A 136,577-nucleotide genomic window follows, 5' to 3' on the forward strand; every position below is an offset into this window, starting at 1 on the left:
TTCAGTAGTAGCTTTAGTTGGGATGGTTAAGTCGGTTAATGACCAGCTGCGAGAACTGTTATGGTTTGTTAGAAACAGTGGTAGGACCCACATTTGACAATAACAGATTTTGTTCATTAGATTCTCTCTCTATATTTCCTCACTCTAATCTCTCTCCTTCCCTTTCTTCTCTCTTTCTCTCTTTTCATCTGGAAGTGGAAAGGCCATCTGCACGGCCTGATTGAGGAATTCCGCTTGACTTCCTCACATCTTGATAGTTATCATTAGTATTAATTATGTCAATAAGATCATCATTGTGTCTAGAAAACATGGTTGCTTCTAGTGTGCAAGGTGCGAATTTCTTCCTACCATGGGCAGAACCACTACAATCACAACAACTCAGCCTGGGACCATTGTGAAAAGCTTACGAGTCCACATAGGCTTTGGCAACCGGTAGGCAATCATAGGACTATTAATCCCAGGACTATTAATCATATTCAGCTTCGTTTTTCATAATGTGCGTGCAATCAAAAAATAGATAATATATTTTAAATAAAACTTTTATTATTGAAACAAACTTTAATGTTTTAAATAAGTTTCATAAAATAATTTATATTAGTAGTTATAATATTTAGGGGTAGTTATGTTAAAAACATATACTTAAATAGTTAGAAGTAAAAGTAGCGATGAGTAGTTATAGATAGTTAAAGTAAAATTAGTTTTTATAAGGATAAAAAAAGTTCATAAAATGTTAACTCCAAATTCCTTCCTCAAATTTTATATATAGTATAGATAACAATGCACCTACATTCACTAAGTATTCTATTATACTAAAATGTATCTATATTTACACAATCTTCATATTTGTTGTCCCTTCTTCTTTTTTTTCCCATTTTTTTAAAGCAATTTATCCAAATTTTGCCATTCAATTTTTTTAATTCTGTTCATTAGTTCAAAAGCGATTTTTCTTTATTGCATTTACCCTTGGTAAGTTAAAAGCCCATAAATGTATTTATGTGTACTCCAATCTTAAGGATTAAATTTAATTGTTAGTTCACGTAGATGAATAATTATATACATAAATAAATAAAAGGAATTAATTTGTATAAAAGGAATTAATTTGTGCCAATAATAATCAAAAAATAAGAGTGCATTTTCTCGAAAGACAAATTGCAAAATCCACCTGTTGCCTAGCTGATCCCAGTTGTTGTCCGAGTTCAAATGCATGTTCATCTCCACTCCTCACCCGAGCTGTGCTTACCTATTAAATTTTATTAATATTGAAAAATATATATAAAGATTAAAAGGGGGGAGAGGGCAGGGACGGAGCCAGAAATTTATTTTTGGGGGGGCTGAAGTGTATTAAAATTTTTTTTTTTGTGACGAAATAAATATATTTAGTAAGTAAAATTTAGATTCAATAATTATAAAAATAATAAAAACATATAATTATACATACCCAAAAATTTGTTATTGATTAACACTTGAAGTATTGGTAGTTGTTGCACTCGAATAACGAAGAGGAGGCAATTGCATTCTGCGAGTCTTCATCCGTTAAAAACGCTGCAATATTTGCTCATTTTCAATTGTTGCAAAAATATCCTTCTCGATGTATACAACCAGACAGTCATTCATCCACTCGTCTCCCATTTTGTTGCGCAAATCAGTCTTGACAATATTCATTGCAGAAAATACTCTTTCAACAGAAGCAGTCGCAATTGGTAGAACTAATGCCAACTGGATCAGACGATAAACCAATGGAAGTTTGTAAAAGACCATCATGTATTTCCAATCATTTCAAGCTTCCAAAAGCTTGCATCAAAAAAGGGCAAGCGAATTACGCTTACACCACTGCTTATTCAAGAAGAGAACTATCAGTAAAAGCATGCAGTCCTAGTAGCAGTGGCGGAGAGAAAAAGACTGCAAGGCGTAGCTTCTTGTCTCTAGAAGAAGCGGGTTTAGTGGAAGTATCCGGCCTCAGCCCTCATGAGCGTTTTCTATGTCGGTTAACGGTATGCTTCTTCTCTTGGTACAATTACGCAAAAGTTAAAAAGCAAAAAAAAAAAAAAAAAAGGGGTGTCCATGCGATTCATTTAATCTGAGCTCTGAGTGTTTTAAGTTTTAGCAGTAATTTATTTAGTTTACAAATGAAATGGTGCAGGTATCGTCACTGAATCTGCTAAAAGTGATAGCAGAGCAGGAAGGGTGTGCGATTGAGGAGCTGAATGCGGGGAGAGTTTGTGATTGGTTTTTAAAAGACAAGCTGAAGAGGGAGCAGAATTTGGAGTCTGCGGTCCTGCAATGGGCTGGCCGCCGGAATCCCCTATATATAGGGGGTTTTCCGGCTGCTTGGGGGGGCTTAAGCCCCCACCAGCCCCCCCTTAAATCCGTGGCTGGGAGAGGGAGTGAGAGAGAGAGAGAGAGGTCATTTTTTTTTCAAAAAATAGAAATAAGAAAGAATTAAATATTTTTATTATTTTAAAATCATTTTACTTTTTTGTTTATCACTCAATTCCAATCCTAATACCGACAACTTTAAAGTAATACGATAATGTTAGAATCTTCTTTATTTTCTTTCTTTGCAAAATCTAATTTTCTGTTTTCTTCTTTCCTATCTCTTTTTCTTTTCGTAGTATTAATAAGTGTGAAAAATAAATTTGAAAAAATTTAGTTTTATGTTTTGGGATCTTTTAAAGTGAAAAAAAATGATGACTAACCATTCCAACTTTTTTATTTTTAATTATATATAAAAAAGGTAAATGCATTTAAAATTTTTTTTACTATACTAGTTAGATTAACAACGAGGTAAAATGCCTAGAAAATAATGTTAGGGATTAAAGCGACTGTATCACTATAATTTAAAGAAATAAAATAACAATAATAATTAATAATGCTATAGAATAAAAGGGTATTTTTGTTCAAGATTTATTGACATGTTGAGTTAAATTATTTATAGGGTTAAATGACCAAAAGATCATGTTAAGGGGTAAACTGATAATAGTGATATAGTTTAAGGGAGGTAAAGTGATAATAACCCTTTTAATTACTTGCATACGCTTATAAATGTCATGTACACCAGTATAATATTAAATTAAAAAAAATACTAGAACAAATTGAAAGAGTGAAGAAAATTTTGAAGAAAAAGAAGTAGGAAAAAGGGAAAAAATGTAAAAGGTATACGTGTATTTTTTTAGTTACTACCAAACATTTCATGGGTTCAACAAAAACCCATTATCATTAACTAATAATAGTGAGAGTGAATAATAAACTTTCAGTAAATAATTAGTTTTAGATTAGTTTTAGTTACTTGGTTCAGCAATAAAGTTGGCCATCATAAGAGAAATTGAAGGAATTTTTCACAACCATATGCACAGAAATTAAATATTATTAAAATTAGAAAATGATGGCATCGGATTCATGTTTTGAGAAAAGAAATTTGGCATTTAATGTCTTATTGTCTCTTGATTCTTTATGTTCCCCTAATTGAGCATTTACCTAGATGATGATTAATTTATCAACCCAATCTAATGCATAGACATATATGCAATTTAGTCCTTTAGAAAGTCCTTCAAAAAAAAAAGCCCTTTAGAAAGTCCCACGTTCCTCTGCTACGTAATTCACCTATGATTACCTACCGGTTGCCAAAGCCTATGTGGACTCGTAAGCTTTTCACAATGGTCCCAGGCTGAGTTGTTGTGATTGTAGTGGTTCTGCCCACCGTGCATAGGCAGGTCAGCTTTCCACCATAGATGGAACCTAGAAAACATATAGTTTAAACATTGTTTAGAAGTTTGCAATAATGTTATTTATTTCCATTTTTAGTTTAAACATTTGTGGTGTATAAATATGCATAGCATTAGGGCTATTGTAATCAAAAACTGTTTTATAAAGTAAATTCTCTTCTATATTTTATAAAATAAACTCTCTTCTATCTTGGGAAGTGTTCGGAGCCCAAATTTCCATTATTGCTGAAGCTTCTTCTACTTCTGGCTGGGATGTTCCCAAAACTGCCAATGGGTAAAGTCACTAGCTTTCTTCTTTAAAAATTTGAACTAGCATCCCTTCTTTTTGGGCCAATAGCTGGCTATTTGGTTATGATTTTTTAATTGCAATAAGGCGTTAGATTTTTTTTTTGTTTGGTATTTTTTTCCTCAAGGTCATCGATCCTTTTGTTGGTGAACTTTTTCCTGGTTCACTCCTCTCTCAATTTGGTGGTTTTAGGTGAAGTGTTAATGATCTTGGTTAAAAGAAATTAGATCTGAGTTTGACTTGACCAATCCCATGATTGCGAAACTGCTACTGATCCATAAATCAAGCACCGCAGAGGATATATATATATATATATATATATATATGTATATAGACACACATACACATATTTTTCCTCCAAGTATTCAATTTTCTCAGTGTGGTTGGGAAAGCAGAAAAAAATAAAAGTTCTGTACCATTAACTGATAAATAACTGGCTGGATGGTGTTGGTTTGTGGGTCTCCCTTAGATTAGTCTCTGACTCAATTTGACGATGACTCTCTGAGCGTTTCTAATCTAATTGTGTGTGTGTTTCTTCTGTCTATGAAAAAAAAAATTAACTGATAAATAATTACATCGATTTTTGTATGAAACCAATAATGTGTGTCTCAGAAAAAGACAAAATTGTACACAGGGTTCAGCAATAAAGAATAGTGACAACCACAAAAATGTTTGGTATCTTGTCTTTTCGATTGGTGCTAGTTCCAACTTGAAATTGATCACCTGTTTTCATGCAAACTACCGGTAATGGAGCCCAGAGGCGTGGATGATTGTGCTAGTTTTTGTCAAAAGTATAATCTATTAACATGAAGTGTCTAACGCCTGAAATTTTCCCAAAGCAGCTGTAAGTGTTTGGACATGAGTTTATTTGTATGATTTATTTGAAATAATTACTATAACACTTTTTATGATATGATGTATATGAGATAAAAAGGTGATTGGAAAGATAAAAAGGTAATTGAAATTTGTGAAGTAAATTATTTTATTTCAAATCTTCTCAATCCAAACACTTTTTTTTTCTTTTTGGTTGAATTTTTGTTACATGCATTAGCACGTTTTCATAGAACGTACTCTATACTTGCTTGTCACACCTGAATTTCTGTAGCACGTCATTTTGTGTGAAAGAGGGGCAGGAAAGGTTCCTGGCAATTCACGGCCAAGATTTGGCCAAAAAAAAATTGTACGGTCTAGATTTCATCTAGTATCTCTATTTTAATAACATGTGTGGAATCCACAAAATTTTATTCTAAAGTTAGAGGTTGTTGAAAGTAAGTCACACCATATGCAAACAAAGTTACGTCGTTTGCAAAATGTACATAATTGCTAGGAACGGTTGCAACACCTACAACCGTTCCTATCCCTGTTCCATTGCAACCGTTCCTGCCCCTGGTCTATTTTGTGTTTTGTCGGATGTATGTCAATAAAATTGCCATCAGTTTTAACATTCTCAATGAACCGAGCAAAATTATTGTTTTATCATCATTTTTTTAAAAAAAATTAAATGTATCTCTTTTTTAGCTTGCATTTTAAGCTGACATGTTGTTCCAAGCTTTAGCTCTGCATATAATCAAAATTAGTATCATGTGAATATATTCATGCTTTCACTCTGGCAGAATTTGTCTTTTCAACATTTCATTTTAGTTTTAGAAGGATCCTTGCCTTCATTCTTGAGTTTATTGACTCATGTCATTTCTTTCTAACTAGATAGGTATAAGGTTATGAAACAGAAATGAAGAAATAACTAATTCTGACCTAAACATTTTCTGTACTTTTATTGATGTCTGCATTCCTATTAGGAGTTAATTAATTGTACACAAAAGAAGATAAGTAGCAACCAGGCGACTCAAGTCCGATTGTCATATCATGTCAAACTTAGGATGCCAAAAAATTGAATCCTTCTCATTTTACCACATGAAATTGTTTTAAGAACTTAGTAAGTTCAGAGGCGTAATGAGCAATAAGACCATATTTGACCCCTAAACCAGTGCATAATGAGTAAGTCAAAAACTATTCTTCTGTATTCTTCAACAGGTCAAACACTATCATCTGTCATCCTTGGTCTTTATCAGTATACAATTTGTGATTCCGAGGCCACCATAAGTATTGTATCAAAAATAAATATTGATAACGTATAAATGATGACAAACAATGATGTTGCTTAGTACTCCAGCATCCATTACATTGAAGTATCTATCTATCATATTGGGGTATCTGCTCATTTATTAGTGTTTCTTCCAAATGAGCATTTGTTAGATGTATCTATTTTGAGAATATGGTTGATAAATGCATCTCCTCTTGCATGATTTTTTATCACCTTTTATTTTCCCTTTTCATGCATAGGCATGAGTCTAAATGCATCCAAGAAATTCTCGAAGATGTGATGGCTAAATTGGGAAGAATCGTAGCAATTGAAGAAAAAAACCAAGTCGGCATTGATTCTCAAGTTCAGAAAGTAAATGCATTGCTGAATTTGATGGGGTACACTTTCTGGGGATTTGGGGAATGAGTGGAGTAGGTAAAACAACCATAGCAAGGGCTGTTTTTCACCGAATATCCACTCATTTTGAAGGTGCCATCTGTCTCCATGAAGTTAGAGAACAATCAAAAAGTCTGGAAAATTTGCAAGAGAAGATTCTTTCAAAAATTCTTTGCTTAAAAGATTTGAGAATCAGCAGTGTTTCTGAAGGTTCAAATATGATTCAGAGATGACTGTGCTGTAAAAAAGCCCTTATTGTTCTTGATGATGTTGACCACCTAGACCAATTAGATGCCTTAGTTGGAAAGCATCAGTGGTTCGGTGATGGTAGTAGAATCATCATAACCACAAAAAATAAGCATTTGCTTGTCACACGTGAAGCAGATAGAATTTACAAGGTGGACGTGTTGAATGAATACGAAGCCATTCAGCCGTTTAGTTGGCACGCTTTTAAGGAGGACTATCCTGCAAAAGATTATGAGGAGCTTTCGATTGAAATAGTGCATTATGCAGGTTGCCTTCCCTTAGCCAATGTTTTAAAAATTGGACCGTTAATTGAACCGATGAAATAAAAGGGTCGAGGTTCAACCGGTCGAACCGGTTTAACTTTGGTTCAATGAATTTTTTAAAAAATAATTTATATAAATATATATATGCATAAAATAAGACATGTAATGGACTAATTTAATACTTTACATGATGAAAAGTTTACTATTTTTGAATAACTTGGATTTTTAAAAAAAAATTATTTATTTTTGAATTATAAGTTAAAACAAATAAATTTCATCTCAATTTCAATTATATCTACCAAAAAATCTTAAATCCAACCCAAAAATATCACAATATTTTGAAATTATACAAAATTCACGTCTATCAGAATTTAGACATTGTGAACTTAAATTTTAATTTATGTTTTGAGATTTAGATATTGTAATTTAAAAAAGAAAGTTTGGAGTTCGAAAGAAATCAAGAGAATCGAAAATAGAAATGCAAACTTGATAAGAAACAAAAAATGAGATAAAATTAAGTGGTTGTGGCATTAAATAATTTGGGTTAAAAAAATAATTCTTTTTAACTTTTTTAATTTAATGGACAAAAGTAAAATTAAAAGATGTAAGAAAACATCAATAAATTAAAAATAAAGATGTTTGATTAAAAAGGGAGTGACAAAAGAAAAGAGGCGAGAGAGAGAGAGTGTGTGTGTGTGTGAGTTGAAGATTAAAAAGAAAGAGCCATGAAAGGATGAGATTTTATAAAAAAAATGGAAAAAAGAAATATGAGTGTTTGTTTTACATAAATAAGTTATAAAAAAAATTAATAAGATGTGATAGTGCAACGGCCACTATATTGGTCTTCTATTACAAAGGTCATGAGTTCGAATCTTGAAAGCTACATTTTGCAAAACGTAAAAAAAAAAAAAAAAAAAAAGAAAAGAGGAAAACTCGAAAATAAAAAAAAATCGGTTCAATCCGGTTTTGACGGTTTCACGGTTGGACCGGTTTTTGATCGGTTTTCTAGCATGGTCAACCCTAACATAGAACCGAACCGGTGCCATGGCCGGTTTGCGGTTCAATCGGTCGAACCGGCCGGTCCGGTTCGGTTTTCAAAACATTGCCCTTAGCTCTAAAAGTTTTAGGTAGCTTTCTGTATGGCAGAGACATGGCTGAATGGAGAAGTGAAATTATGGAAAAGCTCAAAGTAAGTTTTAATGGACTCAAAAAAGTTAAAAAAGAAATTTTCTTGGATATTGCATGTTTCTTTAAAGGGAAGAAGAAAGACCACATCAGAAGAGTACTTAATAGTTTCAATTTCTATCCTGATATAGGCATAAAGGCTCTCATCGACAAATCTCTGGTAACTGTTTCTGGAGGAAGGATTCTGATGCATTGTCTAATACAAGATATGGGTTGGCATATTGTTCACCAAAAGGCTCCAGAAGGGCCAGGAAAACATAGCAGGCTATGGGCAGCAGAGGAAATTTGTGACGCTTTGGCTAGAAACAAGGTAAGTGATCTCATTCCACCTAGAAAAATATTTCAATTATATTTCTCGAATATGTTGTTTATGCAATCTCTCCTTTTCTTCTCCTGCTAACGTGTTTCCTGGCCGGCGGCAGAAAATGTTGGACTTGTCTACCCCAAAAGACGTTGTAATTAAGAATGAAGCCTTTGAAAAGACGAAGAAACTAAGGCTAATCAAAATCAATAATGCTTCTGTTTCTCACTGCCCAAATTGCATACCGAATGAGATACAGTGGCTTAACTGGCATGGATACCCTTCCAGAGAGTTTCCAACCTGAAAAACTTGTAGGACTCAAGCTACAGTATAGCCACGTCATACAATTACGGAAGGGGATAAAGGTATCATCTTAAACTTGGATTTATTGTTGTTTCCTAATGAATCTTGCTTGAACCCATATGATGTCTTTTCTTTTTCCCTTTTTTCCTGTCATTTCTTCATTTTGCCAAAAACCTTTTGACAGTTGCCAATAAAAGAACTACCACTATCAATTGAGCACCTTAGAAGCCTTGTTTTGTTGAATCTAAGCTACTGTAAAAGTCTCACAAGTTTGCCAAGTAGCCTTTGCAGATTGAAATGTCTTAAAGCTCTTATTCTTTCTGGCTGCTCAAAACTTGACAAGTTACCAGAAGAGCTAGGACATGTACTAAGCTTAGAAGAGCTTTATGTTGATGAAACTGCCATCTCCAAGCCACCATCCTCTGTTGTACTTTTGAAAAACCTAAAAACTTTATCTTTCAGAGGATGTAGAGCAATGGCATCTCATACATGGAGAGCATTCTCATCTTCTTGGTTGCTAGGTCAAAAAATTCAAGATTCAATGGGCTTGGTTCTTCCATCTGTTTCAGGATTAAATTGCCTAGCAAAACTAGATCTTAGTGATTGCAATCTGTTAGATGGAGGATTCCCTTGCAATTTGGGGAGCTTATGCTCCCTGATAGAATTAAATCTTGGCAAAAACAACTTTATCAGTATCTCTGCCGCAAGTATCAAGTGCCTCAATCGCCTTGAAATCCTTGAATTAGTTGGATGCAAGAGACTTGAGATACTTCCAGAGCTTCCACCGAGTATAGAAGAAGTGTATGCAGATAATTGCACATCATTGCAGAGTACAACTGATTTATTGACAAAGTATGGGAAGTTACACAGGGCTTCATTTAGTAATTGTTTCCGGATGCTTCAGGACAAACAAACTTCTAGCATGATATGTGCAACTTGGAATCATCTACTAAAGGTTATTGAATTGTTAAGTACTAAATCTGATATATTTAAATGTATATCACATTCAATGATAAATAAATAGGTTATCACTTATTTTTAAGAACAAGTTTTGTCGCGAAAATTTAGTACCACTTAATTAATTCAAATGTTCAATTTTTTGTTATCAAACGCATCTGAACATGTTAAGATTTGAATCCATTAACTTTAAGTGCTAAATTGAGTTATCAAACAAGACCTATGTGCATATTGTGATGGGCAAAAATAAATGCACTAAAGTAGCATTCATGAGAAAAGTCTTAAATAATATTAGCTGTTTTAAATAGAGATGTCAAATGGGTGACTTGAAGGGGTTTGAACGGATTATAATTGGATATCAATCCATTTATATCCATTACGTCTTTTCCAGTTTTGTGCTATAAGTGAGAGTGCTAAGCATATAGATCATGAACGGAGGTCTTACTGCGGGTAGCAATTATACAGAGGTAATATAGTAGATGCAAGTACACCAACAGTTTGCATAAGAGAGCAAAAATTTTTTGTCTAAACAGCAACAAAGTAGTTGCCCCCAATTTGATATCTTAAATCAAACTTCTCTGCGGAATTGCTCATTAGTAGAGGAACCATTATATTGGACACTAATTCTTCGATGCACTACATATAAGAATAAACTTTCCTTCTTTCCCGATTTTCAACATATTCGGACGGCACACAAGAAAGAAATTGCAACAACACTATTTTTGTGAGAGACAAAAGAATAAGCTATTAGTTAACCACCACCATAACCTCATGAAATAATTGATCATAGCTATTAGTTTTAGCATTATACTCCATTTTTTCTTTTTATCTTCGCCCAAATGCTGTCTAATACTAACCCATACTCAAAACACTTGGTTGGCAGAAAACAAAATAATAACTAAAAAAAATGGCCATATTGACATCTGGATGCCTTGGAACACTGGAGACCACCACTGAAAGTTGCACTTAATACTAAGAAACATCACCAATAGTTTATCATAAAAGGTAGAGAAAATTATAGACACATGAGGCTAAGAAACGGAAATTTTGAATCTCGTCTAATACATAATACCAAAGATCTAGCACATTAATGATCCAGAGCAAGAAAAACTAATCTCCAGGCAAAATCCTTTCTTAAACCTTTTCTCCTTCGGTAAGAAGCTCTGTATCTATGTTTCTCCTCTTTTGTTTGGTCATTGTGAACCTCTATTTTTACAGATATACTGGACAAAATGAAAAAAAGAAAAGATGGTGAGAATTTCTCAACAAACAGGAGGAAAGGAAGAGTGAAAGAACTGCTCATCAAATCAAATACTGCAAGCCAAAATTTTCAATGATGGGTTTTCTGCAAAAATCTGATGGTTACAACTCCAATAAGTCAAACGGCCAAACATTTTTTTGGGTAAAAAAATCCCTGAGTTTGGGGTAATACCTAATCTCTGTACAATAATGTGGGTTTCATCCCGGCAAGTACAATCACTAAGGCCCTATTTGGCTCTAGGAAACCAGTGAGGAAAGTAAAGTGAGCAAATGGAAGGTAAATTCCTTGTGAAAACCTAATCCTTTCTCTTGTTTGGGAAACAAAATAAAGTAGTAGGGAAATGGAAAAAAATTCCACAGAAATTCTTTTCTTTGAATCATGGATTTTGTGAAAGAAATGGGATTGGAAAACATGAAAAGAAAAGAAAATTCATCTTAAATCAATCATAATCAATTTTGTTGAACCTGCACTTGGATGAACGATGATTCTCACTCTTAAACTTGCCTAACAATTGTATCGTACTTTAATTTACTTTAATTAAAGTGGACAACCATGGTTAAGTTCTAAATGGTGGACAACATTGAGAATTCATTTGATTCTATAAACAATTCTATTGTGACTAAGATAGTAAGAGAATTGTATTGTTACAAAACTAAGTTCAAAAGCAAGCTTGAATCCCCAAAACTCCATAAAATTGAAACGAGTAATGTATTCATAAAACTGAAAAACAACCAATATTTTAATCCAAAGAATTCAAAAGAAATAAAAAAATTGTAAAATTTACCTAAAAAAATCGCTCTCTTTATTCCCAAAAAAAGGCCTAATAATCTAAAATTACATCAAAATCCACTACCTCATATATTTATGGTAAAATATCAACCGAATAATGGTCTATTTGCTTTTTGGAGAAACAAAAGAATGAAAAGTAAACTTTGTAGTTGCAATTACTGCATATAAAGCAGTTTATATGAACTATTTCAAAGTTAAAAGGTTGAAAAAAGATAAAGGGTACAACCCTTCTATGCATAATAGTAATGCTTTTTATTACTGAATTATTTGCTATTGCAGATCTATAACCATATCTTAGTCTAAAGCAGCAAGGCCACAAAAGAAATTTTTTTAATACATCGGCTGCTCAATTATGCCTCCAATATTTAAACAGGTACATTTTGTCATTATGGCATGGGAGTACACTTCAGAGCCTCTATCTGCGATTAGTACATCTTCTTAGCACATTCGATTATCTTAGGATAGAAGATTCTACTAAGGAAAGAGAACCATGTCTTCCATTATGATTCTGTCACGTACCTATCTTCTTGGAACATTGCATTCACTTTCAATTTTTTGCACATGCTCTACAAACTCATCATTGGCATCTGATCAACAATAGCATGTACAACCACATTTTAAGAAAGAAATCTCATTTTGCAGTAACATTGCTGAATTTTTGTCTAAACCCAAATATCTTACACTTGCCATGGTCGAAATTACATAAAATTAGATTGAGGCAAGGCAAATTCAGGAGTCCACTGGACAGAATTCGACCATGAATAACTTATAAAAATCCAACCTGCAATACCCTTATAAACGGTAAATAATTGTCAGTTTGGTTATTTAACATCACAAATATCTTAACTTTATAGATGTCATGAGTTAGTTAGAGGTTTCAAGAATTTCACATATCATTCCTTGTAGATTACACAATATGATGACATGTCACATATGGTTGGTTCCTATTTCTGGGCTAAACTGATGAAGTTCAATTCTTTTCTGTATCTTAGTGATAATGACAAATATTTTCCTAAGGTTAAACTGCTAATTTAATAATATTCTAAAAGGATTCTGATCATCCCCGTTTTACTCCTGATGGCCATGTATTATTAAGAATCTCTAACTTGCCTGCAAGGTTGTAATTCAGAAAATTCAAAGAATATATCAATTAAATGTTGGTAAGATCAAGATTAGCTGTGACTTTAGTGCTTATTTGTAGGTAACTTAAGTTAGTTTGAACAGATACAAAACCAGTTAAAGTTCATCTCTTGATCCAACCAATGCATGTATCATACATAAAAATTTATGCAGACCCATATACAAAGTCCTAATGCCATGAATCAGGAATACTATACATACCAACCTACATTACGGGTATTGCCACGAAAATCATCATTGTCAAACGGTTTGAGGGATTGAATAGTTTGGAATGGTACCAACATAGTCTACTCGCAACACCAATGCGAAAAAATAAAAATCAGTTAACCTTAATACAAACATATAATAGGTATAAAATCTCCAGAATGAACAGAAAAACCAGTTTCTATGCGAATCGAAACAGAACAAAAGCAACAGAATTAAAAGAAAAAAGGGCTGAAATTCTCCAAGTGAGCAAACCTATGCAAAATAGAGATATTCGTGTTAATTTTGCACTTCCTCAGAGCCTTTCATCACCCTTGCTCTAAAATTGGCAACGATGATTGTCGGAAACCATGTTGGAGGAGATTTAATTTGACCCGATCTCTCTCATAACCCAGCTAGGATCCACAATTGGTCCAGCCCTTTGATATTTTTACCTGTGTTGACCCTGTTTTCAGTGATTTCTTCCATTTCCTCGTATTTTCGCAAGGAAATGTGTTGTAATTGAGCCAAGATGAACCGCAATTTCCTCGCTATTTTCCCGGAATTGTTTTCCTTTGTAGTTCCTTTTATATAACCAAACAGGGCCTAAGTAAAGCAAGAATTCTGAAGTAGAAATGAGAAGCAAATTTCTCGGATTGTCAGCCAAAAATAGGAAAGACTTCTCTGCCTCTTTTCATTTCTTTTGTTTTCTTCGTATGGGAGAGGGAAGAGAAAAGCTAACCAGGTGCACAAAAATGTCTCTTTTTTTTGGATCGAAACGATAGCTTCATTTATATAGCTGTAAACTATACAGTATTTAAACAAAGGTTCAATCAAAAAGGACAACTGTCCTACAAGTTATTTTGGTGCACTAGCACCAAAGATTGGGATTCATCCATTCCTCGTCCAACCAAAGATCTAGCTCAATGTAGTAATACTATTAGTCTTCCTTATGTCAGCAAAAGAGAAAGAGCACCTAGAAAACAACCAAGGGACTGTATATTACCTATTAGAGTCAAAACTTGACTACTCCCGTGGCTTGATTTCTGGAAGTAGTCAAACAGTTTTTTGTTGTCCACACCAATCTGGACGTGTCTCCATCCTTGGTTAACTGCCTTTATCATGGCCAACTTCACTGCTTCGGCCTGATCTTGACGTGAATCTCCTGATATCCTTTCCCTGCACATCCAAGCTACTTGAAGATGTCCTGACTCCTGAGCTGTCAGTTGCCGTGATTTCTATCCCAGCACTTAGTTGATTTTTGTTTTGCTAGGTGTGGATTTTGAGCTGCATTATCCTTTGTGCTTCATGATGACTTTGATTAGTCCTGTGCTGATGTTTCCTGAGTGTTCTTCCTTATTCTTGTCTTCATGTTAGCTTCATTATATTCCACCCATTCTCGTTGTGCTTTCTCAAAAGTTCTGTGAGGTTCTTTTTCCTTTTTATTGAATTCCCTGTCATTCTGGCCTTCAAAAATTGCCAGAGAATGTTGATGGTCAGGGAGACATGATCCTCAGTTGCTCTGATTTCTTGAGATTCAATAACTGTTGTCCACCATTTTACAAAACAATCTGTTAATTGCTCGATTCCATCCTAGTGAATTGGTGCCATCTTCCAAATGTCCTTAGCGTTTTTACACTGGAGAAGCACATGTTCAATTGTTTCTTTAGTCTCTCCACATCCTAAGCAAATAGGATTCCCTTCTTTAGTTCTCCTGTAGATGAGTTCCCTTGCTGGTAAAACATTGTGCAGGCATTTCCAAATGAATGTCTCTCCACAAAAAGTCTATTTAGAGTTTTGTGCAATTTAGAAACACATATAGTTATAATATAAAGAGATCCTTCTGTCTTGAGTAATTGGTCCTAAATTAACCAAAGATCCAAGCATTTAGTTACAGTTATAATCTAAAAAGATCCATCTGTCTAGAGTAATTGGTCCTAAGTTAACCGAAGATCCAAGGACGAAAAATGTGACACACAAACTCCATCCACACTAAAACAATTTAACAGTCAAAACAAAATATCCCTCATGAGTAAGTAACTATTTAACCACTAAGTTTTAGTTGTAGATCGTAGGTTCAAACCATGGTTGCAGTGAATAAAATTCAAATGAGGTGTCAGAACACCTTTTTAGTTTACTTGTTAGTTCCTTATACTGTATATTTAGACTCCCTTCCTTGTAATAAGATAAATTAGGTTACATGAATGTTATTGTTGTGACAAAAAAAAAGCAAGGAACTATTTGGACCTTTTGTTAACGCTCAAGGGCTGACTATGAGCTTAGCAGTTCTAAAGACAAAAATACCCCTCAACAACTACTTATTTGGAGCAAGAGTGCAAACCTAAAGGACCTAATTGGCAATCAATACATTTTTAGCACAGCTTCTCCCTTTTCCTTTTGAAATAGGGATAATTGCAGAAACCTCCCCTGAGGTTTTTGACATTTGCACTGACCTCCCTTGTGGTTTGAAAAATTACACTGACCTCGCCTGAGGTTACTAATCCTTTACAAATTCAGTCCAAACTATTAAAATATTGTTTTAGGGAGTGAAATTAGAATTTTTTACCAAATTTGTCCTTTGTACTACATGTTCAATGAATGACAAAGCACTACAAATCAATTAACAATTAATAAATTTTAAGGAGTATAGTTTATAGGCAAATACACATTACCTATTTAAAGTACCGGCTCTTTATGGGTATTTTACTTTCAAACATTTAATTTAATACAAATATTTACGCTCAAATACAGATTTGTATTTACTTTCAAATATTTAATTTTTTTTTAAATACAAAAACTACCAATCTCTCTTCCGTAAAAATATTAATATAACACTTTTTAAATTTTAGTTACAAACATTTATGTATTTAACATATATTAAATGATTCAAAATAAAATATCCATAAAGAGCCAATATTTTACTCATGTAATAGATGAAAGTCATAAAGAATTAATACTTTATGGGCCATTTCTTTTTTTTAAATATTTAATTTATATTAAATAACTAACCGACCGATTTCCTTTTTGCAAGAATATTACTGTAACACTTTTTAAATATTACTTACAAACATTGATATATTTATCATAAATTAAATGTTTGAAAGTAAAATATCTGTAAAAAGCCGGTACTTTAAATGAATAATGCGTGTTTGCCCATAAAGAGCCGGTAACTATTTAAAGTACCGGTTCTTTACGGGTATTTCACTTTCAAATATTTAATTTAATACAAATATTTACGCTCAAATACAGATTTGTATTTACTTTCAAATATTTAATTTTTGTTAAATACAAAACCTACCAATCTCTCTTCCGTAAAAATATTAATATAATATTTTTTCAATTTTAGTTACAAACATTTATATATTTAACATAAATTAAATGAATAAAATGCACATAAATAACGAATACTTTACTCATATAATGGATGAAAGTGATAAAAAATTAATACTTTATGGGTCATTTTTTTGTTTAAAAAATATTTAATTTATATTAAATAAATAACCTACCAATTTCCTTTTTGCAAGAATATTACGGTAACACTTTTTTAATTTTACTTACAAATATTGATATATTTATCACAAATTAAATGTTTGAAAGTAAAATACCCGTAAAGAGCCAGTATTTTAAATGAGTAATGCATGTTTGCCCATAAATTATACTCCTTAAAGTTTATTAATTCTTAATTGATTTATAGTACTTTATCATTCATTGGACATGTAGCACAAAGGACAAATCTAGTATAAAATTCTAATTTCACTCCCTAAAATAATATTTTAATCGTTTGGACTAAATTTGTAAAGGATTAGTAACCTCAGGGGATGTCAGTGTAATTTTTCAAACCACAGGGGAAGTCAGTGCAAATGTTAACAACCTCAGGGGAGGTTTCTGCAATTATCCCTTTGAAATATGGCGCGATGTTAGTTAAGAGGGTTGTATTTTTATCTATTTGATAGATTTTGGGACACACTTCTAAGAAAAGTTTCTAATTGTCTCATGGAAAAATTGGTTATAAATTACAAACATTCAAGGAAAAAAAAGGGCAAGTAATATTAAATTTTGAATCAAGAACAGAGTTTGATGGTGGAATCAAGAACCATCATGAATAAGCAAGCAATATAAGATTTATTGCAAATTTCAAATTTCTCCAATAAAAAAAAGGAAAGTAAACAAAAAAGATTGGAAGGAATTAAAATTTAGGATGATTTATACTTTTTTTTATATAATGATAATATTATTATAACTTATTTTATCCTTTTACATTGTATACTCTATAAGTGGAGGTATCGGTGTTGGCAAAAGTTGACGAGGCACTTTAGACTCTGTTTGGATTAGTTGTTTTTGGAGGTGTTTTTTAAAAAATTTATTGTAACTGTGTATATGAAAAACTTTTACTGTAGATGTTTTTTGGATTGTTTTTAGAGGTATTTTAAAAATATATTTATCAGTATTTTTATAATTTACAATTTTTTTGGGATTTTTTTAAATATATACTGGCTCTGTTTCTATATATTTATATTTATTTATTTATATATATAATATTTTTATTTCAATTTTGTTTTATAATATGTAAATTAATATATATTAATAAACATATTATAAAACAAAATTGAAATATATATATTTATATAAATATATGTAAATACACATAATATATAATATACATATATTTCAATTCATATAATATATATAATATACATATTAATATACATATTAATATAATACACATAATTGAAATATACATATTAATATATATTAATATACATATTATAAAAAAATTGAAATAAATATATTTATAAATTTATATAAATATATATAAATAAATATATTTATAAATATATAAAAATATATTTTAAACAAAATATTTATATTTATGTATAAATATATAATATTTATTTCAATTGATATAATATATATAATATACATATTAATATACATAATTGAAATATACATATTAATATTAATATAATTTATATATATAATATAATATACATAATTGAAATATACAAATTGAAATATGTACATTAATATATATATTAATATACATATTATAAAACAAAATTGAAATATGTTATTCTTGGTTTTGATGATCACAAAGTACTTTGAAATGTTTATCTAACTCTCTTTAAATATAAGTGTTTTTTGCCTATCAAAGAATCAGGTACGAATATGTCAAGAAATGAAAATCAACCAAAAGAAGAATAAAAAACAGGACACTCATGTCGGACGTCCGAAAGGAATCTGTCGGACGTCCGAAAGGATAAAGAACATCAAGAAGGAAGCACTGTCGGATGTTCATAAGGAAGTGTTGGACGTCCGAAAGGATCGGACACACGCCTCGGACGTACATCAACCACGTCGGACGTCCGAAAAATTTCAAGATGACTTGCCAACTCTCTGACGACGATCGGACGCATTGCTGTCGGACGATGATACACCATTGGACGTCCGAACAATAACTAGGCTGATTTTCGGACGATGGGATCGGACGATGACTAATCCGTCGGACGTCCGACAGCCCCAACGGCTACTTGACTCTTCATCTACCTTCTATCCGTTGGAAGTATTAATGAAGCTCATTTTTGGTTCCTTTTAAATACAATAGATCCTAAACCTGCAGAAGACTTTTGCACACTTTGTTTACAAGATCTCAAGAGATATTTTAGCTAGAAAATAGTCTCCAAAGCTAGATTTGTTCTCCAAATGGTGTGAATTTCTTGTGAGCATTTCTTTTGTGGTTGAAAGTTTCATTAGTGTAGCTTTGTTGAGGGTTATTTGAGTGATTGTAAAACTTCTTAACTTGACTAAGTGAGGCTTAGGGCAAGGAGGAAGTGCTCCCTCCATTGTATATCTAGTTGATCATCTTTCATCAAAGAGAAGTTGCTCAACCTAGTGATTGGTCTTCAAGTTTGAGAAAAGCTTGGTAGACAATCGGTTTGATATTCTATCTTATTCTTTTTGTTTAATAAAATTTTCATTGCTTATCTATACTTGTTTTTCTAATCAACATTGCTCTCTTCTTCTAATCTATTTGGTTGATCATTACTAGAAAAGAAGGTAAATTTTTATTAAAGAAAAAGTGCATAAATTTGATTAAGATTTTAATCAACCTAATTCACCCCCTCTCTTAGGTTGTCTTTGGACCTTACAATTGGTATCAGAGTTTGGTCTCCTAGAGATTAAGTTCAAGCGGCTTGGAGTAAAGATGACAACCAGTCATGCTATGTTTGTTGAGGGGCAATCTGTTACTAGGCCTCCCATGTTTAGTGGCTCTAATTATGTTAGTTGGAAAGAAAGGATGATTATCTTTTTGCAATCTATTGATATTGAATTATGGTTTATTGTGAGTGAAGGACCGCATGAAGCTAACTTTCTTGATGCAGATACAGGTTTGCTTCGGCAAAAAACGAGAGCTGAAATGAATGCTCAAGATAGAACTAACCTCACATTGAATGCCAAGGCCATGAATGTTCTTTATAGTGCCTTAGATTCAAATGAATCAATTAGAGTAAAAGGCTGTAAATCGGCCAAAGAAATGTGGGATAAGCTAAGAGAAATCCATGAGGGTGGTGACAACGTGAGAGAACAGAAAAAGGCTATTTTGGTCACAAAGTATGAATCATTTAAAATTGAACCTCTTGAGGATATTGACAAAATGTATTGCAGGTTCAACGACTTGATCAAAGATCTCGAGGTGTTGGGCAAAGAGTACACCTTGGGAGAGAAGAACAGGAAAATTCTCAATGCATTGGGCAAAGAATGGGAAAATAAAGTGACTGCAATAGAGGAGGCGAAGGATTTAAATTCTGTGCCTATTGAATCTCTCATTAACTCACTAACCTCTTATGAGTTGAAATTGAAATCTAAAGTGCAGGAGGAAGAGGATGCTAGAGCAAAGAGAAATATTGCTCTAAAGACTACTCAAGGTGAAGATGATCCAGCTCACTTGGATGATGAAGACTCGGATGGTGATGATAATGATCTTGCTCTCATCATAAGAGGTTTCAAGAGAATCTTGAATAAAAAGAAGTTTAGAAAGGGAGGACCTAGCAATCAATTTCAAAATTATTCATCAAATGCAAGGAACAAAGGAAAATAATAATTCAACAAGAAGCAAGTGGACAAATGCTATGAATGTGGACAGCCTGGACACTATGCAAACGAATGCCCCATGAAGAAGATGAAAGATGGGAAAGCTGATCGAAAGCCGAGATTCAACAACTTCCAGATTACTTGGAATGAATGCAACTCCGAAGGAGAAGTTGAAGAAGAGGAAGAATCAGCTCAAATGGCCTTCATGGCTATTGGAAATAATGAGGTAACTTCCACACATTCTCAATCTGAAAGTGATGATGATGAAGATGATGATCTTGAATCCTTTGTTGAAAAACTGCATAATGCCTTGAAGGAATCCTATGATAAAAACAAGCAGCTAAAACAGAAAATTGCTTTTCTCATTCAAGAAAATACAAGTCTTTTTCAACAAAATAAAGAACTAAAGACAGACAATGAATGTCTTGTAAGAGCCGGATGTGATGTTCAATGACAGGTGCCGAACCTGTGCAATAATAATTACTAAAAAGTCCTAATTACCACCTCAATTAAATAATTATAAAACAAATCCAAGTACTGGAGCAGGGACCCTAGGTGTGCAATGGGTTACTTGATTCATCCTGTTCCCGAAGAGTTTGCTTGATCCGATATACCGGATTTGTCTACAAAAATACTAACTTTGCGTACAATGGCAAGTAGGGTCGATTCCACAGGGAGTAGGTAGGAAATTATTTCTTCCCAAATTAGTAGAACGAAATTGGGGGATTTTCAATGGGAGGCAAATAAAAGTAAAATAAAATAAAACAAACAAAATTTAAAACTAACTCACAAAGCACAATTCACTAAAAATAGCAATTGATAAAAGTTCTACCCAAGGGATCAACTGCTCAGGCACGGTCCAATTAAATGATCATCGATGCAAAGATATTTCATCCATTCATCACTAGGTTGGTTATAGTTATCAATAAACTCTGACAACCAGTTCTTCCTTATCTTTTTGGCAGTCAAGGTACGACCATTGACTGCTTCCCTAACCAGATAACAACCCTAGGTACGACCGTAGGAATTTAATTACCCAATTGTATTAAAATTAGAAGAACCCAACCCTAACCAATAAACACGCTAAGAGGGTTTATTTAAGTTAGATCTTGCATTTCCCCATCATAAAATCAATTATGGTGGTTGCCACGAGGTGTTAACTAAATGAACAATTACGGATTCTATTTAATTAACGTGGCAGTAGGCTATTAAATTAAATCAAATACCCGGCCGTTGATATTCAATTAATAAAATACCCATGAACAATTAATTCAGAAAACGCACGAATAGTAACGCATTGGAAGAAATAATGAAAGCTTGATTAGATCTCACAGATGTGATGGACCGCGCCCTCGCCTCAACCTTTGGGTAGAGGGGGAAATTAGCCGCTCCTCATCGTATCAACCTTGCGCGAATTAATTAATTTCATCCACGCAGACATCAAAGAATCTGGAACAGTGAAGTACGAAGAAAGAAAAAAGAAGGCGTCTTCCTTATCTCTGCGTTGGCAATCGTACTGAATCCCCAAATTCAATGCCAAGGCCCCCACGAATTATACAGATCCGAAGACTAAAGTGAAAGAGTCAAATGTAAAGGACAAAAGCAAGGGGAAGAAAAGTCTTTTTCGTCTGACCCATTCGGCCCAAAATAAGAAAAGTTAAAGCTATCTAATCTCCTATGCAATTGCTGCCGGAGAAGAGAACAAAAACCAAGAGAAAGGGCGTCTGACAAAAAGTAGAAAAAGAAAATTAAAGCTAAGGTCTTCCTCCTCTGTGAATCCTGCTTCCTCCCTTCTTTATAGCCGCCGCACAAGAGAAAATCAAGGCCAGAGACGTCTGGAGCAATTCAAAAAGCTATCCCCTTTGGAGTTTTGATCCCACGCTTCAGGTTCACGTGGACCACGGTCCGTCTTTCGGTTTCGTCCACCTTCCAAGGCGTGGCCACGCCCTGGAACGACAAGTCTTCTGGAATTTTACCCCGCAAGATCATTTTAATGCCAATCACCTATAATTCATACAAATGTGAGATATGAGTTAAACCTCAGTACTTAGCACAGTAAATAGCCAGAATTAGGCCAAAATAACACTGCAAAATATGCCAAATAACTGTTCTATCAAATCCCCCCACACCTAGACAATGCTTGCCCTCAAGCATTTCAAAGCTCAGAAGTACAACCAAGCGAGCAGAGGTCATGCAGTAGTCTATACTAACACAAGCATCTAGGGTCCCTGACAATATCACCAAAGGTAGAACACATCGGACATGTTGTAATTCAAAGAATATATATGAATACTAGGAACGCTCAAATCAACATCACGGAATGCCATTACCATAGGCTTGCACATTTATCACATCTCCACCACTTAAAAGTGAACTAAACACATAAATCAAAGGGACTTTAATAGGGTTATAATGGGGCTCAGGTGAAAAGCGGGTTAAGAAGGTATAGATAGGGGGTAAAGTGTCAAGAGAATGTTCGAAACCCACCAATAACCACAGTGCTTTACGGGAGGAGTTTCACTAGCAAGGCAGTTTCCATTTGCTGTACACACTGTACAAGTGCCCCAAAAATTTTTTTTTTTTTTCTGAACTGCTCGCAAGGCGTGGGCACGCCTTGTAGCCCTTAGTCCTCTGGTCACGAGGGCTTCTTCAGGATTTTTTTTTTTTTTTTTGGGAAAGTTTCGCAAGGCGTGGGCACGCCCTGTAAGCCAAACTCCTCTGTTCAGTGGCCTTTTTCCAATTTCTCTCCCTTTATATAAGGATAACATCATATTGCACCTAATCTAAAACCACTTGCAACCCCAAATTTGTTTGCTTTGCACAAATGATGGATCTCAGACATCCCTTGACAGCACAGGGGTAAACAAGAGAGTTTAAAGAGGTCTTGGGTTAACAAACACGGATAACAACCAGAAACGAATGGCAAAAGCTCAAATTAGCTCACTATTGGGAGATAAGATGAGGGCTTGATTTTTTAGATAGTTAAGGAGGGTTAAATCCTAAATGCCCTTATCATTTCAAATGCATCCAATTCAACAAAAATGTGGCCTCGACATGTATAAACTAGCAAGTTCTAGAATGCCAATACCATGTGTGATACCCACTCAATCAAACAAAATAGAGCAAACAAGAATAACATGCTCAAGTAAAGTTCAAAAGCTCCCCAAAAGTTACAAGAATGGGTCAATTCCTGCGTATTCACATTCAATGACCTTGCCAAGGGAAACAAAATGCATAGCTAGCATACTTGACCACATAACCACTCACTCTGATTATGTCATTCATCACAACAACATGCCCCAACCCTTAACAAGCATAGAAATAACCCAAAGAGCCGACTAACTACCATTTTTTCCATCATTTTGTTTTTGTTTTTTTTTTTTTTAGAAGCAAAACAAAAAGAACTAATGAAAAGGAACTGAAAAAGAACTAATGGAAGCCACTCCCCCCACACCTATGACATACATTGCCCTCAATGTAGAAGAGACAAATAAAGTACTAGGAGGAAAGAGGAGAAACTTCCCTGACTACCGGGAAGTGAAACGAGATACTAAGGCGGAGGGGGGTGCGGCGGGGTGAATCCAATGTGAGTGTAGAAGGCCGCCTGATTCTCTGCCTGAATGCGGGCGAAGACCTGGAGCGCCATAAGACGGCCATCTATTCTCGACAGCTGGGTGTTGAGCTCATTAACACCCTCTTGGAGGTCCGGGTAGCGGGGGTCCCTAGCAGGAGGAGGATGCGAGGAGGACGGACCCGCCTGGTCCGGATGGGGCTGAGAGTCAGTGGAGGGTGCAGTGGGAGGCTCCCGAGGCTGCGGCCCGTCATCACCAGGGGCCGTAAACTGATAGACATCGCCCACTTTGCAAATAACCCCCATTCGCTCCAAACTGCGCAAATCCAGTGGCTCAATCTCGCGAGCTAGGGCGAAGTTGTGCTCCTTGTCGAGGTCTAGCACTCCCAATCGGATGGCCAAGTGGGTAATGAGCGAGCCTAGGATAATCGGTTTATTGCGCTTGTGAATGACTGACTCCATTTGAGTGGCTATCCAACACCCAAAATTGTTAGAATTAGAAGTGATAATGGAACGGAATTCAAGTATTGTGATTTTCCAGAATTTTGTGGCATAACACATGAGTTTTCTATTGCAAGAACTCCACAACAAAATGGTGTTGTAGAAAGGAAAAATAGGACTCTACAAGAGGCTGCTAGAACCATGTTAAGTGAATGTAGTTTGCCAAAATACCTTTGGGCTGAAGCGGTAAATACTGCATGTTATGTGATGAATCGAATCCTTTTGAGACCCATTTTGAATAAAACATCTTATGAACTGATTTTTGATAAGAAACCTACGGTTGGATATTTCAAGGTCTTTGGTTGTAAATATTTTATTTTAAATCTAAAGGAACATCTTGGTAAGTTTGAGAAAAAATCTGATGAAGGAATATTTTTGGGATATTATGAGAACAAAAGAGGATATAGAGTCTTTAATAAAAGAACTCTTGTGATAGAAGAAGCCATTCACATAATAGTTGATGAAACTAATGATAATAATTTCAAAAGTTCGTGTGAGGATGATGATGTAGGTGTTCGTGAAGGAATGGAAAAGCTGAAAATTGATGATGAAGGAATTTCTAAACCAGCAGCAATGGAAATGATGGATGAAGCTCATAATGATCAAGAAAAGGATGATGAAGACAAGAATGATGATTCAGTCAAAGACCTTCCCAATGCTTGGAAATTTAGCCAAAATCATCCAAGAGATCTTATAATTGGTGATCCATCCGAAAAGGTAAAGACTCGTTCCTCATCTAGAAAATTGATAGACAATTTTGCTTTAGTTTCTCTTTTTGAACCCAAAAATATCAATGATGCTTTAAAGGATGAAAACTGGATTTTGGCTATGCAAGAGGAACTTAATCAATTTGAGAGAAATAAGGTTTGGACACTTGTTGATAGACCTCAAAATCAACCTATCATTGGCACAAAGTGGATATTTAGAAATTAATTGGATGATAAAGGTGTTGTTGTAAAAAATAAATCCAGATTAGTTGCTAAAGGATATGCACAAGAAGAAGGAATTGATTTTGATGAAACATTTGCTCCCGTAGCTAGATTAGAATCTATTAGAATGTTTCTTGCCTTTGCTTGCTTCAAAGGTTTCAAATTGTTTCAAATGGATGTCAAAAGTGCCTTTTTAAATGGTTTTATTGATCAAGAAGTATATGTGGATCAACCCCCCGATTTTGAAAATACAAAATTTCCAAGTCATGTGTTTAAACTATCTAAAGCATTATATGGTTTAAAACAGGCTCCAAGAGGTTGGTATGAAAGATTAAGTGGTTTCTTGATTGAAAATGGTTTCAAAAGAGATATTGTGGATACCACACTTTTTACTAAGCAAGTGTTAAATGATTTTCTTATTGTGCAAATATATGTAGATGATATTATTTTTGGTGCTATTAATGAGTATCTATGCAAGGATTTTTCCACCACTATGCAAAGTGAATTTGAAATGAGTATGATGGGAGAATTAAATTTCTTCCTTGGACTTCAAATACATCAAACCCTTGAGGGAATTTTTATAAATCAAGCAAAATATACCAAGAAATTGCAGAAAAGGTTTGGCATGGAGGACTCAAAGCAAGTTGGAACTCCAATGTGCACTTCTACAAAACTTGACAAAGATGAAGAAGGTAATCATGTGGATGAAAAGCACTATAGAGGTATGATCGGAAGCCTACTCTATTTAACCGCAAGTAGACCTGATATTATGTTTGCTGTTTGCTTGTGTGCTAGATTTCAACCTTGTCCAAAAGAATCACATTTAAATGCTGTTAAAAGAATTTTTAGGTATTTGAAAGGTACATTAGACTATGGTCTTTGGTATGCTAGATCTTGTGAATTTGCTCTATATGGCTATTCGGATGCGGATTTTGGTGGTTGTCGTGTGGACAGAAAAAGTACTAGTGGAACTTGTCACTTTCTTGGTAATTGCTTAGTTTCATGGTTTAGCAAAAAGCAAACTGCAATCTCTTCGTCTACAACCAAAGCGGAATATATTGCCGCTAGTGCATGTTGTGCTCAACTTTTATGGATGAAGCATACCTTGAATGATTTTGGATTGTTATATGACTGCATGCCTATATTCTGTGATAACACTAGTGCTATAAATCTGACCAAAAATTCTATTCAGCATTCTAGGACAAAACATATAGATATAAAACACCACTTTATTCATGATCTTGTTCAAAAAGGTGAAATTTGTGTAAATTATGTTTGTTCTAAAAATCAATTTGCTGATATTTTTACAAAAGCTTTGCCATTAGATCAGTTCATTCATCTAAGATCAAAATTAGGGATAATCGAAAAATCATCTTAAAATTTTTCATAGCCTTCGGACGTCCGAAAGAGGATGAACGGACGTCCGATGATGTTCTTCAGCTATTGTCCAGAATGAACCTATTCGGACGAAACTGTCGGACGCACGATTTCGTTCGGCCGTCCGACAGTGCAACGGTAAACTTTTAAAGCAACTTTCTTCCTCATTTGCTTCAAACTCTTCTTCTTTTATTTCCTCTCGGACGAAAACTCTCTCATCTCTCACTCTCAAATTCATACCACTCTGAAGTTCTCATTCCCAAATTGACTCAAACAAAACTTTTCTTGATCGATTGCGATTCATTTCTCCTGATCATTTCACCGAATCGCATAACATTTCGCAAATTCCCAAATTTCCCTCAAAACCCTACTTTCTCATGACCGCTCTGTCAAATCTTGTTCAAGGCCTTTTTGTTCCAAAATTTCTGTGTAATTCACTTCCATACTACTGTGTGCATCATTTGCATCCTTCATTCCACACATTTTGCACAATGGTGAATCTAAGAGGAGGGAAGGTTATTGTCGGACGCAAGCATCCACCCAGGGATGAGGATGATGATCTTCCTACGGTCAAACGTTCATCCAAACGCTTCAAGAGAGGAGCTGTAAAGGGTCAAATGTCACGGCCTACACCACAACTCACCCCTCTGCCTGAATCTGGACAGGGAACCTCATCTCAACCACCTCCAAAATCAACCACACTCCCTACATTCTTTGATGATGCTACAAAAGACAAACACTCCTGGATATCCCAGAAAGGTGTCATCCCTCAACGCACTGTAAACTCTTCTGAATTTCGCCACATAGGTTTAGAATCCATTCTGAGTCTGTTTGCTTTCCAGAAATGGTCACATCTCATTTCTATGCCCAATGTTTATTACCCTGAAATGCTGTATCAATTCTTTGCCAATCTTAGGAAAGACACTGACCAAACTGAGATCATGTCTAGGGTTAATGGGGTAGACTTAGTGTTTGATTCTGAAACAGTGAATGCCATTTTAAATACTACTATTGAACGTGGATGCAAGGATAAAATTGCAATTTTTTTTTCCTATGAAGAGCACCCTACTGCTGATAATCATTTTGATGGGGCTAAAATGTTGACTTATTTTAAAAGAAGTTTTTCCTCCCCTGCTGATGCTAAACTGAATGATCTTGCCCCTGTGAATCTAATTGCCTTTTCAATCATTTCAAACCTGCTTGTGCCTACTGATGGTCATAGAACTGATGCAAACAAAATAGAGTTGTATCTCTTTTACTGTTTTCGAGAAAAAATTCGTATTGATTTTGGTTTTGTCATGTGCAAGTTCTTATTTCGCTATGCCACTGATTCTCGCAGAAAATTATCTTATGGAAAGTTTCTTCAAAAGATTTTTGAGTTTTACAAAGTTCCAATTCTAGGTGTTTGTCCCAAAGAAACATCTTCTTATGCCTTTACCAAAGGATATTTTGAAAGAAAAAATCTTGTCTTTAAGGATAATCTATGGGCTTATAAGGGGGCATCATCTAGTGAACCTAGGTCTAAGGCTGCACATGATCCACTACACAATCCTTCATCTGTTGCACTCACTCCCATTCATCCCAGGAAGTCTGCCACTAAGGCATCTTTCTCCTCCAATGATGAAGTGATTGAGCTCCTTCGTGAACTCAAACAGCATGTTTTTCTTCTGGAACATGGTCTAATGTTCACCATGTCCTCTGAGCAACAAACAGCCTTCCTAGACAAAAAGAATATTCTTTTTCCCCCACCTGTGGTTGAGGAAGTTTCACATGGCAAAGAGCCACGCCCCACTGATCCAAATTCATCAATTCCAGACCCGAACTCATCAATTCCTGTGACTCCTCATGACCCCTCCACATCAGATAAAGGCAAGGCACCAATTGAAGAAGCTGCTGAAGATGATGAAGAAACTGAAGAGGAGGACCTCTCCCAATATCAGCTCTCTCGAAGAACACCTGGATCCACATAGTTCACCATTTAGGACATTTGCATTTTGTTTGTCTATTTCATGTGTTTCTAGTGTTTGTGGTGTTCATCAATGGATATGTAGTTGGTGTTCAACATTTTGTTATGCTTTTGTTTATGTTGTGTTCTTTTAGTACTTTTTGATGGATGTTTAAGTATTTTAAATGATGAATGTGTAGATGTGATGAATGTTTTTGTTACTGGTTCTCCGTGATATGATTGATGAATGTTTTTGTGGATGAGATGGACTGGATTGATTGCCCTTTTGTGATGACAAAAAGGGGGAGAGGACTGGATTGGATTGATTGATGATTTAATTGAAATTGGATTGGCTGATGGATTGAATTGGTAAAATGTTGGATGTTGGCTGCTTAATTGTCATGTTTTTGGATAATTAATTAATTCGGTTGGGCAGCCAAGTGAGGGGGAGTTTTTCAAAATTTTTGCTCTATGATCCACAAAGTAAGGGGGAGTTCTTGTCAATTGAGAAAGGGGGAGCTTATGTTGCAATCATCAAATCTCATTTCAAACCTTTGTTTTGTCATCATCAAAAAGGGGGAGAATGTTATTCTTGGTTTTGATGATCACAAAGTACTTTGAAATGTTTATCTAACTCTCTTTAAATATAAGTGTTTTTTGCCTATCAAAGAATCAGGTACGAATATGTCAAGAAATGAAAATCAACCAAAAGAAGAATAAAAAACAGGACACTCATGTCGGACGTCCGAAAGGATAAAGAACATCAAGAAGGAAGCACTGTCGGACATTCATAAGGAAGTGTTGGACGTCCGAAAGGATCGGACGCACGCCTCGGACGCACATCGACCACGTCGGACGTCCGAAAAATTCCAAGATGACTTGCCAACTCTCTGACGACGATCGGACGCATTGCTGTCGGACGATGATACACCATCGGACGTCTGAACAATAACTAGGCTGATTTTCGGACGATGGGATCGGACGATGACTAATCCGTCGGACGTCCGACAGCCCCAACGGCTACTTGACTCTTCATCTGCCTTCTATCCGTTGGAAGCATTAATGAAGCTCATTTTTTGTTCCTTTTAAATACAATAGATCCTAAACCTGCAGAAGACTTTTGCACACTTTGTTTACAAGATCTCAAGAGATATTTTAGTTAGAAAATAGTCTCCAAAGCTAGATTTGTTCTCCAAGTGGTGTGAATTTCTTGTGAGCATTTCTTTTGTGGTTGAAAGTTTCATTAGTGTAGCTTTGTTGAGGGTTATCTGAGTGATTGTAAAACTTCTTAACTTGACTAAGTGAGGCTTAGGGCAAGGAGGAAGTGCTCCCTCCATTGTACATCTAGTTGATCATCTTTCATCAAAGAGAAGTTGCTCAACCTAGTGATTGGTCTTCAAGTTTGAGGAAATCTTAGTAGACAATCGGTTTGATATTCTATCTTATTCTTTTTGTTTAATAAAATTTTCATTGCTTATCTATACTTGTTTTTCTAATCAACATTGATCTCTTCTTCTAATCTACTTGGTTGATCATTACTAGAAAAGAAGGTAAATTTTTATTAAAGAAAAAGTGCATAAATTTGATTAAGATTTTAATCAACTTAATTCACCCCCCTCTTAGGTTGTCTTTGGACCTTACAAAATAAAAAATATTATATATAAATAAATAAATATTAATATATATATAATAAAACGAAATTGAAATCGAAAAATCTGATTTCTATTTCCGATTTCAAAAAATCTATTACTGAATTCGAACCAAATTCTCATAATTCGAAATCAAAAATTCCGAATAAATATGTATATTTAGAGTTATTTTTGATATATTATTTGGATATAGTCACTCCCCTTACATCAAGAATGACTCTAGAAAATGCAGCAAAAACAAGAAAAGGTTAGGAGCAATTGCTTTTAGGTTTCTCATAACCAGGAAAAGCAAAATTGAAAACGGAAGCAGATTTATTGACTTTCTGGTTTTTTTTTCCAGAAGTAGAAATAAACACGCACACATACAAATTAGATTAACAGGCAGGAGTTACCGGTTAAATCGGCTCGAAAGCAATTTAAAGAGACTCATAAAGAATCAACGTTCAATCAATGGGTTACAGAACGAAGCCGCGTGAACCTTAAACTCATAGTGAAAATCCCACAATCTTCCGACGTGGGTATTGACTTTCTGGCTCATTTCATTGAACTTTCTACTCTACCCCACATCCACAGTCCATTGCTGTACTGCATACCGCGTAAAAAGAAGTGGTAAACATTGGCCTTTTTTTCTTCTTCTTCTTCCACTCTTAAATGGACTTGCGAAGTTTTGTTGAGCACGAAATGAGAAACATTGCCTCTTCTTCTTCTTCTTCTGCTTCCACTCCTAAATGGACTTATGATGTTTTCTTGAGCTTTAGGGGTGAAGATGTCCGAAAGAGCTTTGTCGACTTCCTTTACAGTGCTCTGCAACAAAAGGGAATTTACACCTTCAAAGACGATGAAAAGCTTGAAAGAGGAAGATCCATTTCACCTGCACTACTCCAAGCTATTAAAGAGTCAAGAATTGCAGTTATAATATTCTCAGAAAACTATGCCACTTCTTCATGGTGTTTAGATGAGCTCGCAGAGATCATTGACTGCAAGCATGTGTTGGGACAAACTGTTCTGCCGGTTTTTTATTACGTGGATCCATCTGTGGTACGGAGACAGAAAGGCAGCTTTGATCGACCTTTTGTCAAACATGAAGACGAAATAGAGGACAAGGAAATGATTCAAAAGTGGAGAGCAGCTCTTACTGAAGCTGCTTCTATCTCTGGCTGGGATGTTCGCAACACTGCTGATGGGTAAATTACTGACTCTGATCTTTAATTGGCAGGCGACAGAAAATATTGTGGGCATGTGGCTGGACTTGTCTACCCCAAAAGATGTTGTAATTAAGAATGAAGCCTTTGAAAAGATGAAGAAACTAAGGCTACTCAAAATCAATAATGCTTGTGTTTCTCTCTGCCCGAATTGCATACCGAATGAGATACGCTGGCTTGACTGGCATGGATACCCTTCAAAATTCCTTCCAGAGAGTTTCCAAGCTGAAAAACTCGTAGGACTCAAGCTACAATATAGCCGCATCATACAACTGTGGAAAGGGATAAAGGTACCATCTTGAACTCCGATTTATTGTTGTTTCCTAATGAATCTTGCTTGAACCTATATGATGTCTTTTTCTTCCCCTTTCTTTCTGTCATTTTGCCAAAAAAACTTTTGACAGTCGCTGGACAAATTGAAATACATCGACCTGAGCTATTCCCAGAAATTAATAAGGATGCCAGACTTCACGGGACACCAAATCTTGAGAGATTGATCCTTGAAGGCTGTTCAAGTCTTGCTGAGATACACCCTTCAATTGAGCACCTTACAAGCCTTGTTTTGTTGAATCTAAGGGGCTGTGAAAGTCTCGCAAGTCTGCCAAGTGGCCTCTGCAGATTGAAATGTCTTGAAACTCTTATTCTTTCTGGCTGCAGATTGTGGGCATGTACTGAGCTTAGAAGAGCTTTATGTTGATGGAACTGCCATCTCCAAGCCACCATCCTCAATCGTACTTTTGAAAAACCTAAAAACATTGTCTTTCAAAGGACGTAAAGCAATGGCATCTCGTAAATGTAGAGCATTCTCGCCCTCTTGGTTGCTGGGTCGAAAAAGTCAAGATTCAACTGGCTTGGTTTTTCCATCTGTTGCAGGATTAAATTCCCTAGCAAGACTAGATCTTAGTGATTGCAATCTGTCAGACGAAGGATTACCTAGCGATTTAAGGAGCTTATCCTCCCTAGTAGAATTAAATCTTGGCAAGAACAACTTTACTAGTATCTCTGCTGCAGGTATCAAGAACCTCAGTCACCTTCGAATCCTTGAATTAGTTGGCCGCAAGAGACTTGAGAAACTTCCAGAGCTTCCACTTTGTATAGAACAAGTGTATGCAGATGATTGTACATCATTGCAGAGTGCAACTGATCTGACAAACCATGGGAAGTTACGCTGGGTTTCATTCTATAATTGTTTCAAGCTGCTTCAGGATGAACAAACTTCCAGCATGGTATATGCAACCTGGAATCACATGCTGAAGGTATTTTCTTTTTTGCAATATACATACCAACTCTCGGCGTCCACAAAAAACTTTTTGAGACAGAGGGACTACTAGTTTAGATGTGCTTCACAAACTAAAACTTTTTGTTATGTTACTGAGAAAGAGGCCTAATTTCTTGCTGTGTAGGAATTTTCACCTGTAGATGATAGCCTGATAGGTGGTAGCTTTAGCATCTGTCTTCCTGGAGGGAGCATTCCATCCTGGTTCACCTACCAGAATTCAGGGCCTTCAATAACAGTTAAACTTCCTCCAAATTGGTACAACGATGAGTTCATGGGATTCGCAGTTTGTGTTGTTTCTGATTTGATAATGACCCCAGTTCCGAGAAACATAGGGTGTGATCTTCTACAGAAAGGTATAGGTTTTGGTCTCTGGTTTACTCCCGTAGATCAGGAGATGAAGCGCTATCCCAACATAGTCATACTAGGTTATTTGGAAACTGAAAACATGGATTCAGAACATACTTGGCTAGGATATATTCCACTTGATATTAATATTTGGTCTTCGAATGGAGATTGGGTACGCAGTTGGACTTCCATTGAAGTGTGTGGTTTTATTAGTATTTTCAAAGCATGGGGAATCAGTCTTGTATACGAGAACGATGTTAGGTAGAATTCCGAACTTTTGATGATCCCCCAAAGCTCTGAGTTGTGATTGTCAGGGGATTGAAATCCAGCAGAAGGAGAAGACGAGATCTTGAAGATTTTCCATCAAAATTTTTATGGATCGAGAAACCCGCAGTTCGGACACACGTCTTCGCTCTCCGTGTATATCCCACAGAAGTGTGTATTCTTGACAGAATACACGTCGTCGATGCTGATCTTTCTGTCGTCGCAGGTTCTTGGTCGGTCCCCTTTAAATTGCTTTACAGCCAATCTTAAATTAGGTGGGTGTGTGTGGGTCATTTATCGATTTCGATAAAAAAGAATTAGGAGCTAAACTAATCGAAATGTAATTGGAGCCAAAACGATGTAGTTTTAGTAGTAGCTTTAGTTGGGATGGTTAAGTCGGTTAATGACCAGCTACGAGAACTGTTATGGTTTGTTAGAAACAGTGGTAGGACCCACATTTGACAATAACAGATTTTCTTCATTACACTCTCTCTCTATATTTCCTCACTCTAATCTCTCTCCTTCCCTTCCTTCTCTCTTTCTCTCTAAATTCTCTTCTATATTTTATAAAATAAACTCTCTTCTATCTTGGGAAGTGTTCGGAGCCCAAACAGCGTAAGCAGCACAAATTTCCATTATTGCTGCACTCTTCAGCCTGCAGGCCCTGCACTTTACTTTACTACAGTTACTATTACAGCTACTACCATTCGGGTGCCCACTATGAATCCCCCTCTTAAACGACACCGCACTGCTACTATTCTCCACGTGAGTAGCCGACGACATCTCCATTTGACAAATCCTCACCGCCCTGAACAGCTTCTCCGGCAGCTCATCTTCCGACTGTGCCTCCACCAAAAACCCCATGTCAATCGTGACCACCGTGACGTACCCCAATGCCAAGTGCAAAATCGCGCTTGCGATCGCCGAGCTTCCGGTATCCACGTCGATTTGGAGGTAATTATCGCCCACAAAATAATTGCACTTGAGCGCTTTTCCCAGTAAACAGGCGGCATAATTCCCGACGGCGGCTTTCACAATCCATGGGCCCTTGACTATCCGATTCACGATCTTGAACCGGCTGTTCCGGAAATAATCGTCACCGTGGACGAACCCGTAGAGGAGAGAGCCCGGTTGGAGGCCTTCGTCTTCCTTAGTGGCGAAGTAGAATATTGCGCTGTGGTGGTCCCGGCCGGGGACTTGGAGATTGACAGCTACAAGGAAAGTTTTCAGACTCTTTCCTTGAAGATTGGGGGATTTGAGTAAGTTCATGATTGGGTTATCCTGTCGGGCGAGGACATGGTCCAGCTTGGCGTTGGATCGGAGCCAATCGACGCTGGCAGGTTGGAGAAGCCACGGTCCGGAGGGAAATTTTGTCCTTTTAGTCACGTAGTTGGGTCCACGGAGAGAGAATAAATCACCTGGAGGTGAAGCCCAGCCGTTGGATCCAGTGTGGAGATCTACGTGGTTTAAGGATCCGCGGTTGATGGATTCTTGTGCGGCGGCAACGGTGGTGGAGCTTCGGTGGCTATGGTGGTGATGGGTGGTGTTTTTGCTTCTGTTGGATAGGAGATTATTTAAAATAAGGGATAATTGCAGAAACCTCCTCAAGGAAGTTTCTAACATTTGCACTGACCTCCCCTGTGATTTGAAAAATTACACTGACCTCCCATGAGGTTACTAATCCTTTGCAAATTTAATCCAAGTGATTAAAATATTATTTTAAGGAGTGAAATTAGAATTTTGTATCAGATTTGTCCTTTGTACTATATATCCAATGAATGACAAAGTATTATAAATTAATTAATAATTAATAAATTTTAATGAGTATAATTTATGGACAAACACGTATTACTCATTTAAAATATCTGTGATTTGAAAAATTACACTGACCTCCCATGAGGTTACTAATCCTTTGCAAATTTAATCCAAGTGATTAAAATATTATTTTAAGGAGTGAAATTAGAATTTTGTATCAGATTTGTCCTTTGTGCTATATATCCAATGAATGACAAAGTATTATAAATTAATTAATAATTAATAAATTTTAATGAGTATAATTTATGGACAAACACGTATTACTCATTTAAAATATCTGTGATTTGAAAAATTACACTGACCTCCCATGAGGTTACTAATCCTTTGCAAATTTAATCCAAGTGATTAAAATATTATTTTAAGGAGTGAAATTAGAATTTTGTATCAGATTTGTCCTTTGTGCTATATATCCAATGAATGACAAAGTATTATAAATTAATTAATAATTAATAAATTTTAATGAGTATAATTTATGGACAAACACGTATTACTCATTTAAAATATCAACTTTTTACGAGCATTTTATTTTTAAATATTTAATTTATGATAAATATATCAATATTTGTGAGTAAAATTCAAAAATTGTTATAGTAATATTCTCGTAAAAAGGAAATCGATAGGTTATTTATTTAATATAAATTAAAATTTTTTTAAAAAAATAAATGGCCCATAAAGTATTAATTTTTTATGGCTTTCATCCATTACACGAGTAAAGTATTCGCTCTTTATGTGCATTTTATTCTGAATAATTTAATTTATGTTAAATACATAAATGTTTGTAACTAAAATTGAAAAAGTGTTATATTAATATTTTTACGGAAGAAAGATTGGTAGTTTTGTATTTAACAAAAATTAAATATTTGAAAATAAATACGAATCTATATTTGAGCGTAAATATTTGTATTAAATTAAATGTTTGAAAGCAAAATACCCTTAAAGAACCGGTACTTTAAATAGTTACCGGTTCTTTATAGGCAAACACGCATTACTCATTTAAAATAACTGCTTTTTACGGATATTTTACTTTCAAACATTTAATTTATGATAAATATATCAATGTTTGTTAGTAAAATTCAAAAAGTGTTACAGTAATATTCTTGCAAAAAGGAAATTGGTAGGTTATTTATTTAATATAAATCAAATATATTTTTTTTAAAAAATGACCCATAAAGTATTAATTCTTTATGGTTTTCATCCATTACATGAGTAAAGTATTAGTTTTTTATGGGTATTTTATTATGAATCATTTAATTTATATTAAATACATAAATGTTTGTAACTAAAATTGAAAAATTATTATATTAATATTTTTACGGAAGAGAGATTGGTAGTTTTTATATTTAATAAAAATTAAATATTTGAAAGTAAATACAAATATGTATTTGAGCGTAAATATTTGTATTAAATTAAATGTTTGAAAGTAAAATACCCATAAAGAGCCGGTACTTTAAATAGGTAATGCATATTTGCCTATAAACTATACTCCTTAAAGTTTATTAATTGTTAATTGATTTGTAGTATTTTGTTATGCATTGGACATGTAGTACAAAGGACAAATTTGATAAAAAATTCTAATTTCACTCCCTAAAACAATATTTTAGTCATTTGGACTAAATTTGTAAAGGATTAGTAACTCAGGAAAGGTCAGTGTAATTTTTCAAATCACAGGGAAAGTCAGTGCAAATGTCAGAAACCTCAGGGAGGTTTCTCCAATTATCCCTTAAAATAATTATGATAGTATTTTTTGTAATACAACGTATATAAGATAAAAAATAATAAAAAAATTAAAAAAATACGTTAGAATTTGTGTTTATAATGTATTTGTGTGTATAATGTAAGTAAATTATTTTTTTTTCAAATCATTCCTATCCAAACAACTTCGAACACTCCTAAATGGACTTTCCTAGATGGACTTGGGAAGTTTTCTTGAGCAAGAAATGAGAAACATTAATTGCCTCCTCTTCTTCTTCTTCTCCTTCCGCTCCTAAATGGACTTATCATGCTTTCTTGTGCTTTAGGGGTGAAGATGTCCGAAAGAGCTTTGTCTACTTCCTCTACAGTGCTCTGCAACAAAAGGGAATTATTACACCTTCAAAGACGATGAAAAGCTTGAAAGAGGAAGACCCATTTCACCTGCATTAGGCCAACCTATTAAAGAGTCAAGAATTGCAGTTGTCATTTACGCCAACCTACTTCTTCATGGTGTCTGGATGAGCTTGCAGAGATCATTGACTGCAACCACAAGTTAGGACAAATTATTCCGCCGGTATTTTACTATGTGGATCCATTTGTAGCGAGAAAACAGAAAGGCAGTTTTGGTAAAGGTTTTGTCAAACATGAAGATGAAGCAGAGGACAAGGAAAGGGTTCAAAAGTGGAGGGCAGCTCTTGCTGAAGCTTCTTCTACTTCTGGCTGGGATGTTCCCAAAACTGCCAATGGGTAAAGTCACTAGCTTTGTTCTTTAAAAATTTGAACTAGCATCCCTTCTTTTTGGGCCAATAGTTGGCTATTTGGTTATGATTTTTTAATTGCAATAAGGCGTTAGATTTTTTTTTTGTTTGGTATTTTTTTCCTCTAGGTCATCAATCCTTTTGTTGGTGAACTTTTCCTGGTTCACTCCTCTCTCAATTTGGTGGTTTTAGGTGAAGTGTTAATGGTCTTGGTTAAAAGAAATTAGATCTGAGTTTGACTTGACCAATCCCATGATTCCGATACTGCTACTGATCCATAAATCATGCACCGCAGAGGATACATATATATATATATATATATATATATATATATATATAGACTCGCACATACACACATTTTTCCTCCAAGTATTCAATTTTCTCAGTGTGGTTGGGAAAGCAGAGAAAAAAAAACGTTCTGTACCATTAACTGATAAATAATTACATCGATTTTTCTATGAAACCAATAATGTGTGTCTCAGAAAAAAGACAAAATTGTACACAGGGTTCAGCAATAAAGAATAGTGACAACCACAAAAATGTTAACCAGTGGGCCAATGGCTCAGTGGCCACCAGGGAGGGACTTAAGTCTCTCCTTGGGCTGTTGGCGAGGGTTCAAACCTTACCAGCAGCGAAAAAAATCTAAGGGTTGTGAGCTCAGAGGCGTGGATAATTGTGCTAGTTTTTGTCAAAAGTATAATCTATTAACATGAAGTGTCTAACGCCTGAAATTTTCCCAAAGCAGCTGAAAGTGTTTGGACAGGAGTTTATTTGGATGATTTATTTGAAATAATTACTATAACTTATGATGTGATGTATATGAGATAAAAAGATAATTGAAATTTGTGAAGTAAATTATTTTATTTCAAATCTTCTCAATCCAAACACTTTTTTTTTTGTTTTTGGTTGAATTTTTGTTACATGCATTAGCACGTTTTCATAGAACATACTCTATACTTGCTTGTCACACCTGAATTTCTGTAGCACATCATTTTGTGTGAAAGAGGGGCAGGAACGGTTCCTGGCAATTCACGGCCAAGATTTGGCCAAAAAAATTGTACGGTCTAGATTTCATCTAATATATCGATTCTAATAACATGTGTGGAACCCGCAAAATTTTGTTCTAAAGTTAGACGTTATTGAAAGTAAGTCACACCATATGCAAACAAAGTTACGCCGTGTGCAAAATATACATAACTACTAGGAATGGTTGCAACACCTACAATCGTTCCTATCCCTGTTCCATTGCAACCGTTCCTGCCCCTGGTCCATTTTGTGTTTTGTGGGATGTATGTCAATAAAATTGCCATCAGTTTTAACATTCTCAATGAACCGAGCAAAATTATTGTTTTATCATCATTTTTTAAAAAAAATTAAATGTATCTCTGTTTTAGCTTGTATCTCTGTTTTAGCTTGCATTTTAAGCTGACATGTTGTTCCAAGCTTTAGCTCTGCATATAATCAAAATTAGTATCATGTGAATATATTCATGCTTTCACTCTGGCAGAATTTGGCTAGTGTTCTTTTCAACATTTCATTTTAGTTTTAGAAGGATCCTTGCCTTCATTCTCGAGTTTATTCTAAGAAGAATCCTTCATTTCATGCTTTAAATCGAATTATTGACTCATGTCATTTCTATCTAATTAGATGCGTATAAGGTTATGAAACAGAAATGAAGAAATAACTTATTCCAACCTAAACATTTTCTGTACTTTCATTGATGCCTGCATTCCTATTAGGAGTTAATTAATTGTACACAAAAGAAGATAAGTAGCAACCAGGTGACTCAAGTCCGATTGTCATATCATGTCAAACTTAGGATGCCAAAAAATCGAATCCTTCTCATTTTACTACGTGAAATTGTTTTAAGAACTTAGTAAGTCACGCGTAATGAGCAATAAAACCATATTTGACCCCTAAACCAGTCCATAATGAGTAAGTCAAAAACTATTCTTCTGTATTCTTCAACAGGTCAAACACGATCATCTTCTGTATTCTTCTCATTTTACCTATTTATAACCCATTTATTTTAACTTTTTGTAAACTCATTTAAATTCACTTTTGCAAACTAAGTTATCAATTTGTACCGCTCTTTGTACCCATCATTAGCTTTAAATATTTACTTATAATGTTCAATAAGCCTAATTATCAATTTTTTTCCATTTATACTCTATGTCACAAAATTACCTATTATTTAATAATTGAATAATAAAAATATAAAAATTTGAACTAAGTACTATAAAAATTAATATAAAAACTTAATCCAAAAATTTTGAACCCCTAACATTTTTTTATATATAAATTTAAAATTTCATTTTAGAAAGATAAGAAAATAGGCTAAAATTTATTATAAATTGGTAATGCTGAAATATGAGCAAGTTAACAAACTAAGAGAAAATAAAATAATAAGATAAAATCAACAAATAATAATAATAATAATAAAACAAAAGTAGTTAACACCATGACAAAATGAAAATTTTGAAAAAAAAATTGGTAGGGGAAAAGAAGAGACTTGGGGGGAAGAGAATTCTAAATGGGTTAATTGGGTTTTATGGGTTACCCAATAATACCCATTTATTAAATGGGTATTATTGGTAACCCATTTATACCCATATATAAAAATTTAAGATACTCATACTCATCTATTTATGGACGGGTATGGATAAATTTAATTAAGTGGGTATTATTGGTAACCCATTTATACCCATAAATAAAAATTTAAGATACTCATACCCATCTATTCATGGACGGATAATTTAATTAAGTGGGTTGATTTGCCAGCTCTAATGATGACAAACAATGATGTTGCTTGGTACTCCATAATACATTACATTGAAGTATCTATCTATCATATTGGGGCATCTGCTCTGTAGGAGCATTTATTAGTGTTTCTTCCAAATTAGCATTTGTTAGATCTATCTATTTTGAGAATATGGTTAATAAATGCAACTCCTCTTGCATGATTTTTAATCACCTTTTATTTTCCTTTTTCATGCATAAGCATGAGTCTAAATGCACCCAAGAAATTCTCGAAGATGTGATGGCTAAATTGGGAAGAATCGTAGCAATTGAAGAAAAAAACCAAGTCGGTATTGATTCTCGAGTTCAGAAAGTAATGCATTGCTGAATTTGATGGGGTACACTTTCTGGGGATTTGGGGAATGAGTGGAGTAGGTAAAACAACCATAGCAAGGGCTGTTTTTGACCGAATATCCATACATTTTGAAGGTGCCATCTTTCTCCATGAAGTTAGAGAACAATCAAAAAGTCTGGAAAATTTGCAAGAGAAGATTCTTTCAAAAATTCTTTGCTTAAAAGATTTGAGAACCAGCAGTGTTTCTGAAGGTTCAAATATGATTCAGAGATGACTGTGCTGTAGAAAAGTCCTTATTGTTCTTGATGACGTTGACCACCTAGACCAATTAGATGCTTTAGTTGGAAAGCATCAGTGGTTCGGTGATGGTAGTAGAATCATCATAACCACAAAAAATAAGCATTTGCTTGTCACACGTGAAGTAGATAGAATTTACAAGGTGGACGTGTTGAATGAATACGAAGCCATTCAGCTGTTTAGTTGGCACCCTTTTAAGGAGGACTATCCTGCAAAAGATTATGAGGAGCTTTCGATTGGATAATGCGATATCCACCACTAACTCCGTCACTGCCGTCAATCCGGCTCCACTCCCCTCATTCCAATAAGACAGCGTGGGAGGTAGAAGCAGCAAGAAAAGCCCGCCTTAGGCGCAGAGGCTTTTCTGCTTTTGTTGTATCATGTATGGGTTATTAATTAGGACTCTATTTCCAACTTAGTTAACTAACAGTTCGGTTAAGCTAGAGTTGAAGGGTGCATGAAAATTTTAATTTCTGTCCTTCTAACAGCCCTAATGATATCTACGGATCCAGCAAACTAGCACTACTTGATTAATATTCTTGTATCCCATTTTACTAGTACTACTTATTATGGTCAAATTTGTACCTGGTTTACCGCATTTGATCTTTGATCACCCAACAAATAACTCTTTTTGTCCCTTAATTCCGTCCAAGATGTAAATCTCAAAACCCGGACAAATGTTCACCAAACGTTCTTTGGGCGGCGGACCAAATTTCGCAAACAAATGTGCAAGTTAGCATTGTTTGGAAAGTCATTTTTTATTCAAAATTTTTTTATATTTTTTGCGAACACAGTTTTTAATCACTGTTTCGTCTCAGATACTATATCATATTGCTATAATATATTTTTTTACAAAAATTTCAGAAAATTACAATTCAAAGAGGACCTTAATTCGGGAAAATTCCAACCGAAAACTACCAGATTAGCTACACTTATTTAAGAGCTGGTTGATGGTGCTGGAGAATTCGTGCTGATGACTGATGACTGAAACACGTAAGTCACTCGCGCAAGGGAGGGGGCATTTGTTGAAAGAGAAGCAAAAGCAAATCAAATGTGTGCGATCGCCGATGTGTTAGAGAGAGAGAGAGAGAGAGAGAGAGAGAGTTGAACATTAAAAAGAAAGAGCCATGAGAAAATGAGATTTTGTAAGAAAAATGGAAAAAAGAAATATGAGTGTTTGTTTTATATAAATAAGTTATAAAAAAAATTAATAAGATGTGATAGTGCAACGATTATTATATTGGTCTTCTATTACAAAGGTCATGAGTTCGAATCTTGAAAGCTATATTTTGCAAAACGTAAATAAAAAAAAAAAAGAAGAGGAAACTCGAAAACCGGAAAAAACCTGTTCAATTCGGTTTCGACGGTTTCACGATTGGACCGGTTTTTGACCGATTTTCTAGCATGATCAACCCTAACATAGAACTGGACCGATGCCATGGCCGGTTTGTGGTTCAATCGGTCGAACCGGCCGGTCCGGTCCGGTTTTCAAAACATTGCCCTTAGCTCTAAAAGTTTTAGGTAGCTTTCTGTGTGGCAGAGGCTAAATGGAGAAGTGAAATTATGGAAAAGCTCAAAGTAAGTTTTAATGGACTCAAAGAAGTTGAAAAAGAAATTTTCTTGGATATTGCATGTTTCTTTAAAGGGAAGAAGAAAGACCACATCAGAAGAGTACTTAATAGTTTCAATTTCTATCCTGATATAGGCATAAAGGCTCTCATCGACAAATCTCTGGTAACTGTTTCTGGAGGAAGGATTCTGATGCATTGTCTAATACAAGATATGGGTTGGCATATTGTTCACTAAAAGGCTCCAGAAGAGCCAGGAAAACACAGCAGGCTATGGGCAGCATAGGAAATTTGTGACGCTTTGGCTAGAAACAAGGTAAGTGATCTCATTCCACCTAGAAAAATATTTCAATTATATTTCTCGAATATGTTGTTTATGCAATCTCTCCTTTTCTTCTCCTGCTAACCTGTTTCCTGGCCGGCGGCAGAAAATGTTGGACTTGTCTACCCCAAAAGACGTTGTAATTAAGAATGAAGCCTTTGAAAAGACGAAGAAACTAAGGCTAATCAAAATCAATAATGCTTCTATTTCTCACTGCCCAAATTGCATACCGAATGAGATACAGTGGCTTAACTGGCATGGATACCCTTCAAAATCCCTTCCAGAGAGTTTCCAACCTGAAAAACTTGTAGGACTCAAGCTACAATATAGCCACGTCATACAATTACGGAAGGGGATAAAGGTACCATCTTAAACTTGTATTTATTGTTGTTTCCTAATGAATCTTGCTTGAACCCATATGATGTCTTTTCTTTTTCCCTTTTTCCTGTCATTTCTTCATTTTGCCAAAAACCTTTTGACAGTTGCTGGACAAATTAAAATACATCAACCTTAGCCATTCCCAAGAGTTAATAAGGACCCCAGATTTCATAGGGATACCTAATCTTGAGAGATTGATCCTCGAAGATTGTTGAAGTCTTACTGAGATACATCCTGCTCTTGGGTATCTAAAAAGGCTCCAACTATTCAATCCGAGGAACTGCACAAATCTTGGGAGCCTTCCAAAACAAATTATCTTAGAAAGTCTCGAAGTGATGATTCTCTCAGGATGTTCAAAAGTTGGGAAATTTTCAGAAATCTTGCGTACTATGGATCACTTAAAAGCGGTGTATTTGGAAGCTACTGCAATAAAAGAACTACCACCATCAATTGAGCACCTTACAAGCCTTGTTTTGTTGAATCTAAGCTATTGTAAAAGTCTCACAAGTCTGCCAAGTAGCCTTTGCAGATTGAAATGTCTTAAAGCTCTTATTCTTTCTGGCTCCTCAAAACTTGACAAGTTACCAGAAGAGCTAGGACATGTACTAAGCTTAGAAGAGCTTTATGTTGATGAAACTGCCATCTCCAAGCCACCATCCTCTGTCGCACTTATGAAAAACCTAAAAACTTTATCTTTCAGAGGATGTAAAGCAATGGCATCTCGTACATGGAGAGCATTCTCATCTTCTTGGTTGCTAGGTCAAAAAATTCAAGATTCAATGGTCTTGGTTCTTCCATCTGTTTCAGGATTAAATTGCCTGGCAAAACTAGGTCTTAGTGATTGCAATCTGTTAGATGGAGGATTCCCTTGCAATTTGGGGAGCTTATGCTCCCTGATAGAATTAAATCTTGGCTAAAACAACTTTATCAGTATCTGTGCCGCAAGTATCAAGAGCCTCAGCCTCAGTCGCCTTCAAATCCTTGAATTAGTTGGATGCAAGAGACTTGAGATACTTCCACAGCTTCCACCGAGTATAGGAGAGTGTATGCAGATAATTGTACATCATTGCAGAGTACAACTGATTTATTGACAAAGTATGGGAAGTTACACAGGGCTTCATTTAGTAGTTGTTTCCGGATTCTTCAGGACAAACAAACTTCTAGCATGATATGTGCAACTTGGCATCATCTACTAAAGGTTATTGAATTGTTAAGTACTAAATCTGACACATTTAAATGTATAGGTTATTGAATTGTTAAGTACTAAATCTAACACATTTAAATGTACATGACACTTAATGATAAATGAATAGGTCACTTATTTTTAAGAACAAGTTTTGTCTCGAAAATTTAGTACCACTTAATTAATTCAAATGTTCAATTTTTAGTTATCAAATACGTCTGAACATGTTAAGATTTGAGCCCATTAACTTTAAGTGCTAAATTGAGTTATCAAACAAGACCTTTGTGCATATTGTGATGGGCAAAAATAAATGCACTAAAGTAGCATTCATGAGAAAAGTCTTAAATAATATTAGCTGTTTTAAATAGAGCTTTCAAAATGGATGACTTGGAGGGGTTTGAACGGGTTATAATTGGATAATGAATATAATTAAGTCAATCCATTTATACCCATTACGTCTTTTTTCAGTTTTGTACGGTAAGCGAGAGTGCTAAGCATATAGATCATGAATGGGAGGTCTTACTGCAGGTAGCAATTATGCAGAGGCAATATAGTAGATGCAAGTACTCCAACAGTTTGCATAAGAGAGCAAAAATTTTTGTCTTCCCTCTAAATAGCAACAAAGTAGTTGCCCCCAATTTGATATCTTAAATCAAAATTCTCTGCGGAATTGCTCATTAGTAGAGGAACCATTATATTGGACACTAATTCTTCGATGCACTACATATAAGAATAAACTTTCCTTCTTTCCCGATTTTCAACATATTCAGACGGCACACAAGAAAGAAATTGCAACAACACTATTTTTGTGAGAGACAAAAGAATAAGCTATTAGTTAACCACCACCATAACCTCATGAAATAATGGATCATAGCTATTAGTCTTAGCATTAGACTCCATTTTTTCTTTTTATCTTCACCCAAATTCTGTCTAATACTAACCCATACTCAAAACACCAGAGCAAGTGAAAGAGAAGTCATGGAAATATAAAGTCACAGCAGTAATATGCAACAACTACTGAGCAGAGAAGAGAAAGACAAAACCCAAAGTTCTTTTTCCTATTGTTTATGCTAAAAGGCAAGCCAAGCAATATTCCTAACGAGATCTACATTATATCATGTGGATAAACTTTTTCAGTCTACATTACTTCAAATGGTCCATGAATAAAGATATAGATGAGAAAACTAAGATAATGCTAAAGATATTTTTACAAGCAATCCATTCAATACAAAGCAAAATTCACTGGAAAAAGATGATCACACACCTGAAACAAGAGATGCTTACTTTGCTTTTTGCTGACATTTCCAACATTTGAGCATCAAAACCCACAAAAAAAAAAAACAAATATTGTTAAAAGATGATTCTGAAAAAGAATGGCAAACTGAGAGGAAAAAAGCAAATACTTACCAAAAAGACTTATCATAGAGATAAGCCTTCCTTTTCCTTTTTGCAGGGAAGCTAGGAAGCCATAGAAAGAGGTAGGATAGGGGAAGGAGGAGACAACTACTTTCTCATTCTTATTTAAAACAAAAAAAAAAAGAAAGAAAATAAACATACAAAAGCTGCCATCAAGTCCCATCATTTTTCTCTAGTCTAATAAAATCATTCTTTTGTAAATGAATCAAGTGGTAGAGAAATTTGCAAGTATAATTGTCCGCTTGGCACTGACACACAACTATAATCTAATTTGAAGGTTAAGATGTATTCACAGGCAAATGATCAAGCAGAAAGCAAGCAACTTTTGCAAAAATTAATGGGTGACCTTAAAACAGAGATACTTGAACTACGTTTCCTTTTCAGTTGATTCTCCAACCCTATAAAGCCATGTAGACAAACAAGAAATAGCTATCTTTGTTAGAGAATGGTTCTGCATAAGGAAAAGGAATAGAAAAAGTAAAAAATTTGAAAACTAAATTCTTAACAAAGTAGCTGAAAATAGAGAGAAAGCCTCTACTTGTGTTTTGTTTTTCTAGAGAAACCAGACAACAGGGTGGGAGGAATCTATATGTTTCCTCCCTGGATCTCTTATCCTTAAAATTATTCATTAAGGGGAAAAATTCATTAAGAAATGATGATCAACTCCAATCTTCATCCCCAAATCACATTCGCAATAATTAATAAATAAAATAGCAAGCAAGAATTTCACATACGTTCCAAGTTTAAACCCAACCCAAAATCACTTAGTTGGCAGAAAACAAAATAATAACTAGAAAAAATGGCCTTATTGACATCTGGATGCCTTAGAACACTGGAGACCACCACTGAAAGTTGCAGTTAATACTAAGAAACATCACCAATAGTTTATCATAAAAAGTAGAGAAAACTATAGACACCTGAGGCTAAGAAATTAAAATTTTGAATCTCCTCTAATACATAATACCAAAGTTCTAGCACATTAATGATCCAGAGCAAGAAAAACTAACCTCCAGGGAAATTCCTTTCTTAAAGCTTTTCTCCTTCGGTAAGAAGCTCTGTATCTATGTTTCTCCTCTTTTGTTTGGTCATATGTGAACCTCTATTTTACAGATATACTGGACAAAATGAAAAAAAGAAAAGATGGTAAGAATTTCTCAACAAACAGGAGGAAAGGAAGAGTGAAAGAACTGCTCATCAAATCAAATCCTGCAAACCAAAATTTTCAATGATGGGTTTTCTGCAAAAATCTGATGGTTACAACTCCAATAAGTCAAACGGCCAAACATTTTTTTGGGTAAAAAAATCCCTGAGTTTTGGGTAATACCTAATCTCTGTACAATTATGTGGGTTTCATCCCCGCAAGTACAATCACTAAGGCCCTATTTGGTTCTAGGAAACCAGTGAGGAAAGTAAAGTGAGCAAATGGAAGGTAAATTCCTTGTGAAAACCTAATCCTTTCTCTTGTTTGGGAAACAAAATAAAGTAGTAGGGAAATGGCAAAAAATTGCACAGAAATTCTTTTCTTTGAATCATGGATTTTGTGAAAGAAATGGGATTGGAAAACATGAAAAGAAAAGAAAATTCATCTTAAATCAATCATAATCAATTTTGTTGAACCTGCACTTGGATGAACGATGATTCTCACTCTTAAACTTGCCTAACAATTGTATCGTACTTTAATTTACTTTAAGTAAAGTGGACAACCATGGTTAAGTTCTAAATGGTGGACAACATTGAGAATTCATTTGATTCTATAAACAATTCTATTGTGACTAAGCTAGTAAGAGAATTGTATTGTTACAAAACTAAGTTCAAAAGCAAGCTTGAATCCCCAAAACTCCATAAAATTGAAACGAGTAATGTATTCATAAAACTGAAAAACAACCAATATTTTAATCCAAAGAATTCAAAAGAAATAAAAAAAATTGTAAAATTCACCTAAAAAAATCGCTCTCTTTATTCCCAAAAAAAGGCCTAATAATCTAAAATTACATCAAAATCCACTACCTCATATATTTATGGTAAAATATCAACCGAATAATGGTCTATTTGCTTTTTGGAGAAACAAAAGAATGAAAAGTAAACTTTGTAGTTGCAACTACTGCATATAAGGCAGTTTATATGAAGTATTTCAAAGTTAAAAGGTTGAAAAAAGATAAAGGGTACAACTTTTCTATGCATAATAGTAATGCTTTTCATTACTGAGTCATTTGCTATTGCAGATCTATAACCATATCCTAGTCTGAAGCAGCAACGCCACAAAAGACATTTTATTAATACATTGGCTGCTCAATTATGCCTCTAACATTTAAACAGATACATTTTGTCATTATGGCATAGGAGTACACTTCAGAGCCTCTATCTGCGACTAGTATATCTTCTTAGCACATTCGATTATCTTAGGACAGAAGATTCTACTAAGGGAAAAGAACCATGTCTTCCATTATGATTCTGTCACATACCTATCTTCTTGGAACATTGCTTCACTTTCAATTTTTTGCACATGCTCTAGAAACTCATCATTGGCATTTGATCAACAATAGCATGTACAACCACATTTTAACAAAGAAATCTCATTTTGCAGTAACATTGCTGAATTTTTGTTGAAACTCAAATACCTTACACTAGCCATGTCGAAATTACATAAAATGAGATTGAGTCAAGGCAAATTCAGGAGTCCACTGGACAGAATTCAACCATGAATATCTTATAGAAATCCAACCTGCAATACCCTTATAAACAATAAATAATTGTCAGTTTGGTTATTTAACATCACAAATATCTTAACTTTATTGATGTCATGAGTTAGTTAGAGGTTTCACGAATTTCACATACCATTCCTTGTAGATTACACAATATGATGACATGTCACATATGGTTGGTTCCTATTTCTGGGCTAAACTGATGAAGTTCAGTTCTTTTCTGTATCTTAGTGATAATGACAAATATTTTCCTAAGGTCAAACTGCTAATTTAATAATATTCTAAAAGGATTCTGATCATCCTGGTTTTACTTCTGATGGCCATGTATTATTAAGAATCTCTAACTTGCCTGCAAGGTTGTGATTCAGAAAATTCAAAGAATATATCAATTAAATGTTGGTAAGATCAAGATTAGCTGTGACTTTAGTGCTTATTTGTAGGTAACTTAAGTTAGTTTGAACAGATACAGAACAAGTTAAAATTCATCTCTTGATACAACCAATGCATGTATCATTTAATAGACATAAAAATTTATGCAGACTCATAGACAAATTCCTAATGCCATGAATCAGGAATACTATACATGCCAACCTACATTACGGGTATTGCCACGGAAATCATCATCGTCGAACGGTTTGAGGGATTGAATAGTTTGGAATGGTACTAACATAGTCTACTCACAACACCAATGCGAAAAAATAAAAATCAGTTAACCTTAATACAAATATATAATAGGTACAAAATCTCCTGAATGAACAGAAAAACCAGTTTCTATGTGAATCAAAACAGAAGAAAAGCAACAGAATTAAAAGAAAAAAGGGCTCAAAGTCTCCAAGGGGCAAACCTATGGCAAAATAGAGAAATTCGAGGTGATTTTGCACTTTCCCAGAGCCTTTCATCACCCTTGCTCTAAAATTGGCAACGACGACTGCCGGAAGCCATGTCGGAGAAGATTTAATTTGACCCGATTTCTCTTATAGCCCAGTTTGGATCTACATTTTGTCCGGTCCTTTGATATTTTTACCCAAATAAAGTCTGTTACGTTGATCCGGTTTTCAGTGATTTCTTCCATTTCCTCATATTTTAGTAAGGAAATGTGTTGTAATTGAGTGAAGATGAACAACAATTTCCCCGCTACTTTCCCGAAATTGCTTTCCTTTGTGGTTCCTTTTGAAGAACCAAACAGGGCCTAAGTAAAGCAAGAATTCTATAGTCGAAATGGGAAGCAAATTTCTCGGATTGTCAGCCAAAAATGAGGAAGACCTCTCTGTCTCTTTTGATTTCTTTTGTTTTCTTTTGATAATAAAATAGAATAATTTTATTAACCATGAGATCAAATTATTCGCACCAAGTGCAGAACTAATAAAAAGATTGAGAAAAGTTTTTCCTTCTACAAGAATCTAAAAAATTAATAGCATACTAAACAAGGTTATGAGCAGAAACATTAAACAATTTAAGAATTCATGAAACTTTCCAACACATGAAATCTTGACATAAGATAATGGCATTTTCAATCAACAAACCACGTGATGAATCATCAGATGAATTTTGTGCAATTTAGAAACACATTTAGTTATAGTTATAATCCAAAAAGATCCTTCGGTCCTAAATTAACCAAAGATCCAAGCATTTAGTTATAGTTATAATTTAAAAAGATCCTTCGGTCCGAAATTAACCAAAGATCCAAGCATTTAGTTATAGTTATAATTTAAAAAGATCCTTCGGTCTCGAATAATTGATCCTAAGTTCACCGAAATCCAAGAACAAAAAATGTGACACACAAACTCCATCCGCACTAAAACAATTCAGCCATCAAAACAAAATTTCTCTCATGAGCAGGAACTATTTAATCACTTTGATTGTAAATTGGAGGTTCGAACCATATCTGTAATGAAAAAAATTTGAAAGAGATATCAGAATACCTTTTTAGTTTAGTCGAATCTGTATAGCTGTTAATTTTTTATACATGCTCTTTAGACTTCCCTCCTAGTAATAAGATAGATTATGTCACGGTAACGTTATCGTTGCGACAGGAAAAAAAAAGAGAGTAAGGAATTGTTTGGACCTTTTTTTAACGCTTAGGGGCTAAATACAAACCTAGCAGTGCTAAAGACAAAAATACCTCTCAACAATTACTTACTATTTGGAACAAGAGTGCAAACCTGAAGGACTTAATTGACAATATGTACATTTTTAGCATAGCTCCTCCCTTCTCCTTTTGACGTGGCGCAATGTGAGTTAAGAGGGTTGTATTTTTATCTATTTGGTAGTTATTGGGACACACTTCTAAGAAAAGTTTCTCATGAGTTTGTTTGGATTGAGCATTATTTACCCAATTTTATTTGTTTACATCATTATTACAATTTCCAATACACCTTTTTATCTTTCCAATTACCTTTTTATCTCACATACATCACATCACAAAAAGTGCTACAGTAAAAATATCCCAAATAATCTCAAATAACTTACATTATCTCATGAAAAAATTGGTTATAAATTACAAACATTCAAGGAAAAACTAGGGCAAGTGACATAAAATTTTGAATCAAAAGCAGAGTTTGACGGTTGAATCAATAATCTCACCATTATGAATAGGCAAGTAATATAAGATTTACTGCAAGTTCCAAATTTCTCCAATAAAAAAAAAAGGAAAATAAACTTGAAGATATTGAAAGGAATTAGAGAAAAATGCAGTTTTGGTACCTAAACTATGACGCATGAGTGGTTTTAGTCCCCAAATTTTAAACGAAAACAAATGTGGTACCCGATCTTTCAAATTTTGAGCACATTAAGTACCCTTGACGATTTTTTCTCAAATTGCTACCGGAAAAAATCATGTGACAGTCACATGTCCGGCCACAATTGTATAAAAAAACGGCCAAAAAAATGTCAAATGTCACCATTCTAATACTAAATATTAAATTTAAGGACTAATAGCGTAATAAACAAAAAATCCAAGGACCCAAGGACTAAATAACATCATGAGTCAATTAAAAAATAAAAGAAGAAAACAACATCACATAGTATCTATTTCGTTCCTCTTGCTTCGCTTTCAAATAAAAAACCCAAGAACCGAACTTCAACAAAAATTCAAGTTGGCTCCAAAAATTCGAAAAAACTTGGCAAATTTTGGGGAGCATCAAACAATTGTGAACCGATGTGTCAATCAGAAGCGAAGAATTGAATAATGAGCCACCCCCAAATGATGGTAAGTAAATACAGCTGTCCTCGTGTAATTTTTACAGCAATATTGAGTTTAGGGTGAAATTAGAAGTAACAAAATATCATTTATCATCTGAAAAAACTAATCTTTGGGAGTGTTAAAGCAAATGGACAATGGATTCTCCTAGAAATTACAAAAATAGTTTTAATCCAGAGTATAATCTACTGTATATCCCATTTTTATGTTTCAATATTTGTTAGTTGTAGCTAAAATATCAAATTTTTTTTGCATTGCAATCGGCATTTTATAAGTGGTTTTGTTGGAGTATTAAACCCTTAGTATTAATTTGAATGTTGATCAATATGTCTTAAATTTCTTACATACATAATAGTGATATGTGCTCTCGTTTAACTGTTTGAACTATTCTTCTTAAAATATAGGAAATGGTAGCACTAAAATCACCATGAGATGCTATATTTGGGGAAAATGTATAAATGGGCCTGATACACATTATGAAGGAGGGCAAATATGTGTGTTTGATTATGTAGAAGTGACTGGGATTAGTTTGTTTGAGATGGATAGAATGCTTGAAAATGAAGCAAGGGTCTACGGCGATAAAAGGTACCATATTCTTGTAGAAGAGTATGGATTTCGCAGGCTTTGGCATGATAAGGAATTATATGCTTATTGTGCAGATTATCTAGATTATGGTAGGCGTGTTGACTTGTACATTGAGGTTTCTTTTGCTGAAATTTTGAGGTTACAAATGGGGTATGATTATGAGGAGGATGATCATGATGATGATTATGTTTTAGAGGGAGGTATAAATGGTGAATCTGAAGAACACAATGGTTGCAATTCAGATGCTAGCTCAGGGGTATTTTCTGGTAAGGACTCGGACTATGAGATGGAGGAAGAGGATGATGATGATTATGAAGATAATGTAGATCAGAATGTAGAATGGTTGGGGATTGAGAATCAAGTAGAAGAGGAAAGAAAAATGATTGCTAAAGGCAAAATGATTGCTGCAGCTCAGAGGGATATAGGAAGTGATTCTGAGAGTGATGTTGATAATTCTGATGTAGATGCTGCGCCAGATTCTGAATCTGATTTTGAAAGTCTACATGGAAGTGGTGATGAACAATGTAGGAAACAACCAATGTTTAATCCCAAGGACATGCATAATCCTAAAATTAAGCTTAAACAATATTTTAGCAACTTCAAGGAGTTTAAGGAAGCGGTCAGAACCTGGAATATAAAGAGAGGAAGGCCATTTAAGTTTGTTAAACATGACAAAGTTAAAGTGACGGCCAAGTGTCCTAGAGAAGGTTGTGATTGGTACATCTATGCTAGAAAGTTGAGTGGGAAGGCAGTGTGCAAGTTAGAACCTTTCAAAAGAAACACAAGTGTGGGTTCTCTTACCATAATGAAAGTGTAAGATCAAGTTGGATGGCAAAAAATTACTGTGAGACAGTTAGAGAAAATCCGAGGCTAGATCTTAAGAGCTTTACAAATAAGGTAATGAAGGAAAATAAATGTTTTTTAAGTAAGTATCAAGGCTATAGAGCAAAAAGAGCTGCCACAAAAATTGTGCAAGGGGATGAGACTGATCACTATAAGAAACTGCCTGATTATATCAATGAAATAAAGAGGAGTAACCTTGGAACTACTGTGATTATGAAAGTAGTAGATGGGTATTGTGATGCTGTCACAAGACAACAAAGTTTCAAAGATTGTACATGTGTTTTGTTGGGGTTAAATAAGGATTCTTAGCTGCTTGTAGACATATTTTTGGCTTGGATGGGACCTTCTTAAAGGGTCCAGCAGGAGGGTATTGCTAACTGCTGTGGGAGTTGATCCTAACAATGGATTTTATCCCATTGTTTATGCTGCAACTGAGGGGGAAACCAAAGATTCGTGGATGTGGTTTCTAACATTGTTGAGAGAGGATCTTCAAATGGAGAGAGACTATGAATGGACTATAATGAGTAACAAACAAAAAGGCATCATACAAGCATGTGAGGCAGTGTTTCCAAATTGTGACCATAGATTTTGTGTTAAACATCTACACAGTAATTTTTCAGTTGCTGGATTTAAAGGAACAACTTTGAGACGTGCACTATGGAAAACTGCTAAGGCAACCACACTTGCAAAATTCAGTACAAAAACGAGGGAACTAGCAGAAATTGACATTGAGGCTGCGAAATGGTTGGGTACAAAGCAGCCTATTGAGTGGACTAGATCACACTTTAGAACCTTTTCCAAGTGTGACATGTTGCTAAACAACATATGTGAGTCATTTAACAGCAAGATTCTACATGCTAGAGAGGAGCATATTGTGGGGCTGATGGAATCTTTGAGGCACTACGTAATGACCAGATTGCAACAAAACAGAGATATGGCTAAGAGCAAGTAGAAGAAATTGAAATTCTGCCCAAGAATCATGAAAAGAGTGAAGAAAAACATGGATATGGCTACTCAATGTTTTCCTATTAAATCAAATGATGATGATTATGAGGTTGGCTGCCCTTATGTAGAAACATATTGTGTTAATATTAAAGAGGGAATGTGCACTGCATCATATTTGGTACCTTATGTAGCATCACCGTGTTACTGGAAAGTCATCTTTTGTTGGATTAACCAGTTGGATTGGACATATATTTTGTAGTGGTTTTGACTCTGTGCAATTGTTTGTAAGATTTTAGTTCACTGGAACTTGATGAGTTTACTTATTGTGGTAACTTTGTGAGTCCTACTGGAGTTGAACTTGCTGCAGAAATTGCTGTTGATTTTCCAGAAAAAAAGGTTGTTTTGGTGCATGATGGACCTAGGTTGCTAGAGTTTATTGGACCCAAAGCTTCCAACAAGACTTTAGGCTGGTTGAAAAACAAAAATGTAGAAGTGAAATTGCAGCAATCTGTTCAGTTGGTTAGAAGTTCAGATGGAAGCAACGCTTACATCTCTTCATCTCGCGAAACAATTAAAGCAGGCTGCCATTTTCTGTGCACTGGAAAACCAGTGGGTTGCGTTTTCTCTTAGTATAAAACCATGTTAAAACAGGGCATGGTCTTTTGTTTAGCATAATCACATAATATCCATGCATGAACAAGGCATGTACTGGACTAATTCCAGTACATAATCAAGTCACAAATGAGCTCCAATTCCAGTACATTAATCCCAAAGAATTCTTTTTTTTTCCCATCCATAATGCAGAAATTAATCTGCTGAATAACATTAAAAACATCCATAAAAAGGGTCCAATAACATTCATTTCATAACAACAAAATTAAAGGGGTAAATCCAAAAAAGTGCCAAATTATAATACTACTAATAGAACCTCAGACTTAGTAAATCCAAGAAACAAAACAACCTAAGCAGTGAGAACAACAGCCCCACCAGCTTCCTTAATCTTCTTATCACCAGTCTTGGAAACCAGCTTAACCTTAATAACAACAGGTTGATTTTCAGGCAAAACTCCCTTACCCATAACCTTAAAATATCCGAACTGGGTGACATCAATCAAAGGGATGTTGTCCTTGGTAGCTTTGTCCTTAGCTTCTTGAGGAACCAAAGACCAGAGCTTATCGATGTTGACAATGAGGCAATGGAATTTGTTACGGAGCTTGTGGAAGTACCTCATACCAACTTTCCCAAAGTAACCCGAATGGTACTTGTCAAAGAGGTTCTTGGGTTTTCTATTGGAGAGCGAAGCAAGAGGAACGGAACAGATACTATGTGATGTTGTCTTCTTCTTTTATTTTTTAATTGACTCATGATGTTATTTAGTCCTTGGGTCCTTGGATTTTTTATTTATTATGCTATTAGTCCTTAAATTTAATATTTAGTATTAGAATGGCATTTGACATTTTTTTGGCCGTTTTTTATACAATTGTGGCCGGACATGTGACTGTCACATGACTTTTTCCGGTAGCAATTTGAGAAAAAATCGTCAAAGGTACTTAATGTGCTCAAAATTTAAAAGATCGGGTACCACATTTGTTTTCGTCCAAAATTTGGGGACTAAAACTGCTCCTGCGTCATAGTTTAGGCACTAAAACTGCATTTTTCTCAAGGAATTAAAATTTAGGGCGATCTACACTTGATAAGTAGAGGTATCCGTGTTGGCAAAAGTTGACATTGACAGGTTACTTTAGTCACTCCCCTTACATTAAGAAAGACTCCAAAAAATGCAACAAAGACAAGAAAAGGTTACGAGCAACTGATTTTAGGATACAGCAAAATTGCAAACGGAAGAAGATTTATTGACTTTCTGGTTCATTTCATTGAACTATCTAGTTTCTACCCCACATCTACAGTCCATTGTTGTACCGCATAGTGCATACTGCGTAAAAAGAAGGGAAAATCGCCAATTTAGTCCCTAAATTTTTTTTTCTGTCGATTTAGTCCCTATACATTATTTATAGCCAATTTAATCCTTAAACTTATATTTCGATTCCAATCAAGGAGTTTAGCGGCGGCGCCACCGCATAATTTCCATCGGCTTCCCAATCGAGCAACCCATAAGGGGTATTTTAGGGACTTCCATTGTGGAGCCTTAACCAAAATTAAAAAAAAGGTGCAATCTTGCCGTTTCAGTGGGTAATGGTGGTTACTCCACCAATCTCCCACCGGACGGGTGACACAACATCCTTTTGCCTCTCATTTTCCTTTTTTGGCAGCTATGGTTTTAACACAGGCTATGAAGAATTTTCCGACTTATATTCCTCATCTGGAAGCACCCACCTTGAGAACCCACTCCATTTCTTTATTCGCTTCATCTCCTAATGCAGCAGTTTCCTCCAAATTCTGTTCAGCTTCCCTCCTCAAAACTGAGAGAGAGGACAATTTTCTTGATGGGGTAAACATCGCCCCTACTGCTAACGCAGCTTTACCAACCATGGCTGACATCATTGAAGCATCAAAAAGGCAAAATCTGGACCTCCACCTCCAAAGTTTAGGACCCTTTTTTAGAATAACTGCTAAAACCTTGAAAACTGGCAATGAGCTTGGCAGGGCAGAAGGACTTGTGAGGCTGTGGCTAGGAGGAAAGATTCTTCATTTGGACTCCATCAAACTGCGCCGGGAGACCTTGGAGATGGAAAAATCTATTTTTGGGATTGGTTTGTATATCGGAGCAGTTGCAATTAGATATGGATACAATTGTGGCTGTAAGAAAGCTGAGTTACTTGCCATCAATGACACTGATTTATATCATTCACCTCTCGTCCTCGTGAGGAGTCCATTGCTGCCGCCAATCCTTCATTCACTGACGGAGTTGCCACCAAGGACATCCACATCGACCCCATGACCTCTCTCGCCCTTCGAATCTTTCTTCCTGACTCCTGCCACGATTCCGCTTTCAAGTCCCAATCCATCAAATCAAGGGCCAAGGATATTCGACCATTCGATTATTCTGATCCCAAATCCGATCCGAACCATCTTCTTCTCCGGCGGAACAGCTATGGCTCTGCCAATGGAGTCACTACCACGACGCCGATCGTGACCATCCGGAATCAGAATCAACGGAGAAATAACTATGGCAGTGACGATGTCAATTTGAAATCGAATAGTGGAGTTTACGGAGGATATAATCCTAGAAACAAAAATTGGTGGAGTAACCTGTCCGGCGGGAGATTGGTGGAGTAACCACCATTACCCACTGAAACGGCAAGATTGCACATTTTTTTTTTAATTTTGGTAAGGCTCCACAATGGAAGTCCCTAAAATACCCTTATGGGTTGCTCAATTGGGAAGCCGATGGAAATTATGCGGTGGCGCCGCCGCTAAGCTCCTTGATTGAAACCGAAATATAAGTTTAAGGATTAAATTGGCTATAAATAATATATAGGAACTAAATCGACAAAAAAAAAAATTTAGGAATTAAATTTACGATTTTCCCTAAAAAAAAATGGTAAAAATCGCCCTCTTTTTCTTCTTCTACGTCCACTCCTAAGTGGACTTGCGAAGTTTTTTTGGGCATGAAATGAGAAACATTGCCTCTTCTTCTTCTTTTTCTGCTTCCACTCCTAAATGGACTTATGATGTTTTCTTGAGCTTTAGGGGTGAAGATGTCCGAAAGAGCTTTGTCGACTTCCTCTACAGTGCTCTGCAAAAAAAGGGAATTTACACCTTCAAAGACGATGAAAAGCTTGAAAGAGGAAGATCCATTTCACCTGCACTACTCCAAGCTATTAAAGAGTCAAGAATTGCAGTTATAATATTCTCCGAAAACTATGCCACTTCTTCATGGTGTTTAGATGAGCTCGCAGAGATCATTGACTGCAAGCATGTGTTGGGACAAACTGTTCTGCCGGTTTTTTATTACGTGGATCCATCTGTGGTACGGAGACAGAAAGGCAGCTTTGATCGAGCTTTTGTCAAACATGAAGACGAAATAGAGGACAAGGAAAGGATTCAAAAGTGGAGAGCACCTCTTACTGAAGCTGCTTCTATCTCTGGCTGGGATGTTCCCAACACTGCTGATGGGTAAATTCACCGACTCTGATCTTTAAAAATATGAACTAGCATCCCTTCTTTTTGGGCAAATAGTTGGCTATTCGGTTAAGTATCATTTTTGAATTGTAATAAGCTGTCAGCTTCTCTCTCTCTCTCTCTCTCTCTCTCTCTCTGTATTTGTTTTCCTAGGGGTTATCGATCCTTTTCTTGGTGCGCTACTCTAACAATTTGGCGGTTTTAGGAGGATTGTTAATGATCTTGGCTAAAAGAAATTAGATCTGAGGTTGACTTGACCAATCCCATGACACCAATCCTGATACTGAAGTACCAATCAAGCACCTCTGAGGTTATTTGTAATTTATTTCTTGACTGTTTTCCTCTAGTACTCAGTTTTATTGGAGGGGCTGGGGAAGGGCAGAAAAAAGGATTCTGAACCATTAACCGATAAATAACTACATCGATTTCTCTATCAAAGCAATGTGTTATTCAAAGAAAGACAAAATTATACAGAGAATTCAGTAATAAAGAATAGTGACGACCACACAAAAATGTTTGGTAGCTTGTCTTTTCAATTGTTGCTAGATCAATTTTGAGGGTTCAACTTGAAATTGATCACCTGTTTTTATGCAAACTACTGGTAATGGAGCTCAGAGGCTTGGATGATTGTTTATGGTTTTCGTCATAAGTATAATCTATTACCCTGAATCGTCTAACGCCTGAAATTTTGCCAAAGCTGTGTTTTTTTTGGTTGAATTTTTGGTACATGCATTAGCACGTTTTCAGAGAACGTACTCTATACTTGCTTGTCACACCTGAATTTCTGCAGCACGTCATTTTGTATTTTGTGGGATGTGTGTCAATAAAATTGCCATCAGTTTAACATTCTCAATGAACGGAGCAAAATTATTGTTTTATTATCATTTTTTAAAAAAAATTAAATGTATCCCTTTTTTAGCTTGCATTTTAAGCTGACATGTTGTTCCAAGCTTTAGCTTTGCATATAATCAAAATTAGATATGTATCATGTGAATATATTCATGCTTTCACTCCGGCAGAATTTGGCTAGTGTTCTTTTCAACTTTTCAGTTTAGTTTTAGAAGGATCCTTCCCATTGATTCTTGAGTTTATTCTAAGAAGGATCCTTCATTACATGCTTGCAATCCAATTATTGACTTCATGTCATTTCTTTCTGATTAGATGCGTATAAGATTATGAAACAGAAATGAAGAAATAACAAATTCCGACCTTAACTTTTTCTGTACTTTCATTGATGTCTGCATTCCTATGAGGAGTTGATAGTACACAAAAGAAGCTAAGTAGCAACCAGGTGACTCAAGTCCTGTTATCATATCATGTCAAACTTAGGATTCAAATAAATCGAATCCTTCTCATTTAACTACATGAAATTGTTTTTAAGAACTTAGTAAGTCACCCATAGTGAATAACAAGAGCATATTTGACCACTAAACCAGTCCATAATGAATAAGTAAAAAACTATTGGTTTCTATCAGTACATATATGTTGTCTTTGTGAATGTTTCTTTCCCATGAGTTCTCACTTTTGGAAAGGTTTTATCCATGCTATCATTTCTTCTGCATTTGACATGTTTCCCACACATTTTTTTGATTAGTCTTCCTTTCTGAAATTTCGTCTTGTCACCTCTTCTCATTTGGCAGTTGCAGTTCTGTTACTTTAATACCACCCTTAGTAGTCTTTGTCTCGATGATATGTGTCCATATGTTTATCAATTTCCCAAGGAACATATTTTTCTGCTTTCCATGTACTGCTATTTTACTAGTAACATCCTCAATACTTGTGGTTCCGAGGCCAACATATTGTATCAAAAATCCAATATTGAGAACATAGAGGTGAAGACAGACAATGATGTTGTTCAATACTGCAGCATATATCCCATTGAAGTATCTAACTATCATATTGAGGCATCTGTTTTGTAGAAGCATTTATTAGTGTTTTTTTCAAAATTAGCATTTGTTAGATCTATCTATTTTGAGAATATGGTTAACAAATGCATCTCCTCGTGCATGATTTTTTCTTACCTTTTATTTTTCTTTTTTCATGGATAGGCATGAGTCTAAATGCATCCAAGAAATTGTTGAATATGTTGTGGCTAAATTGGAGAGAGTTGTCGCAATTGAAGCAAAAAACCAAGTTGGTATTGATTCTCGAGTTCAGAGAGTAAATGCATTGCTGAATTTGGGGTCTGGTAAGGTTCAGTTTATAGGGATTTGGGGAATGAGTGGAATAGGTAAAACAACCATAGCATGGGCTGTTTTTAACCGAATATCCACTCATTTTGAAGGTGCTATCTTTCTCGAAGATGTCAGAAAACAATCAGAAAGTCTGAAAAATTTGCAAGAGGAGATTCTTTTAAAAATCCTTTGCTTGAAAGATTTGAGAATCAGCAGTGTTCTTGAAGGGTCAAAGATGATTCAGACAAGACTATGCTGTAAAAAAGTCCTTATTGTTCTTGATGATGTTGACCACCTAAGTCAATTAGATGCTTTAGCTGGAATGCATGAATGGTTCGGTGATGGTAGTAGAATTATCATAACCACAAAAAATAAGCATTTGCTTGTTACACATGGAGTAGATAAAATGCACAAAATGGAGGTGTTGAATGAATATGAAGCTAATCAGCTGTTTAGTTGGCATGCTTTTAAGAAGGACTATCCTGCAAAAGATTATGAGGAGCTTTCGATTGAAATAGTGCATTATGCAGGTTGCCTTCCCTTAGCTCTAAAAGTTTTAGGTAGCTTTCTGTATGGTAGAGAGATGGCTGAATGGAGAAGTGAAGTGGAAAGGTTAAAAAGAATTCCAGAAGATGAAATTATGGAAAAGCTCAAAGTAAGTTTTAATGGACTCAAAGAAGTTGAAAAAGAAATTTTCTTGGATATTGCATGTTTCTTTGAAGGGAAGAAGAAAGACTACATCAGAAGAGTACTTGATAGTTTCAATTTCTGTCCTGATATACACATAAATGTTCTCATCCAGAAATCTCTGATAACTCTTTCCAGAGGAAGGATTCTGATGCATTGTTTAATACAAGAAATGGGTTGGAATATTGTTCGTGAAAAGGCTCCAGATGAGCCAGGAAAGCACAGCAGGCTCTGGGTAGCAGAGGAAATTTGTGACGTTTTGGCTAGAGACAAGGTTAGCAATCTTCCACCTCTAAGTTAATTTCATTCCACCTTGAAGAATATTTCAATTATATTTCTCGAATATGTGTTTATGCAATTTCTCCTTTTCTTCTTCTCCTTGTAACCTGTTTCCTGGCAGGCGACAGAAAATATTGTGGGCATGTGGCTGGACTTGCCTACCCCGCAAGATGTTGTAATTAAGAATGAAGCGTTTGAAAAGATGAAGAAACTAAGGCTACTCAAAATCAATAATGCTTGTGTTTCTTATTGCCCAAATTGCATACCAAATGAGATACGGTGGCTTAACTGGCATGGATACCCTTCAAAATCCCTTCCAGAGAGTTTCCAACCTGAAAAACTCATAGGACTCAAGCTGCAATATAGCCGTGTCATACAACTATGGAAGGGGATAAAGGTACCACCTTGAACTCTGATTTATTGTTGTTTCCTGATGAATCTTTGTTGAACCTATATGATGTCTCCCCCCCCTTCTTTTTGTGTCATTTTCTTCATTTTGCCAAAAACCTTTGACAGTTGCTGGACAAATTGAAATACATCAACCTGAGCTATTCCCAGAAGTTTATAAGGACGCCAGATTTCACAGGGATACGTAATCTTGAGAGATTGATCCTTGAAGGCTGTTCAAGTCTTACTGAGATACATCCATCAGCTGGGTATCTGAAAAGGCTCCAAAAATTCAATCTGAGGAATTGCACAAATCTTAGGAGCCTTCCAAAAAAAATTATCTTGGAAAGTCTCGAAGTAATGATTCTCTCAGGATGTTCAAAAGTTGGAGAATTTCCAGAAATCTTGGGTACTATGGATCATTTAAAAGCGGTGTATTTGGAAGCTACTGCCATAAAAGAACTACCACCATCAATTGAGCACCTAACAAGCCTTGTTTTGTTGAATCTAAGCTACTGTGAAAGTCTCACAAGTCTGCCAAGTGGCCTCTGCAGATTGAAATGTCTTGAAGCTCTTATTCTTTCTGGCTGCTCAAAACTTGACAGGTTACCAGAAGAGCTAGGACATGTACTGAGCTTAGAAGAGCTTTATGTTGATGAAACTGCCATCTCTGAGCCACCATCCTCTATCGTACTTTTGAAAAACCTAAAAACATTGTCTTCCAGAGGATGTAAAGCAATGGCATCTCATAAATGTAGAGCATCCTTGCCCTCTTGGTTGCTGGGTCAAAAAAGTCAAGATTCAACTGGCTTGGTTTTTCCATCTGTTTCAGGATTAAATTCCCTAGCAAAACTAGATCTTAGTGATTGCAATCTGTCAGACAAAGGATTACCTTGCGATTTAGGGAGCTTATCCTCCCTAGTAGAATTAAATCTTGGCAAGAACAACTTTACTAGTATCTCTGCCGCAAGTATCAAGAACCTCAGTCGCCTTCGAATCCTTGAATTAGTTGGCTGCAAGAGACTTGAGATACTTCCAGAGCTTCCACCTTGTATAGAAGAAGTGTATGCAGATAATTGTACATCATTGCAGAGTGCAACTGATTTGACAAAGCATGGGTTGTTACACAGGGTTTCATTCAGTAATTGTTTTAAGCTGCTTCAGGATGAACGAACTTCCAGCATGATATATGCAACTTGGAACCACATGCTAAAGGTATTTTCTTTTTTACAATATACATACAACTCCTGGCGCCCAAAAAACATTTTGAGACGGAGGGACTACTAGTTTAGATGTGCTTCACAAACTAAAACTTCTTGTTTTGTGACTGAGAGAGAGGCCTAATTTCTTGCTGTGTAGAAATTTTCACTTATAGGTGGTAGCTTTAGCGTCTGTCTTCCTGGAGGGAGCATTCCATCCTGGTTCACCAACCGGAATTCAGGGCCTTCAATAACAGTTAAACTTCCTCCAAATTGGTACAACGATGAGTTCATGGGATTCGCAGTTTGTGTTGTTTCTGATTTGATAAGGACCCCATTTTTGTTGGAATTACAATGGCGTGAGCTTCTACAGAAAATTCCAGGTTTTCCTGTCCAGTTTACTCTCATAGATAAGGAGATGAATCGCTTTTGCTACGTATTCACCATGGCTTTTGTGGGGGCCGACAACAACATTGATTCAGAACATACTTGTCTAGGATATCTTCCATTTGAAAATATTTTGGATGCGCATGCGTTGGCAACACGAGGGTATGATAGGTCTTTGCTATCTTTGTGGTCAAATAGGTTACGCAGCCCAAATGATTGGACTTGCATTGAGGCGTCTGCTCATGCTGATGTTAAGGAATGTTTGGTTTTCAAAGAATGGGGAATCAGTCTTGTATACGAGAACGATGTTAGGCAGAATTCCGAACTTTTGATGATCCCACAAAGCTCTGAGTTGGGAGAAGGGAGATTCTCATCCAATGTGATTGTGAATGTCAATAGACTGAAATCCAACAGGAGGAGAAGAAGAGGTCTTGAAGCTTTGCCAAGTTTTCCATCAGAATTGACTCAGATTGGGGACCCCTCAGTTTGGAGACCCGTCCGTGTTAACGCTGTCCATCTATATCCCACGGTGGCGACTGATCTTCCCAACCTAATGGCTAATGTACAATGCGTACGTGGAAGCAGAGGAGGATGCGATACTATAATGACATCACCACCTGAGTTATTAGTTTTAGGGATAATTTCACAAACCTCCCCTGAGGTTTCTGACACTTGCACTGAGGCCCCTCCAAGTTTTAAAAATTTCACTTAGCTCCCTTGGCAGAGTATTGGGTTCCATGGCTGACATGCAGAGCGCTAAAATGACCTATTGGTCCTCAGAGGATGGTTTAGATTAGGGGTGGTAATTCGGGTCCAAATCAGGTTGGCGGGTCGGGTTCGGGTCAACCCGTCAGAAAATCTGTTGACCCGAACCCGACCCGCCAACCCGTGACGGGTCAGGTATGCTGACCCGAACCCGAAAATTTCAGGTTGACGGGTTGGCGGGTCGACCCGAAATGACCCGAAACTTAATTTTAATTTATTAATTTATCACTGTAATTTCTAATAAAATCAATTTCTCACAAAACTAATTACATAATCAAGTAATAAAAATTTAAATAAATAATTTCAAACCAAATCTAAAATAAATTAAACACCGTAAAAGTGTTTTATCCCAAACAAAATATAAAATAAATTAAAACAGTATAAAAGTAAAAAATAATATAATATATTATTTATCCAAATATAATAATTTCAACTTCACACAAATTAAATAAATTCATTTATGATTAAGTAATTAATGCCTTTGAAAAAAGAATAACTTAGTTTAGTTAGATAAAATTATTTTTATGTTTATTAAATTATTTTTAATTCGTAAACGGGTCATATCGGGTCATATCAGGTTATCACGGGTTGACCCGAAATCGACCTGTTTTCTTTTCGGGTTCATCGGGTCCAACCCGATTCTGACCCGAATTCCCGAAACCTCAACCCAAACCCACTAATTTCGTGTTAGATTCGTGTCGTGTTTTCAGGTCGTGTCGAAAATTGCCACCCCTAGTTTAGATGACTGACGTTAACTAAATTGACAAAAGCATCTGGAGGTTGGTAATTACATTTAACTAGAATAATCGAAATTTAATGTCTAATAAAGGTGATTAAAAAACCATTACTCCTAGGCAAAACATATGACAATACCTGCCAGTTTCCTATAAAGAGTTGGTATGTTATGGACAATTTATTTTTTTTTAACTTTCACATATTTAATTTATGTTAAATACAAAATATAATAGTTTTCCTTTGGTCGCTATTTAACCAATTTTTTTCATAAAGAGCTGGTATGTTTCTCATAAAGAGTTGGTACAAAACATACTACAAAACCTGTCAATTTTCCATAAAGACCTGGTATGTTATGGGCAATTTCTTTTTTTTTTTTAAACTTTCACATATTTAATATATGTTAAATACAAAACATACTAGTTTTCCTTTAAGCGGTATTTAATCAATTTTTTTCATAAAAAACTGGTATATTTCCCATAAAGAGTTGGTACAAAACATACTACAAAACTTGCCAGTTTTCCATAACGAGCTGGCATGTTATGGGCAATTTCTTTTCTTTTTTTTTTTTTAACTTTCACATATTTAATTTATGTTAAATACAAAACATACTAATTTTCCTTTTGGCGCTATTTAACTAATTTTTCCCATAAAGAGCTGGTATGTTTCCTATAATGAGCTGGTACAACGCATACTATAAAACCTGTCAGTTTCTCATATAGAGTTGGTATGTTATGGGTAATTTCTTTTTTTTTTTTTTAACTTTCACATATTTAATTTATGTTAAATACAAAACATACTAGTTTTCTTTTGAGCTGTATTTAACCAATTTTTTTCATAAAGAGCTGGTATGTTTTCCAAAAAGAGCTGGTACAAAACATATTATAAAACCTGCCAGTTTTCCATAAAGAGCTGGTACATTATGGGCAATTTCTTTTCTTTTTTTTTAAACTTTCACATATTTAATTTATGTTAAATACAAAACATACTAGTTTTCCTTTAGGTGCTATTTAACCAATTTTTTCCATAAAGAATTGGTATGTTTCCTATAAAGAACTGGTACAAAACATACTACAACTTTGATAATCATCTCTAGCTTTTTATTAACAAGCAATCTTGTACTAATATAGGGAGGAAGAGGGTATTCATAGAATACAAATGTCATCTCTATCATGATAGTAATATTTTAATCCTAATTGGACTGAATTGTTACCAAAATTTGAAAACAAGGGAGCTAGGTGAAATTTTTAAAATCTGGAGGGGTCTCAGTACAAGTGTCAGAAACCTCAGGGGAGGTTTGTGAAATTATCCCTTAGTATTAAGAGCAAATTATCCGGTTGGTCACTAAACTTTTATGATCGTTGAGTTTTGGTCACTCAACTATTAAAAGTTTGGTTTTGGCCACTAAAATGTATAAAGTTAAGACATGAGGCCATTCTGTTAGATTTAGCCGTTAAGTTCTCTGATCTGTCTGTCTACGCGATTTCCAAGACAAAAGAAAGGGTCAATTTAGGAATAATTTAGTCCAAGCACCGTACTACACCACTTTGTTAGGGATAATTTAGTAGTAGTTGCTACAACGACAACAACAAAGCAGTGAAAGGCAATGGATTGGTCTTCTAATTGAATTAATTTCAATAGAATTGGGCAATAGCGATGTGTCACAGGGTCGACTGCTGAGTCATTATCACCACCTAATTTTCAACCATAACCTACACAGGGAGTGCAGATGAACCACCGGCACTCCAAAAACCAAAAACTAAAAAAAAAAGGAAGAAGAGGGACGATCGATAATAGTGAGATATCCAGTTTTCAATCTACTATCTATGCTAGCCCAAATTTAATTATTAAGGAACAAAAAAAAAAAGGAGCAAGATCGGCGAATTTGTTCATGAGCAAGATTCATGAATTTGTTCATGGACTGCTTATCCATTTACGCCCTTACCACCCACCTCTCCCGGATCCTCTTCGGCAACCGCCCGTTTCATCTGAAGTCCCAGCTCCCAAACGAGGACCTCGATTCACTCATGTCCGTCACCACTGATGACGACCTCCAGAATATGCTGGAAGAGCACGACTGCATCTCCGCCGTTACGTCCCCTACACCATCCTGCATCAGATTATTTCTCTTCCCCATAAAGCCAGAGTCTTCAAGTTCAACGCTTCTTGATCCGAAAGCTGACTCGTGGTTTTCTGATGCTCTAAATAACACGAAGATTGTTCAGAGGGGTCAGTCTGCTGATGCTGCTGGTTTGGGTCAGGGACTAATGGGTTTGGATATTTTGGGTAGATCGGATTGTAATGTAGCCTTGGAGAATCCAGCTAAAAGCATGAGTAATAATGATGCTGAGGCTAAGGAAATCAGTGGGGCTGTGCCGGAATCGTTGGTATTAGAGAGTAGCTCGTCCTTTGGGTCAACTAGTTCTTTAGTTTTAATGTCAAATGAAGGCCAGCTGTTGGGTCCATTGTGAGGATGAGAGCTTCAGTTTGTTCGAGAGAAAGCTCAGAGTTCCTAAACTTTTTGTTTTTCAAGAGGTGCAAGTGCTATTTTCAACTTCCCATATTGACCCTTTCTTTTGTCTTGAAAATCGCGCGGACAGACAGATCAGAGAACTTAACGGCTAAATCTAACAGAATGGCCTCGTGTCTTAACTTTATACATTTTAGTGGCTAAAATGGGACTTTTAATAGTTGAGTGACCAAAACTCAACGATCGTAAAAGTTTAGTGGCCAACCAGATAATTTACTCTAGTATTAATTATGTCAAAAAGATCATCATTGTGTCTAGAAACATAGTTGAGTTTGTTTAGAAGTTTGCAATGTTATTTGTTTCCATTTTAGTTTAAACTTTTGTAGTGTATAAATATGCATATCATTAGGGCTATTGTCGCTATCAAACTATTATTTTATAAAAATAAACTCGCTTCTGTCTCTGGAAGTGTTCGGAGCCCAAATAGCGTACGTAGCCCAAATTTCAATTATTACTGCCCTGGTTAGCTTGCACTTTACTTTTACTCCACTTATTATTACTATTACGACCATTCGGGTGCCCACTGTGGAGCCCCCTCTTAAACGACTTCGCATTGCTAATATTCTCCTAGTAAGTAGCTGATGACATCTCCATTACCCCGAACAACTTCTTCGGCAACTTATCTTCCGAATGTGCCTCCACCAAAAACCCCATGTCAATCGTGACCGTCGTGACGTACCCCAATGCCAAGTGCAAAATCGCGCTCACGATCGCTGAGCTTCCGGTATCCACGTCTTTTTGGAGGTCATTATCACTGACAAAATAATTGCACTTGAGCACTTTTCCCAGTAAACAAGCGGCGTAATTCCCGACGGCGGCTTTTCACAATCCACAGCCCCTTGACTATCCGATTCAAGAACTTCAACAGGCTGTTCCGGAAGTTATTGTCGCCGTGGACGAATCGGTAGAGGAGAGAGCCCGGTTGGAGGCCTTCGTCTTCCTTAGTGGCGAAGTAAAATACTGCGTTGTGGTGGGTCCCTTCCGGGGACTTGGAGATTGACAACTACGAGGAAAGTTTTCAGACTCTTTCCTTGAAGATTGGAGCTTGGAGGATTTGAGTAAGTTCATGACTGGTTATCGGGTTCGGGCGAGGACATGGTCCAGCTTGGCGTTGGATCGGAGCCAATCGACGCTGGCAGGTTAGAGAAGCCAGGGGCCGAAGGGTACTTTTGTCCTTTTAGTCAAGTAGCTGGGTCCACGGAGAGAGAATAAATCACCTAGAGGTGAAGCCCAGCTGTTGGATCCGGTGTGGAGATATACGTGCTTTAAGGATCCACCGTTGATGGCTTCTTGTGCGGCGGCAACGGTGGTAGAGCTCTAATGACTGTGTTGGTGATAATGGTGCTTTTGCTTCTCCTTTGCACAGGAGATTATTTAAAATATTTATTTAAAATAATTATAATAATTTTATATGATGTAAAAAAAAGATAAAAAAGTATATTGAAATTTATGTTTACAATTAAAACAAATTATTTTTTTTCAAATCATTCCTCTCCAAACAACTTCGAGCACTCCTAAATGGAATTTCAAAGTTTTCTTGAGCAAGAAATGAGAAACATTATTGTTGCCTCCTCTTCTTCTTCTGCTTCCACTCCTAAATGGACTTTTGATGTTTTCTTGAGCTTTAGGGGTGAAGATGTCCGAAAGAGCTTTGTCGACCTCCTCTACAGTGCTCTGCAACAAAAGGGAATTTACACCTTCAAAGACGATGAAAAGCTTGAAAGAGGAAGACCTATTTCACCTGCATTATGCCAAGCTATTAGAGAGTCAAGAATTGCAGTTACCATTTTCTCAGAAAGCTATGCTACTTCTTCATGGTGTCTGGATGAGCTTGCAGAGATCATTGACTGCTGGTATTTTACTATGTGGATCCATCTGTACCGATAAAAAAAGAAAGGCAGTTTTGGTAAAGCTTTTGTTAGACATGAAGATGAAACAGAGGACAAGGAAAGGGTTCAAAAGTGGAGGGCAACTCTTGCTGAAGCTTCTTCTATCTCTGGCTGGGATGTTCCCAAAACTGCCAATGGGTAAAGTCACTAGCTTTGTTCTTCAAAAATTTGAACTAGCATCCTTTCTTTTTAGGCCAGTGGTTGGCTATTTGGTTATGATTTTTTAATTGTAATAAGGCATTAGATTTTGTTTTTTGTTTGGTACGTTTTTCCTCTAGGACATCGATCCTTTTGTTGGCGAACTTTTTCTGGTCCACTCCTCTCTCAATTTGGTGGTTTTAGGTGAAGTGTTAATGATCTTGGCTAAAAGAAATTAGATCTGAGTTTGACTTGACCAATCCCATGATTCTGATCCACAAATCAAGCACCGCAGACTATATATATATATAGATACAGACACACTTTTTTCCTCCAAGTATTCAATTTTCTTAGTGTGGTTGGGAAAGCGGAGAAAAAAAAAAGGTTCTGAACCAGCCGGCTAATTTCTTAGAATATACGTAAAAAAAAAAAAAACATCCGCCAAATGAAGCTCTGACCAGATGTAGTTCTCAAACTATACCTGAAATTTCCCTGCCCACCAGATGCTGTCAGCTGGTCAGAAGAGCTGCACAAATTTCAGTGCCAGTCAGAATTTTGTAGGCCGTTGCCCTGCACAGTCAGCACGGCAACGGCTGACACTCCCAGATATGGCAGCAGTTGTGCAGGCCATTGCCATGTACAGTCAGCACAGTAGCGACTGACTTTAGCAAAAAAAAAAAAAGTGTTTTTACGGAAATTGGTTTTTAAAGTTAGGGTTAAGGATTTTTGGGTTAGGGTTTTTGCGTTAAGATTTTAGAGTTAGGGTTTTAGGGTTTAGGATTTTAGGGTTTAGGATTTTAGGATTTTAGGGTTTTAGGGTTAGGGTTTAGTGTTTTAGGGTTTAGTATTTCAAATTAACAATAGGGCCAACGCTAATTTTTGTCTAGTTTTATCTGTCAATAAGTAAACCATTATCAAATTACAACTAGGGATTTTCCTTTCTTTTGTTTTGTGTATACTTGTTTAGTTTTTAAATTTAATTACTTTAGTTTTGAGTTGGACTTACTCGTATATTTCATTTGGGCTTACATTCATTGTATTAGACTCACGTAGGTAATTTCTGTTTGGATCAGATGCCTCAGCCAAATGTCCAAATTTGTTATGGAACTCGGTTGGATTAAAGAATATAGACCAAGCTTTTGTTTTTATCTTTCCTTTGTATTTCTTTTAATATGTAATTTTAGATATTTTATGCCGCTTGAGGCATTCTTTAATTTTTCAAAAATTTGATTGTGTTCTTATGTTCACTGATTTTCATCTAAGTCCATAAAATAATTTGTCCCCTAACTTTTGCATAATTATGCCAGGGCCTCAACATTTGCAAAAAATGGATATAATTTCTCATTTTTGGAGTCCTGGCCTTTCTTTATGATTTTAATGTGTATTTTGGTGAATTAATTCTAACTTTTCAAGTATAATTAGCGGTTGAAGTAAATTTATTATAATTTAACAACTTTAGAAACTAGTATGAATAATCTTTTGTTTGTAGATTTGTAAATCACTTTGGTAGTCAAATTAGCCTAAATTTGAGTAGCAAATGAATAAAAGGTTAGTAAAAAAAAAGTGTTTTTTGCGAGAATTTGCATTTGGGCCCTTAGATTTTAAAATTTATATGTTTACCCACAATTTTTTATTTTTTAACTTTAGCCCCCCATGAATCTTTGTTGCCTTTTAGTTTAAGAAACTAAGGCTACTCAAAATAAATAATGCCTGTGTTTCGCGCTACCCAAATTGCATACCGAATGAGATATAGTGGCTTAACCAGTTTGGATACCCTTCAAAATCCCTTCCAGAGAGTTTCCAACCTGAAAAACTTGTAGGACTCAATCTACAGTATAGCCACGTCATTCAATTATGGAAGGGGATTTATTGTTGTTTCCTAATGAATCTTGCTTGAAACCATATGATGTCTTTTCTTTTTCCCTTTTTCCTGCCATTTCTTCATTTTGCCAAAAACCTTCTGACAGTTGCTGGACAAATTGAAATACATCAACCTTAGCTATTCCCAGAAGTTAATAAGGACCCCAGATTTCACAGGGATACCTAATCTTGAGAGATTGATCCTTGAAGATTGTTCAAGTCTTACTGAGATACATCCTTCAGCTGGCTATCTGAAAAGTCTCCAACTATTCAATCTGAGGAACTGCACAAGTCTTAGGAGCCTTCCAAAACAAATTATCTTAGAAAGTCTCGAAGTAATGATTCTCTCAGGATGTTCAAAAGTTGGGGAATTTCCAAAAATCTTAGGTGCTATGGATCATTGAAAAGCTGTGTATTTGGAAGCTACTGCCATAAAAGAACTACCACCATCAATTGAGCACCTTACAAGCCTTGTTTTGTTGAATCTAAGCTACTGTAAAACTCTCACAAGTCTGCCAAGTAGCCTTTGCAGATTGAAATGTCTTAAATCTTGTATTCTTTCTGGCTGCTCAAAACTTGACGAGTTACCAGAAGAGCTAGGGCATGTACTAAGCTTAGAAGAGCTTTATGTTGATGAAACTGCCATCTCCAAGCCACCATCCTCTGTCGTACTTTTGAAAAACCTAAAAACTTTATCTTTCAGAGGATGTAGAGCAATGGCATCTCATACATGGAGAGCATTCTCATCTTCTTGGTTGCTAGGTCAAAAAAGTCAACATTCAAGGGGCTTGATTCTTCCATCTGTTTCAGGATTCAATTGCCTAGCAAAACTAGATCTAAGTGATTGCAATCTGTTAGACGGATGATTCCCTAGCGATTTGGGGAGCTTATGCTCCCTGATAGAATTAAATCTTGGCAAAAACAACTTTATCAGTATTTGTGCCGCAAGTATCAAAAGCCTCAGTCACCTTCAAATCCTTGAATTAGTTGGATGCAAGAGACTTGAGATGCTTCCAGAACTTCCACAGAGTATAGAGGTATTATACGCAGATAATTGTACATCATTGCAGAGTGCAACTGATTTATTGACAAAGTATGGGAAGTTATACAGGGTTTCATTCAGTAATTGTTTCCAGATGAACAAACTTCCAGCATGATATGTGCAACGTGGAATCATCGGTTATTGAATTATTAAGTACTAAATCTAAGACATTTAATTGTATATCACATTAAATGATAAATGAATTGGTTATCGCTTATTTTTAAGAAAAAGTTTTGTCGTGAAAATTCAGTACCACTTAATTAATTCAAATGTTTAATTTTTGATTATCAAATGCATCTGAACATGTTAAGATTTGAATCCATTAACTTTAAGTGTTAAATTGAATTATCAAATAAGGCCTATGTGCATATTGTGTTGGGCAAAAATAAATGCACTAAAGTAGCATTCATGAGAAAAGTTTTAAATAATACTAGCAAAACCAATGTTTTAAATAGAGATGTCAAAATGGGTAACTTGGAGGGATTTAAATGGGTTATAATTGGATAATGGGTATAATTAGGTCAATTTATTTATACCCATTTATTTAAATGGGTAAATAAATAGACATATATATATACCCATTTAATAAATGGGTATGAATATACCTAATTACCCATTTATGAGTCACTTAAAATTCTACTTATTTTTTCGCATGTTGTTTGACAAGAAATAATGGTATTTTATTATTATTAAATTAGTAAGAAATTCAAATTAATTTGCTTAACACTCACTAAAAATTGAGTTTAAATGTATAATTATTTTTAATTAAATGGTTATAAATGGGTGAACCGAATAAACCCACTATCCACTAATTAAATGAGTTTAATAAGGTACCCATTTAGACTCACTCAAAATTAATGGGCAGGTTTGGGCTGGTTATTGGTGGTCGGATTTCGGCGAATTAACATAATTGGGTTGTGATTGACAATTTTGGTTTTGAAGACCAGATGTCGATGTCACCATAATACATCAGTTGTAAGATGTTATTTTCCAGTTTCGTACTATAAGCGTGAGTCCTAAGCATATAGATCATCAATGGAGGTATTACTGCAGGTAGCAATTATGGAGAGGCAATATAGTAGATGCAAGTACTCCCACAGTTAACCACCAGCTCTTGGGCTGGTGGCCACCACCAAACCCTTAAGGCTTTGGTGCCTCCCACCATTATGCCACTCTTGTGGCTTGCTTCAAATCCAGACGGGTGTGTGGTGCACCCGTCTGGTCCGGTGGTGGTTCTGTCCCCATCGGTCCCCATAGGCTCAGTTGAGCCTCCCCGTAGATAAAGTAGGGGTAAGGTTGACAATTGACAAAAAAAAAAAAAGTACTCCCACAGTTTGCATAAGGGAGCAAAAATTTTTGTTTTTGCCGATTTTCTTTCTTTCCCAATTTTCAACACATTCAGACGGCACATAAGAAAGAAATTGCAACAACACTACTTTTGCGAGAGACAAATGAATAAGCTATTAGTTAGCCACCACCACAAGCTCATGAAATAATTGATCATAGCTATTAGTTTTAGCATTAGACTCATTTTTTTCTTTTTATCTTCGCCCAAATGCTGTCTAATACTAACCCATACTCAAAATACCAGAGTAACTGAAAGAGAAGTCATGCAAATTATAAAAGTCACAGCACTAACATGCAACAACTACTGAGCAGAGAAGAGAAAGACAAAACCCAAAGTTCTTTTTCCTTTTGTTTTTGCTAAAAGGAAAGGGCAAGCTATATTCCTTCAGTCTACATTACTTCAAATGGTCCATGAATAAGGATATAGATAAGAAAACTAAGATAATGCTAAAGATATTTTTAGAAGCAATCCATTCAATACAAGCCAAAAATTTACTGGAAAAAGATGATCACACACTCGAAACAGGAGATGCTTACTTTGCTTTTTGCTGACATTTCCAACATTTGAGCATCAAAACCCACAAAAAAAACAATATTGTTAAAAGATGATTCTGAAAAAGAATGGCAAACTGAGAGGAAAAACTGAAAAGCAAATACTTACCAAAAAGACTTATCATAGAGATAAGCCTTCCTTTTCCTTTTTGCAGGGAAGCTAGGAAGCCATAGAAAGAGGTAGGATAGGGGAAGGAGGAGACAACTACTTTCTCATTCTTATTTAAAACAAAAAAAAAGAAAGAAAATAAACATACAAAAGCTGCCATCAAGTCCCATCATTTTTCTCTAATCTAATAAAATCATTCTTTGTAAATGAATCAAGTGGTAGAGAAATTTTGCAAGTATAATTGTCCGCTTGGCACTGACACACAACTATAATCTAATTTCAAGGTTAAGATGTATTCACAGGCAAATGATCAAGCAGAAAGCAAGCAACTTTTGCAAAAATTAATGGCTGACCTTAACACAGAAATACTCGAGCTACTTTCCCTTTTCAGTTGATTCTCCAGCCCTATAAAGCCATGTAGACGAACAAGAAATAGCTATCTTTGTCAGAGAATGGTTCTGCAGAAGGAAAAGGAATAGAAAAAGTAAAAATTTTGAAAACTAAATTCTTAACAAAGTAGCTGAAAATAGAGAGAAAGCCTCTACTTGTGTTTTGTTTTTCTAGAGAAACCAGACAACAGGGTGGGAGGAATCTATATGTTTCCTCCCTGGATCTCTTATCCTTAAAATTATTCGTTAAGGGGAAAAATTCATTAAGAAATGATGATCAACTCCAATCTTCATCCCCAAATCACGTTCGCGATAATTAGTAAATAAAATAGCAAGCAAGAAGTTCACATACATACCAAGTTTAAACCCAACCCAAAATCACTTAGTTGGCAGAAAACAAAATAATAACTAGAAAAAATGGCCTTATTGACATCTGGATGCCTTGGAACACTGGAGACCACCACTGAAAGTTGCAGTTAATACTAAGAAACATCACCAATAGTTTATCATAAAAAGTAGAGAAAATTATAGACACATGAGGCTAAGAAACGGAAATTTTGAATCTCCTCTAATACATAATACCAAAGATCTAGCACATTAATGATCCAGAGCAAGAAAAACTAACCTCCAGGCAAAATCCTTTCTAAAAGCTTTTCTCCTTCGGTAAGAAGCTCTGTTTCTATGTTTCTCCTCTTTTGTTTGGTCATATGTGAACCTCTATTTATACAGATACACTGGACAAAATCGCAATGGATCTTCTATCCCACATCCGATGTTACTATATGTCCTATTTTTTATTATATTACTATTTCTCCCACATAAACATCATATTTTAGTTCTTTTTTATTTCCTTAAAATTCAATAACTATTAATTGAGTAAAAGATAAATACAGTTGCTTCAAAAAAGCAATATATAATAGAAAATTAAAAAATACAGCAGAAAATTCATAAAAAATCTCATTTTTTTATGCATTTTGGTTTTTTGAGTTTGTTAAATTTTGTGTATTACTCAATTAATAGTTATTAGATCTTAAGAAAATAAAAAAAAACTAAAATGTGATGTTTATATAGGAGAAATAGCAATATAATAAAAAGTAGGACAGAGAGTGACACAGAGTGTGGGATAGAAGATCCATTGCGGGACAAAATGAAAAAAAGAAAAGATGCTAAGAATTTCTCAACAAACAGTAGGAAAGAAAGAGTGAAAGAACTGCTCATCAAATCAAATCCTGCAAACCAAAATTTTCAATGATGGGTTTTCTGCAAAAATCTGATGGTTACAACTCCAATAAGTCAAACGGCCAAACATTTTTTTGGGTAAAAAAATCCCTGAGTTTTGGATAATACCTAATCTCTGTACAATCATGTGGGTTTCATCCCCGCAAATACAATCACGAAGGCCCTATTTGGTTCTAGGAAACCAGTGAGGAAAGTAAAGCGAGCAAATGGAAGGTAATTTCCTTGTGAAAACCTATTCCTTTCTCTTGTTTGGTAAACAAAATAAAGTAGTAGGGAAATGAAAAAAAATTCCACAGAAATTCTTTTCTTTGAATCATGGATTTTGTGAAAGAAATGGGATTGGAAAACATAAAAAGAAAAGAAAATTCATCTTAAATCAATCATAATCAATTTTGTTGAACCTGCACTTGGATGAACGATGATTTTTTTTTTTCAAAACGATAGAAATTGAGCAAGGGCTCCTATCTTTACAAAAGTGCATTTAGCACTATGGAGTGGTGTAGTTCCATTCCATGTCACAAAAATTCAAAAGAGCAATTTTGCTCAAACTGTAGCATAGGCTATCAGTATCCTCATTCAAACTCACAAAAGAGCACTTTCGAAACCATAAGGTCATTTTCTGGATATCCTCCATAATAGTAGCTATCTCTATGCTACCACCTTTCCCGGTTTGAAATTGGTTCATCATCTTCTTGTTCTCAAACCGTATATTGATTTTCTCCCATCCTTTCCATGCTGCCTTGATCATGCATAATCTCACTATCTCTGCCATGTCTTGGTCTTTGTTTCTTGTCTGTCTCTCTCTTAATGACCAAGCTACCATCCCTTGGTTTGCAGCATTCAGTGTTGTGATGCCAATACCAAAAGATTTGGCTTCCTTCTGGTGTTGGACTGCAAGCTTCAGAATTACAGTCTCAGCATCTATTTGTTCCATTTGTTCATTTCTAGATTGCCTTCTTGTTTCTACTGTGCTCTTTCTTTGTTTGTGTTGATTTGCTTCCATGTGTTCCTTCCATTCCTCAGTTGCTTTTTCACTCACTTTAAACTGCTCCTGTTGTGAGGAGTTGAAAATTCTTGCGTTTCTTGCTTTCCAAATCTGCCATAGCACATGAACTGTTAAGGTTATATGGTCTTCACCTTCATTCCTAGTTCTTGCATTCATCATCATATTCCACCATTGTTTAAAGCATCCAGATTGGTCTTGTAATCCATCCCATTGTACCAAAGCAAATTTCCAGATTTCCTTTGCTTTCTTGCATTGCAATAGTACGTGCTCAATTGTCTCCACACTCTCTCCACACCCGAAGATGAACGATGATTCTCACTCTCAAACTTGCCTAACAATTGTATTGTACTTTAATTAAAGTGGAAAACCATGGTTAAGTTCTAAATGGTGGACAACATTGACAATTCATTTGATTCTATAAACAATTCTATTGTGACTAAGCTAGTAAGAGAATTTTATTGTTATAAAACTAAGTTCAAAAGCAAGTTTGAATCCCCAAAAGTCCATAAAATTGAAACGAGTAATGTATTCATAAAACTGAAAAACAACCAATATTTTAATGCAAAGAATTCAAAAGAAATAAAAAAAATTGTAAAATTCACCTAAAAAAATAGCTCTCTTTATTCCTAAAAAAAGGCCTAATAATCTAAAATTACATCAAAATCCACTACCTCATATATTTATGGTAAAATATCAACCAAATAATGGTTTATTTGCTTTTTGGAGAAACAAAAGAATGAAAAGTAAACTTTGTAGTTGCAACTACTACATACAAGGCAGTCTATAGGAACTACTTCAAAGTTAAAAGGTTGAAAAAAGATAAAGGGTACAACCTTTCTATGCATAATAGTAATGTTTTTTATTGCTGAGTCATTTGCTATTGCAGATCTATAACCATATCCTAGTCTAAAGCAGCAAGGCCACAAAAGGCATTTTATTAATACATTGGCTGCTCATTTATGCCTCTAACATTTAAACTGATACATTCTGTCATTATGGCATGGGAGTACACTTCAGAGCCTCTATCTGCGACTAGTATATCTTCGTAGCACATTCGATTATCCTAGGACAGAAGATTCTACCAAGGGAAAAGAACCATGTCTTCCATTATGATTCTGTCACATACATATCTTCTTGGAACATTGCTTCACTTTCAATTTTTTACACATGCTCTAGAAACTCATCATTGGCATTTGATCAACAATAGCATGTACAACCACATTTTAACAAAGAAATCTCATTTTGCAGTAACATTGCTGAATTTTTGTTGAAACTCAAATACCTTACACTAGCCATGTCGAAATTACATAAAATGAGATTGAGTCAAGGCAAATTCAGGAGTCCACTGGCTAGAATTCAATGACAGGTGCCGAACCTGTGCAATAATAAATATTAAAAAGTCCTAATTACCACCACAATTAATTATAGAACAAATCCAAGTATTGGAGCAGGGACCCTAGGTGTGCAATGGGTTACTTGATTCACCCTGTTCCCGAAGAGTTTGCTTGATCCGATATACCAGATTTGTCTATAAAAATATTAATTTTGCGTACAATGGCAAGTAGGGTGGAGTCCACAGGGAGCAGGTAGGAAATTATTTCTTTCCAAGTCAATAGAATGAAATCGGGGGATAATTAACGGGATGAAAATAAAAATGAAATAAATAAAATTCAAGAGCTAACTCAACAAGTACAGTTTCCTAAAAATAGCAATTAATAAAATTCTACCCAAAGGATCAACTACTCAGGCACGGTCCAATTAAATGATCATCGATGCATAGATATTTCATCTACTCATCACTAGGTTGGTTATAATTATCAACAAACTCTGACAACCAGTTCTTCCTTACTTTTTCGACGGTCAAGGTACGACCATTAACCGCTTCTCTAACCAGATAACAACCCTAAGTACGACTGTAGGAATTTAATTACCCAATTGCATTAAAGCTAGAAGAACCCAACCCTAACCAATAAACACGCTAAGAGGGTTTATTTAAATTAGATCTTGCGTTTCCCCAACATAAAACCAATTATGGTGGTTGCCACTAGTCGTCAACTAAATGAACAATTACGGATTCAATTTAATTAACGTGGCAGTAGGCTATTATATTAAATTAAATATCCGGCCGTTAATACCCAATTAATACAATACCCATGAACAATTAATTCAGGACACACATGAATAGTAACGAATTGAAAGAAATAATAAAGATTCGGTTAGATCTCACAGATGTTATGGACCGCGCCCTCGCGTCGACCTTTGGATAGAGAAGAAAATTAGCCGCTCCTCATCATGTCAATCCCGCGTAATTTAATTGAATTCATTCAATTATTTGCCGAAGAATTGGGGAAGGGGAATTAATTGCAGTAACAATAGAGAAGGCCCTGCCTTCGCCTTTGTTTTGGAGCCGCGAGTGCAAGAACAAAAACTAATGAAAATTGTTTAGAGCCAAAGTCGAGCGAAAGGAGTCTCGTTCATACAAAGCCCAAAAAGCAATGGAGAAATCTTCCTCTTCTGACCGATAGGCAAAGGGAAATTGAAGCTTAGCTAATTGATTAGACATCAATCCCACTTTTTCTAATTGCGGCTAAAGAGAAAAGACCAAAAGCGTCTGACAAAAAGGAGAAAAAGAAAACTAAAACTAATGTCTTCGTGAACAGGGAAGAAACTCCCAAAAAAGAACTCTCCCAATCCGCGTGTAAATTGCCCTTTTTGTAGTGCGCCGCCAGGAGAAAAGAAAGGAAACGTTTTGTGCAAAGCTTCCTCTTTTGGGGCTTTAATCCTATGCTCCGAGCTCACGTGGACCCGATTCATTAGTTAGTCTTACTGCCAGAGATCGCAGGTCCGGCTTTTCGGCAACATCTACCTTTTCTGGCGTGGGCACGCCCTGAGATGAAGGGTCTTCTGGAAATTTGCCTCAAGAGACTACTTTTGACGCCAATCACCTATAATTCATACAAATATGAAATATGAGTAAAACCTCAATACTTAGCACAGTAAGTAGCCAAAGTTAGGACAAAATAAAAGTGCAAAATGTGCCAAATAACCGCTCTATCATTCAACCATGAATATCTTATAGAAATCCAACCTGCAATACCATTATAAACAATAAATAATTGTCAGTTTGGTTATTTAAAATCACAAATATCTTAACTTTATTGATGTCATGAGTTAGTTAGAGGTTTCACGAATTTCACATACCATTCCTTGTAGATTACACAATATGATGACATATCACATATGGTTGGTTCCTACTTTTGGGCTAAACTGAGGAAGGTCAGTTCTTTTCTATATCTTAGTCATAATGACAAATATCTCCCTAAGGTTAAACTGCTAATTTATAATATTCTAACAGGATTCTGATCATCCCCGTTTTACTCCTGATGGCCATGTATTATTAAGAATCTTTAACTTGCTTGCAAGGTTGTAATTCAGAAAATTCAAAGAATATATCGATTAGATGTTGGTAAGATGAAGACTAGCTATGACTTGAGTGCTTATTTGTCGGTAACCTAAGTTAGTTTGAACAGATACAGAACCAATGCACGTATCATTTAATAGAAATAAAAATCAATGCAGGCCCATATACAAATTCCTAATTCCATGAATCAGGAATACTATACATACCAATCTACATTACGGGTATAGGCACGAAAATCATCACCATCAAACTGTTTGAGAGATTGAATAGTTTGGAATGGTACTAACATAGTCTACTCGCAACACCAATGACAAAACATTTTTGAAAAAATCAGTTAACCTTAATACAAACGTATAATAGTTATAAAATCTCCTGAATGAACAGAAAAAACAGTTTCTATGCGAATCGAAACAGAAGAAAAGCGACAGAATTAAAAGGAAAAAGGGCTAAAAGTCTTCAAGGGAGCAAACCTATGCCAAAATAGAGAAATTTGTATTGATTTTGCACTTCCTCAAAGCCATTCATCAGCCTCGCTCTAAAATTGGCAACGATGACTGCCGAAAACTATGTTGGAGAAGATTTAATTTGACCCAATTTCTCTTATAACCCAGTTTGGATCCACATTTGGTCCGGCCCTTTGATGTTTTTACCTAAATCAAGTCCGCTATGTTGACCCCTGTTTTCAGTGATTTCTTCCATTTCCTTGTATTTTCATAAGATTCTATCTATTGACTACATGCAGGACTTTGTTTGATGTAGGTTCCTTTTTCTGGTGTAACTCTCTTATTTTTATGCTCCTGTACATGTATATATTGGGCCACCATGAATGATACCAGGCGTAATTCTCTTTGCAACACCTCTCTGTTACAACTTCATCATGGTATCAAATCATTATCGGGCTCTTTAAACTTTTGGTCACACTCCTTCATCTCAAGCAAATTCTTCCTCTCCTTTACTTTTCAATGGCTTCAGAAAATACTCAATCAAAATCCTTAACTCAAGTTGTTATTCCAAATACTCAAGAACCCACAAATTCCTTAACCATGATCACCATCCACAACTCAATTAAACTTATCCCCACCAACTATTTGTCATGGAAAACACAAATGGAAGCAATTCTTATTAGATATGATCCGCAGAAATTCATTGATGGATCCTATCCTCCTTCTCCTCCCACTATCACTACTAATGATATAGTTTCATCCAATCCAGCATACCAAATTGGCTACGTCAGGACAAGTTATTGCTTGGTGCACTCGTAGGCACTCTTTCACCTACTCTTATCCCCCTTATCACTCAATCCAAATCCTCTCATGAAGCGTAGTAGATTCTAGCCAATACATATGCTCGCCCATCCCGTGGTCATAGCAAGCAACTCAAAGACAAACTAAACATATCACCAAAGGCATTCAATCCATCACAGAATATATGCAATCTATCAAAACCCAAGCTAATGAACTTGCTGCACTTGGGAAGCCACTTGATCATGAAGATTCGATTGAAAAAGTGCTAGATGGACTTGATGAAAACTATCAGTCCATTATTGATGCTATCAATGTCGAGACTCCACTATTTCATTCGATGAACTTCATGAAAAACGCATAAATAAGGAGCTGTCTTTGCGTAGTCTGTCAAGCTCATCACTACCAGCATCCACTCATGCTACCATAGTTCGTTCCACCCCGTGGCCTATTAACAAACGACCTTCATGGTTAGCTAACAATCAGCCTTCTCAACTTCCTATAACTATACCTGCCTAGTCTTGAGGCACAACAAATTCTCGGACCAGCCGTGCTACTCGTCCATTTCTTGGCCAATGCCAGTGCTGCAGTACCCAAGGCCATGTTGTCTCCCGCTACCCTATTTATCACCAACAGTTTCCTCATGCACAACCACATCCTCGTCACACTGCTTCATCCTTCTCTTTCATATCTCCTCCTTGGCGGGCACAAGCACATATGGCAACCAATCCCACATCCGACACTCTTAACATCCCGTGGTTGCTTGACAGTAGAGCCACTCATCACGTCACCACTGACCTTTGCAATCTCGCTCTCCATAGTCCTTATCATGGAACTGATGAAATTATGATCAGAGATGGCTCTGGACTTCCCACATCTCATACGGGTTCCATTTCTTTCAACACTCCCTCTTCCTCCTTTACTCTCTCTAATGTCTTATGCATTCCAACCATGAAACACAACTTAATTTCTATTTCCCAATTCTGCAAATCCAACAATACTTCCATTGAATTCTTACCCTCTTCCTTTTGTGTGAAGGATCGTCACACGAGGGCACTCCTTTTGCAAGGCCAGACTAGGAATGGGGTCTATGAATAGCCGACCTCTATTTTGAAGTTACCATTACTTGCCTTTTCTAGTGTCAAGACTTCCTTGCCTGCATGGCATCATCGGCTCGGCCATCCATCTTTGTCAATGTTCAAGCATATTTTATCAATGTTTAATTTGGATGTCTTCTTTCCATCTGATCTCAATTTTAATTGTAATTCCTATCAGTGCAATAAAAGTCATAAATTACTGTTCTTCTCTTCTTCACTCTCTACTTCCTCACCTCTTGAAGTTGTATTCACTAACATTTGGACATCACCCATTCATTCATTTTGTCAATAAATCCAAATATTACATCATATTTGTTGATCACTTCACCAAATATATCTGGTTGTATCCCTCAAAACAAAAATCTGATATGCATGATGTCTTTATTAGATTTAAGGCCCTCATTGAAAAATTCTTTGCTCAACTGGTCATAACTCTTTACTCAGACAATAAGGGAGGCATATCAAGCACTTTCTTCATTTTTAACCATAAATGGGGTGTCTCGACTTACAACTCCACCTCACACACCTGAACAAAATGGGTACTTAGAACGACGTCATTGCCATATTGTCAAAACATGTCTCTCTCTTTTTTCTCATGCATCTATGCCTCTTTCATATAGGCCATTTGCCTTTTCCACAATAGTCTATCTCATCAATCGCCTTGCTACACCTACTTTAAATAACATCTCCCCATTTCTTAAACTCTTTAACACTTCTCTTAACTACACTAAACTTTGCAGTTTTGGATGTCTTTGCTATCCTTAACTTCGACCATAAACCTCCCAAAAACTTGAGTCACGATTTGTTCCATGTGCCGTTGTGGGGTATCCTCCCACTCAAAGTGCCTATCTCTGTCTTTGACACATTCACTCATTGTATATATACTATTCGTCATGTGCATTTTGTTGAGACTATTTTATCCTTTGCATCATCTCACTCTTCCCTACCTCGTGGCTCTTCCTCGACCATATCCGAGTGGTGCTCTATAACACTATCCATTGGTAACTCTGTTTCCTCTTCAGGACTAGATCCTCGGATTAACACTTCTACCACACCTCTACCTAACTCAACAATCAAAATTTCTTTCATCAGCACCACATCTCTTACACAACCCATTCCCTCTTTACCAGCTATCCATCCATCCTCCTCCCGTGTCATAGTTACCCGTTCCAAACATAATATTCATAAATCAGTTCAAAAACTTAATCTCTTAGCTGAACGCCAATCCACCACTATCACTCAAGCTTTGAAGGAACCTAAGTGGGAATAGGCTATGTCTACGGAATTTGATGCTCTACCTTGTAATGGAACATAGCAACTCATCCCATCCCATCCTGCTCAAAGTGTGGTTGGCTACAAATGGATTTTTCGCACTAAATATAAACCTAATGATTCTATGGACAGGTACAAAGTTCGGTTGGTCGCCAAAGGCTTTCACCAATGTCCTGGTGTTGACTACTTTGAAACCTTTAGTCTTGTCATTAAGCCAACTACTGTTCATCTAGTTCTTAGTCTTGCGATTAGCCAAGGATGGTTGCTCAAACAACTTGATGTCAACAATGCCTTCCTTCAAGGCACTCTCATAGAGGATGTGTTCATGTCTCAATCTCCAGGCTTCATTGATCGTGATCATCCTCATCATGTTTGCAAGCTACGCAAGGCCATATATGGTCTTAAACAGGTACCCTGTGCCTGGTATCATGAGCTGTGCACCTTTCTTCTATCCTTTGGCTTTACTAACTCTGCAGCTGATAACTCCTTGTTCATCTTCTCCAATCATGGAATTGTCCTTTATCTTCTGGTCTATGTTGATGACATCATTATCACTGGGAATAACACTCAGGCTGCACAAATTTTTATTGAGCAGCCGTCTTAACGTTTCTCTCTCAAGGACCTCGATCCCTTAACATACCTCATTGGCCTTCAAGTTATGTCTCATTCAGGTGGTCTCTTCCTCAGTCAACGTAAATACATTTTTTATCTACTCCACCTCACTCATATGAACGAAGCAAAGCCTGCCTCTACACCTATGGGCAAAAACACCTATGGCAACAAGTTTGCCCCTTACTCTACACTCTATAACTATCCTATCTGATCCTACCGAGTATCGCAAAGTTATTGGCAGTCTTCAATATCTCTCTCTCACTCACCTAGACATTGCTTATACGGTGAACAAGCTCTCTCAATTTCTACACCAACCAACAACTGATCACTGGACTACTCTCAAACTTCTTTTTTGGTATCTATGGGCCACCTTGGACCACAACATCACACTTTGTTGCGCTTTTTCACTTGCACTACATGGCTTCTCTGATGCTGACTGGGCAAGTAACAAAGATGACTTCACCTCTATAAGTGCCTATATCATTTATCTCGGTCATAATCCTATCTCTTGGAGCTTCAAGAATCAACGAACTGTAGTGCGCTCCTCCACTTAGGCATAATACTGATCAGTGGCCTCTACTGCTGGCGAACTTCATTGGATTTGCTCTCTACTTAGCGAACTCGGTGTCAATCTTCTGCAACAACTAGTCATTTTTTGTGATAATGTTGGTGCCATGACTCTATGTTCCAATCCGATCTTTCACTCATGCATGAAACAAGTGGCCATTGACTATCATTTCATTCGAGATAAAGTTCAATATGGTCTGCAACGTGTGTCCCACATCTCTGTCTCTGATCAACTAGCTGATGTTCTCACCAAACCTCTTGCTCACTCTCAATTTGATTTAATGAAGTTCAAGATAGGACTTGCTTCACCGCCATCCATCTTGCGGGGACATGATAAGAATAATCAACTAACTGATAAAAGATAGAAGATATGATTCTATCTGTTGACTCCATATAGGACTTTGTTTGATGTAGGTTCCTTTTTCTGGTGTAACTCTCTTATTTTTATGCTCTTGTACATGTATATATTGGGCCATCATGAATGATACCAGGTGCAATTCTCTCTGCAACACCTCTTTATACAACTTCATCATGATGAACCGTAATTTGCTCGCTACTTTCCTGGAATTGCTTTCCTTTGTGGTTCCTTTTATAGAACCAAACAGGGCCTAAGTAAAGCAAGAATTCTAAAGTAGAAATGAGAAGCAAATTTCTCGAATTGTCAGCCAAAAAGGAGGAAGACCTCTTTGCCTCTTTTCATTTCTTTTATTTTCTTTGTATGGGAGAGAGAAGAGAAAAGCTAACCATATACACAAAAATGTCTTTTTTTTGGGTCGAAATGATAACTTCATTTATATAGCTATAAACTATACAGTTTTTGAACAAAGGTTCAATCAAAAAGGACAACTATTCTACGAGCTATTTTGGTGCACTAGTACCGAAGATTGGGATTCACACATTCCTCATCCAACCAAAGGTCTAGAGCATAATTGCTCAATGTATAATACTATCAGTCTTACTTATGTTAGCAAAAGAGAAAGCGTAGCTAGAAAACAACCAAGGAACTCTATATCATCTATTAGAGTTGCAATTCGACTACTCCTATGGCTTTATTTTTGGATGTAGTCTAGCAATTTTTTATTGTCCACACCAATCTGGGCGTGTCTCCATCGTTGGTTAACTGCTTTTTATCATGGCCAACTTCACTGCTTTTGCCTAATCTTGGAGTGAATCTCCTGACATCCTTTCCCTGCACATCCAAGCTACTTGATGATGTCCTGAGCTGTCAGTTGCCGAGTTTCCTATCCCAGTAGTTAGTTGATCTTTATTTTGCTGGGTATGGATTTTGAGCTGCATTATCCTTTGTGCATCTTGATGACTTTGATTAGTCCTAATCTGTGCTGAATGCTCTTCCTTGTTATTGTCTTCATGTTAGCTTCATTATACTCAACCCATCCTCGTTGTGCTTTCTCAACAGTTTTGTGAGGTTTTTTTTTTTTTTTCCTTTTGATTGAATTCCCAGTCATTTTTGGCCTTCCAAGATTGCCAGAGAATGTTGATGGTCAAGGACACATGATTCTCAGTTGCTCTGATTTCTTGAGATTCAAAAACTGCTGTCCACCATTTTAACAGTTTGTTAATTGCTCGATTCCATCCTAGTGAATTGGTGCCATCTACTAGATGTCCTTAGCTTTTTTACACTGTAAAAGCACGTGTTCAATTGTTTCTTTAGTCTCTCCACATCCCGAGCAAATAGGACTCCCTTGTTTAGTTCTCTTGTATATGAGTTCCCTTACTGGTAAAACATTATGTAGGCATTTCCAAATGAATGTCTCTCCACAAAAAATGTCTATTCAGAGTTTTGTGCAATTTAGAAACACATTTAGTTATAGTTATAATCTAAAAAGATCCTTCTGTCTTGAGTAATTGGTCCTAAATTAACCAAAGATCCAAGCATTTAGTTATAGTTATAATCTAAAAAGATCCATCTGTCTAGAGTAATTGGTCCTAAGTTAACCGAAGATCCAAGGACAAAAAATGTGACACACAAACTCCATCCACACTAAAACAATTCAACTGTCAAAACAAAATATCCCTCATGTGTAAGGAACTATTTAACCACTAAACTTTAGTTGTAGATCGGAGGTTCGAACCATAGCTGCAGTAAAAAAAATTTAAATGAGGTGTTAGAATACCGTTTTAGTTTAGTCGAATCTGTATACTTGTTAGTTCCTTATACAATCTCTTTAGACTCCCTGTCATGTAACAAGATATATTAGATTACAGGAACGTTATCTTTGTAACAAAAAAAAAAGTAAGGAACTATTTGGACCTATTGTTAATGCTTAAGGGCTGAATATGAACTTAGCAGTTCTAAAGACAAAAATACTCCTCAGCAATTACTTATTTGGAACAACAGTGCAAACCTGAAGGGCCTAATTGGCAATCAATTCATTTTTTGCACAGCTTCTCCCTTTTCCTCACAATGTGAGTTAAGAGGGTTGTATTTTTATCTATTTGGTAGATTTTGGGACACACTTCTAAGAAAAATTTCTAATTATCTCATGGAAAAATTGGTTTTAAATTTCAAACATTCAAGGGAAAAAAAAGGGCAAGTGGTATAAAATTTTGAATCAAGAGCAGAGTTTGATGGTTGAATCAAGAATCTCACCATCATGAATAAGTAAGTAATATAAGATTTACTGCAAGTTCCAACTTTCTCCAATAAAAAAAAGAGGAAAGTAAACACAAAAAGATTGAAAGAAATTAAAATCTAGGAAGATCTATACTTTTTTTTTGTTGCAAATATTTTTATAACCTACTGTTACGACCTACACTTGACAAGTAGAGGCATCCATGTTGGCAAAAGTTGACAGGGCACTTTAGTCACCCCCCTTGCATCAAGAAAGACTCTAAAAAATTGCAGCAAAAACAAGAAAGGGTTAGGAGCAACTTCTTTTAGGATGCTCATAACAGGAAAAGCAAAATTGCAAATGGAAAAAGATTTATTGACTTTCTGGTTCATTTCATTGAACTTTCTAGTTTCTACCCCACATCTACAGTCCATTTTGTACTGCATACCCCGTAAAAAGAAGCACTACAAGAAAATTTCCCTATTATGGCATACTTGTTAGGGCACTATTCAGTAAATGCCTCAAATAAACACTTATTAAGGCATTAGGTAGTTTCTGCCATATTAGCACCTATTAATTAAATTAAAAAAAAAACAATGTATAAGGGACAAACCTTGTAAGAAAAACTGAAAATAAAAAAATATAAAGAAAATATTTGTAAGGGCATTTTAGAGATGTGCCTCAACAACTATTAGAAGGAAAAACAATTGTTTCATGAAAAAATAAAAAAAATGCTTAAAATTGGCGTCTAAAAGAAGCGGCAAAATTGTCCCAAATCCCAAATTTTGCAAGATACCTTAACGATTCATTGACCCATCTTTCTCCCTCACTCTCCCTCTCGGCCCTCTACCAATCTACCCCCAAATTCTAATCTAACACTTTTATTTTTCATTTACCCATCTCTTTCCCTGACTCTCTCCCTCTCGGTAGTCTACCCTCAAATTGTTTCTCTCTGTCCTCTGTTCTCCCAATCTCTTTTCTCAGAATTTTCCTAAAACTCAATGCCGGCTCTCACTAACTCTCATCCTCCCAATCTCTTTTCTTTTGATTTCTCAAATTTATGTTGATTATGGTGGATCCTAACTCAATATCATGAAGTTGCTCCGAATTCTGTTGATTGCATGTTGGTCGATTGAAGGATTTTAGGACAATCATCACTCACTCTATTGTGCTTGAAATTAGAGGTATGTTTATATACTCATTAATTCCTATTAATTAGATGTATATTCCTCCATTTTGAATGTCGACTTTATCAAATCCAAAGGAACAAGGAGCAAAAGAGGCTTGATTTTTGTTGGGCATTTTGCTGCAATCATTATTAGCTTGTACCCCTTTACCGTTTTGATCATCAAAATTCCATAGCCACCTGATAAACCATCCATGAGAATATTGGCGTCCGACCATGAATCCGCTTCTTGATATAGCACTGGCAATTGTGGATTTTCCATTACTAGATGTAGCGGTACCGCTGGAATTTCTTGCTGGGTTTGTATCTGGGGAGAAAAAAGGGATTATGGGCAATCGAATATGTTAATAAGTTAGTTAATTAACATAATAACATTTATATGGTTGAGTCAGACTGTAGAGAAAAATGATGAAGCAACAAATGACATACCACCAAATCTTTAAGGTGTTCTTTACCGAAAGAAATTATAAAAGAAATAGCAAACCAAGTCTTTGAGGTGTGTAGGCTTCTGAACAACGAACAGCTTTATCTAATTTTCCTTTCTTGTCTTTGCTTTTCTTTTTTTTTTTTTTTTCACAGAACAGCTTTGATTCCGAATGGTGCACGAATTTTATTGTTTTGGCTTCATGCAGTTTAGTCATTAGTGAACTTCTTTGAGAAAATACAGCGGCAATCTTTGTTTTTGGTACGATATATATAGTGGCAATCATTGGTATGGATCTTAGATTCCTTGTCTGGGAATCTTATGTCCCGCAAAGTTAACAATATGTGTTAGTTTCAGAATAATATATAATCTAGAATAGTATCTTATTTACATGATTAATGTTGGTTATGGTTTCAGGTACTCCTCTTAATCTCACTTCAAGTGAGTTAATTATTCTCGATTAGGTATATAGTTTTACTCAAATGGGAGCCTTTCAATCTTTTCTTGCAATGTTTCAAGGAATGGGCTTTTAGGTTCAGAGCAGAGCTCATGTTGATAGAGGCAAGTTGCTCTATGTGATGAAATCAGAGAGAATTTGAGATGAAAATGAGGATTATTGTGGGCTCATATAGGGATTCAAAGTGTTGAAAGTTTGGTGCTCTGATATGTGTTTTCTTCTCTTTTTTTTTCTTTTTTTTTTAAAAAAAGATACATGATATAATTTAAACAAATAAAACATTTTGAAACTAGCGTCCAAATACATAAGATATAATTTAGAAACTTTATATTTGAATGTAAGTTCTTAAGACTGGGTGAATAATTATCTAAGACCAGAATTTGTTTGTCCGAGAACATATAGTCTAAGTTTCAACAAAATAATACTCTACTCTAAACTTATCCCTTTTCATAATTGGTTCTTTTTCATGAGCCTTCATATAACAAGCCCCGTCAATTAGGGAGTCATTATTGTTTAAAAAAATCAATATCTATTTGACTATCTGTCCAGATTGGACTTTCTTTCTTCAGTCCTTGTTTTCTGTTTCTCCCAGGTTCAATAATTTGCATTTACTATATTATACTGAAGTTGCATTTGGTGCCCTTAGCAGTGACGACAAAAGTGAGAGTTAACACATCATCTTTCAATCATCAAAAGTCAAAACAAGTCCGGTTCAATTTGCTACGAATAATAGTAATAACCAAATACTAATTCGGAAACATCCAGCTCCCTCCATGGCTTCCTCGACCTCTAACTCTATATATATATATAGCTGCTTGGGATCTTCTTTCTCCCAATCATTTCTAGCAGTAGCAGTTGCAACTTCAGAGTGAATTTACTCAAGGTAGTTGCTTTTACTTTATTTTGGACAGGTTTATATTTGCTGGTAAGTATTTGACGGAGGAAAAGTGTTAGACTTTGGTATTCTTGAGCAGGTACATTACTTTATTGGTCTGGTTTTATACGTTCACATGTCTGATCAGTCTTGTTCTAATTTGCTTTTGAATATAGCAGTTGGTTATTTTAGTTTTTATCTCATATAAAATGCATTATCTCATATAAAATTATCTCTGGCTATGCCTAATGTAGATGTACCATGTTATAATTTTGGAACAATTTGCATCTTATGTTAGCTAGTGATGTTGTTTAAAAATTTATTTAGTTCTTCTTAATTGCTGAAGTTTCATTTTTACATTAAATGTGCTGAATTTTAGTTGTAGATTATAACTTTATTAAATTGATTAAATGTTACATGAATTGAGTTTGTTGTTCAGGCATAGCTAGGACTAAGAAAGGAAGAAATTCCAGCACCAATCGACTTATTGATGAACCAATTGATAAGCATATGGAAAATCAGTCTATAAGAGTGGAAGAGCTTCATAACACAGGTATTAAGAGTATTTGATATTTTTAAATATATTATTTAGAGCAAAAAATGGTCATAACTTATTGAATCAATCAAGAATCACTTCAACATCATCTAATCATATGTCAACCTCAAGTTCCAGTCTTAGACCTCTTAAAGTAAGTTTTTTAATGCATTTGTTTAGTATTGGCAGTCCTCTTTGCTTGATACTGATATGATATTTAGGCATGTTTTGCTATTACAATTTGAACGTGATGAGCATTTGATTAGGCCTTATGTGCCTTTGCAGACAATTGCTGATTCAATTGGTACTCCTATAGCTTGGCCAACAAAACTAGTATGTTTTTCCTTTTCTAGCTTACAAATTAGGTTAACTATTAATATCTCATATGTTTGTCTCATTCGATAATTACAATAGATTTTAATACATAATATACTTATGCTATAGGTAAAAATTTGCGAAGATTGATGTGCTGAAATTCAAAAGTGGACAAGGTGTTGCAGCATATGGATACTTATCCATTTATAGGGAAGTGCTCTAACTGTAAAAGGACAAAGTGTTGCTGCATATATTACAAGAAGTTGGTCTACTAGCGGTTTAGTTGATTTTAATTTATCTGGTACTATTTAGGTGAAATCGTGGCCAACAATCAATAGGACATTCTAGCTGTTTCATGAATGTTAAATCAAATATTATGTTTTTTTTGCAAGGATGAAAGTTTAATTGGTTGGTTGGAAAACTACTAGTAGTTATGAGTACTTTAATTGTAATCATTGATTATGGTGATAATTTGAAAGTGATTTTTCAATCAAATATTGTTGGTTTTTGTCATTGAATGTGAGATGTCCAACATGAATGTATGATTATATTGATATAATAGGGATGTTATATTCACAGCAGTACTGTGGCTGGGCATAAAAAGGAAAAAAAAAATACAGTCTATTGAGGCACTTGTAATTGTTGTGATAAGGGTTTTTCGTAGTAGAAATTTTCTTGTTACACAGCAGGTTTTTGAGGTATTTTAAAACACCTTTAAAGGTTAATATAGAGGCATTTGCATGCCTCAATAACAGCCATTTCTTGACAAATACTACTATCTCAAAAAACGGACTGTTAAGGCATTTTTAAGCGTCAACTTAAAGTTAAGATGGCATTATTTTGTGCCTCTAAAAAGTTGAGATTTTGAAAGTTGAATCCCAATTAAGGCATTTTTTGGTGTAAGCATTATAACCTTGTTTTGGCACTTCTAAATGTCTCAATTGTTTTCTATGTCGTGGCACTTAATTGTGCCTTAAGGAGCTTTTGTGACATAGGTTTTACATGGCACACTAAGTATGTGCCTCAAAAAATTAAGTGCCTCAACAAAGTGTGACTTGTGACATTTTGATGCGCCTCTATAAGCGGCTTTTCTTGTAGAGGGGTAAAGATTGCCCTCATTTTCTTTTTCTTCCACTCCTAAATGGACTTGCGAAGTTTTGTTGAGCAAGAAATGAGAAACATTGCCTCTTCTTCTTCTTCTGCTTCCACTCCTAAATGGACTTATGATGTTTTCTTGAGCTTTAAGGGTGAAGATGTCCGAAAGAGCTTTGTCGACTTCCTCTACAGTGCTCTGCAACAAAAGGGAATTTACACCTTCAAAGACGACGAAAAGCTTGAAAGAGGAAGATCCATTTCACCCGCACTAATCCAAGCCATTAAAGAGTCAAGAATTGCAGTTATAATATTCTCAGAAAATTATGCCACTTCTTCATGGTGTTTAGAGGAGCTCGCAGAAATCGTTGACAGCAACCATGTGTTGGGACAAACTGTTCTGCCGGTTTTTTATTACGTGGATCCAACTGTGGTACGGAGACAGAAAGGCAGCTTTGGTCGAGCTTTTGTCAAACATGAAGACGAAATAGAGGACAAGGAAAGGATTCAAAAGTGGAGAGCAGCTCTTGGTGAAGCTGCTTCTATCTCTGGCTGGGATGTTCCCAACACTGCTGATGGGTAAATTCACTAACTCTGATCTTTAAAAATATGAACTAGCATCCCTTCTTTTTGGACAAATAGTTGGCTATTCGGTTAAGTATCATTTTTGAATTGTAATAACTAATAAGCTGTTAGCTTCTCTCTCTCTCGGGTATTTGTTTTCCTATGGGTCATTGATCCTTTTCTTGGTGCTCCTTTTCTGTCGTTCACTACTCTATCAATTTGGCTGTTTAAGGAGGATTGTTAATGATCTTGGCTAAAAGAAATTAGATCTGAGGTTGACTTGACCAATTCCATGGCACCAATCCTTATACTGAAGTACCAATCAAGCACCTCCAAGGTTATTTATAATTTATTTCTTGACTGTTTTCCTCTAGCACTCAGTTTTCTTGGAGGGGTTTGGGAAGGGGAGAAAACAGGATTCTGGACCATTAACTGATAAATGATGAAGCCAAATAAATAAACACACATAAATCTATAGAAACAATCAAGAAAAATGATAGAGGCAAAGGAATTTCTTCAACTATTCAAAAAGCTGCGCTACTGACGGTACAAGGAGGACAACATGCAAAACGAAAAAATAAAACCCAATGACGCAGAGGCTATCATTCTCCTATTGTACCCTACGGACTTGTACACTGATTAGTACAACTAATATGGGATTTTATCCCATGTGACCACCCTTATGTCCTAACAATGAAACCAACATTACTAACCAATAAACTAACACCACGCGGCTAACTAAACTAACCAATTAATATTTGCTTGGTTTAATTTCTACAATAAATAACTACATCGATTTCTCTATCAAATCAATTGTTTGGTAATAAAGACAAAATCATACAGAGAATTCAGTAATAAAGAATAGTGACGACCACACAAAAATGTTTGGTATCTTTTCTTTTCAACTGGTGCTAGATCAATTTTGAGGGTTCAACTTGAAATTGGTCACCTGTTTTCATGCAAACTGCTGGTAATGGAGCTCAGAGGCGGCGATAATTGTTTCTCGTTTTCGTCAAAAGGATAATCTATTATCATGAAGTGTCTAACGCCTGAAATTTCGCCAAAGCAGTGTTTTTTTTTTGGGTTGAATTTTTGTTACATGCATTAGCACGTTTTCAGAGAACGTACTCTATACAGAGAACGTACTATATTTTGACTATTTTTGTTACATGCTTGTCACACCTGAATTTCTGCAGCTCGTCATTTTGTATTCTGTGGGATGTGTGTCAATAAAATTGCCATCAGTTTTAACTTCTCAGTGAACCGAGCAAAATTATTGAGGCATAAACAATTGAGTTAAAAAAAAAATTAAATGTATCTCTTTTTTAGCTTGCATTTTAAGCTGACATGTTGTTCCAAGCTTTAGCTTTGCATATAATCAAAATTAGATATGTATCATGTGAATGTATTCATGCTTTCACTCTGGCAGAATTTGGCTAGTGCTATTTTCAACTTTTCATTTTAGTTTTAGAAGGATCCTTGCCTTCATTCTTGAGTTTATTCTAAGAAGGATTATTTCATGCTTTAAATTGAATTATTGACTCTTGTCATTTCTTTCTGGTTAGATGCTTATAAGGTTATGAAACAGAAATGAAGAAATAACTAATTGATGTCTGCATTCCTATTAGGAGTTAATTGTACACAAAAGAAGATAAGTAGCAACCAGGTGACTCAAGTCCGAGTGTCATATCATGTCAAAAAATGGAATCCTTCTCATTTTACTACATGAAATTGTTTTTAAGAACTTAGCACGCGCGTAATGAGTAATAAGACGATATTTGAGTAAGTCAAAAACTTTATACTTTAACAGGTCAAGCGCTATCATCTGTCATCCTTGGTCTCTCTCAGTATACATATGTTGTCTTTGTCAACGTTTCTTTACCATGAGTATTCACTTTCATTTCAATTTTGGAAAGGTTTCATCCATGCTATCTTCTCTTATGCATTTGACATGTTTCCGGCAATTTCTTTATTGTTAGTCTTTCTTTCTAAATTTTCTTCTTGTCACCTCTTCTCAGTTGGCAATGGTTTTCCTCTGCCCCCCCCCCCAACCACAAACAAAACACAAACTCTGTAATTCAGTTGTTACAGTTCTGTTACTTTATTTACCATCCTTAGTAGTCTTTGTCTCGTTGATATCTGTTCTTCTATTTACCAATTTTCCAAGGAACATATTTTTCTGCTTTCCGTGTACTGTTATTTTACTAGTAGCATCCTCAATACTTGTGATTCTGAGGCCAACATAAGTATTGTATCAAAAATAATATTGACAACGTATACATGATGACAAACAATGATGTTGCTTAGCACTGAAGCATACATTAGATTGAAGTATCTATCTATCTGCTCTGTAGGAGCATTTATTAGTTTTTTTTTCCAAATTAGCATTTGTTAGATCTATCTATTTTGAGAATATGGTTATGCATCTCTCGTAAATGATCTTTTCTTACCTTTTATTTTCTTTTTCCATGCATAGGCATGAGTCTAAATGCATCCAAGAAATTGTTGGAGATGTTATAGCTAAATTGGGAAGAGTTATTGCAGTTGAAGAAAAAAACCAAGTTGGTATTGATTCTCGAGTTCATAAAGTAAATGCATTGCTGAATTTGGGGTCTGATGAGGTTCACTTTATAGGGATTTGGGGAATGAGTGGAATTGGTAAAACAACCATAGCAAGGGCTGTTTTTGACCGAATATCCATTCATTTTGAAGCTGCCATCTTTCTCCATGAAGTTAGAGAACAATCAAAAAGTCTGGAAATTTTGCAAGAGAAGATTCTTTCAAAAATTCTTTGCTTAAAAGATTTGAGGATCAGCAGTGCTTTTGAAGGGTCAAATATGATTAGGAGAAGACTATGCTATAAAAAAGTCCTTATTGTTCTTGATGATGTTGACCACCTAGATCAATTAGAAGCTTTAGCTGGAAAACATCATTGGTTCGGTGCTGGTAGTAGAATTATCATAACCACAAAAAATAAGCATTTGCTTGTTACACATGAAGTAGATAGAATGTACAAGGTGGAGTTATTGAATGAATATGAAGCTATTCAGCTGTTTAGTTGGTATGCTTTCAAGAAGGACTATCCTGCAGAAGATTATGAGGAGCTTTCAATTGAAATAGTGCATTATGCTGGTTGCCTTCCCTTAGGTCTAAAAGTTTTAGGTAGTTTTCTGTATGGCAGAGACATGGCTGAATGGAGAAGTGAAGTGGAGAGATTAAAAAGAATTCCAGAAGATGAAATTATGGAAAAGCTTAAAGTAAGTTTTAATGGACTCAGAGAAGTTGAAAAAGAAATTTTCTTGGACATTGCATGTTTCTTTAAAGGGAAGAAGAAAGAATACATAAGAAGAGTACTTGATAGTTTCAATTTCTATCCTGATATAGGCATAAAGGTTCTCATTGAGAAATCTCTGGTAACTGTTTCTGGAGGAAGGATTCTGATGCATTGTTTAATACAAGAAATGGGTTGGCATATTGTTCGCCAAAAGGCTCCAGATGAGCCAGGAAAACACAGCAGGCTCTGGGTAGCAGAGGAAATTTGTGATGTTTTGGCTAGAGACAAGGTAAGCGATCTTCCACTTCTAAGTTAATTTCATTCCACCTAGAAAAATATTCCAATTGTATATTTCTCGAATATTTTGTTCATGCAATTTCTCCTTTTATCCCATTTCCTGGCAGGTGACAGAAAATGTTGTAGGCATGTGGTTGGATCTGTGTACCCCAAAGGATGTACTAATTAATAATGAAGCCTTTGAAAAGATGAAGCAGCTAAGGCTACTCAAAATCAATAATGCTTGTGTTTCTCGTTGCCCAAATTGCATACCAAATGAGATACGGTGGCTTAACTGGCATGGATACCCTTCAAAATCCCTTCCAGAGAGTTTCCAACCTGAAAAACTCGTAGGACTCAAGCTGCAATATAGCCGCATCGTACAACTATGGAAGGGGATAAAGGTACCACCTTGAACTCTGATTTATTGTTGTTTCCTGATGAATCTTTCTTGAACCTATATGATGTCCCCCCACCCCCCTCCTCTCTCCCTCTGTGTCATTTTCTTCATTTTGCCAAAAACCTTTGACAGTTGCTGGACAAATTGAAATACATCAACCTTAGCTATTCCCAGAAGTTAATAAGGACCCCAGATTTCACAGGGATACCTAATCTTGAGAGATTGATCCTTGAAGATTGTTCAAGTCTTACTGAGATACATCCGTCAGCTGGCTATCTGAAAAGGCTCCAACTATTCAATCTGAGGAACTGCACAAGTCTTAGGAGCCTTCCAAAACAAATTATCTTAGAAAGTCTCGAAGTAATGATTCTCTCAGGATGTTCAAAAGTTGGGGAATTTCCAAAAATCTTAGGTGCTATGGATCATTTAAAAGCTGTGTATTTGGAAGCTACTGCCATAAAAGAACTACCACCATCAATTGAACACCTTACAAGCCTTGTTTTGTTGAATCTAAGCTACTGTAAAAGACTCGCAAGTCTGCCAAGTAGCGTTTGCAGATTGAAATGTCTTAAAGTTCTTATTCTTTCTGGCTGCTCAAAACTTGACGAGTTACCAGAAGAGCTAGGACATGTAGTAAGCTTAGAAGAGCTTTATGTTGATGAAACTGCCATCTCCAAACCACCATCCTCTGTCGTACTTTTGAAAAACCTAAAAACTTTATCTTTCAGAGGATGTAAAGCAATGGCATGTCGCACATGGAGAGCATTCTCGTCTTCTTGGTTGCTAGGTCAAAAAAGTCGAGATTCAACGGGCTTGGTTCTTCCATCTGTTTCAGGATTAAATTGCCTAGCAAAACTAGATCTTAGTGATTGCAATCTGTTAGATGGAGGATTCCCTAGTGATTTGGGGAGCTTATCCTCCCTGGTAGAATTAAATCTTGGCAAAAACAACTTTACTAGTATCTCTGCCGCAAGTATCAAGAACCTCAGTCGCCTTCAAACCCTTGAATTAGTTGGATGCAAGAGACTTGAGATACTTCCAGAGCTTCCACCGAGTATAGAGGTATTGTACGCAGATAATTGTACATCATTGCAGAGTGCAACTGATTTATTGACAAAGTATGGGAAGTTATACAGGGTTTCATTCAGCAATTGTTTCCAGCTGCTTCAGGATGAACAAACTTCCAGCATGATAGACGCAACCTGGAACCATATGCTAAAGGTATCCTTTTCACAATATAGTCCTTGCATCCAAAACTGAAAACTAAAACTGTTTGAGACGAAGTGACTACTAACTTAGATGTGCTTCACAAGCTAAAACTTTTCGCTATTTTGCTGAGAAAGACCTAACTTCTTGTGATGTAGGAACTTTTACTCGTAGATGATAACTTTAGCATCTGTCTTCCTGGAGGGAGAATTCCATCCTGGTTCACCTACCAGAATTGGGGGCCTTCAATTAGAATTAAGCTTCCTTCAAATTGGTACAGTGATGAGTTCATGGGATTTGCAGTTTGTGCTGTTTCTGATTTGATAACGACCACTTTAGAGTGGCGGGATTTGCTACAGAAAATTCCCAGTGTTCGTATCCAGTTTAATCTGATAGATCAGGAGGAGAAGATCTGCAACCGCATGTTCACCATAGGTTGCGGAGGAAGTGAAAAAATAATCAACTCGGAACATACTTGTCTAGCATATCTTTCATTTCATGAGATTTGGCTTCTGTGTTTTGATAAAGTACGCAGCCCAAATGACTGGACTTGCATTGAGGTGTCTGCTGATGTTTATAGCAAGAAATATATGGTTTTCAAAGCATGGGGAATCAGTCTTGTATACAAGGATGATGTTAGGCAGAATACTGAACTTTCGATGATCCCACAAAGCTCTGAGTTGGGAGAAAGGGGATTGTCGTCCAGTGTGCTTGCCAACGGATTGAAATCCATCAGAAAGAAAAGACGAGGTCGTGAAGGTTTTTCCAGGATTCCACCAAAATAAGTCCCATCGTACTAGGAACAAGAGCTCAGAAGGTCGAGGAAGGATGTAGCTTGGGTACATAGTTGTCAAGCAGCTGATTTACCAGTCATTTCTACTATCATAATTTAGTGGAAACAGTGGAACCTTGCTGAAGAAGGGAATAATGAGTCAGGACGGAAGAGATCAAAGTTGGAATTCCTTCAAATGTCACGTCTCCAGAAATGGGAAAAATGTGTTATTTGTGAACCGAATTACGTAGTTTATTATGTGTATCCAAAATATGATCTCCTTCTCTTGCTATTGAAAATTGTTTTTCATATCATCACATGATATTGCATCAAAACCAAGTTTCCTCTGTATTTAGCAAAATTGACGTCAAATTTATGTACTAAATTTTGAGAGTACTATTATCTTCTACCGTACAAGTGAAATGGCTTGAATTCGGGATTTATCATTTACACTCCTTTATTCAAACTACTGGATAGTGGTTGATTGCAATTTCCAAATATTCAGTTAGTTCCTTCTCTTCTGGAACCTGATTTATGCTTAAGTGTTTCTACGTTATGCTTTCAATGATTGAGAAACAATTGGAAAATCTCTGCAAGAGAAAACAGACAACTGAGTCATTCTATAGTTATTAATAAATTCTAAGTTGACAACATTTATTTGTTGCATGATGATTTAATCTTAACCAATAGTCAGATGCTGTTTACACAGGATCTTGTCTACTTTTTGGTTCAATCTTGCTCTTGGGCCTCTAACATGTTATTTCAAAATGCAAATCAAAATAAGCCTAAAAGTAATAAGAAGGTTAGAGAACAGTGCTGAAATCTAAAAACCAGCACTGGTTTGAAGACAACGCCTACATGCATCATGATTTTTACGTCGGAGCCCTATTTCCAGATGTTGTCCAAAACTGTAATAATAGATCAAGTCCAAAACATTGTTGAATTGAAACTTCTTATAGGAGAAAAGTTGCAATGCTTCTTTGGAAATATGGATGAGTTTAGTGTTCCATTAATTCTTTTGATAAGTGGGAATCGCCAAAACCAACGCATTATTGAGCACACAAGCAGTAAAGTCTTGATTAACCATAGTAAGGAGCCTAAATCATCTATGTATGTCCCTGATAAAATTGTTTGATGTAGTTGATAAATCTCGCATCGGTGTCAGGCCAACTATTTGAAATATGCAAAAGTCAACAAATTTAATTTAAAAAAAAAAAGAACTAGCATGAATAGTGAGCTAAACACAAGATTTAACGTGTTCGATTTAATAACCAAACCTACATTCACAAAAAGAAAACTCAATCTTTATTATGTGAGAAAACATTATAAGAATATAACTTGAATTCCAAATCCAACCATTGTATAGTCTCACCCTCCCCTCCCCCAAAGAACTCTCTCAACCCTTTTGTTTTATATCAAGAATGTCAATCTACCTATTTACAAAAAATATTATTTTGGCTAAAAACCAAATAACAATATGAAATAGCTGTTAATTCCTAAACTCATACAGGATAAGAAATAATTTCTAATTGTTAAACTTAAACAAACTAAGAAACTTGTCTGAAAAAAACTAAACCAATTTCCTAACAGATCAATCATTCACGATAAGGACGTAATCATAATTTTCAAATTCTAACTTTTAATGTAGTGTGTTTAGCCAAGTTGGTAATCAAAATAGCTTTCACCACTATCATAATGTATTATTGATATGCTCTCAGCATTTCTGGAGAAAAAACTTTAAAATATTGCGAGTTTTACGAGTCAAGTGTAGTAACTTGATCCAAAGCTATAATTAACTATGACATAAAGGATGAAGGGATTAAGTAGCTAAAGCAAGTAACAGAGAGTTGTACTCCAGTCCAATTGGTGTCGGGCAATTAAATCATTTTCCTTACGGAAAAAAGAATGCATATATCGAGTACAAGTACTAAACTGAGTTACTTTTTCAATACAGATAGTTTGAGATTCGAATAGCACTGGATAAAGTCAGATTTATAGATTTATTCTTAAGAATATAGTAATTACAAATTGATGTTGAAGAAAATTCGTGGCCAAAAGAAAATTCAAGATAAAATTCATCGAAAATGAATCGTGAGATATTATTGATTCCATTGCCAATATCTGATGATCAATATAAGTGCTGAAGTCAATTGGATTATCATTATTCCAAAGCATAAGAAAAAGAAAATCTAGAATAATAACAGAAGAAAAGTAAACAAAAAATGTGCCATCTAATTTATACAAGTGACCTCTCTCCCTGGTTTATTTCTTCTCTGGTACGGCCTTGATTAAATGCACGACACCCCCCTGAAATGTACATCGAGTTGTAGTTTACCCCTTACAACCTCTTTTATAGACACTGTGCTTGCCCTGATAATATACTTGGACAAAACTAACCTTGCTATATTAATTTTTTTTTGTTTTGCTAATCTTTTCCATTTTTTTTCTCCCTTTTCTTTTTCCTTTTATTTTCTTCTTTTTTTGCCTGCCTATTGTGTCAATAGGCAATTCTTTCCTTCCATTAGTAAACTACTTAAATTTAGACCCTGTTTGATAACTCAATTTAGCACTTAAATTTAATGAATTTACATCTTAACATATTCAAACGTATTTGAAAACAAAAAATAGAACATCTAAATTAATTAAGTGGCACTGAATTTTTTAGACAAAACTTGTTCAAAAAAATAAGTAATAAGCTATTCACTTATTAGTTAATGTAATATATATTCAAATATATTACATTTAGTACTTAACAATTTATTAATTTGAAAGATTTAGACACCAAATTTCAAATTTTAGTTTTCATATTTCAATTTTATCAAAAGCACACTTAATCTTTTAATTTTCTTTAACCCCTTTTTGTAATTTATTTATTTTCTAAGTTCACTCTTCATAATATGTCATAAACCTATACTACTAGAAACAATATATACCTTACATTGTAAAGATTTTTTTAATATATAAATTCAATGAAAACTAATTAAGCTTCAAATTACTCAATTGTTTACATAAACGGTATCACATTCACATTGAATAATTCTTTATTTAATCTTTCTATTTTATTCATATATATCTAAATAATTCAACTTTTTAGATGGAATAGACTTCATAATGTAGAAAACATACATCTTGTTATGATAGGAAGTTTCTTGTGAATTATAGACTTTGAAAACTAACCAAAAGCAAAGTACCATCAATCCTTTTTTTTTTTTTTTTTAAATAGGAGGTTTTGAATTTAGGATCTCTTATTTATAATTCCTCCCGCTGTACCACTCATCCCAACCTTCCACCGGTACCATCAATCTACTATGCCGAGTTAAACAAAATTAAAAATATTATTCCACACATATAAATAATCATAGCATGGGAGATAAAGAAAGAAAAAAGAAAAGAAAAATAAGTAACTAAAAAAATTGATAAGCAAAAAAGAAAAATAAAAATAATTAAGATGGAAGGGGTAGTTTCATCCAAGGATATCATGCATGAAGCAGGGCAAAGTGGCTACAAAGAAGTTGGGGGGAGGTGGGGGGTGTTGTAAACTGCAACTTAACCTTAAAGAAAAAATGAATTGAGGTCCGGTAAATAAGATAATTAGAGATTCACTAGCATATTCAATTAATCAGTGTACAAAGAAGGGTTGTTGTGTATCTTTCTTTGTCAATGTTTTTTATTTAAAGGAAAAGCACCAAAGCCACAAACGAGAAAGAAATGGTGGAAATCATAATTGAAAAGTCAAAATTTTTTATTAATGCCAATTTAATTTTAATTGTTAACTATTATGATTATTCATTGATTATATTAAATTTGCCTAAACTGAGAAACTTTTGGGACTCTATTCGTTTTGATCAAAATATTATGAACCAGCTTGGCTTATAGGCCAAATATCAAGTACCAATATCACATTTCTCCAAATAAGTAAACTTTTTTTTTTTTGGCAGTTGGAGGTCTTTAACCCAAGATCTCGTATTTACAATCCCTTCCACCTTATCATCCAACCCAACCTTCCCCCTAAATAAGTAAACTTGAATCTTATTACAGTTGCACTTTCTATATTCTAACTTTTACTTTCTATCCTAAATGATAAAAATATTGTCTATCAAATTAGAATTTTTCTAATTGATTCCCAATAAACATTCGTTGGTACACTTAAATTATATCTAAGTTATCATAGGAATGTGTACATCACAAATACTGCACCCTTTTATTAGACATTTCCAAAATTAACTTTCACTTTTGCCAAATATATATATATATATATATATATATTTATGACCACATTAAAAAGTGTCTACGAGGCACTTGCTGGTCAAATCCTTGAATTAAATACAAGGATTCGTCTATGTGATGTTTTAAGGACTCACAATGAGAAGTGAACCTAATGCTATTCTTTTGATGAAAGGATAAATTTCTTCTGAAAGTTTTGCAATTTAGGGCACCAAGTAAAAGAACGTATCAACATTTTTTTTTAAGTATAAGTAAGAAATCTCGAACAAAACCCTTCATTTACACTCCCTTCTCCCGTATCACTCAATCCATTCCTTTTCTCAAAACACCTATCAACATAATCATCTTTAGTGCAACATAATACTTTGTTTTTTTTGGTACTACTTACCGTAGTACAGTTCTACAGAGTTCTTATTTTTTTTCTTTTTACAAAAAATAGAAGTTTTCATTAACCTTCAAAGATACTGCTAATGGCTTCACAGGGTGTGGTGGAGAACGAACATTGCTACAAATAGATTTGTACGTTTGGTTCCCCATAGAATTGGAGTGTAGAATTGGAATTGGAGCTCCAATTTTAATTCTTGTGTTTGGGTACTATCTTTTCTGTAGAATTAGAATCGAATTGCAATTCCAAATCGATCGAATTCCATGGTTCCAATTCTTTGGCTGGACCAAAGAATTCCAATTCCAATTCCACAGCTGGACTCCTAAATCGGGTCAACACGCGGGTCTTATACGGGTAAAATCTCAAAAATGGGTCAACTCTAAAATTGATGAAAAAAACTCAAACCTCTCTCTTCTCTTTCCATTATCAATCGCCATATCTGATGCTCTGTTGGAGCATTCCTGCCGCTGCCTCCTCCACTTGTGCTGCCTTCACCCATCACTTTTGCTGCCACCTCCACCCCTCCATGCTCCACTCGCTGGCCATTGCATAACTCAGGTTGAAATTATGGGGTTTTAATTAGTTTCTGTCAGTCTCCTCCTTCCCTTCCAGTGAATGAATTGAGAATTGATTCGATGAGGGAAAAATGAAATTTCATTACCAATTTGGCAAAATTCATTGATCAATTCCATCTAAGGGTCCAGGAACAAACAAAAGTGCCCAACTTCTTCGTTATTTCCTTGAAGCCGATACTTGTTCAGGAGAGAACGAGGAATAGTCTCTATTATTAGCAGTTGAATTGGTAAAAAGGGGCAATTTCCTCGTACAAAAATTGAAGCTACATTAGAAGAAGTCGTCTTCGGCCCCTCCAAACTTCATTCGCTTGCTTTGTAGTTCCAGATCTTCATCAAGTCAAGAAATCCCAGTTGCAAACAATAAATACCACACTTGTACGGTTTACTCCAGGATTGACTGATACTATAACCAATATGATATGGCTTTGCAATTTACTCCCTACTATTCCAGATTTTTCAGGTAGAATTAGAGTTTATAAAGGTAACTTCATAATTTAATTTTTTTTCTATTAAACATTGTTTTTTTAAGGTTTTTTTTTTATAATTTGTGGTATTGATTGATTCTATGCGGTCATTATTATTATTTTAAGCTTATAATTTACGATGTTATGAGAACAAAAGTACAAGTTGGTCTTTGGTTTCCATTTTCTTGTTTGTTTGAGTTTTAGTTAATTAGTCAAAGTTTGGCTTGGAACCCATTCGGGATAATGCCTGAACGTGTAGGATTTGAGAGTACTTATTAGGAACTTGGACATTTTTTTATTGATCCTGAGGCTTTTGGAAAAATCAACTTTGATTAGAAGTAAACTAATAATACCACTGCTACCACCATTATATTCATCTCTTAATTTTCTATCTCTTGCTTTTAGCTTGATTCCCAATATTAACTAGTAGTACTTCTTAATTGCCTCTGTTGTTTATTTTGAAATGTCTCCTATCCTAGTAATTCCTCAGCATGTCCTGTCGTTTGGTTTGAGCTGACTTTATGTGCAGGCAGATAGAATTCTAGCTCCATTTACAATAGTCGTTTTATTGACTTCAAACTGGAGGCTCTGAGGGCAGGGGAGGGGGGTGGGAATACTTTTGGGGAGATATTGAATATAAAGTTGGGTCAGTGAAGCTGATGATGGTGGTTGTTTTTGTAGGTATCGAGTTGTTGAATTGAGTTGCATTGCGCCTAACACCTGTAGTCTTTATGTATGATTGTAATATTGACGTGATAGTCTTGTGATAAGACTCTACTAAATCTTTCCTTTTGATGAGACTCATAGAAGGCTTTAGAAGGATTCTGATGTTCCTCATAGACAATTAGTCTTGTTTCTAAAAAGAAAGCTTTGTAGGGACTTTTTTGTTTCCTTCTTTTGTTGCAGTTTGCTGGAAAATCCTTACCATACCTTAAAGGTCACTTCTGAATCAAACAGACCTTTGTTATTTTAAATGCAAAACCAGCAGAAGCTTTAAGTCACTAGAATAAATTTAGGACATCTCCAAACAATTTTGTGCACATAAGTGATGATCTCAGCAACATCTCCAAATTACATTTGCAAAAAGATTCCATCCAGATAAGTCAGCATAAGTTCTTCATTTAACATATGTATGGATTTTTCAGGTGCCTATTTGCCTTTCATTTTTCGTTCTATAATGCAGTGGCTGCTGAATCTATTCTTAAGAACATGACATTGTGATGTTTTTCTGGTGCATATTTGCCTCAGATATGGCATCTGAAGCAACATCTCAGTCAAAAGGGAAAGGCAAAGGGTATTTCACTTGGACTCCTGATATGGATCGTGTAATGGGCACCTGTTTTATTGACCAAATGAACCAAGGAAACAAATTGGATGGTAAATGTGCATGGAAGACAGCAGCCTACACCGCCGTAATGAATGCTTTATTCGATAAGCTATATATATGATAAGTATCTGGAGTGGTCACCTGAGAATTGATATGCGTAGAACAGCTATGCCGAATAGGAAAGATTTTTGGGTGAAACAGAGCGAGCAAGATCCATCTCTGAGCTTGCAATTCAGCAACCTGCATTAGACATTCCACAGTTACTATGGAAGGAATCCATCGACTTTGAGATACCGGTGAAGGACTTGTCCTTGAGCTGCATGAACCTATGTGGTGATCAATGTTGCTGTTTTTTTTTTGTTTTTTTCATGCTATCCAGATGCTTGTTGAGCACATTTCACATCATACTAGAGATTGGTTAAGAAGTGTTATTTGTCGAGTCTGATTGGACATGCAAGTCAGAAAATGATACTTGTGTTGGCATTTAAATTTTGCTTCCAAATTTTTTTGCTGGCCTTTGGCATTTTCATTCGGTTGTATTGTTAGGTCACTGGAGGAAGAGCATCTAGGAGTCTTGAGTTGCTGTAATTTCTATGTTTTTGCACTCGCTGAATGTGTATTTTAGGTATTTTTGCTGTTGAGGTTTTACACATAATTAAATCTTAAACACATTGGTGTTGGAGTAATCAGTAATTTCTGACTACTGTGACACATTGTAGAAAATTTGAAGTATGGGGAGTGAAATGGAGACTTGGAACTTGTAGTAGTTATGACTAACGAACTTGCAAGTTAATAAATTATAGATGAATGGGTTATGGTACATGGTTTCTGGTGTATCCCTCGACCGACATTGGATGTTGCACAAATTGGACAATTCCTGTGTACAATTGTCTTTGCCATCTGATGCATGTTGGCTCCATGCGCCACAGGGAAAGTTCTAACTCTCTAAATCTTTTTTGAATTTTGTGTAAGTATTAGAAGTAAGAAAGAAGTTTGCTTTATTATAATATGTCAAAACACAATTGAAATACCACGTTTGAGATGGGGATATATTTCTTCACAAAAAGGGATAATGGATCAAAACATGTTAAAGGAAATGTTCACCAAAGAAATTGATATGAGAGTGGGAAAAAATAAATTATTAAAGGCATATATTGGTTTTTTCTTTTAAATCTTTAGTAAAGATTAGCTAAATGTAAGAAAAAAAGAAATTATTATATAGAAAAAAGAAAAAAAAAGAAAAATTATATGTAAGCAAATGTTTCATGAAAACAATTCTAATTCCTAATGAATTCTTCTCTCATGCAAACAAAGAATTTGGAATTCCAAATAAATTCTGTATCAATTTTATGCATTTCCCAAACGAAAGAATTGGAATGACTTGGAATTCCAATTCATAGAATTCTAATTCTATAGAATTCCAATTCTAATTCAATTCTAATTATATAGGCTTAATCGCATGTGTTACCATATTATTGTTACGTCTCTTGACCCGTGCAATACTTGAGACTTCCAACCTAAAGTCTCGATGTCGTCAACAAAGACGACCTAAAGTGAACGACGTCCTCAAGCGAACTCTCCACTCCACGCGCGAGACGCTGTGAAAGAGCCCCTGTTATGTCTGCCCACCACTCCCGTCTCAAGATACCTGAATTCCTAAAGCACTACTCAGTCGTAAATTAAATTCCAGTCAATCAAAACTTGGAAGCTATCAAGTTGGGATTTCCTCTGTCAATTGCAACTTGTTTAGCTAATGTCATTCAATCAGTTGAAAATCCCGGTGGACATTATCAATTTCTCCAACATCTTTCTGGTACACTAGTCGGACACCCCATGCTTTGAATTCCATGAATCGTGGAGTATACGAGGATAGCTCAATGCAGGTCCAATCATTAGACCTCCAATTTTGCGGGATCTGGCTAAGCTTCCTACAAGGTAGGTATGCAAGACAAGTATGTTCTGAATCAACATTTGTTTCAATTGCAATAGCGCCTACAGAAATCACTGCCGGGGGGGACAACTTATCTCGGCCCTTGTACCTATATTGGACAGGAATGACTGCAGTATTCTCTCGGTTAACACTTCTAACTACCATAACGGGCGTTTTCAAGCCAAAAACAATACAAATTGCCATCCCCATGAACTCGTTGCAGTACCAATTTGGAGGAAGCTGAACTGAAATCGAATGCCCTGTATCCTGGTAGGTGAACCAGGCTGGAATATTTTGTCCAGGACTGCAGATACTGAACTCAGTATGTAGGACTGGTAATTCCTGTCACACAAAAGTTAGGCCTCTATGATCAGTAAGATTTCAAAAAGGTTTGGATTGTGCAAGCATGTATGAATCATACAAGTTAATAAGATACCTTTAGCATGTTCTTCCATGTTGCATATACCATTTTGGAAGTTTGAAGACCCTGAAGCATTTGAGAACAATTGGTGAATGAAACCGTGTTTAATTTTTGAGATTTTGTCAACAGATTAGTTTCACCCTGCAATATTGTACAATCATCTGCGTACACTTGCTCTATACTCCGTGGAAGCTCTGGAAGTATCTGAAGTCTCTTGCATCCAATCAATTCGAGGATTCTAAGGCGGCTGAGGTTTCTGATACTTGAAGCGGAGATACTGGAGAAGTTGTTTCTACCAAGATTTAACTCCTGTAGAGAGGATAAGCTCCCCAGATCACAAGGCAATCCTTCATCTAACATACTGCAGTCACTAAGATCTAGAATTGCTAATGAATTTAATCCTGACACAGATGGAAAAACAAAACCCCTTGAATCTTGACCTCTTGCATGTAGCACCAAAGAAGATAACCGTGCTCTCCATGAAAGAGCCATTGCTTGACATCCTCTGAAAGATAAAGTTCTGAGGTTCTTTAGCAATATGATAGAGGATGGTGGCTGTGAGATGGCAGTTTCATCACCATAAATTTCTTCCAAGCTCTCTATGTACCCCAGCTCTTCCGGTAATCTGCCAAGCTTTGAGCAGCCAGAAAGAACAAGTGCCTTAAGGCATTTTAGTTTAGAGATACTACTTGGCAAACATGCAAGACTTTTACAGTAGCTTAGATTCAATACAACAAGAGCTGTTAGGTTTTCAATTGAAGGTGGTAGTTCTTTTACTGCAGTAGCTTCCCAATATACAGCTCTTAAATGATTCATGGGACCCAAGATTTCTGGGAACTCATCAACTTTTGAACAGCCAGAAAGAATAATTACCTCCAGACTTTCCAAGAGAATTTGCTTAGGAAGCCTCCTTAGACTTGTGCAGTTCCGCAGATTGAGTAATTTAAGACTTTTGAGATATCCTGCTGAAGAGTGGATCTCAATTAGACTTGAACAATTTTCAAGAACCAATCTCTCAAGAGAGGGGATCCCTGCGAAATCTGGAGTCCTTATTAACTTCTGGGAATGGCTAAGGTTGATGAATTTCAGTTTGTTCAGAAACTGTCAAAAGTCAGAAGATTGCAAGACAAAAATAAGAAAGACAATATTGTATGATCAAACAAGCTTTATTAGGTAATAATATTAAAATGTGATTTAAGATGGCACCTTTATTCCCTTCCACAGCTCAATCATTCGGCTATTTTGTAACTTGATTCCTACAAGTTTTTCAGCTTGAAAACTATCTGGAAGGGATTTTGAAGGGTAACCATGCCAGTTTAGCCACCTTATCTCATTCGGCAAGTGATTAGGGCCTCGAGAAACATAAGCATTGTGGATTTTGAGTAACCTTAGTTTAATCATTTTTTCAAAGGCTTCATTTTTAATTGCTACATACTTCGGCGTAGACAAGTGCAACCACAAGCCTTCAACATTTTCTGTAACCTGCCATGAAATGAGGCAGATTAGAAAGAAGCCAGCCCAAAAAAAGAAATCATAAACTGGATAGGCCTTAGAATTTGTAGATCACTTACCCTGTCTCTAGCCAAAACGTCACAATTATCCTCATCAACCCATAGCCTGCTGTGTTTACCTGGCTCTTCTGGAGCCTTTTCACGAACAATTTGCCAACCCATTTCTTGTATTAAAGGATGCATCAGAATCCTTCCTTTGGAAACAGTTATCAGAGATTTCTCAATGAGAACCTTGATGCCTATATGAGGGTAGAAATTGAAACTATCCAGTACTCTTGCTATGTTTTCTTTCTTCTTCCCTTTAAAGAAACATGCAATGTCTAAGAAAATTTCTTTTTCAATTCTTTTAAGGCCATCGAAACTTACCGTGAGTTTTTTCATAATATCATCTTCTGGAATTTTTTTTAGTCTCTCCACTTCACTTCTCCATTCAGTCATGTCTCTGCCATACAGAAAGCTACCCAAAATCTTTAGAGCCAAGGGAAGGCCACCAGCATAATGCACTATTTGTAATGAAAGCTCCTCATAGTCTTTTGCTGGACAGTTCTTCTTAAAAGCATTCCAACTAAACAGCTGCACAGCTTCATACTTATCCAACACTTCCACCTTGTACATTCTGTCTATGTCATGTTTAACAAGCAAATGCTTATCTTTCGTTGTTATGATAATTCTGCTACCTTTACCGAACCAATCATGCTTTCCAGCTAAAGCTTCTAACTGATCGAGATGGTCAATATCATCAAGAACAATGAGGACTTTTTTGTAGCATAGTCTTTTCTTTATCATATTTGATCCTTCAAAAACATTGTTGATCCTCAATTCTTTTATGCGCAGAATTTCAGAAAGAATCTTCTCTTGCAAATTTTCCAGACCATATCTTTTAGAATGTTCTCTGACTTCATGAAGAAAGATAGCACCTTCAAAATGAGTGGAAATTCTGTCAAAAACAGCCCTTGCTAACGTCGTCTTACCTATTCCACTCATTCCCCAAATACCTACAGAGCGAACCTCATCAGCCACCAAATTTAGAAATGCATTTATTTTCTGCACTCGAGAATGAATACCAACGTGGTTTTCTTCATCATCTTCTACAAAATTTTTCAATTTACCCATGACATCTTCAACAATTTGCTGGATGCATTTAGACTCGTGCCTATAGAAGAAAGGAAAAACACAGAGCAAGAAACTAGGTAAGAAAAAATCATGCAGGAGTTGCAGTTGTCAACAATATTCTCAAGATAGACAGAGCTAATATACCTATGCTAAAGAACACTCTTAAGAAACCATGATTGAATTTAAAATGCTATGCGGAGAATGCTGTCTGTTCTCTATTAACTGTAGTTCTCATGAAAGTTTGATCATGAATTTCAAGTTGAAGCCCATTAACTACTGAATTTCCCATAAAATTGTTCTTTCTCTTACTGGGGATGAAGTTCCGTCGACCCACTAGGTTCATGATAGCTAAATGCTTGTAAATCTTTTTTCCTCATTTTTTTGAATTCGGGCCTAAATTCTCAATTTTTCCCATTAGTCTTCTTAAAAAAAGAATAGTTAGAAAAATAAACAAGTTAAAGACATCAGTTCCCATTCTGTTTCTTCGAAATTAAGGCTAGAATGATTACGTGGGCAGAACTATATATATTGTGAAATTGAAATTAGCAACTTAGATCTAGAACTACTGCAAATAACACGGCCTAATTTAGACCACCAACTGACAACGGTTATCATTCAAGGCCTGCCTGGCCCCAGATCTGGCACTTCAACATTAGGATGGAAATATGTGACATGTCTATCCATTCCTAAGATCAAATTTCTTGGTCAAAATCATAAAAGTTTTCTTTGCGAATCAGAAATTAGTACTTTTGGGAAAGGATGATAGGTCTTATTACAATTGAATATGCATACGTCAAGAAGATCAATATGACAGAAAGCAAAGTATATGCATGTTAAAAAGGAAAGGCAAGTTCAATTGTCGAAAGACCAAGGTAGCGAACCCATCAGCAGTGCTGGGAACATCCCAGCCAGAGATAGAAGCAGCTTCAGCAAGAGCTGCCCTCCACCTTCGAATCCTTTCCTTGTCCTCTATTTCATCTTCATGTTTGACAAAAGCTTGACCAAAGCTGCCTTTCTGTTTCCGGACCACAGATGGATCCACATAATAAAAAACCGGCAGAATAGTTTGTCCCAACGCTTGGTTGCCGTAAATGATCTCTGCAAGCTCATCCAAACACCATGAAGAAGCAGCATAGTTTTCTGAGAATATGATAACTGCAATTCTTGACTCTTTAATAGCTTGGAGTAATGCCGATGAAATGGATCTTCCTCTTTCGAGCTTTTCATCGTCTTTGAAGGTGTAAATTCCCTTTTGTTGCAGAGAACTATAGAGGAAGTCGACAAAGTTCTTCCGAACATCCTCACCCCTAAAGCTCAAGAAAACATCATAAGTCCATTTAGGAGTGGAAGAAGAAGAACAAGATAAAGAAGAAGAGGCAATGTTTCTCATTTCTTGCTCAAGAAAACTTCACAAGTCCATTTAGGAGTGGAAGTGAATGGTGGAGGAGAAGAAGAAGAAGCAGTACAAAATGGACTGTAGATGTGGGGTAGAGAGCTCAATGAAATGAACCAGAAGTCAGAAGTCAATTCTGCTTGCAATTCTACTTTTCTTTGTTATGAGCAGCCAAAAAGTAAGGTTTCGCCTGTGGTGGAAATCTGACTCATCTGTGCTTTTTTTTTTTTTTTCGCAACGATAGATATCCTATAACCTGATCTAGCCTAGTCTAAGGGGAAGGGGAGGGGGTTCGATATCTGATCTAGCCTAGTCTAAGGGGAAGGGGAGGGGGTTCGATGTGAGTACAGACTCCATCGATGAAAGTCAATTAAGACCGCCACAAATTGTGGCAAATTTGTGGGAGGCAGGGATTGAATCCCTGACCTCCAGCATCACCTTTTATGGTGATGACCACTGGACCAAATGGCCAGTGGCTGACTCATCTGTGCATGGTGGGAAGAACAAAGGAAATTTGGACAACACGTCATCATGGAGCCGAGCAAGATATAGCTATTAAATGAGCTACTTAAATAAATAGTACATGATAAATTAAATAAATAAGATACTTGATATAAATATAAAAGTGGCATTAAATTGTCATTGAAAAAATGGCACTGAGAATCCTGTGTGCTGCTGGAGTACTACATAGCAGTGTTTGCATTTGATAACGAGGGTCCCATTATATTTTCAGGAGAAATAAAATGCAAGCCTCTCAACAACTCATGGGGCACTTGTTTGCACCCAAAAATTGGCATCAATTGGGGAGTAACTCCCCAGGCCAAATTGGCGAATGACAAAATTTGAAGGGCAATTTTGGTAAGTTTAAAGCCCATAAATTGGCGAATAGAAAAAATTGGTCAGATGCAATGATCCATGGGGATATACAAAATGAAGCCATGTGTACTTCAATCTTAAGTTGTAAATGCTTTCGTGACAAAAGAGTTATGACGGTTTAAATTTAATTATTAGTTGATGCCCAGATCGAAGAGACGGCAGGCTATCTACCATATTCTGTCGAGCCTTATCTGCTGGCATCTTTGGAAGGCGAGGAATCGTGCAGTTTTTGAAGGTATTCAGCCGCAATCCAGTTCCATTTGTCAGGCTATCTTTCGGGAGACTAAGGTTTTGCTTGAAGGTCAGCTCAAGGAGCGGGTTGAGGCCCAGTCATTCTTGCAATTGTGTGAATAGGCATCTCAGTCACGTGGGAGTTTTGGTTTTAAATTGGTTTGTTGGAAACCAGCTATAGAGGGGGAGTTCACCCTGAACACGGATGGCTGCTTCAAGGGTAATCCTGGGCTAGACCGGGGGGTGGGGTTTTACGGGACATTGTGGGGCGACCATTGGTGGGGTTTTCAGCTTTCTTCGGGGCGACATCTAGTCTTCATGCCGAAACACTAGCTCTCTTGACGGGCCTTCGGATATGTGGTCAGAAGGGGGTTACAGATGTGAGCATCCAATTAGACTCTCTGGTCCTGGTTTGGCATTCTTCAACGTCGTTTGCAGTGTCCTTGGCATATTCGTGGGGAGGTCCGGCAGATTTGGAACCTGGTTAGGGACCCGTCTAGATTCTCTCATTGCTTCAGGGAGGCTAACAAGGTAGCAGATGCTTTGGCTAATGTAGGGGTAGCCCACCCTCATCAAGCTGTTCAGCTCTATGAGCACTGGAGCGACTGGCCGCGACTGGCCCGTGGAGGAGTTAGCCTCGATAGCATGGGGTTCCCTTCCCTTAGGACGGGGTTTGATAGATCACGGATTTGACTAGTAAAGTTATGTCAAAATTTGAGGCTTTTTAACTATTAGCATTATATAATGATAAGGATAACCAAATTATAGTGTATAAATCAAAATTTACTCTTAAAAGTAAGCACTAAATTTATAAAGATTTCGATGTGATACGGATATTGATATGGATTATCTAATAATTGTAAATCCATTAAAACGAGGAAGTAACAATATCTAGATAAATGAATTACAATCAAGTAACTAAATGGTTATCAACTTAAGTCCTAATTTTGCAACTAGTTGTATTCGACATGACAGACTATAGATCACAAATATGACTAGTAAAGTAGTATCAATGTGACGCTCGAAAGAAGAAGAGAAGGAAAAATTCTGGTGAACAATGATTTTTGGTGAATCCGGCCGCAAATCCGACCAGTTCTTGGCCGGATTGCTGGCCGGATTGTGTTGGCCGTTTGAAAAAAATTTGATCAGCTATTGCCTTGAATCTGACCAGAAATCCGGCCAGATCTTGGCCGAATTGTGACGTGGCACCTTCGGCAGCCAGGTTTGACCGACTGTTTTCCAACGTTCTTATCTTGTTTTGGCTGATATTTCCCTCATTTCTTTCCTTGGCTTGACCGAACCTTTTAAGAGGAAGAACAAGAGAGAACAACTCCATTTTGTTTCCTTTGATTTCCTTCACCAAAACTTGAGATTTCACAGTTAGTTTTGCAATCTCTTCCATGCAAGTGCTCACTAAGGAGGTTTAAAGCTATTGGTGGAATTGTTTTGGAGAAGGAAGCACTAAGCTACCCATTTTTTTGAGGTTTGAAGGTATCTTGCTAAGAACTTCCTTTTACCTCAATAAATTGTGTATTAGTGGATTGGAGAGGTTAAATTTGTTGTTTTATGGATAAGTTTATGGTTTGAGGTAGTATTATGGAATTTTTGATTTTATTGGGGATTTTTCTGCCTTCATGTGATAAGTAATGATTGGCCATGGTTTGATAGCTTTGGTATGAGATATATTGAAGTTTTATAGACTAGTTTAACTTGCCTAAGGAAATTTTAGCTTGTGTGTTCAAATTCCAGCTTAGGGTTAGTAATCTACCCTGTTTTTGCACTGAATGTTCGACCTTGAGAGAGACTGAATCAGCCCTTACTCAAAACATGAAAGTTGTAGATATATGAGTTAGCTATCTACCTACAAAATTTCAGATCGATTGGAATAGTGTAACATGTGAAATGACCGAAATACCCTTGACTGCCCATAAGCCCTGTTTCACGGACAGTTTGCCATTTTCTCTAAGATTTTGATTTTTGACCATGAATATGTATGATTTGGCTTTAGAGGTCTTCATAAGAAATGTTGGTATATGTCTTAGCTTTGTAATTCCATAAGATTCATTTCAATCCGATAAGTGTAGTTTCAGTTGTGATTAAAATGCCAAAAGGTGATAGGAACTTGATGATTTTAGAATTTCCTTGACTTGACATGATATTTGTGATCTAGGGCTTGGACTTGAGCAAGGCAATAATTTATGATGGATGAGGTTCATGAGTTATGGTTGGTGAGTGATCCCTCAACTATTTCCAAAGTTACTTTTGAACTAATTCTTGCATTGGTTATTCGATTGCATATCATTTGTGTTTGTGTATGTGCCATGACATGATTTGGCTCCAATGAGTTCTTGAGAAATCTTGTGCTTAGAACCAACGTCTCCACCACTGTATATTTGGAGCACGAATGGCTCCCTTGTACTATTTAACTGTTACTGGATCTGTTTGAGCGTTGGAGTTCTAAGTACGGTGATTTCACCGGCTCAAAAGAGCAATAAATGCACATTTGATCATTGATTCATGTTACCATCTACATGCATTATGGTGAAACTGGTTGATTACTGATTTTACTGGATACTCGCTAAGCTTCTAGCTCACCCAAAATAATTTTCTCCCCACAGGGCTCGAGGCAAAAGGAAGCACTTGTGTTAAGTTTTTCGTGTGATTGGATGGATTATCTTATGTACAGTTTGATTTTTAGATTCATCTTGTGTAATTTTGGGCTTGTATGGATGTTTGGAATTGAAACGGATGTTTGTGTACGTACCACGCTTGGAAATTAGTTTCCGCTTCGCTTATGATATATAATTCTTGAAGAATTGGATGTAATTTTGAGTTGTATCTTGTAATTTATTTTAGAACTGTAGTGAGTGAGTGAGTCCTGATAAGAACTGAGCAGGCGGTCCGCCGAACCATTTGGTTCGCCTTAGGGGGAGATGGAGCTGTCACAGTTGGTATCAGAGTTTAAACTTTCGATCTCTGTAGTGTATTCTAAGCTAAAATTTAGGGTGCCAGACTGTGGGACTGGTTTGAAAGTGGTAAGCGTAAGATATGACTTGGTTACTCTCAAGTGTACATCAACCGATTCTGGTACTAGCGTACGGCCTGAGTTGTACAGTTTCTTAGTTTGGATTCTTGTACTTGAGCACTCGATACTTTTCCTGAGAAATGCTTATGAATTTGGAAGGAACATGGTCTAGTGTATGATGATGTGAATAGAAATCATAAGTGAGTTTGAGATAAGTTGTAACGGCACAGGTTAGAGCACAGAGGATTTTGTATTGTACTCGAGACTTAACCGAATGAGGAGATTGAAATAATGACTTGAACTTGTCCAATAAGTGTTTAGCTAGGGTTTTGATAAATTATGGTGGTGGCCGGAATTGTTAAGAAACTTTTGGTATTGCATCTTTCTTCTAGCCCTCCTGTTTGATTAAGGTTTGCACCACTCGATTTGTAAGTGTTGGGATTTGAGATACTTGAACTGCCTGAGATTGACTAGGCTGAGCTCACTTGAGACTTGAACCTGTTTAGGTGAGTGTACTCTTACGTACACTTAATGGACCTGACTTGACTGAATATATGGTATCTCTTTTACGCATGAGCAAGTGGCTTGATTCGTACATGACTTGTATGTGGATTTGAATTCTGTGACTGCTTGAGAATGTGATTTACTGGGCATAGGCTAGGTGAGTGAGTTCTTATTTGTACCCGTACTCCATGAACCTGAAGTAATTGGCTTTGTTTTTGAACGTATATGTTTGAACCCTGCTTTGATCCTGCTTTTGAACTTATTCGTACTCGTGTGGTTGTAGACCGGCTACTACTCCTCTGTAGCGGTTGAACTGAACTTCTCTGGTGGGGCATTGCCTGTTGTGTTATCAAGCACCGCCATTCTTCTGGCGAGGCATACCTATTGTGTTGTCCAGCACCACCAGGGACATATTCTTGAACAGAGGCTCTCTGGTGAAGCATGGCTGTTGTGCTAGTTTGTTATGTTTTCAAGCACCACCAGGGACAATTTTTGAACTGAGACTCTTTGGTGAAATTTAGCGGTTGTGCTAACTTGTTGTGTTTTGAAGCACCACCAAGGACAACTTTTTGAATTGAAACTCTTTGGTGAAGTATAGCTGTCATACTATCTGGTTGTGTTGTCCAGCACTGCCAAGGGTAAAAAAATTTCCGACTTGAGGTTAAGCCATGTCTTCAATTTTTCGAATATCTGAGAGTTTAATTCCAACTCAGGGCTAGTTGTTTGAACCGAGCCCTTTTGCATGTTCTATTTAGTTACTTGTTTAGCTATCTGTTGGCCCGTTACTAAGTGATAATGGGATTGGAGTGATTCTTAGTACTTGACTGACTTTCGAGAACTATTTTGATCTGATTAGTACAAGTTAGAATGTCGAGGATGACATTCTTTTAAGGGGGGAGTTTGTGACGCCCGAAAGAAGAAGAGAAGGAAAAATTCTAGTGAACAGTGATTTTTTATAAATTCGGCCGCATATCCGGCCAGTTCTTGGCCAGATTACAGGCCGGATTGTGTTGGCAGTTTGAAAAAAATTTGATCAGCTACTGTCTTGAATCCGGCCAGATCTTAACCGGATTGCGACGTGACACCTTCGGCAGCCAGGTTTGACCGGCTGTTTTTCAACATTCGTATCTTGCTTTTGGCTGATATTTCCCTCATTTCTTTCCTTGGCTTGACCGAACCTTTTGAGAGGAAGAACAAGAGTGGAAAACTCCATTTTGTTTCCTTTGATTTCCTTCACCAAAACTTGAGATTTCACCGTTAGTTTTGCAATCTATTCCATACAAGTGCTCACTAAAGAGGTTTAAAACTATTGGTGTAGTTGTTTTAGAGAAAGAAGCACTAAGCTACCCATTTTATTGAGGTATGAAGGTATCTTGCTAAGAACTTTTATCTCAATAAATTGTGTATTAGTGGATTAGAGAGATTAAATATGTTGTTTTGTAGATAAGTTTATGGTTTGAGGTAGTATTATGGAATTTTCGATTTTATTGGGGATTTTTCTGCCTTCATGTGATGAGTAATGATTGGCCATGGTTTGATAGCTTTGGTATGAGATATATTGAAGTTTTATAGACTAGTTTAACTTGCCTAAGGAAATTTTAGCTTGTGTGTTCAAATTTCAGTTTAGGGTTAGTAATCTATCCTGTTTTTGCACTGAATATTCGACCTTGAGAGAGACTGAATCAGCTCTTGGTCAAAACATAAAAATTGTAAATATATGAGTTAACTGTCTACCTACAAAATTTCAGATCGATTGGAATACTGTAGCATGTGAAATAACCGAAATATCCTTGACTGCCCATAAGCCCTGTTTCACGGACAGTTTGCCATTTTCTCTAAGATTTCGATTTTTGACAATGAATATGTATGATTTGGCTTTGGAGGTCTTCATAATAAATGTTGGTATATGTCTTAGCTTTGTAATTCCATAAGATTCGTTTCAATCCGATAAGTGTAGTTTCAGTTGTGATTAAAATGCCAAAAGGTGATAGAAACTTGATGATTTTAGAATTTCCTTGACTTGACATGATATTTGTGATCTAGATCTTGGACTTGAGCAAAGCAATGATTTATGATAGATGAGGTACATGAGCTGTGGTTGGTGAATGATCCCTCAACTATTTCCAAAGTTACTTTTGAACTAATTCTTACATTGGTTATTCGATTGCATATCATTTGTGTTTGTGTGTGTGCCATGACATGATTTGGCTCCAATGAGTTCTTGGAAAATCTTGTGCTTAGAACCAACGTCTCCACCACTGTATATTTGGAGCACGAATGGCTCCCTTGTACTATTTGACTGTTACTGGATTTGTTTGAGCGTTGGAATTCTAAGTACGGTGATTTCACTGGCTCAAAAGAGCAATAAATGCACATTTGATCATTGATTCATGCCACCATCTACATGCATTATGGTGAAACTGGTTGATTACTATTTTTACTGGATACTCGTTGAGCTTCTAGCTCACCCCAAAATAATTTTCTCCCCACAGGGCTCGAGGCAAAAGGAAGCACTTGTATTAAGTTCTTCGTGTGACTGGATGGATTATCTCATGTACTGTTTGATTTTTAGATTCACCTTGTGTAATTTTGGGCTTGTATGGATGTTTGGAATTGAAACGGATGTTTGTGTACGTACCACGTTTGGAAATTAGTTTCCGCTTCACTTATGATATGTAATTCTTGGAGAATTGGATATAATTTTGAGTTGTATCTTGTAATTTATTTGAGAACTGTAGTGAGTGAGTGAGTTTCGGCGAGAGTTGGGCAGGCGGTCCGCCGAACCCTTTGGTTCGCCTTAGGGGGAGGTGGGGCTGTCACAATCAATATTTGAGAATTTTTAAATATTAACATTTTCTAATGATAGGAAAACCAAATTATAGTAAAAATCGACATTTACTCTTAAAAGTGAGTCCTAAATTTAAAGATTTTGTTGTTCAAATTACTCTTAAAAGTTAGTCCTAAATTTACTCGTCTATAATTGTAGTTCAATTTAGTCAATTTCGATTCCAATTTGGACATTGCAACATAGCAATTCTCAATTTCAATTTTAATTAGAACAATTTAAGATTTTAATTACATATTTGTATCACACATCTATTGGCATAACTTGCCTACAATAGTAGGTCCGCTATGAAAGCAACTTTTTGAATTTTGTTTACGATTACACAATTTAATTTACTATGGAAGGATACGATATACATAATATATTACCAATTAAGTGTATTCAAACGGTTTTATTTATTATTGTCGAGACATGTAATATTCAATCAAAGGGTATAGGGAATTGTAGTTGGTGCGTGGTCAATGAAAATTTGAAAATCTGTCCATTAAATTGAAAATTTGAAGGTGAAAAAGATGGCGCCATCAGATTAAAATTTGAATTTTAAGCTGTTGGTGCCTTTAATTTGACTTCCACCCAATCATCATCGCATAGGCATGTGTATGTATATAATACGCAGCTTTCGGTTAACATTTTTTATATATTCCGTGCAATAGGCTCTTTAAAACAATAGGCTCTTTAAAACAAAGAGGGTTGCATTTGCCTTGTACTTTCTTATATAGTTCTTGCTCACGCCATTTTTACTGTTAATGGTGTTTCCATTCCCTTCCCCTAAACTAATTGCAGTTGCTTCTTTGTCCCTAACTCTTTCTAAAATATTTTTATCTCACTAACTATTGCATCTTGCATTGCCTTCAAGGACTGTGCCATGTTGCAGATTGAATCCTGAATTTCTTTGTATTCCTCTTTCAACTCCCTCATAGAATCTTCAACTTGGTTCATCCTTTTTCCAAACCTACAGTTTTGACTTTCTTCAACAGTGTACCAAATAGAATCATTTGCAATTACTTCAACCTATAATGAATTTATATAATTATCATTCATTTTCTGGTGACAAAATGAAATAAAGGAAAAAATCCAATCACTGAAATTTTGTGCAAAAAAAAAAAAATTAGATTACCTCTACTCCATCCATGACGCCAAGCTATTTTAGTCTACTGATCCTTCTTTGCAGTTTATCATTTTCCCGGAATTGTACCCTAGATTCCGCACAGATATGTAATAGGATATATGCGTCGCCATGAATTGAGAAGTGCTCCATGTGAAATTGCTGCATTTATTTAACAAGATAAACATAAAACCAAAGTTAATTTTACAATTGCAATTTAAGTGACTCCTTACCACCAAAAAGATAACACAGCCGTCCACTTACTCATCTTTCTTCATTTGGGTATTTCTAATTCTAATTACCAATTCATCAAGAATGAACTTAGCCCAATTCATTTGCTAAGTCATCCTCCAAAGTCATTGCTGTGTTTTTCTCTTCATTGCGATTGGGCCCTGCAGTGCTTGTGTGGTGAAAATTTTTTTATCCCACCTTTTGTTTCCTTGGCCTCTGATGATAACAAATTCACAAAGGAAAAACTCGCCCTTTCAAGACTCATTCTTATACATTCTTCCTTTTGTTCAAATCACTCTAGACTTTTCCATTCTAACCGGATTTCTTTTCCCATCCTAATTCATTGAGACGGCATCGCATACTCGGTTATTCACTGAAACCCTACAATCTCCTGGTATTTATAGGGTCTTTTGCTCTTATTGTTATTCCAGTATAGCATCTATAGTTTCACTAATTCATTTAACGACCCAACCCAATTTATATTGGTATTTGCTCTTAACTCCTTCAGATGATAAAAGGCTTTATTGATCACATTTTCTCAACTGAGCCTTGAAAACATGGATAAAGATGGTTGTGCTTCTAACACGCTTTTTGCCTATAGTGAGAAGTTCATCCCACTTTCCACCATAGAAGCAACCAGTAATGTCTCTTAATTTCTCTTTTCTACTTTTGATCCTTAGATGTCTTTCTCAATAGGAGTGATCAAAGTGACATGTCAACTTTTGCAAGTAAATACACAAATATACCTCTCCTTTCCCATGAAGTGTAGTTCATACTAGATATCCTCTCATTTTCTTTCCTTTTATTTATAGATATATATTTATTTTGGTTATGGGCGACATTCGGGACTTGTAGTAAATTTTACGAAAAATCATGAAAACCCCCATAAGTTTTGTGGCATTTTTCACTTTACCCTTAAATATTAACTTTTTAACAATTTATCCCCTCTAACAACCTAGCTCAACAAAGAATACGTTGAAATGCTTCAGTAGACTAAAATGACCCCAATTAAAACGTTAAAATTTTCTAACGAAAATGCCCCCATCTGTTGTATATAAAGAGAAGTCTTACTTCAAGAACAAAATTTTTTTTGTTATCATTTTATCATTCATCAATCTTCAAACTTCTCAATCCTATATTTGCAACAAAAAAAAAGGAATAAATGTCCCAAACTTCTTAAGATTCATTTCGTTGCTCTTAGTTGAGATGCTGGTCATCACAACATGTATAAGAACCAAGCCAAAAAACCTGAAATTAGCATCCTTAAGAAAGTCACGGACACTGAAAATCCCAAAAGGAGATGTCTTGGATGATCAAATTATGAGGTATGATTATACGATAAATTAATTTTTTGTTAACTTTTAGAAAAAATAATTTGAGAAAATTTTATTTTTCGTATTTTTCTAGAATCGTCAAGCATGCGATTATTTTAAGTGGGTAGACCCCTAGTTTTGCAACAAAGGAAGGGAAATTTACACTATATTACAATCAAGAATTGTGGAGAAAATAGAGAAGTTAAAGTATTTACAAATAGAACATGAAGAATTGGAAGTGAAACATTCAAGACTGAAGCAAAAGTATGAAGTCGTACAAATTGAAAATGATATTTTGCAAGTTAAGAAACAAGATCTGTAGTAACAGTTGACCAATATCCAAGCCAGCCAGTCTTCTCGAAAGCCAACATGGAGAAAAGCACTAGTTCTTATGCTTTTAGTAGCTTTCACTAGCTACATTTGCTCTAGTTGGCCTAAAAAAAGGATGAATAGGAACAAATTGTATCTACCATAGCCTATTGTAGGGAAATGAAACCTAATATAATCGAAAATGTTCTTGAGCATTCTTGGATTAATGAGTTCTAGAACCAAGTTAACATTATCATTGTTGTCATCCATATAGTTCTTGAATGAAAGACATACCAACATACTTAGTACATAAATTCTAATGAGTTACAACATTGAGAGCAAACCAAGTCCACTAAACAAAAAGCTAGCAAAATATCCAAAACCCAGTCCACTGAACAAAAAAGTTGACAAAATATACGGAGTTATAGCATTAAGAGCAAACCGTGCATATGAACCAGTTTCACCAAGTTCCACAAAATGCTACTAAACAACACATTCTGGTGTACAAGAAACTTGCAAGGAACTAGTCCTAGATCATTGAGTAGAGAAAACATCTCCAAAACTGTGCTTCTTGATCTGAACCTATGTTGTGATTAAATATCATTAGAAATAAATTGTATATAACCACATAATGCCTATTAGGAAAATGCATAGGTTGACTAACCACTCCAGTATTAGATGAGGTTGGATTGCTCTTCCAAGTTGTAGTAGTAGCAGCACTTGAGCCTGAATTTTGTCTTTTGGATCTAGGACCAGTAATAGGAGTATTCCTAGCAACTTTATCAACAACAATATTCTTCATATTTGTCCATTGTATATTATTGAAAATAATATATTAGGAATGAATAGTTAATAGTAATGTTAAGAAAATATTTCTTACCACTTGAGTTGGTGGTGGTGTATTGGTAGATACAAGAACGTGTAGTCTGATGTGCTTCATTTGGAATAAATGTCTTTGCATTTGAGTACCCCAATCTATTCCAAAGTCTTATCCCAAAAAAAAGGCCATTATTAGTAGGCTTCCCCCTGTCCCTACCTCTTTCTCTACCCCTACCATTACTGTTGATTGTTCCTCTTCCACTAACATCCCTCCCAATTCCAACAGACCGAACATTAGCCATATCCCTTCCATGTCCCATCCCGCTCGCACTTGATCTAGTAGTACTACCTTCTCTCTGATGAGAAATAGCATGCCCCTTGCAAAATAAAAAAAAGGTATGAGTGAAATACAATTATTAAAGTCAAAGAGTGCCTAAAAGAGAAGTTGAAATTGTTAGTTCATACTTGAACATTAGCAATTTCCTCTACTTTAGGAATACACAACCTTGATTTTTGTATCTGCTTACATTCTGATCTGTAGCCATAGTGATTGCAGTAAATTGTTATACCCTTTTTGACGACTTTCCTGAAGTAAGTTTCTCATCTGGCCCTCTCCTCCTCAACTTTTTGGGTCTACCACAGGAGATTTTTATGCAAGATCTTCCCAAATGGTCAAAATTACTGTTACCCAAACATTATTGTCTAGTATAGAAATAATAACTCCCTGCTATGTCCTTTTGTAACTGTCCACTGAGTAATAGTAATCAACAAACTGGTATGGGTCCTTATTATTTTGAATGAGACCAAAACATGCATGAACACAAGGTATTCCAGTCATTTCCCATTCATGGCAGGTCATGTCCTTTCATTTGCATCAACAACAAATGTTCCACTGATATTGCTCACCTCATACACTAGCCTGTTAGTAATTATTGCATCAAACTCAACCACTTTCTTCTTCCTCTCTTCAAGTTTTTGAGCAATTTTTGAACAAATATGAGATTTCACCTTAGATATTCACTCTCTCTTTTTTTGAAATCTACACATCATTTGTCTTCCAATGGCTTCAAACATGGTTAGTATAGGTTCATATCTTGCATCCTTAATATACTGGTTAAAACTCTTGCATATATTGTTGATCAATAAATCACACTTAGACGTCAATTAGGGGTGGCAATTCGGGTCCAAATCAGGTTGGCGGGTCGGATCCGCCAGAAAATATGTTGACCCGAACCCGACCCGTCAACCCGTGACGGGTCAGGTATACTGACCCGAACCCGAAAATTTCAGATTGACGGGTTGGCGGGTCGACCTGAAATGACCCGAAACTTAATTTTAATTTATTAATTTATCACTGTAATTTCTAATAAAATTAATTTCTCACAAAACTAATTACATAATCAAGTAATAAAAATTTAAATAAATAATTCCAAACCAAATGTAAAATAAATTAAACACCGTAACAGTGTTTTATCCCAAACAAAATATAAAATAAATTAAAACAGTATAAAAGTAAAAAATAATATAATACATTATTTGTCCAAATATAATAATTTCAACTTCACACAAATTAAATAAATTCATTTAGGATTAAGTAATTAATGCCTTTGAAAAAAAGAATAACTTAGTTTAGTTAGACAAAAAATTTTTTTATGTTTATTAAATTATTTTTAATTCGTAAATGGGTCATATCGGGTCATATCAGGTCACCACGAGTTGACCCGAAATCGACCTGTTTTCTTTTCGGGTTCATCGGGTTCAACCCGATTCTGACCCGAATTCCCGAAACCTCAACCCAAACCCATTAATTTCGTGTTAGTTTCGTGTCGTGTTTTCAAGTCGTGTCGAAAATTGCCACCCTTAATGAAAATGTGTGCCTAGCCCATAGGTTCGCTGGAATGGCAGCAATCCATGCATGTGTCTTGGGTGATACTAGTTGCAACTCTCTCATTTTAGATTCAAACTGGTTGGGCACAGAGGCTCTTGTAGCTATCCAATTGATGTCCCTCAACTGCTTATATTTGAATTTTAGTTTAAAATTGGCATATAAATGCCTAACACAAAACTTGTGTTAACTCTAGGGCACTTATTCTCAATGCAATCAACTAGTCTCTGAAAAATAATGCATATAAAACAATGAATAAATACATTAGCAGTTAGTAAATAAATAAAAAATGCAAAAAATAAGTTAAAGTAATGCTAACCTTTTGCCTGTCCAAGAGGAATATCCAACCTTTCTCAAATGGAGTACCAATAGCATTAGTTGAAGTATCCAAAAACCAACTTCGACTATCTTTACATTTGGATTCTATAAGAGCTATTGCAATTGGGAGTATTTGGTTGTTACTGTCTCTTCTAATAACAGCTATCAGATGACTCCCTATAGCCATCATTCTTTTTGTACATGAAATTTTATATTATTTATTTATAATCGTGAGATTCTTGATTCAATCATCTGATTTAAAATTTTATATTACTTGCCCTCATTTTTTCTTAAATGTTAAAAATTTATAATTGATTTTCTCTTGAGATAAATACAAACTTTTCATGGAAGTATGCCTCAAAAGGTTATGCAATGAGCCATGAGGGATAACAACTGAATATAGTAATGGTAAGAAATCATCTAAAAATGGTGCAGCAGCAAAAGTCCTATGGCATTTCTCCTTGAAGCCAATATTGCAAAGACTATTTATGTCATGTAAAATGGTGTCTTTTATGAGATGACACGCTAATAATCATAGAAGATGTCCTCTTCTTTGATCGGATCCAATGACGGTCTTGACTGCTGCTACCGCTTGCCAACGAATGGGTTCCTCCTTGTGTAGATCTGGTGCCCTGAACTTGAGTTCCTTCTTTTTTCAATAGCCTCGATAGAATCGTGATCATTCACCGTTTCAATTTCGACATCTTCTCTCATGTGAGTCATGGTTAAAGATTTTGAAACTTGTGACGGCGTCTTCTTTGTCAGAATCGGTGGTTGTGCCTCTTTGATGGCCTGTCGAGAGTCTTTCGAAAACTTATTTTTTGTGACAATATTTTTCGAGGGACTGCTAGTAATTTTGTTCTTCTGTAAGGTGGATGTAGAAAGACCCGTTCCAATCTCTATAGCTACATCGTGATGTATTGACTCATTGACAGAGGTAACCTTACCTTTCTTTGATGGTATCATAGTCTTTTATGATCAATGGATGCTTCCTATACATAGGTATAGTCATTCGAGATCGCGTTTGCGTGCGAACTGAGGAATCCCATAATTGAATAGTCTCACCCAAAGTATAAGTGTGAGTGATATCTTCCAACTTGTTTGGAATATCCTGACAGAAGCCGAATTGTCTACTAAACCTACAAGGTTTATATTTTTCTATAATAAAAATATTGTCCTTACGTAGAGTTAAGTGGCAAGAGCGTTGACTAATAAAGTAGTTCGTGAGTCTTGATGATAAGGATCCATCATTGATCAACACTTTTTTTTCATTCTCGGTCTAGTACAGTTTGGACAGCATCAAGGGATTCACTTCTTTGAAGATTTTCTCAGCTTCTGATTTATCATAAAATATTGTCATTTTCTTACCACTAAACATCGTCATGCGCGCGTGGTGACTATTTACTTGGTTATTCTCATAATACACGTCAAAGTATTGGTCGATCCAAATATAGACATAATGGATTGAAAAAGTTATCCCGCATTCTCCAAGGTTAGGGGCGTAGACGATTTCCCTCAACTCATGATATATGCTCGCAAGGACGGGAATTGTAAGGCAAAATTTTTTTCTTGTGGCCATTAAGCATGCAACCTTGAAGACACTTGGGCGAATGCGGTCGACCTTCTTGCTTGGCAAAAGAAACTTTCAGATCCAACACGCTATGAATGCCGCAATATAGGTTTCCTTTCTTAAAGACTCTGGGATATCCAATGTGTCAAAAGGGATGTTGAAATCCTTTGTATCAGCAAGGTCATGAGGCTCTACGCTTCCAGAAGGGTTATAGGTCATTTTTGGTTTAGATGTGGTCTTTCTTCTATTCGCCCTGTTCGGAGAAGCCCTATACCTAGCCTCTCCTTTGAACCAGAAGCGGATCCAGTCTTTCATCTACATTCCTTGGTCATTCGTCCAAAGGTGGTAGTAAGCGAAAAAAAGATACTTGCAACTCTCAGGAAGAAATGGCTTCCCTTCTTTGTCACGAGGGAGAAGTTCCCGCGCTGAAAGAACAACTTCATCAAAGAACGAACCATCGATCGAAAGACCACTAAGTCGATAAAAGTCCCAAAGTGTGATGGACAACTCGCCAACGGGCGTATGGAGTGTGTTTGTCGAGCGACACCAATATTTGAAGAAAGCTTGCAAGATATTTTTACAGCGGTCGTAGGAGAATTTCGACGCGTAGACGGCTTCAAATATGTCGGCACGTGTGAGGACTTCTTTATATCTTCCAAGAATGTTCTCGACCCACTCCCAATAATGAGAGGTGAAGCACGCCTCGCCAAAGAAGGACAAAGGAATCTTCCATGTAGTTTTGTCAACATTGAATCCCACGAATGGAAGAGTGAATTTGGCTATTTCTGATTCTCCATTATGAAGTGACGAGTTTAATATGACCATTTCTTCTTCCTTCAACGTAGTAGAGAAAGTCAATGGTGCTACAGCTTCCTTAGTCCACTTGCTAGTCCAATTTTCATGATAAAGCATCTTTCAAGGGGTATAAAAGGCTCAGCAAAGATGTCGATTGCTAGCTTGTTCACATACAATAACAAATTTTTTGATTGAGGCCCTTCCCTCTCATCCGTCAATGAAATATGGGCGACGGCGTGGTGTAGTCCTTCATTTGCATGATTGTTAAAATTTTGTGAAAATATCAGATGATGAAGAGGAATTCTTACAAAATTTTGGTAATTAAATTACCTATTTGGTTGCATTTTTCCCAAGTCCCTGAAATTGTTTCAAAATATTCTTCAAGCATGTTTTTGGTTTTCTACGAATAAGCAAGTTAATAAAGTTGAGATTGAAATCATGTATGACAGTAACATTGGGGACGCAAAACGACTGGTACGAAAATTGAGATCAAATTTCAGCCATAAGGAATAGCTCAGAAATCATGCTTGGCATTATTTTAGAGGATAAATCAAAGGGCCAAACTACCTTATAATATGTCGCAGATACAAGTCTAAAGCACATGTTGAGTAGACAAACAAATTCCAAGTACTGATCATATTCAAAGTATCTAATGATGAAACATGCAAAAACCTTGACCGAAGCTTCTTGTAACAATTAAATATTGCGAGTAAAAAAAAAAGAATAAAGCTTCAAGTACCTGGTGAGCGAAGAAAAAATTTTATTGGAGTGCGACCAATGGACGATGATTGACTCTTGCGGCAACGGCAACTTGATGATGCAACTAAAGAAAGAAATAAAACTTGTCCAAGAATTTGTGGCCTAGACTTGGTTATTTATAGGAGAAGGTTTGATTTGAGTTTAAGTTGGAAGGAAGTCTTTTCCATACGAATTTGAAAGAAAGTGGATTTGCCTTCCGAAACCAAAACTGGTTTATCAAGGTCTTTGGGATTGCGTTGGTAATAGCAGAATTTGTAATGGCAAGGAATTTTAATTCAATGTGGAGTTGAGCAAGTGAGCAAGCGTGACTTGTTATGTCATTGGCTGTGGTTATGTCTCAACAAAATGATAATACAATTTAGATAGAACTTCTCTTTGAGTTGTCGAATTTAATTTTACAATTTACCAAGGATGCAATTCCTAGCTTTAAGAGGTTATCCGAATCTTACAAAGGAAAGAATTCTTATACACATGATGTTTGAATTCTTATGTTTCAACAAAATGATAATACAATTTATATGGAACTTCTCTTTGAGTTGTCGGATTTAATTCAGTAATTTACCAAGGATGCAATTCCTAGCTTTAAGAGGTTATCCGAATCTTACAAAGGAAAAAATTCTTATACACATGATGTTTGAATTCCTGAAAGTAAAAGAAAAAAAAAAGCATCTATAGCCAAGGCCGTGGACTTGAGGCAATTGCATGATATGATTTGGTCTTGGAAATTGAGATCACAAATTCACCAAGCTTTGCATGCATTCGGTGACTACCGTGGCATCTTGCATGGCCATCTTATATGATTGAGTCATTGCCATGCAATTTGTAAAAACCTTGAGTTTGGTCCACTTATGGGCTTTGTTGGAAAGTTAATATTTTAATGGTGTTGAGACTGAAGGAAAAAAAAAGGGGTCGAAACTTGTTTGTCCAATCTTGCTTCAAGCCTTCAACGTTCACAAACAAGTTCCGAGGGGGCATTTGTAGACAATGAAATTTTAATTAAATTCTAAAAATTACCATTGATCTATAAATTATTTTTTATGGCTTATTTTTATTCAATTGAATATGGCTATATGCCATGCACACGTGAAAGTTTGGCTATTCGTCAGTCAATTATGTCTCTCCACATGTCAAGATGAAGTGTTGCAGCCAATTAAAATTGTCGAGACATCTCTATTAATCAAATTATGCCATGTCACATGTCTTTATGGCTTGACAAGATTATGGATAAATATCTAAATATTTATTTCTTGTCAAAGAAATAATATTTAGGGTTATTTAATCCATATAGATACCTTATATACTGCAATAGCTTATCCAATCAAATGGCGCCGTGTCATACGTCCCTACAAGTCTGGCCAATCAAGGGAATATTCCTTAAGTATTATCTCTTTGTTAAAAAATACAAAATGTTCTCCCTGAAGTAGCTCCAGCAGATCCAATACAAAATACAACAGTTTCAAGCATTCAACAATTTGCTTCTGGAGCTGTTCAAATTATCTCTTTGTTAAAAAATACAAAATAAAGAGATAATATTTAAACTGGCACAGTTCTAATATGATTATACGTCTTGCAAGACAAGTAGAGTGGTACACATGTTTTCAACCTCTACCTCTTACATCAGCTATAAATAGGGGTCTCTCTATCAAATCAAGGGGACATCAAGAGGCATCTCATACATTCAAGTATTGAAGCTCCAAGTTACAAAAGTCGGGATCGTCAAGTTCTTCAAGTCTTCCATATATCAAGACTTGAGTCTTCAAATATTTTCTAAATTCTTCAAATCTTCTATATCAAGATTTGAAAGAATCAGCGGTGGATCCAAAAATAAGTTGCGAAACTCTTGGATTAGCGTTCGAAGGGAAGAATTGAAGGAAACTCTCTACAAGTTTGAGAGAACCCCGGAGATTGTACTCACATATTTTCTTAAATTTATATATTTTATAGTTATTGTGTATTTTTCTTGTCTTTTGCAGACTTGAAATTTTAATCGCGTACACTATCTTCGATAGATCGCAACTTCTTTTCAAGATTCTGCAGATGACAAGTTAGTTCTTCCTCCTTTGCCTTCGCTCTCCCGAGTTGTGCGGTCACTTTGGAGAGAAGCTCCGCATGTGTCTCTTTACTCATCTTTTTTCAAAATGAAAATGCCAAAATATCATATGTCTCTGTCTTGGCGAACAACTTTATCAAGGAGTCTTTTAAAGGAAGATCATTTGTAGGATCCGTCCTTGTGATTTCTACACTAATTTCTTCTGTGCACTCTTTTAAAGAAGAAATTTGTTCGATAGAAGTGTCAACGATTTGCCCGCGAAAATTCACTCACAAACTTTACAAGTATTTCCTTCGATACATTTGGATCAATTTTTGTCCATGAAAATCTGAAATCAATGCTACCTTAGGCCTCTTTCGGATCTCGTGTGAACTAGTCAGCTCCTTCTTATGCATTGATGAGGTACATCTATTGGTGCCAAATTATTTTGAAATGCTGATGACGACTTCGTCACCTTTCTTGTTTGAAATTACACCATCACTCCAAATTCAATTGGTGAATTGTTGTCAACATCTTCTTGACGGAGTTCGAGAAAAGGGGGTTGGAAAAAAATAAAAAAAAAGTTACACAAAAAAAAGAAATTACATGAAAAAGGAAAACAAAGAGAGAGATGATATAAACTTAATTACCTTAAGTGGTGACACTCTAGCTAATGATGATATAAAGAAAATCTCCTCCAAATCAGAAGATGTCCTTTTCTTTAATCGATTCCAATGACGGTCTTTACTGCTACCTTGACAACCCCACTTTCCCCAAAGGCGAACCAGAGGGGTCAGCGAACTGCCTGCCCAACTCTCGCCGGGGCTCACTACAATCTATAATTCAAAAGTTAGAAATATTTTAAATATTTTCAATATGCATTTAAAGTACTCCAAAACATTTCATACTTAATATTAGTTAACCTTCAAGTTTAAATACAACCCAAAAGAATATGTACTACAGTCATTTGCTATAATACAACTTAAAGTCTCCAAAAGAAAATAACTTAGTACTATTCGTGGGCACTCTCAGTTTTGAACCCTGTTGAGGAAAATAAAGGAGTGGAATGAGCTAAACAGTCCAGTGAGGTTCCAAAACACACAAGCAGTTCTAATAAATTAAATAAATTAAGCATAACGCACAACTGGTTCAAGATTTCATATTGGCACATTAAAATGAGACATTTATCATTTTACAGGAATAAACACACATAAAAAGAATACGGTGTTCACGTGAAACTATTTCAATCAGCTTCACCTTATAATTTCAATAATTTCCTCGATTTGTCTAACCATCGCCTTATTCCTCCAGTGGTAATACTCGAGTATATCGAAACGGTGGTTCAGGGTTTCAACCTACCCAGCCGAGTCTAGTCCTAACTCGAGCAGGTTAGCAACCAAGGGCAGGGCCCAGTTCAACTAAGAGCTTACAACATACGCAAATAATTAAATAAACCGGTAAACGGTAGAAATTTGCGGTTAAACGGTAAAAATTTGTTATTTTAGTAGGTCGAGTGTGATAAAGTACACACTCGCCTTAAAACGGTGGAAAATTACATAGGAGCAGTTATATGGAGCACTTAACATTTAAACACACAATAAATATGAAGTAAACATGTAGCAAAACTATTCAAGTCACACACATATGCAAGGAACACTCACTGTTACGTGCGATATTTCTCGATTCCTGGATAACACCCTTGATTACACTCGAGTCCTGAGGTAAGAACCAACAAGTTTATATGAAAGTAAAAAACAAAACCTTAGGGTTTTCGCATTTAAGAAGTAATGAAACAAGAGTTTGGTATATAATTCTCAAACGTACACTAAAGAATAAAGCGAGTCGTTTTAGCCTTGAATCAAGCCTTTTCAAATTCAAAGTTCAAAAGTAAGAATGGAACCATGAGAAATCAAGTTCTAGGTCAAGAATTAAGCATAATAAAGAGCATTAAGGTTTCTTATTTAAATCCAAGGAAACATCAAGTACAATGGTTTGAGTGTAATATGGAGTACAAATGTTAATTTGAACTAAGAAAAATGAATGGAATCAAGAAAAGTGAAGAAAGGAAATACTAAAGAGAAAATTTATATGTGACAGCTTTGTCATATGTTGGTGTTCTGATCATAACTGAGGCTATACAAATCAGATTGAGATCATTTCTATATCATTTCGAAGCTAATACACAGGGCTACATTTCTTATGAAGACGAGTTCAAAATCAGACATCTTAAGGGTCAAAAATGAACATTTCAGAAGTATAAGGAAAACAATTACAGCAAATCAGGGTTTTCACTGCAGGCAAGGTTTTCTGGTCATTTCAGAGGCTACGATGATCTGATTGATCTGAACCTTTGCAGGTAGAAAGCTAGCTCAATACTCTACAACTTTCATGTTTTGAACAAGAGCTGGTTTGGCTAAACGATGGACAAATTCGCTGCTCAAATGGCTCTTAAAACCTCTCCGAACAGAAAATTTTCAACTCCAGCAACCAACTTTGAAAAAATCAAAACAGGGATTTTGTAAGTCCAAAAATCACCAAATTTTGACACAAGAAAGTAGATTTGAAAAGCTATATATATCTAGAAGGTCACTTTACAAGATTCGGACCACAAACCAGTCAGATTTTAACTATACAATACAGCAACTACAAAACTAAGTCAAAACAATCTTGAAATTTATCAAACTTTACAAAATCACCATAAATCACACAGACAGAACCAGCTCTGAAATTTTCACGGTTTATAGCCCTATGAAACTAGTTTCAAACGCATTAAACAGAACTCAATTTTGACCTTCCTACACCAAGATCCAACAGATTTTCCAACACTGCTCTAGCTACCCTGTTTCGTACCAGCTTTGGTCACATTACACAACTTCATGCAAAACAACAAGAAATCACCTACTAAAGCCTCACTAATCATCATCAACTTCATACCACAGCTTAAACACAACATATCAAGGTTCACATTACACAACTTCATGCAAAACAACAAGAAATCACCTACTAAAGCCTCACTAATCATCATCAACTTCATACCACAGCTTAAACACAACATATCAAGGTTAATCATGGCCATAACTCTGAAGTCAAGTCTTGCAGATTAACACTATAAAGCTGAAATTTTTATAATCAAGCACAACCAATAGATAGTACTCTAAGTGAGTTGCATAAACATGCCTTAAATCCTCCCAATAACAAGATAAAAGAAAGAGGGTTTCTTGACCAAAGTTACCTCAAAACCCTAGAAGAATTGTGCAAGAACAAGAGTTTTTCCTTCTAATTCCTTCCACCACAAGCTTGAGGATCACCAAAATATCACTTCTTATGGAGTGATTTGCAAAATCTATGGTTAGAACTCAAGATTTAAGCAAGAAATTGGTGGTTGAAGATGAAGTTTCCTTTCGGACAAGCTAGGAGCAAAATAGAAGGAATTGTGTTCAAAATTTGATTTTATTAAAGAGGTAAGAAAGTCCTTGGTAAAGGTCAAAAGTCCAATAATTTTAAGACAAATGTTTAACCAATATTATCCCTTATCTTATTGTCTTCCAAAGGCTAAATATCTAACTAGTCTCTAATTATCCATTAGCACCTTATAAACAATATCTCTTCATGCAAAATTCCACCTAGTCATCAAAAATTTATCGCACTTACCGCGCTAGTGGATCCCACGTCCATAATGTACTTCAGACTTAACGTGTACTAACTTATACCAAGAAAATGATTTAAAAGCTTGACTCACTTATAAAAATATCTAGAAAATTAAGGCAATAATTTAAAGTAAAGAAAATGCATTTAAAGAAATAAATAAATATCACCTAATTTTTGATGGCGTCTTCTTTATTGGAATCGCTAGTTTTGTCTCTTTGATGGTCTGTTGAGAGTCTTTTGAAAAATTATTCTTCGTGACAATACTTTTCAAGCAGGTGTTAGTAATTTTGTTCTTCTCCAAGATTGATGTAGTAAGATCCGTTCCAGTCTCTATAGCTCTATTGTGATGCATTGACTCATGGACAGAGGTAACCTCGCCCTTCTTTGATGATCGCTGAGGGATTTTAACGGTGAATTTAAATGAAGTTGAAGAGATGCTATTTGATCGTGTTGATCACCAGGTATCGTAATCTTTTGTGATCAATGACTGCTTCCTATGCCTAGATATAATCATCCGAGATTGTGTCTGCGTGCGAATTAAGGAATCCCATAATTGAATAGTCTCATTCAAAGTATAAGTATGAGTGATCTCTTTCAAGTTGTTTGGAATATCCTGACAGAAGCCGAATTATTTACTAAACCTACAAGGATTATATTTTTCAATAATAAAAATATTGTCCTTACGTAGAGTTAGGCGACAAGAGCGTTGATTGATAAAGTAATTCGCAAGTCTTGATGATAAGGACCCATTTTCGATCAACACTTTTTCTTCATGCTCAGTCCAACACAATTTGGAAAGCATCAAGGGATTCACTTGTATGAAAATTTCTTCAACTTCTGATTTACCATAAAATATTGTCATTTTCTCATCACTAAATCTTGTCATGCGCCCGTGGTGGCTATTCACTTGGTTATTCTCATAATATACGTCAAAGTATTGGCCAATCCAAGCATAGACGTAATGGATTGCAAAAGTTACCTCACATTCTCCAGGGTTAGGAGCGTAGACGATCTCCCTCAATCCATGATATGTACTCGCAAGGACGGGAATTGCAAGGCAAAATTTTTTTCCTGTGGCCATTAAGCATGCAACCTTGAAGATACTTGGGCAAATGCGATCGACCTTTTTGCTTGGGAAAAGAAACTCGCAAATCCAACATGCTATGAATGCCGCAATATAGGTTTCCTTTCTCAAAGACCCTAGGATATCCAATGTGTCAAAAGGGATGTTGAAATCCTTTGTATCAGCAAGGTCATGAGGCTCTACGCTTTCGGAAGGGTTATAGGTCATTTTTTATTTAGAAGTGGTCTTTTTTCTATTCGCCATGTTTGGAGGAGCCCTATATCTAACCTCTCCTTTAAACCAGAAGCGAATCTAGTCTTTCATCCACACTCCTTGGTCATGCGTTCAAACGTGATAGTAAGTGAAAAAGAGATGCCTGCTGACGTGTGCGGAGTATACATATACAATTAAGCTCATCCTAATCAAGTTTTACATTTATAAACTCCTAAATACCCCACACGCGATTTATCGCAAGTATACGAATCGTGAGCGAGTATAGGGTATTAAGGGTCGATCCCACAAGAAAGATTTGCAATTACCGGTACTACTAAAGCTTCTCTATTATTTAGACTATCAATGAATTATAACAAATTAAAACCTACTGAAATTATGCAAGAAAATAGCAAATGAAAGCTCCTTGGGTTGTGGTATCCCTAACTACTCATGCAAGTGCTATATTTAGATCATTGAGTACTACATCTAGGCTAGTTATGGTGTAATTTCCTTATGCATTTGAATCCTACTTTCGTAGTGAATCAACTATACTCATAACTAATCCATACCTATTTTCATGGTTATGAAATTAGCTACAAGTTCATTTCTTCAATGAAATTACATGAAATGAATCACTAAAAACCACATAGGTGCACCTCTACTTTCGTGAGTGTACTCCCTATG

General features: G+C 35.8%; 8 protein-coding genes, 2 long non-coding RNA genes and 3 pseudogenes across 14 annotated transcripts; 10 read left to right on the forward strand and 3 right to left on the reverse strand.

Annotated features, from left to right (window-relative positions):
- The window catches only part of LOC113704681 (TMV resistance protein N-like), a 7,696-nt pseudogene extending 7,617 nt beyond the window's left edge, over positions 1–79 (forward strand).
- Positions 80–8,182: 8,103 nt separating this feature from the next.
- On the forward strand, positions 8,183–9,803 carry LOC113704683 (uncharacterized). The gene is made up of 2 exons (XR_011820118.1): positions 8,183–8,488; positions 8,601–9,803. It is a non-coding gene; the product is annotated as an uncharacterized lncRNA (long non-coding RNA).
- Positions 9,804–30,824: 21,021 nt separating this feature from the next.
- On the forward strand, positions 30,825–33,264 carry LOC113704684 (disease resistance protein RPS4B-like). Its single transcript, XM_027226560.1, has 5 exons — positions 30,825–31,337; positions 31,390–31,591; positions 31,780–31,971; positions 32,033–32,631; positions 32,779–33,264. The coding sequence occupies exons 1-5, from the start codon at positions 30,825–30,827 to the stop codon at positions 33,262–33,264; spliced, it is 1,992 nt and encodes a 663-aa protein (XP_027082361.1).
- A 563-nt stretch (positions 33,265–33,827) lies between these two features.
- On the reverse strand, positions 33,828–34,886 carry LOC113704685 (protein ENHANCED DISEASE RESISTANCE 2-like). Its single transcript, XM_027226561.1, has one exon. It carries the CDS (start codon positions 34,884–34,886, stop codon positions 33,828–33,830), a length of 1,059 nt encoding a protein of 352 aa, XP_027082362.1.
- A 2,085-nt stretch (positions 34,887–36,971) lies between these two features.
- LOC140004583 (disease resistance protein Roq1-like) lies at positions 36,972–44,484 on the forward strand (annotated as a pseudogene).
- Positions 44,485–53,100: 8,616 nt separating this feature from the next.
- Positions 53,101–54,067, forward strand: LOC140012735 (uncharacterized). Its single transcript, XM_072061026.1, has 2 exons — positions 53,101–53,386; positions 53,469–54,067. Exons 1-2 carry the CDS (start codon positions 53,101–53,103, stop codon positions 54,065–54,067), a joined length of 885 nt encoding a protein of 294 aa, XP_071917127.1.
- A 3,556-nt stretch (positions 54,068–57,623) lies between these two features.
- LOC113704688 (TMV resistance protein N) lies at positions 57,624–64,053 on the forward strand. The gene is made up of 6 exons (XM_072061027.1): positions 57,624–58,137; positions 60,192–61,278; positions 61,405–61,680; positions 61,800–62,956; positions 63,053–63,827; positions 64,009–64,053. The coding sequence occupies exons 1-6, from the start codon at positions 57,635–57,637 to the stop codon at positions 64,051–64,053; spliced, it is 3,843 nt and encodes a 1,280-aa protein (XP_071917128.1). The 5' UTR covers positions 57,624–57,634.
- Positions 64,054–66,669: 2,616 nt separating this feature from the next.
- On the forward strand, positions 66,670–67,224 carry LOC140012736 (protein PAL OF QUIRKY-like). Its single transcript, XM_072061028.1, has one exon. The coding sequence runs from the start codon at positions 66,670–66,672 to the stop codon at positions 67,222–67,224; it is 555 nt and encodes a 184-aa protein (XP_071917129.1).
- A 626-nt stretch (positions 67,225–67,850) lies between these two features.
- On the reverse strand, positions 67,851–68,594 carry LOC113704689 (protein ENHANCED DISEASE RESISTANCE 2-like; annotated as a pseudogene).
- Positions 68,595–68,831: 237 nt separating this feature from the next.
- LOC140012737 (uncharacterized) lies at positions 68,832–72,327 on the forward strand. The gene is made up of 7 exons (XM_072061029.1): positions 68,832–69,136; positions 69,185–69,310; positions 69,852–69,947; positions 70,495–70,513; positions 71,076–71,181; positions 71,594–72,023; positions 72,105–72,327. The coding sequence occupies exons 1-7, from the start codon at positions 68,832–68,834 to the stop codon at positions 72,325–72,327; spliced, it is 1,305 nt and encodes a 434-aa protein (XP_071917130.1).
- Positions 72,328–88,533: 16,206 nt separating this feature from the next.
- LOC113704690 (TMV resistance protein N-like) lies at positions 88,534–99,408 on the forward strand. The gene is made up of 9 exons (XM_027226565.2): positions 88,534–88,821; positions 90,616–90,678; positions 91,018–91,131; positions 91,399–91,446; positions 91,558–93,099; positions 95,561–96,647; positions 96,763–97,038; positions 97,167–98,255; positions 98,399–99,408. The coding sequence occupies exons 5-9, from the start codon at positions 92,570–92,572 to the stop codon at positions 99,023–99,025; spliced, it is 3,609 nt and encodes a 1,202-aa protein (XP_027082366.2). The 5' UTR covers positions 88,534–88,821; positions 90,616–90,678; positions 91,018–91,131; positions 91,399–91,446; positions 91,558–92,569; the 3' UTR covers positions 99,026–99,408.
- Positions 99,409–103,731: 4,323 nt separating this feature from the next.
- On the forward strand, positions 103,732–106,710 carry LOC113703230 (uncharacterized). 2 transcript variants are annotated; one of them, XR_011820153.1, is made up of 2 exons: positions 103,732–104,677; positions 105,909–106,710. It is a non-coding gene; the product is annotated as an uncharacterized lncRNA (long non-coding RNA). The 2 variants fall into 2 exon arrangements; XR_003451385.2 differs by having other exon boundaries at positions 103,732–104,656.
- A 600-nt stretch (positions 106,711–107,310) lies between these two features.
- Positions 107,311–112,442, reverse strand: LOC113702765 (disease resistance protein Roq1-like). Of its 4 annotated transcripts, none has more exons than XM_027223899.2 (6): positions 111,844–112,439; positions 109,910–111,002; positions 109,545–109,820; positions 109,212–109,439; positions 108,354–108,971; positions 107,311–108,259 (listed from the first exon to the last, which is right to left on the reverse strand). In XM_027223899.2, exons 1-6 carry the CDS (start codon positions 112,350–112,352, stop codon positions 107,744–107,746), a joined length of 3,240 nt encoding a protein of 1,079 aa, XP_027079700.1. In that variant the 5' UTR covers positions 112,353–112,439; the 3' UTR covers positions 107,311–107,743. The 4 variants fall into 4 exon arrangements, with proteins under 4 accessions (XP_027079700.1, XP_027079699.1, XP_071918123.1 ...); XM_072062022.1 differs by having other exon boundaries at positions 108,123–108,259; positions 108,354–108,404; positions 108,508–109,439; positions 111,844–112,441; XM_027223898.2 differs by having other exon boundaries at positions 108,354–109,439.
- Between the last annotated feature and the right edge of the window lie 24,135 nt (positions 112,443–136,577).

The sequence above is a fragment of the Coffea arabica genome, chromosome 8e, assembly GCF_036785885.1.
Source record: "Coffea arabica cultivar ET-39 chromosome 8e, Coffea Arabica ET-39 HiFi, whole genome shotgun sequence".
Lineage (NCBI taxonomy): Eukaryota > Viridiplantae > Streptophyta > Magnoliopsida > Gentianales > Rubiaceae > Coffea > Coffea arabica.

What these genes read in the sequence shown, in the direction of transcription:
- LOC113704684 (XM_027226560.1), top strand. Translation starts at nt 30,825, where the DNA reads ATGGACTTGCGAAGTTTTGTTGAGCACGAAATGAGAAACATTGCCTCT. An exon ending in TTCAAAATTCCTTCCAGAGA is followed by an intron (nt 31,592 to 31,779) that starts GTTTCCAAGCTG and finishes AACTTTTGACAG; the next exon opens with TCGCTGGACAAATTGAAATA. An exon ending in CCTGGAATCACATGCTGAAG is followed by an intron (nt 32,632 to 32,778) that starts GTATTTTCTTTT and finishes CTTGCTGTGTAG; the next exon opens with GAATTTTCACCTGTAGATGA.
- LOC113704685 (XM_027226561.1), bottom strand. Translation starts at nt 34,886, where the DNA reads ATGTTAGAAACTTCCTTGAGGAGGTTTCTGCAATTATCCCTTATTTTA.
- LOC140012735 (XM_072061026.1), top strand. Translation starts at nt 53,101, where the DNA reads ATGGCAAAAAATTACTGTGAGACAGTTAGAGAAAATCCGAGGCTAGAT. An exon ending in ACAACAAAGTTTCAAAGATT is followed by an intron (nt 53,387 to 53,468) that starts GTACATGTGTTT and finishes ACCTTCTTAAAG; the next exon opens with GGTCCAGCAGGAGGGTATTG.
- LOC113704688 (XM_072061027.1), top strand. Translation starts at nt 57,635, where the DNA reads ATGAGAAACATTGCCTCTTCTTCTTCTTTTTCTGCTTCCACTCCTAAA. An exon ending in ACGTTTTGGCTAGAGACAAG is followed by an intron (nt 61,279 to 61,404) that starts GTTAGCAATCTT and finishes GTTTCCTGGCAG; the next exon opens with GCGACAGAAAATATTGTGGG. An exon ending in AACTATGGAAGGGGATAAAG is followed by an intron (nt 61,681 to 61,799) that starts GTACCACCTTGA and finishes AACCTTTGACAG; the next exon opens with TTGCTGGACAAATTGAAATA.
- LOC140012736 (XM_072061028.1), top strand. Translation starts at nt 66,670, where the DNA reads ATGGACTGCTTATCCATTTACGCCCTTACCACCCACCTCTCCCGGATC.
- LOC140012737 (XM_072061029.1), top strand. Translation starts at nt 68,832, where the DNA reads ATGAGAAACATTATTGTTGCCTCCTCTTCTTCTTCTGCTTCCACTCCT. An exon ending in GCAGAGATCATTGACTGCTG is followed by an intron (nt 69,137 to 69,184) that starts GTATTTTACTAT and finishes AAAGAAAGGCAG; the next exon opens with TTTTGGTAAAGCTTTTGTTA. An exon ending in ATTATGGAAGGGGATTTATT is followed by an intron (nt 71,182 to 71,593) that starts GTTGTTTCCTAA and finishes TGTATTTGGAAG; the next exon opens with CTACTGCCATAAAAGAACTA.
- LOC113704690 (XM_027226565.2), top strand. Translation starts at nt 92,570, where the DNA reads ATGGACTTGCGAAGTTTTGTTGAGCAAGAAATGAGAAACATTGCCTCT. An exon ending in AACTATGGAAGGGGATAAAG is followed by an intron (nt 97,039 to 97,166) that starts GTACCACCTTGA and finishes AACCTTTGACAG; the next exon opens with TTGCTGGACAAATTGAAATA. An exon ending in CCTGGAACCATATGCTAAAG is followed by an intron (nt 98,256 to 98,398) that starts GTATCCTTTTCA and finishes CTTGTGATGTAG; the next exon opens with GAACTTTTACTCGTAGATGA.
- LOC113702765 (XM_027223898.2), bottom strand. Translation starts at nt 112,352, where the DNA reads ATGAGAAACATTGCCTCTTCTTCTTTATCTTGTTCTTCTTCTTCCACT. An exon ending in GTTCCCAGCACTGCTGATGG is followed by an intron (nt 111,003 to 111,843) that starts GTTCGCTACCTT and finishes TTTCTTCTATAG; the next exon opens with GCACGAGTCTAAATGCATCC. An exon ending in ACGTTTTGGCTAGAGACAGG is followed by an intron (nt 109,821 to 109,909) that starts GTAAGTGATCTA and finishes ATTTCATGGCAG; the next exon opens with GTTACAGAAAATGTTGAAGG.